The following is a 134,660-nucleotide window of genomic DNA, read 5'->3' on the forward strand; positions in this document are numbered from 1 at the left end:
TTATTTTAAACTAAATGAGCTCAAGTAAGCAAAACGTTTGTTTATTATATACTGAAAAAGGCTTCGTGGAGATCCTTCATTGTATATTTGAGACATAATGGGCAGACAAAAGATTCTTTGGATACACAGTGGACTTGAAAAGTTAGTCGGTGGTGACTGTATGGTAAATCTGGGTTGTAGCCAGTGTAGCCAAGATGTGGTAGAATAAGCTCTAGCTTGATTTTTGTAGAGCCCGTCTGGGGCGTGTTTGATAATTAGTTGGCTTGACTGGAACAACAATAGGGAAACAGATCGTTGCTGGGGACCTATTGTGTCTACAAGGGACAATTGTGAATTGCGCTTTAATGGGACTGAGACACACTCAGTAATCTCAGTTGATTGGTATTAGACATTTGACACCTTTAGTTGGACAAAAACTGGATTGTCTCGAAAAGAGTTTTTTCCAGTTAGATGGGTTCGCATGAAACACGCAACAAACTTAATATATCCCTTAGTACACTTTTTAGTGGATGCACAAAATGACGGACATTGAATTAATAATATGATATTTTATATGGGATAAGGGATGAAATATAATAAAAACTGTTCTGTGATTTTATTATATTTTTGGGCTTTTCAATTTAATCGCAGAAACATGTAATAAAGCTGACTTTGACCTTGATTTTGAAATGATTAGTTTTGAATGTCAGTATGAAGAACATTGTAAACCAGTAAGAATATTTCCATTAAGATATATGTAACACTAATATGCATCGAGGACCAATTTGTACCTGTGGAATTTTTGTACGCAATATGGTAATTGAGCGCTTGAATACTTCCGTTTATATACAAAGTTGCACCTGTAGTATTTTTGTCGCAATTATATGGTAATTGAGCGCGTTGAATACTTCCGTTTATATGCTAAGTAGCACCAAAAGTGTTTTTTCGTCGCAGTAATATGGTAATTGAGAACTTTGAAGTAGTATGAATAAAATGCAAATAGTTTGTGTTAAAAGGAGCATGATACATAATGATGAAGCTTATATTACTACCGTATAATATCAATATATGTATTTGATACCGATGTTATTTACTTATATATTGGGTTGCAGGAATTAAAAGAAAAAAAGGAATCAAGAATATGATTAAAGTAGAAACATTCCAAAGTGTCAGCTGAATGAGTGGTGCGATAGCATTTAAATGAATGGTTTAGAAGGTTTAGCATTCCAGTTTGATAGCATATTAGTGAATAAAAATAGCTTAAATTGTAAACAATATAATTAAATCAGACATAAACATGGTATTTCAAACATTTCAGTCATCAGTTGAAAGCAGAAATTTTAAAATCAGTTTCACAGAATAAAAGTGTATTTAAAATAACTTAAGAAAACAAAAATGTGTATATACGATGTGTTTCCATTGCATAAATGCTTTAATGTAACCTAAAAATGCAATAAAGTTAGCAATAAAAAAGAAAATGAACAATTATTTCAATTGTTCTTATTACAGATCTTATTTAACTTGCGCTTGCAATTATTGCACTCTTATCTTTGTATTTAGGTCTTTTATTGACATTTTGACTTCAAACAGGTCGAATGTGAGTAGGAAGACGTTTCACTGAAGTCGACCATGTTGTCAAACAAAAGTTCAGAAAAGAAATCATATGAAAAAACGAGTTGATGTGAAAAAAGGAGCATAGTTAGGGAAAAGGCAAAAGGCTCCGAGGCAATCGAGATGCAGACGTCAGTGTTGATGTTGAACGAGGACATAAAAACCGTTCATAACTGATTCAAAAACACGATCAATTGCTACTATCCACGGAAGATATGTGGTTTGAAAGTTAAACAAAATTTATTATGTTTATGAGATAGTCATAACATCACTATATACTGTTAAATATATCTAAAACGGATGACTTGAATATGCGTCTGATAATTTTGCAGCAACTCAAAAAATGATATATGCGGTCTTTGGTAAGGTGTTATCAATATTCGATGAAGACGCAAGCTATGCCATATATTTATAGTTATTATACCTCACGTGGCCTGACGAAGTTAAATTCTCATATACACGACATAAGACAATCCGTACTGTTACCCTTACATAACGATTTTTACCGGTGATATAATAATATTACCCTCGCGTGGGTCTAGAAATATTTACTTGGAATTGAGTCGAGTTTTATTTTTAGTTTGACTTTTTGCAAAAACATAATATTTTGGACCCAGAATTTACTTTTGAAATAAGCTGATTGTGAACTGATACACAAATTTGTTATTTAATGTATCATTAATTTTAAAATGAATGATTTTTTTAGTTTCTTCATAAATGTACCAGTGAATTTGTTAAATTGAAAATCCATCTTAGAAGACGCAAAAAAACTAAAGACAAAAATTTCAATAAATCTGAAACAGTTTATCATATGACGTAATAATAACGCCTAAAAACTTTCCACTAACGCCTCGGACGACATTCACGTTTTTGGGTTAACATTATATGCTATTACCCTCCATGGGATCTGATATTTTTAAATAGCAATAATTTGAATTACCTGTATCTTATTTAACTATCACCGTTGGAAATACTGACAGAAATATTGATTTCGTACGTAAGGACGATCGTAGAAATTAAAGGTCCGCGTCCAGTTGTAAGAAAGATGTTCTTTTAAAGGAGGCGGATGAGTTTATTAGTCAGGTATACGGGATTCTTGCAGCGGGCAAATCAAAACATCAAAATTGAAATGTAAAATGTTATCTCCTCTACGACCTGGTAGAGCTATATATTTTTGTCGCATATTTGGATTTGGGGAATATATCATTTCAAAGATATATTTTGTCATTCAAACATGTTTATCTTATTTGTGATCAAGGGATTGTGCTGAAACAATGGAAGAAACTTTGCCACAACTATTCAAGGTCAAATGCCAATCGACCATTTTAAATCTAGCGTTCAAAAAAACTATCGAACGAGAATATCGTCTTTATTAGTAATGATGAATCCCTAAAAATCGCTGTGAGCAAACATTAATTCAGAACACAAAGTAATATACATCAAAAACCAATTTAATCTATATGGATTAACTTCAAAAATTGTTGATATTGATACAGTTTAAAAACTATTATATTATAACCTTCCTGTGCAGAACGAATGGCAAAATAACGGCATACATAAAAATCGCATCCATTGGCAATATTTTGCACAATTGTCTTATGCACTATGACAGGTTTACGTTAAATTTAAAAAATCGTAAACCTGAATATATTCATAAATAAAATACCATTAAATTATTAAGGTTTATATTTCGCGTAGAATATATATGCATATTCTTTCATAATATGCAAACATTTAGGAGCCATCGGAGTTCTGCTTATCGATAAATGGTGATACACCTCATAACTAAGCACACAAAGAAGTATAACGATAAGGTTTGATGAGAATGATAAAATGCTTAATCAAATGTGAAAGTAACTTTATACTGAGACATCATAATCATTCATATCATTCAAGCTAGGGATTCAGATATTCAAGACTTAGAAAAAAATGAACACTTTGATTCCTTTGAAAGGAATATGTTTGTTTGCTGTAGAAAACGAAACATTCTTTGTCCTTTTCGATAAACAGAATGTAATTTGGTTAAAAAAAAAATGGGCACACATTATTATTATTATTAAAAATTAGTGAGATTTTGGTGATCAATGATTGAAATATTATTAGCGAGAAGAGTGATTTGACAAAATTGACTCAAATTCAATCCATAACTATTTTTGTTTCATTCTCTTCCATTTAACACAACTTCGATATCAACTAGACTACCATAGTTTCTTAATACATTTTTCTATCCCTTCACACAATTTTACCGTAATATAATCTCTTAGAATTGTTGCTATGACACTTAGATATGTTAACCTGCACTGCGTTGAACAAGACTCATAAGACAATAAGACAGTCGATCATGGTAAAAAATGTTTGCAGTTTGTTCCGCCGCTTGTAGTGTATGGGTGGCGATAAAATATGTATACACAACGAATCAATTTGCTCATTTGAGCGATTGTTAATCGGGCTTATAGTCACTATCGAACCTGATATTATGTTGATATCTGAGCTCATTTGACGGCTTAAACCGAGTTAAGATCGTTATCATTCAAAGGTGATATCAGCATGATTATTGACCACGATTTATCATTATGTAGTTCATCTGTAACTGTTGCCATGTGATTATGTGTCTCTCCCGATGTGTGTCTATTAGTCTTAGAAATTGTTGTTTGCTGGACTTGTCCTGTGATGTCGTTTATCTGTTAGTACTACCTGATTCGTTATAGAAGAAACAAATCTGTTATTATTTGCTGTTTCATAAGAAAGCTATCAATTTGTCTTCAATTAAACTATTCCCAAGTCAAAAGTATGAACTGTTTGCCTTCCGCGCTCTATCGTCATCGGAATGGCATCATTTGAACGTGTTTTATGTTAAAACCTTTTGTTCAAATACAATTTTGATCAGCAATAAAAACAGTGATTTCCTTTTTTGCTAAGAAAATTTTTGATCAAGTAATAAAACAATTTCATGGTACTTTGGGTTACAGCCAAAACTATTGTCTCTAAATGTCGGCTATGACATTCTAAACAGTTACTCATGGCCTATCGGTCTCAGGAAATGTCATCCCCTCCACCTTGAGATAAAGGTGATGACTGTTTCCCATATAACCATGAAACAATTGTTAATTGCTAGTTTTTAAACATTGTGGTTCAAATGTCATATGTTATTTTATTTGCTACAGGGCGTGTCCCGGCAAAAATATCAATTTCAATCCCTGCAAATTCAAATCGACCATTATAAGATTCGAATCATGCAAAAGGTGGCCCCAACTTGTAAACAATATTCCTTTCATTTGGAGCGTTTTTGTAGATAGATTGGCTGAGAAAAGGTTGAGCAATGGTACCTTTCATTATTTAGTATTCATAGACTTGTGATTGTGAACTTTTAAAGGAGAAATCTCTGTCCTTGACAGTATTTCAATTATATTTACGACAAAAATAATAATTAACAAGAACTGCAAGATAATATATATTTCAAAGCATTTTATTTTATTTATTTTGTTAGTCATTAGAAAAAAGAAGTGCATATTCAAGTTTAGAACAATAAACATATTTCATTGTAATCTTCAGTCTACCTTCTTTCAATAAGGATTATAACAAAAGTTACCTTGACACTAAAAATAAATATGACTTAAGTAAATAATAGAAAAACAATAAGAAATAAATCCAGCTTTAAAATGTAACAGTTCACATTAAAGAAAGGTCATCTTGATCTCATGTACACTATATTAAATTCAATAAGTCACTGTTTAAAGCAGTTGGAGAATGAAATTGCATTAGCCACCGTTAATTGTTGTCTAATCATATTAATAGGAATGAGTGTTAAATGATAATGAAATTAAAATTATTACTGCAATTGACTGAAGGTTAATCATAGAAACACAAAATAAATTGAGCTTTAAAATGGAAAAGTTCACATGAAGGAAAGGTGATCTTGCTTTCTTGTACACTTTACTATATTAAGTTCCACAAGCCGTTTAAGAATGAAATGTCATTAGGCACCGTTTAATGCTGTCTAAGGATATTAATAACAATAAGTGTATATCACAATGAAATTAATTTGTTAATTGCAAAATTACAAAACTGGAAAATTCAAGTGTGCACATTTTCTTGCACTCTCCCTTTCTGGGCGCGAAGATGTTCTGAAATATACAAAATTAACAAAGATACAATTTATTTGTATTTATGACTGAATGCACTACATGATAAACGAACAATCCTTATTCAAGTGGTATAAATGTAAAATTATTTTCGGATAACAATTGAAATAACCTGCCATAACATTTGGTATCGCTTGTTCTGAATAATAAACATAAATGTAGCAAATAATAAATTATATATTTCCAAGAGTTTAACTGTGTTATGATGACTAATATATACATATATAAGTCAAATGGCAATCTGCGGACAGTTGAGCCTCACTTTAACTACACATTTGATTCAAATACTTCTCACCACTTTTTGAATTGTTTGCCAAGTGCTCTAACAAGTTCTGCCACCCACTTGGCCCCCATTTGGTCTGTAAGCTCCTGAGCCTGCGAAGTAGCAAACACAAACCCCTCGAGGTCAGCTACGAAAAAGCGACCCTTGTGGTATTGAGAGCCACATGTCCACCCCCATTTACACACATTGCCTAAAATTGTAAAAGTTTTAAAGCTGCAAAAAGACTGTATATGTTATTAATACTACATCAAGTGATTTGATAAAACAATACAAACTATATCGGCAATCCCAATAGCGTACCATTCAACAAAACATTTTTTAAAGAACTAGAATCAAGATTATACAAACATCCAAATATCGTTATGGTAAATGACGGGGTAATGATCAGTGAAAAAAATACTGATGTCGTAGAAAATGGTTTTCAATATACTGAGATGAATTTTAAAGCTTAAAGTTGATACACTTTTACCTTTATACAACATTGACATCCTTAGAAATAAATAAATGCTGACCTGCGTGATTTCCATTTCCACATTCCATAACACCTTTCTCATTGATAAATACAGGAGTCCTATCACGGGCACAAACCCAGTCCCCAGGCGTTGTAAACAATCTAAACAAATTGCATAGTCTTTATCACAAAATTTTTAGTTACCTGAGTGCAGGATATAACCTTGTAGTGTCAAAACAATGCTCTTTTATATGTTTGGCTGAACTTAATGTATCGTTAAGACGACAGAGACCGATGATTACATTGTAAACGTGTATTTCTGTCATTTGAACAAACGATACCGTTATCTCATGTTTCCTTAAGATTGAAGGATTACTCTACGAATAACCACATCCCGACAAATTAAGACAAAGACGCCAAGGATTGTTCGAAACTTGCATGTGCAGTTGCGAAAATGGTTCGCAATTATGCTTCTAATTTTGCATTTAAATGAAAATCCCATACTGAATACTAAAGTAGCATTCGGATGAAATCGCTTTAATAAAAATACAGTCTAGTGCATATTCAATGAACATCCAACAAACATTTTACAAATTGTTTTTAAAAAAATATAAAATATAATTAGTACTTACGATAGTGGACACGCAGGACACCGGAATTTTTCTAGCTTTGCCCAAACCATTTTTCTTTTCTTTTTTTAAAGTGATTATATTTATTTAAACTAACCGATTCAAGCAAAATTATAAGAGAACTAAATTGTTTCACAAACATTCAATCAAGCAGTTAAACTCCTAACACAAAGGATGAATGTGATTGGCAAACTTATATACGACACACCTCCTGACAAAGAAAAACAAGATCTCGCGAGAGTAAATATTAGTTCTTAGTCTAAGTATTTTGTAACACAATCGCTGTCATATGAGTTTGTGTTATTTCGATATCCACAAGCTGAAAGTAAGGTCACCAGTATGTACTTTAAGTCTGGGGTTTCATGTTTATCTTTCACAAAAAAGCCTTGCTTCTTTTCTTTCAAACGAACAAGCATTCCAAATTATAACATGTCATGATATAGACGTTGGTTTCGCTTTTTGTGTTACTTTTTAGGTTTCAGAATACAAGCAAAACTAAACATGTTTATTTTAATAGCGTTTGGCATGCAACGTGCATATATCATACAATTCACTTAACTTTTGCAACATTGTTATTTTATTTATATATCGTTTTGCTTTCCAAGTGCACTTTCAAATGATGCCATAAAATCCCTTTCTTGCTTTTAAGCAAACTGTACTGCGATGGGTAACGAGGAGCAAAACCCCTAAAATCTGCGTTGAAACACAATCCCTGTCGACAGACTTCTTCGCTTTTCCATCCAACTTCTACAATCTTTCCTAAATAAAAAATATATAAGAAACAAAAACAAAAAAAACATGTGTGATGCAGTCATGAGATTTCTTACAAACAGTTATCAAAATAAAAAAGAGAAAACCGAAAAAATAATAAATGTCCGGGAAAACGTTTCTTTTTGGGCTCTTGCCTTTTGCCTCTAAGCTGGGATTTTGTTTAAATTTCCAATTACTGTGCTTGTCATTGTAATATTAATACCTTTGTGCGATCTAGTGGTACATTTAACCATTCCCTTTTCATTTATGTTCATACTTCTTTCGTCCTGACTTCAGAGCCAATCGCGACAGGCATTTATTTAGTGACATATAAACATGAATTATAAGAATACAAAATTTTATGTGGTTTATCTTCATCTTATACACGTGAGAATATGTGGAAGTCATATAGAAACCGACTGCAGTCAATTAAAAACTTGTTTCTGTAGTTTTTACATGAGTATTGATTTTTTTCTAAATGTTATACTTTAGTTAGAAGGCACATTTAATTAATTTGATTTTATAAGATTATCGAGGTACAATTATTTTTAATGCGCAGTTGCAGTCAGTCAGTTGCACCAAAACCGTATTGGTAAATTGGTTGACATGTGAATATCAGTTTTCACTTATCGCCGGTGAGTCTGTATCTAATATTTATTTTTTTGATGTGAGTTGCCAAGTTGAATAAAAGCCAAATTACATGAACTTCTTTGCACTTTCCGTACTTAACTCGTTTAATATTCGGGTAGAGGATTTGATACTGCTGATATATTTTGAGACTAGGTACGACTGTTTTCTCAGATGTTAATCAAACAAATATAAAAGCTTTCGTGCTCAGTTTTTCTATTATGTTAAATGGTGAAAGCATAACCGTATTTATTCTTGACGTCTCAGGCAGTTTAGATTGTCCAATCATTGTATGAAACTAAACATTAAAAAGTCGTGGTCGTATAGGCGTTACATTTTTATTTTTACATGATGTCCAAGAATGTTGTCCAAAGAGGAAGCTAAATTTAACCTAATTAAATGTGACTACAATAAAAACAAAAATATAGCTTGCTCTGCCTATCAATGGCTCATCGCAATACAGACTTAACCTTGTCTAGTTCATTTGTAGTTTCATCAGTCTGCCCTGAGCCCTCGCTGTGTTTAACGATAGTTTAGTCAGTATACAAATGAGTTAAAACTCATGTTGTAATTGTTTTATAACGTATACCTCTAATGTGATTTATCTTAAATAATTATCTTTTCCATAAAACACTTCCGATAATCGCTAATACAGAACGTTTTTCTGTTGGTTTTTATATACATATCTACTTTATATGTATGTTTTTTAGCAATCTGATGGCTTTAGGTTAACAAATTCTGTAAAAGGTTTATATGTTTAATTTTGCTTTGATAAATATATTGTTGTGCAATAGTAAGACTAGTCAGGCTGACCGCTATAAATTACTGCTAAATAAAACACATCTGTCTGTTCAATCATGAAATATGGAATACTTGCTTTGGACTTTATCAATAGTGTTATAGTCTTTCTCTTCTTCTGTTGCCTTTTCTGGGTTTACCAATTTTACAGGCGATGTTTTTTTATCTGGGTGCTAAGGCTTTCAAGATAACAAATGAGTTTGTTTCATCCGTTTCTTCAAGATGATAAATCCTTCCATGACATATCTTTTAGTTGAAATGTGCAATTATGTAAAATTGTGGTATATATGTGATATTGAGTGTTCAATGTTGATTTTACACTCAGTTTATTTAAAAATGATAGTGTTTTAACGTTTGATCTAAGCCAAAAACACAACGTTTAATATATCTTTGTTGTTTGGTCTTTAGATTTGTAATGCCTTACGAGATCACAGTAGGTTTAAGACTTCAGCTACTCCCTGTAGATTATATAAAAATATTGTAAACCGACTGTTTCTCCCTGTAGATTATATAACTATATTGTAAACTGACTGCTTCTCACTGTAGATTATAAAACAATATTGTAAACTGACTGCTTCTCACTGTAGATTATATAACTATATTGTAAACTGACTGCTTCTCACTGTAGATTATATAACAACATTGTAAACTGACTGCTTCTCACTGTAGATTATATAACAACATTGTTAACTGACTGCTTCTCACTGTAGGTTATATAACAACATTGTTAACTGACTGCTTCTCACTGTAGATTATATAACAACATTGTAAACTGACTGCTTCTCACTGTAGATTATATAACAACATTGTTAACCGACTGCTACTCACTGTAGGTTATATAACAACATTGTTAACCGACTGCTACTCACTGTAGATTATATAACAACATTGTTAACCGACTGCTGCTCACTGTAGATTATATAACAACATTGTTAACCGACTGCTACTCACTGTAGGTTATATAACAACATTGTTAACCGACTGCTACTCACTGTAGGTTATATAACTATATTGTTAACCGACTGCTACTCACTGTAGGTTATATAACAACATTGTTAACCGACTGCTACTCACTGTAGGTTATATAACAACATTGTAAACTGACTGCTTCTTACTGTAGATTATATAACAACATTGTTAACCGACTGCTACTCACTGTAGGTTATATAACAACATTGTTAACCGACTGCTACTCACTGTAGGTTATATAACAACATTGTTAACCGACTGCTAATTACTGAAGATTATATAACAACATTGTAAACAGAATGCTACTCACTGTAGGTTATATAACAACATTTTTAACCGACTGCTACTCACTGTCGATTATATAACACTATTGAAAACTACCGTACTCTCTCTGTATTATATAACAATATTGAAATTACTGCTACTCCCTGTATATTATATAACAATATTGAAAGCCACTGCTATTACGTGTCCGCGTCATGCCAATTTCAAAAGTCTTTATCTGTTTAGGTTTCCGCTTGGTTATAATCTTTCCATGTGAAACATATTACCGATATGACACGAGTGCTTCTGATTGACGAATTATTGTCTTAACCTTAACTCCCTGTAAACGACACTAATAGCAACAGTTTGGGTATGTGTTTGTTTGTATACGCAAGACAATTAAGTGTTGTTTGTTATACTTGTATATGTGCACCCGTACAGTGGTATGATTGGTCATACTTGTAAATACTTTAATTCTGCTGATTTTAATATTTATCATAGTTAAAATTGCATGCAAAGGTATGTATGCAGTCTTTCTAGTACTGTGAACTTGTTTTCTCTCGCTCAATGCCTGTTTAACTTTGCACCTTGTAAACCGGGTCATTGTTAAAATGTTGGATACCTGGCATGTCCTTATAGGTTTTCTGATAATCAAATGTTCGGTTGCCTTTAGCAATATTTTCCGAAAGTATTTTTAAAGTAAATTCTAGGGTAAAAGAAAATGATCTTTTATATTCATTGATGAAAGGTACAAAATATTTCCTTTATATATTGTGTTCGTTCATATAAGGTTTATTTAAAGTTTCCTCGATTGTAATTTTGACAATCGTTTTAACCCCTTTTTTGTTCTTATTTCAGTTTGTATCTCAGGCTCTAGCGGTTGGCGAAAGATCGTACTGCTATCTTTAGAAGTAGACGAGTAATCAAATAGGCATTCTTAAAATTTGTTGGTTAAAATGTCTCCTTTTTCTGGATATTGGTTAAATACACAAAAGGTGTGGTTTGTATGTATTCCAATTCATAAAATCTGCAACGAATACATACTTGATAGTTTGCGTAATGGTATGCTTGATATTAGTCCTTGCTTTTAGATTACTTTAACGTGCCGGATTGTGATGTCTGCTTACATTTATTTCTGTGTCCTAGTTTTTCCCTTTCCCAAGGATGTTTTCATTCACAACATTTCTTTCGCTTATATACTTTTACGGTTAAGGAAACGCTTAAGTAATCATTTTACCTTTACTTCCTGTAATGTCAGTGAAAGTATATAAGTTTCATTAAGAAGTTCGGTTTTTTTAATCTTTAAGCACTCTTCAAGATATAACAATGGGTTTTTGTATAAAAACATCTTCAACTAGGTTGTTTTTCTTCTTCTGTTTTTCTGAATTAGCCAAACATTGAACTACAAATGTGCTGTGAAACATTAATGCAGCAATCTTCAACTTTGATTTAGAATTGCCCCCACCATATGCCAAAGAAAATTTTATTTGGGAAATTCAATTTCAATAAAATATTTGTGTTAATCTTCCTTTTTTATTAACGAGCTTTGTTCACAGACTTAATTTCACTTCTAGCATGCAATCAGCTTATGCATTTTCATTACTGACAACAAGAATAATAAACATCAAACAAATTACACTATTTGAATAAACATAAATTATATAAATAAGTGCTAGAAATAAATTACTGTAGTTTTTCAACACAGATTTGTATTAACTGCCACATTTTAGATAATAATTTCCAATTTAACAAATATATTTGTCATTTCACGCACATTTACGAGCTTTGCCAGATGGTTGCATGTGTATGATTGAGTCAGTATCACTATTGCTTTGTCTGATTTTAATCGCTCACAACGAATGTATCTACTATGTCGTTAAGTATGTCTATGTCGTCAAATTCATGCTTATTTCTAAAAGGTTTTATACATTATATATTTTACAACGACTGTGAAGAACCGTATAATAACCTCTACTTAGTCACTCTCGTTGGCACATTTTTGTTCGAAAGTGTGTTGTGGTGGAATCCGGAGTACCCGGAAAAATACTTGTCGGGCTTGGGAACAGACATGCGCCCAGACTGGGAATCAAACCAGGGTCGCCCTGGTGAAAAGCGAGTGCGCTTACCGGATAACCTTAACCTGTTCTCGAGTAGTCTTATAACAGGAGACATTAAAAAGTCACCCTTGTTGTTAAGATGTCCAGTCCAGTAGATTTCAGTTTAAATCATCCTATGATTGCGTGATCTGTTTGTCATGTTTGTACCTGTGTGTCCTTCGTTCAGGATCATTTGGGCCCTTATCGTGTTCCTCTTAACGGGGTTTATCTTGTTTGACTACTGGGTCTGTAGTTTTTTATTGTGTTATTAGTTACTTTTTTAGCCCTTATTGATTGTGCTGTTGTAAGTGTGAAATAGTGTGTTTATCTCTCCAATAAAGACTTAATTTTATTTACGGTTTCCTAAGTAAGCCTAACACAATATTTCAATATTTGTGTAATCCCGTCTTTGGTCTAATGAAGTTGTGTATATCTCGTTAAAGGTCATTAACGCTATGTCTTTAAACAAGGAAGTGGTTTACTCTTTGGCTGCCTTAGCCTCGATTGAATTATTACAATTGTTCTGATCCTAGACATTTTCAAATTAAGCTTATATTTAGTTAATGTCGCTATTTCCTTACGGAAATATGCACCAATATCCAACATGCCACAACTATTGGTTGTATGTATACCAGTAATGATAGAACACCGAGTTATAACAGTATATGGTCAAAATATTTAAGTATTTATTGTTCTGTTAATCGTAAGAAAAGCAAAGACATTTAATTAATGGAAGAGAGATCCTTCGGAAGTACATACATCTTGTATATTACGACATCAGCCACCAGCTTGCATGAAAACCCAGTTTTGAGATAAAAAAGTACTTATTGGATATAATTGTCATTGTTCTTTGTGAGTAGTAACAGTGGTAGACAAGTTTCTCGTGAAAGGGTAAAAATGCTGTACAACACCAAGAAATAAAAAAAAACAAATCTCGATACAGTGACATTTTTGAACTGCACAAAATTTGACAATTGACATAATGTGTTGGTATAATTCGTGGGGTAAATGCAACAAAGAACAAATCGACTTTGAAATATAGAAGGTTTTGGTACCTTCTGGCATTAACTCCGGGACAAAGTCACTGGACATTGAATATAATTTTGAAAGGTTCTACCTGTTGCAAAGGCGCAATGATAGTGCTCAAACAAATTAAGATCAATATGTTTAAACTCTCGGTATCATGTTGTATTTCCAAAATATCGACCTTCCTAGATGTATTACATGTTCAAATATGTGACGTCGTCTGCAAAAATGCGGCCTGTGGAGGTATTTATATTATCACCCAAAACCAAAGTCAAACGAGCTATTAGATATAATTGTCAATTTATAACAAACAATGTGTCAGCTTTGAGTAAGACATCATTTTCAAAAAAGAAAAACACACACCGATTGCCTGCCTAGAAGGCTCAATATTATGAAGAAATAAGCATGGACATTTTACCGCTGCAGTAATCGCTGACGACGTCACATACGTACTTTACATGTTAGTAGGTCATAAGAATAATTCATAAACTAAAACATGTATCCCACCAAAATGGGGGCTTAAAAATAAGCTGTTATAGAAAACAAAGATAAGAAATTTAACGCATGAATATTATTAAATAAAGGTTTGTACAATAGCGTTAAGAAGAGGGCATTTACATGTTTATCATAGGTTAGAATCTTATATGTTCTCCTTTCTTCAAAATCCTCTTTAATGTATCATGTATATAAAAGTAGAAAATACAATGTTGCAACGTGTGATATATGTGTTGAATAAAATATGTTTAAACTAAACGTGATTACACCATGCTGAGTAATATTTCAGATTTAACACAAATTGCTAAAATAATATATATTAAGAGTGTGCCTGATTATACACGAGTTCTAGTAGTTTGCAGTCATAACAAATATTTTCTTTCAAGTTCTTAAGTTCTCCTTTGGGGTCCAGTATATTGTTTATAAAATCTGCAATTTTGTAGGAGCTTAAATCAACGTGAAAATAGTTCTGCCATCTTCATGAAGATTACTTTGATATGTATTATCAATGTCCAAGGTTGATTGATGGACAGTTGTTTTTATCAACGAATGTTCACTGATCCCATCTGCTGAATAAGTGACCAATCCTCGTCAAGGAAATCTTTCAACTTTGGATTTGTCCTTCCAATGCGTGATAAACCTTAAAATGAGAACAAATAATTTAATATAGTGTTGCTAATATTCCCTGTGAAAATGTAACATATCCATTGGCGTACTTATTATTTCGTTCGTCCATAGCTTAAATAAAGAGCTCATGCGCAGATTATTTCTAATCCATTATATGCTGTGTGATATCGTCTGGCATATGTTTAAACACGTCTTCTCTGTATGATTATTGCAAAGCATGGCCAAATGTCGTAATAATATGTATTTGCGCTATGAATCCAAGTTATAATATATATATAACATATAAAAGAAGCAGTCACTAAAACGATTGCATGGACGCAAAACGAAAACAGCAATTTAAATGTTTTGACCTTTTATTGAAATTAAAATATCTTTTTAAATCCTTATTGACATATAACTAAAAAAAGTGTTTCTTTTTATAGTTTATACTTGTTTATTTTATCTCGATCGATTGTGGCGAAAGCTGACAGCTTATATAGTCACGCTCGAGTCTGTTCTGTGTGCAGAAACTAGAGCTGGTGTCCATATGGGAGGATATGAAAAGGTACCACAACCTCTTGTGTGAGAGGCGAACATCTAGACCACTCCAACCATATATTGTTTTATTGTGAGATCGCTATATGTTTCACCTCCTGAACACTAAAGGTATACATTTCAAACGTGGCTATGCCATTCGTGAAATATAACTTTTGGTGCCTCCTCGGTGAAATATATATTTCGATCTTACTACTCAAAACAATGATCCTCCATTTTATATAATTGAAATAAGGGATGTAGCCTACCCAACAAATACGCATCATCGACTTCTGCCTGTCGCGTTTTTGGTTTTTGAGCTTTCTTGCTTTTGTCCTTCTTAAAGGAATCGTCAAGCTCACGCGCATCGTGCTGGCCTTTGAAAATGTTCGGCAAAGTCTCGCGAATAGTTTTCTCTGTTATCGGAGACCTAAATATAGGAAGAAAAAACAATGAATGATAACGCTTGGATATAAGAAAATATTATTTAGCATTTCATACATGTTTCATGCGTGATTTTATACATATAAACATTCATTTACCTAGGCCTGTCTAAGCTCTCATGTTTTGTCTCCCCTTGGACAAGAATTTCATAGAGCTTGCAAGCAAACGTGTCTGTTTCTTCAATGTCGAGTTTTGATTCCTCTCTGACTCCAAACCAGGCAATAGTTTTCAGTCTCAGTTCACGATTTACAGACAGTCGCACTTCTTTAGGACAGAATTTACTCTGGGTTTCGAAGAGTAATAACTGCGTCTCCACGTTGGCTTTAACCTGTCAAAGAAAGGCGTTGGTAATGTGAGATGGTATTATATTGATTCATTTAAAGTACTAGAAATGCCTCCAAAGTACAACTTACATCTTCGTTTGTCTTCCAGGACTGGTCTGGAATTGCTATGTCTGATTGTTTTAGTTTCCCTTTGTCAACGGCCGAAGTGCGTTTTTCGTGCTCCTCCAAGATTGTGATCACGTTCCCATACACTCCATACAACATCTGCCTACTAGCTAAAATGTATAAAAGTAATATTAATAACTTAACCTAAGACAATTGCAGTGTCTTTCTTAACTTGCAAATTGAATACAGATGGCCATACAGTTGTAATCAACATTAAGTTATACACATACCTTCTGTCTGTCGAAGTAACTGCTCTTGCGTCTGTGCTTGCATTGCGGCTGATTGTCCATCGTTGAAACTAGAATCTGAAACTGTATCTTGGGCAGCTGAAGCATAAGAAAAAATATGCAAATAACTTTATTACATTGCTCTTCTATAATCAATACTATAAACTGTAAATTAGGTTTATAATTTTTTTAATTTAGCATAAATATATTGCCTTACAAGAGTTTATTTACAAATAATACCTAGTAAATAGTAATGAGTCAATACTATTTGATTTTTACTTTACGATTATAACGTTCTATAACAAAAATAAGATACCGTTTTGAACGTATAACAAATTTGTTAGTAAGTAGTTGTTGGCAAAATCTAGTAGCAAGACTTAAATATACATAATTAAAAAATGAAAATACCTTTTTGACCTGTCTTATCCATATCCTGTTGTTGTTTTTTTTCCTCACGCTCACGAGTTTAAAATTGATTGAATGTTTTATGAACAACTTGTCCTATTATGCCGTCCGTTCCTGTAGGTTTTAAAATGGTTCTTTCCTATTATCTAAAACATACATACATCTTCAATATTTATATTATATTATCATGTAAAGTATAAAAAGTATACAATCAATTGCCCTTCTGTAAGATTTTTTTTAGTTAAAATAAGATGCATTGATGATACATTGAGTACTACACACCTCACAAATTATTTCAGTAAATTTGCACACTTAAATCCGTAAAAGGTTTATCAATCGAATGCATATTTATGAGACAACCTAGTGTACTTTAAATAATCATATGTTTAAACCCAAAGTAACGTAATCGAAACAAGTGTGAACGTGAAGGTTATTTACTATGTGGAAAAGGTCCGATATGAGATGTCAAGTGAGTTGTTTTAAACTAACTACGCATGAAAGTCCTAGGCCACTTATTTAAACATCCGGTTTTCTTTAAACAACGTTGCAGCGAAAATGCTAGATTTTGCAGTGTATTTACGATTGCTAAATACTGTCATATAAACAAATTTATTTAACTTCAGAGAGTTGGGGTAATGTTACAAAATAGTTTGGGATAAACTAGATGAGTTTGTGTATCCAGCGAAAAGATATCCTATCAATATTTCCTTATTTACTGACACATTTTTATCAATTTTAATAATTGCACATTTAAAACGAATCTAGTTTAGATTATCAAATATACCTGTATATATTTAAATATTAGGAGTTTAAACAGTTAATTGCCTTATATTATTTAAACAAATCGTGTTATTCAAATGCATTCACTCTCGATATTTGCTGTTATTGCGATATTGTACCAAGAACCTCTCGTTTTGCCCATTGTACAGGAACTCTGACAACATTGGACTGGAAGTGCGGTGACAGTTATTACAATGGGGGACTTGGAGGGGTTTACATTTGCCCTGAAAAGATGACCAAGTGATGAGAAAGATTGGTGCTCTTTGGGTTGCAAATATTTGCAGAGATATTTAAAAACAATTAGAATAAATAAAGACGATGAACAGGTTTCTTTATAGAACTGGTATATGAACAATGTAACATAATGATGAAAACGTTGGATGTTGCGACAAAAACTGATTCAATGGGACGTTTATATGACACGGAATGTACTTATAAAAACAAGAAGGATGTTTTCGTTTATTCTTGATTATACCTTGATGGTATACTATGTTTATGTTATCTTTGTGTGTTACCTTGTGGCGATAAGCACCTATCGTTGAGTGTTTATTTAGATAGTTTTTCCCTTGGGCAAGACATGTCTAAGGATGTACCATCTTCTTCCAACTAAATTGTTTGATATATGAATTGCATGCTTTGAAACTGTGTTGAATATGTTTTGCACTCACAACGTTAAAGAATGCTTCTGGTATTATAAAATGAGTAGCGTCATTGTTGTGGCGTTTTATACAAATTGCAATAAAACAACGTGCTTTGTGATTGCATTTATGGTAGTGCCTATAAAATATAAATTATAACCTTGTATTTGTTGTTTATACATTAAAAATTATCGCAAGAAAATAGGAAAATGCACAATTGTGCAGTCCGTTCTTTGTATAGACATGGAATAAAACACACACACAGAGAAATGAAATATTTTATTTATCAACATTGCTTCCAGCTCATATACGGATATATAACAGCAATATACCATACAGACAAAACCTAGTACCATGACTTCCTAATTGCATTGCATTTGAACATTAAAAATAAAAATAAATGTTGTACGAGTGTTCAGCAATTTAATTACTATTTGTACTGTTTTCCAAGTGTCTAAAGCAATGATATTTACAATTCACGACCCTCCTTTTCCTAAGTGCGGCATTGCCATGCAAAACGAGAAGCAAAACCCTTCAAAATCTGCTTTGAAATAATGGTCCTATTTGGATTTCCATCCCCACTGTACAAGCTTTCCTGAATCGACATATCAAATATTGAAACAATGTATACGACATCATTGGATTTTGTACAAAGAGTTATCAATATTAAAAGAGAAAATCAAAGTTCGAACTTATTTGTATACCTTATTTTTATTCCATGTTTATTTATATACATGGAATAAAAATATTTCTTTTGCAAAGACATGTTCCCCTAAAAAAGCGTATGTCAGTCTAAGTTCAAATTAAAGTTAAATGAGATTACTAAGCGGATATTTGTTGAAACATTAAAAGGCATTTGTAAATTATAAACAAGAGGATACTCGTTAGTCTACTTCATGTTTCCAAATTAACAAAGGCAATTATTTAATTATAATCTCTAGTAGCACGTACGTTGATGGCGGATACATAAACGTATGCATACAATACCTACATAATATATCATAAATACAAATGCAAATTCCGTTCAATGATTAGTGTTTATAAAGATACAAACAATCTTGAAGAAACTATACTCAAATTCTTATAAATCTCTATAATTAAGTTAATTTTCAATTTTCCAATGTATCATAGTGTTATCAAACATGGCTTAATCGATTCATTAAGAAAATACTCTTAATTCATATGAATTCTTACCAAAATACGAAACCTAATTTAAAATAGATCATTATTCTAATTGCTGATCCTGGCAAATTAGCACCCCCTTTCTAATAATAGTGAACTCCATTCAAATGATCCGAGCTGAATAACTATTTTGCGCTTAAATACACCCCTACAAACCTATAGATCAATAATTGTGACAGTATAATTGTCTTAAAAAATGGAAATTATTTTTTCCAACGAAAAGCGCAATTATTATTTTAATGAGTAGTTTGATGTATTTGTATTCCAAAAAGCACTCTATATAAGTAGGAAACTACTTTTATTGACATGTGGCCAATAAATTTAGTCATATTTCGTAAATTTATTGGTATAATTACAACTACAAAGATACGAGGGTTAGTCAAAACAACTCAGCCCTACTTCATGACCTGTATTATTATTTAATACATGGTAAAAATATTTGACACAATCTTGTGCATCTTTTGTGTGGGAAAAACTACTCAACACTGATAGACAATACACATGCGATGAGATAGCTTATGAGTTAGATATAAATCAAGGGTCGGAATATCACATTCTGACTGAATGTTTGCAAGGAGGAAAATCGCCGCTCGCTGGGTACCCAACATGCTCTCAAAAAAGAAAAAAACACAAACGTGTGCATATCGCCCGCTTACTCCTACAAAGGAACGATGAAGAAGGCGATGAAATGCAGCTAGGAAATCGTTGTTATTAATGAAACATGGATGCGATTCTTTGTACCTGAACTGAAGCAACAGGGTACCGAATGGCACCCAAAAAACTCGCCAAAAGCGGTAAAATTCCGCTTAGGTCAGAACTGTTGATATTTGCATATGATATTTGCGGCGTATCAATAATGGACATCACAAACGGTACTGGCGGGTGAAACTCTTAATAAAGAGTGCTACAAGATTTATGGAACTATTACGTCCACTATTACACCGCAAGCACTCAGACCTCATTGACAGCACTCCAATATTTTGCACGACAACGCGTCTGTCCACAAAAGTAAGGTTGTAAAGGAGCTACATCCTAGGATGTGTATGGTTAGAAAGTGCTTGATCATCCCCCGTATAGACGCACTTAAAACAAAATACGCAAAACAAACGAAAGCAAAATGCATATCTGTGAACGTTTTCACAAGACGCACTTTAGGAGGAAATTCGCGTTCCACCTAAATAGTAAATGTCCTTCTGAGGTACCATTTTCGCAGTCAATAGTATACAAAACGTATATGCCATTGATTAAAGCTTCATAAACATCATGAATGAAGCTCATTTTATATAATTCAACTCTTTATTTACGTGGTTAATTTACTAAGTGCGTCTGAAGAAAGGAGCACAGTTCCTGAGGCGTGGTACAGATTAAAATTCTCGGTGAATAAGCATCTGGACAGGTCTATTTTGCTGGTAGCAGTCTCAATGGATATTATCTATTTCTGCGGATCTTATGCCCTTTTTGACGTTGTTTATATAGGTTATCATTTAAATATAACTTCGATCGGAACTGGAAAGCCATCGATTTGATTTTATTCCGTGTTTTGAAATTTGGCTAACCCTCTCGTCGGTATCGAACGTCAGCGCACACAGGGCAGAGACGCAATTCGACCGAGGAAATTCCCGAAATGACGTTACGATTGCATACAAGTTGCACCGTTTTGCTGATAAACTACGTTTAGATGTCATTTTATACCAATTAAGGCATATATTAAACTTCAAAGTGTTGCTTTCGATGTCAAATCACGTTTTATTTCATCTCATGAACACCAAATAATCATTTCGTTTTCGTCACTTCTGCTGATCATATATCGAAATAAATAAATATGCGTGATGTATGATATATGTTCCAGGATAGCAGGGACAGTTTTTGTACTAAAAGAATTATCCTGTTCCTGATGTTCTGTTATTTATAGATCCTTTAAACGTCTTCGCTGTTCAGTTAGCGAATCCGCTTGGTTCGACAAACTGGCTGCAATAGCATCCTTCCGGTCAACGGGCCTAGGTTGTGCCGATTTGAGTTGCGAGTGTTAGTAAACCGAGCCTTAGAGCGTTTTTGTTGATAATAAACTGGTTTCGTATTTTATACCGGTTTCACAAACTGTGTATTTGTTGTTACAGTTTAAAAAACAACAACAGTTTTATCGTATTTTTTAACGTAAACCGAAACCGATTTTTGAAACTATCGAAACCCCTACCGGAGGCGGTTTCATCGGTTCGTTCCATCCGAAAACTAGTTCACTCTGAAAAACAACGTGGCGGACAGTTCTCCAATACCTTTTAATATATAAGACATGCAAACGATCATCTGCGGTATCATTGTTTTGGAGAAGTTCAGAAATAATGGCTACATGCAGTAGCACCGCCATGTTGTTGAAACTGTACACAAAACCACCATGCATATGTTACTTAAAGCAAAACTATTAAAACCGGTTTCGAAACTGCTGAAACCATTGAAACCGAAACTGAAACTGGTTTGGTATCAACAAAAACGCCCTTACTCTGGGCGTTATCAATTGTGTAAAGGTGGACGCCTGGTAACCATGTATGAGTTTCGTATCATCTGAAAGGGTTTTATGCATTTGGGGTTCAAACTTACTTGTTTTGCGCACATCCCACAAAACGTTGGGATTGAAAACTCCCCTTTTTACCTCAAAAATGTTTTTCAGTCACACTGGGATTTGACAGGGTCAAGCCTTTATGCAGCAACAATAGAGCGTGGGCAGACCTTTATTAACTCAACAACAACAGCAAAGGGATTTTATGTGTAAGGTAAGAAAGTGTAAAATTATACTGAACAAATATAGCAAACAAGCTTTTTTTTAATATTTTGAAACATCTCAATCTATGTCTGCTAATGTGTGACTTCAGTTGAAGTAAGAAAAATATACACTCTACCATAAGTTTATTAATATTAAGCAATGTCCTTTGAAATTATACCAAAGTTGTATATGTTAACCACCATGGAAACCTAAGCGTGTTAGTGCGGGCTGTTATATGCCTGTTTTACAAAGAATTGTACATGACGTACAGTGTAGGTCACTTAAATGTATCAGTTTAGTACAAGCATTGAAAAAAAAACTCAAAACGCGTACAGTCATAATTATATGGATGAAACTAAGTATAAAACAAATTCAGTACGAAACAGGGTTTTTGTTTAAATGTTTTCGTAATTTCATCATTATTTTGCATTCTTGAGACGTGAAAAACTTGAACATGCAGATCACTTTTCATCTAAAATTTAAAGAATTTATTATAAATTATTTAAATGCAGATCAGAATACTAACATGACCACTCCGTTTCCTCCTGTGCTAAATAATCCGTAACTAAAATCTTTTAAATTTCGCAATTTCATTTTTATTTTGCATTCTTCAAAGAACAAATTCTAGTATATACAGATCAGTTTTCATGTCAAGTAATTATACCTGAAATTTATGCAGATCAATTTCGTCTTCGCACAATTTGACACCGGAAGATGTCTGGTCAAACTATTTGCACTTTCTACACCACGCAATTTCATTATTAATTTGCATTCTTCAAAGAATTAAATCTAGTTTATACAGATCAGTTTTCATTCCAAGAAGATATACCTGAAATTTATGCAGATAAATTTCGTCTACGAACAATTTGACACCGGAAGATATCTGGTCAAACTATTTGCACTTTCTACACCACGCAATTTCATTATAAATTTGCATTCTTCAAAGAATAAATTCTAGTATATACAGATCAGTTTTCATTACAAGTAAAAATCATAAGTATATCTGAAATTTATGCACTGCCAGATCAATTTCGTTTACAACAATGACACCGGCACTTTCTACACTCCGTGCTGAATAATCAGCAAACAATCATTTATCGCTTTAAAAATATTTCTGCTTGAACATAGCATGTTTTGGGGATTTCTATCTCAATTTCTGAATAACAATTTTTGTGTCTGGTTATAACAGCCGACTTATGAGGTTCTGAAGTCCCACCAAAAAATTCAATTTGCTCGGGATCCCGTGACACCGTTATTGTCGAACGTCGATTGAATTTGTTGCAAAAAGCCCTAATTATGCTCGGAAAAAATGTTCTTCGTGAATTCTTGCATAATAGTTAAGACCATTATTAAAAAATATAATTTCAATCCTCTCACCCTGGTATCTGGGCTTACGAAATTGCTGATAATAGGCAAAGTGAACCCACGAACTATGATCAAGTGTTTTACGTGGTCAACTGTTTAAAACACCAATCTAAGGCTTCATGGCATTGGTTATTTGGGTTACCATACCACTACAACAATAATTGGGGAGTTAGACACACACCGATCTCCATCGATTGACGTGAACCTTTTGTTACAGTACAGAGGGAACGGGGAGGGATGCGCAAGGGTTAATTAATGAAACAATGCCAAAATAAGTACATCTACATCTACCTTACAACATCTTCAATGAACAAGAGATGTTTGTCAAACATTATGCCCCCCCCCCGAGCGCCATGTTGTCAGGATTATATGGACAATTGAATAAAATATGCATAGACCGAAATGACAGCTGATTTGTCACTGACATTGGATGCCGTTAAGGCAGTTTTAAGATTATGAACATTCAAGTGTAGGGATAGAGATGATAATAACCTTAGTTATCACACAGAGAAGCTCTTTTCGTTCAAGGTCACTGTGACCTTGACCTTTGACCTTAAATCATAAGGGGTCATCTACAGGTCAGATGCAACTCCAAGTTAAGTTTGAGGGCCATTCGTGCAGGCATTGTCTAGTTATCACTTGGACAACCTTTTACCATTCAAGGTCACTGTGACCTTGACCTTTGACCTATGACTCCTAAAATCAACAAGGGTCATCTACTGGTCAGGCCCAACATCCATGTCAAGTTTGACGATCAGGTTCAGGCATTGTTGAGATATCACTGGGAGAAGATTTGTTAACTTTTTAGCGTTAAAGATTACAGTGATCTTGACCATGGCCTGATGAACCCCAAAGTCAATAGGTGTCATCTACTGGTCAGACCCAACCTTCATGTCAAAATGAATAACCATAGGTCATAAAACTTGTCGAGTTTGCTTTCAAGGTCACTGTGACCTTGACCTCTGACCCCTAAAATCAACAGAGCTCATCTACTGGTCAGGCCCAACCTCTAAGTCAAGTTTGAGGGCCATTGGTGCAGGAGTTGTTGAGATATCACTCGGACAACCTTTTGTCATTCAAGGTCACTGTGACCTTGACCTTTGGCCCAATGACCCCTTAAATCAATGGGGGTCATCTACTGGCCAGGCCCAACCTCTAAGTCAAGTTTGAGGGCCATGGGTGCAGGCATTGTCGAGTTATCAATCGGACAACCTTTTACCATTCCAGTTCACTGTGACCTTAACCTTTAGCCCGATGACCCCCAAAAACAATAGGGGTCATCTACTGGTCAGGCCCAACTTATTTGTCAAGTTTGAGGGCCATGGGTGCAAGCATTGTCGAGTTATCACTCGGACAACCTTTTACCATTCAAGGTCACTGCGACCTTGACCTTTGGCCCGATGATCCCCCAAAACAATAGGGTTCATCTACTAGTCAGGCCCAACTTCCATATCAAGTTAGATAACCATAGGTCCAGGCATCGTTAAGGTAACAATCGGACAAGCTTTCAAATTCTTTTACCATTAAACGTCACTGTGACCTTGACCTTTGACCTGATGAGCTCTAAAATCATTAGGGGTCATCTCCTGGTTAGCCCAACCTTCACAGGTCAAGGAATTGTTGAGTTATCACTCGGACAAGCTTTGGTCTACAGAGGGACCGACCGACCTACCGACCAAAATGTGCAATGCAATATACCCCTCTTTTTCGAAGGGGGTGTGGGGCGCATAAAAAGTATTTTAATGACAAATTATAGAAACTAACCTGCAATTAGTACTCCGATATTTTATGTTTTAAACTAAGTGTCAGCTTTCTAAGCTATGTCATAAGAGGAAATGGGAAGAATACTGAAATTTCTTTCCAAGAATAGAGTTAAGATAGATTGTTTATCTGACACTTTTTTTTTAAATGGTGACTGAAAAATACGCCCCAAAACCTTTTTTCTGTAGCACAAATCAATATGTTAACAACAACAGCATGTAAGCAGTGTTTTGTAGTCGTAGAAAGAGGAATTCTGACTGCTACATTATAATGTAACAATAGACAATGTATGTTCACATGATCGTCACCTGTACATAAGTTCACTGAAAATCCAAATGACCACATTTATTTACACACAAGCATTATGTCATATGTTGATAAAAAATATTGGTGTACCAAAAAATATGGTTCTTTAATTACTATCCGAATCACTATCAGAACCGAAGATTTCCTCTTCATTTTTCCTGCCTCTCTCAGCCTCACTTTCACTTCCACTCCTGCTAGCACTGCGTGACCTTGACCTACTGGGTGACCTTCCTTTGCTTCCACTTCGACTTATTGACCTTGACCTTGACACACTTCTGCTGCCGCTTCTTAACCTACTTTTGCTGCGACTGCCTGACCTTGATCTAGATCTGCTTGGGGTACGACTAACACTCCTGCTGCCACTACGTTACCTACTTCTATTCTGGACAGTGACCTTGACCCAGATCTTGATCTACTTCTACTGCGACTTCCAGATTTGCTTCGACTGCGACTTCTTGATCTGCTATTGCTTCGACTACGGCTTCTAGATCTTGATCCACTTCCACTGCGTGATCCAGAACGAGACCTTGAACTGGATCTGCTCCTTGACCTTGATCTACGACCACTGCCTTTAGGACTTGGGAACTCGTCATCTAAAAAAATATTAAAAATTAACATATGGGAGACATTCATCGTACTAAACATCTCACTTTATTCCAAACTTCTTTATTTCTTCCTGCAAGTACCAAACAAATACTTAATTTAAAGTTTGGAAGATACTTTTGTCAAGCTCACTTCTTTATATATAGTGCTCTTTGTTTTTTGCATAGGAAATCAATAATGACCATCAACCATGAACAATAAAAATATATATGTTCAAAAGCTAGTGACAAAAACTTTCATGTAAATATACTGAATATTTTCAATGTTGTCCCAAGGTGAAGATTTTGCACAACTCTGCCGATTGCAATGCAACACGCTCCTAAAATGACCAATCAACTCATTATATTGTACCATTGTTTGTGGTCTGTATGAATTCCTCCTCTTCCTCCTCCTCCTCCTCTTCATCCTGCGGTGGCTCCAACATCATCAACCTCACATCCTGAAACACACATGTATTCAAGGTTTACAGCAATCATGATAATAGTGGAAGCCATGTTTCAACAAAAACCTTTACAAGCGACAGTTCTTTGTTGTAAAAGGGACAAACAACCAAAGTTAAATTAAAACTTTGGGCTATTCTTAAAAACTTCATAATTGTGATGCTCACCATCTCAGTTTTGCTCTGATTTTGGCCAAAGTGTTAAGAGTTTCTTAATGGATTGGGCCCATAAATGAGTTCGCTCTCATGCTAGCTCCATTAAGGGATTGAGCCCTCAAATAAGCTAGTTCTCTGATAGCCAAATTAAGATCTGCCCCATTAAAAAAAACAAGATCCCTGATAGCCTCATCAAGGGATCAGGCCCACAAATAAGCAAGTTCCCTGATTACTCAATGAAAGGATGGGGCACACAAATAAGCAAATTCCCTGGTAACTCAATGAAAGGATGGGGCCCACAAATAAGCAAGTTCCCTGATAACTCAATGAAAGGATGGGGCCCACAAATAAGCAAATTCCCTGATAACTCAATGAAAGGATGGGGCACACAAATAAGCAAGTTCCCTGATAACTCCATGAAAGGATGGGGCCCACAAATTAGCAAGTTCCCTGGTAACTCAATGAAAGGATGGGGCCCACAAATAAGCAAGTTCCCTGATAACTCAATGAAAGGATGGGGCACACAAATTAGCAAGTTCCCTGATAACTCAATGAAAGGATGGGGCCCACAAATAAGCAAGTTCCCTGATAACTCAATGAAAGGATGGGGCCCACAAATTAGCAAGTTCCCTGATAACTCAATGAAAGGATGGGGCACACAAATTAGCAAGTTCCCTGATAACTCAATGAAAGGGTGGGGCACACAAATTAGCAAGTTCCCTGATAACTCAATGAAAGGATGGGGCACACAAATAAGCAAATTCCCTGATAACTCAATGAAAGGATGGGGCCCACAAATAAGCAAGTTCCCTGATAACTCAATGAAAGGATGGGGCCCACAAATAAGCAAGTTCCCTGATAACTCCATGAAAGGATGGGGCCCACAAATAAGCAAATTCCCTGGTAACTCAATGAAAGGATGGGGCCCACAAATAAGCAAATTCCCTGATAACTCCATGAAAGGATGGGGCCCACAAATAAGCAAATTCCCTGATAACTCAATGAAAGGATGGGGCCCACAAATTAGCAAGTTCCCTGATAACTCAATGAAAGGATGGGGCACACAAATAAGCAAATTCCCTGATAACTCAATGAAAGGATGGGGCCCACAAATAAGCAAATTCCCTGATAACTCAATGAAAGGATGGGGCACACAAATAAGCAAATTCCCTGATAACTCAATGAAAGGATGGGGCACACAAATAAGCAAGTTCCCTGATAACTCAATGAAAGGATGGGGCACACAAATAAGCAAATTCCCTGATAACTCAATGAAAGGATGGGGCCCACAAATAAGCAAGTTCCCTGATAACTCAATGAAAGGATGGGGCACACAAATAAGCAAATTCCCTGGTAACTCAATGAAAGGATGGGGCACACAAATTAGCAAGTTCCCTGATAACTCAATGAAAGGATGGGGCACACAAATTAGCAAGTTCCCTGATAACTCAATGAAAGGATGGGGCACACAAATAAGCAAATTTCCTGATAACTCAATGAAAGGATGGGGCACACAAATAAGCAAATTCCCTGATAACTCAATGAAAGGATGGGGCCCACAAATAAGCAAGTTCCCTGATAACTCAATGAAAGGATGGGGCCCACAAATAAGCAAATTCCCTGATAACTCAATGAAAGGATGGGGCCCACAAATAAGCAAATTCCCTGATAACTCAATGAAAGGATGGGGCCCACAAATAAGCAAATTCCCTGATAACTCAATGAAAGGATGGGGCCCACAAATAAGCAAATTCCCTGGTAACTCAATGAAAGGATGGGGCCCACAAATAAGCAAATTCCCTGATAACTCAATGAAAGGATGGGGCCCACAAATAAGCAAGTTCCCTGATAACTCAATGAAAGGATGGGGCCCACAAATAAGCAAGTTCCCTGATAACTCAATGAAAGGATGGGGCCCACAAATAAGCAAGTTCCCTGATAACTCAATGAAAGGATGGGGCCCACAAATAAGCAAATTCCCTGATAACTCAATGAAAGGATGGGGCCCACAAATAAGCAAATTCCCTGATAACTCAATGAAAGGATGGGGCCCACAAATTAGCAAGTTCCCTGATAACTCAATGAAAGGATGGGGCCCACAAATTAGCAAATTCCCTGATAACTCAATGAAAGGATGGGGCCCACAAATTAGCAAGTTCCCTGGTAACTCAATGAAAGGATGGGGCCCACAAATAAGCAAATTCCCTGATAACTCAATGAAAGGATGGGGCACACAAATTAGCAAGTTCCCTGGTAACTCAATGAAAGGATGGGGCCCACAAATAAGCAAATTCCCTGATAACTCAATGAAAGGATGGGGCACACAAATTAGCAAATTCCCTGATAACTCAATGAAAGGATGGGGCCCACAAATAAGCAAATTCCCTGATAACTCAATGAAAGGATGGGGCCCACAAATAAGCAAGTTCCCTGATAACTCAATGAAAGGATGGGGCACACAAATAAGCAAATTCCCTGATAACTCAATGAAAGGATGGGGCCCACAAATTAGCAAGTTCCCTGATAACTCAATGAAAGGATGGGGCACACAAATAAGCAAATTCCCTGATAACTCAATGAAAGGATGGGGCACACAAATAAGCAAGTTCCCTGGTAACTCAATGAAAGGATGGGGCCCACAAATTAGCAAGTTCCCTGATAACTCAATGAAAGGATGGGGCCCACAAATTAGCAAGTTCCCTGGTAACTCAATGAAAGGATGGGGCCCACAAATTAGCAAATTCCCTGATAACTCCATGAAAGGATGGGGCCCACAAATTAGCAAATTCCCTGATAACTCAATGAAAGGATGGGGCACACAAATAAGCAAGTTCCCTGATAACTCAATGAAAGGATGGGGCACACAAATAAGCAAGTTCCCTGATAACTCCATGAAAGGATGGGGCCCACAAATAAGCAAGTTCCCTGATAACTCAATGAAAGGATGGGGCCCACAAATAAGCAAATTCCCTGATAACTCAATGAAAGGATGGGGCCCACAAATAAGCAAATTCCCTGATAACTCAATGAAAGGATGGGGCACACAAATAAGCAAGTTCCCTGATAACTCAATGAAAGGATGGGGCCCACAAATTAGCAAGTTCCCTGATAACTCAATGAAAGGGTGGGGCACACAAATTAGCAAGTTCCCTGATAACTCAATGAAAGGATGGGGCACACAAATAAGCAAATTCCCTGATAACTCAATGAAAGGATGGGGCCCACAAATAAGCAAGTTCCCTGATAACTCAATGAAAGGATGGGGCCCACAAATAAGCAAGTTCCCTGATAACTCCATGAAAGGATGGGGCCCACAAATAAGCAAGTTCCCTGATAACTCAATGAAAGGATGGGGCACACAAATTAGCAAGTTCCCTGATAACTCAATGAAAGGATGGGGCACACAAATAAGCAAGTTCCCTGATAACTCAATGAAAGGATGGGGCACACAAATAAGCAAGTTCCCTGATAACTCAATGAAAGGATGGGGCCCACAAATAAGCAAGTTCCCTGATAACTCCATGAAAGGATGGGGCCCACAAATTAGCAAGTTCCCTGATAACTCAATGAAAGGATGGGGCACACAAATTAGCAAGTTCCCTGATAACTCAATGAAAGGATGGGGCCCACAAATAAGCAAGTTCCCTGATAACTCAATGAAAGGATGGGGCACACAAATAAGCAAGTTCCCTGATAACTCAATGAAAGGATGGGGCCCACAAATAAGCAAGTTCCCTGATAACTCAATGAAAGGATGGGGCACACAAATAAGCAAGTTCCCTGATAACTCAATGAAAGGATGGGGCACACAAATTAGCAAGTTCCCTGATAACTCCATGAAAGGATGGGGCACACAAATAAGCAAGTTCCCTGATAACTCAATGAAAGGATGGGGCCCACAAATAAGCAAGTTCCCTGATAACTCAATGAAAGGATGGGGCACACAAATTAGCAAGTTCCCTGATAACTCAATGAAAGGATGGGGCACACAAATAAGCAAATTCCCTGATAACTCAATGAAAGGATGGGGCCCACAAATAAGCAAATTCCCTGGTAACTCAATGAAAGGATGGGGCCCACAAATAAGCAAATTCCCTGGTAACTCAATGAAAGGGTGGGGCACACAAATTAGCAAGTTCCCTGATAACTCCATGAAAGGATGGGGCCCACAAATAAGCAAATTCCCTGGTAACTCAATGAAAGGATGGGGCCCACAAATAAGCAAATTCCCTGGTAACTCAATGAAAGGGTGGGGCCCACAAATAAGCAAGTTCCCTGATAACTCAATGAAAGGATGGGGCCCACAAATAAGCAAGTTCCAATAAGCAAATTCCCTGATAACTCAATGAAAGGGTGGGGCACACAAATTAGCAAGTTCCCTGATAACTCAATGAAAGGATGGGGCACACAAATAAGCAAGTTCCCTGATAACTCAATGAAAGGATGGGGCCCACAAATAAGCAAATTCCCTGATAACTCAATGAAAGGATGGGGCCCACAAATAAGCAAATTCCCTGATAACTCAATGAAAGGATGGGGCCCACAAATAAGCAAATTCCCTGATAACTCAATGAAAGGGTGGGGCACACAAATTAGCAAGTTCCCTGATAACTCCATGAAAGGATGGGGCCCACAAATAAGCAAGTTCCCTGATAACTCAATGAAAGGATGGGGCCCACAAATTAGCAAATTCCCTGATAACTCAATGAAAGGGTGGGGCACACAAATTAGCAAGTTCCCTGATAACTCCATGAAAGGATGGGGCACACAAATAAGCAAGTTCCCTGATAACTCAATGAAAGGATGGGGCCCACAAATAAGCAAGTTCCCTGATAACTCAATGAAAGGATGGGGCCCACAAATAAGCAAATTCCCTGATAACTCAATGAAAGGATGGGGCCCACAAATAAGCAAGTTCCCTGATAACTCAATGAAAGGGTGGGGCACACAAATAAGCAAATTCCCTGATAACTCAATGAAAGGGTGGGGCACACAAATTAGCAAGTTCCCTGATAACTCCATGAAAGGATGGGGCACACAAATAAGCAAGTTCCCTGATAACTCAATGAAAGGATGGGGCCGACAAATAAGCAAATTCCCTGATAACTCAATGAAAGGGTGGGGCACACAAATTAGCAAGTTCCCTGATAACTCCATGAAAGGATGGGGCACACAAATAAGCAAATTCCCTGATAACTCAATGAAAGGATGGGGCCCACAAATAAGCAAGTTCCCTGATAACTCAATGAAAGGATGGGGCCCACAAATAAGCAAGTTCCCTGATAACTCAATGAAAGGATGGGGCCCACAAATAAGCAAATTCCCTGATAACTCAATGAAAGGGTGGGGCACACAAATTAGCAAGTTCCCTGATAACTCAATGAAAGGATGGGGCCCACAAATAAGCAAATTCCCTGATAACTCAATGAAAGGATGGGGCCCACAAATAAGAAAATTCCCTGGTAACTCAATGAAAGGATGGGGCCCACAAATAAGCAAATTCCCTGATAACTCCATGAAAGGATGGGGCCCACAAATAAGCAAATTCCCTGGTAACTCAATGAAAGGATGGGGCACACAAATTAGCAAGTTCCCTGATAACTCCATGAAAGGATGGGGCACACAAATAAGCAAATTCCCTGATAACTCCATGAAAGGATGGGGCCCACAAATAAGCAAGTTCCCTGATAACTCCATGAAAGGATGGGGCCCACAAATAAGCAAGTTCCCTGATAACTCCATGAAAGGATGGGGCCCACAAATAAGCAAATTCCCTGATAACTCAATGAAAGGATGGGGCCCACAAATAAGCAAATTCCCTGATAACTCAATGAAAGGATGGGGCCCACAAATAAGCAAATTCCCTGATAACTCAATGAAAGGATGGGGCCCACAAATAAGCAAGTTCCCTGATAACTCAATGAAAGGATGGGGCCCACAAATAAGCAAGTTCCCTGATAACTCAATGAAAGGATGGGGCCCACAAATAAGCAAATTCCCTGGTAACTCCATGAAAGGATGGGGCCCACAAATAAGCAAATTCCCTGATAACTCCATGAAAGGATGGGGCCCACAAATAAGCAAATTCCCTGATAACTCAATGAAAGGATGGGGCCCACAAATTAGCAAGTTCCCTGATAACTCAATGAAAGGATGGGGCACACAAATAAGCAAATTCCCTGATAACTCAGTGAAAAGATGGGGCCCACAAATAAGCAAATTCCCTGATAACTCAATGAAAGGATGGGGCCCACAAATAAGCAAGTTCCCTGATAACTCAATGAAAGGGTGGGGCCCACAAATAAGCAAATTCCCTGAGGATGGGGCCCACAAATAAGCAAGTTCCATGATAACTCAATGAAAGGGTGGGGCCCACAAATAAGCAAATTCCCTGATAACTCAATGAAAGGATGGGGCCCACAAATAAGCAAGTTCCCTGATAACTCAATGAAAGGGTGGGGCACACAAATAAGCAAATTCCCTGATAACTCAATGAAAGGGTGGGGCACACAAATTAGCAAGTTCCCTGATAACTCCATGAAAGGATGGGGCACACAAATAAGCAAGTTCCCTGATAACTCAATGAAAGGATGGGGCCGACAAATAAGCAAATTCCCTGATAACTCAATGAAAGGGTGGGGCACACAAATTAGCAAGTTCCCTGATAACTCCATGAAAGGATGGGGCACACAAATAAGCAAGTTCCCTGATAACTCAATGAAAGGATGGGGCCCACAAATAAGCAAGTTCCCTGATAACTCAATGAAAGGATGGGGCCCACAAATAAGCAAGTTCCCTGATAACTCAATGAAAGGATGGGGCCCACAAATAAGCAAATTCCCTGATAACTCAATGAAAGGGTGGGGCACACAAATTAGCAAGTTCCCTGATAACTCAATGAAAGGATGGGGCCCACAAATAAGCAAATTCCCTGATAACTCAATGAAAGGATGGGGCCCACAAATAAGAAAATTCCCTGGTAACTCAATGAAAGGATGGGGCCCACAAATAAGCAAATTCCCTGATAACTCAATGAAAGGATGGGGCCCACAAATAAGCAAATTCCCTGGTAACTCAATGAAAGGATGGGGCACACAAATTAGCAAGTTCCCTGATAACTCCATGAAAGGATGGGGCACACAAATAAGCAAATTCCCTGATAACTCCATGAAAGGATGGGGCCCACAAATAAGCAAGTTCCCTGATAACTCCATGAAAGGATGGGGCCCACAAATAAGCAAGTTCCCTGATAACTCCATGAAAGGATGGGGCCCACAAATAAGCAAATTCCCTGATAACTCAATGAAAGGATGGGGCCCACAAATAAGCAAATTCCCTGATAACTCAATGAAAGGATGGGGCCCACAAATAAGCAAATTCCCTGATAACTCAATGAAAGGATGGGGCCCACAAATAAGCAAGTTCCCTGATAACTCAATGAAAGGATGGGGCCCACAAATAAGCAAGTTCCCTGATAACTCCATGAAAGGATGGGGCCCACAAATAAGCAAATTCCCTGGTAACTCCATGAAAGGATGGGGCCCACAAATAAGCAAATTCCCTGATAACTCCATGAAAGGATGGGGCCCACAAATAAGCAAATTCCCTGGTAACTCAATGAAAGGATGGGGCCCACAAATTAGCAAGTTCCCTGATAACTCAATGAAAGGATGGGGCACACAAATAAGCAAATTCCCTGATAACTCAGTGAAAAGATGGGGCCCACAAATAAGCAAATTCCCTGATAACTCAATGAAAGGATGGGGCCCACAAATAAGCAAGTTCCCTGATAACTCAATGAAAGGATGGGGCCCACAAATAAGCAAATTCCCTGATAACTCAATGAAAGGATGGGGCCCACAAATAAGCAAATTCCCTGATAACTCAATGAAAGGATGGGGCCCACAAATAAGCAAATTCCCTGATAACTCAATGAAAGGATGGGGCCCACAAATAAGCAAATTCCCTGGTAACTCAATGAAAGGATGGGGCCCACAAATAAGCAAATTCCCTGATAACTCAATGAAAGGATGGGGCCCACAAATAAGCAAATTCCCTGATAACTCAATGAAAGGATGGGGCCCACAAATAAGCAAGTTCCCTGATAACTCAATGAAAGGATGGGGCCCACAAATAAGCAAATTCCCTGATAACTCAATGAAAGGATGGGGCACACAAATAAGCAAATTCCCTGATAACTCAATGAAAGGATGGGGCCCACAAATAAGCAAATTCCCTGATAACTCAATGAAAGGATGGGGCCCACAAATTAGCAAGTTCCCTGGTAACTCAATGAAAGGATGGGGCCCACAAATAAGCAAGTTCCCTGATAACTCAATGAAAGGATGGGGCCCACAAATAAGCAAGTTCCCTGGTAACTCAATGAAAGGATGGGGCCCACAAATAAGCAAATTCCCTGATAACTTAATGAAAGGATGGGGCACACAAATTAGCAAGTTCCCTGGTAACTCAATGAAAGGATGGGGCCCACAAATAAGCAAATTCCCTGATAACTCAATGAAAGGATGGGGCACACAAATTAGCAAATTCCCTGATAACTCAATGAAAGGATGGGGCCCACAAATAAGCAAATTCCCTGATAACTCAATGAAAGGATGGGGCACACAAATTAGCAAGTTCCCTGGTAACTCAATGAAAGGATGGGGCCCACAAATTAGCAAGTTCCGTGGTAACTCAATGAAAGGATGGGGCCCACAAATTAGCAAGTTCCCTGATAACTCAATGAAAGGATGGGGCACACAAATTAGCAAATTCCCTGATAACTCCATGAAAGGATGGGGCACACAAATAAGCAAATTCCCTGGTAACTCAATGAAAGGATGGGGCACACAAATAAGCAAGTTCCCTGATAACTCCATGAAAGGATGGGGCCCACAAATAAGCAAATTCCCTGATAACTCAATGAAAGGATGGGGCCCACAAATAAGCAAATTCCCTGATAACTCAATGAAAGGATGGGGCCCACAAATTAGCAAGTTCCCTGATAACTCAATGAAAGGATGGGGCCCACAAATTAGCAAGTTCCCTGATAACTCAATGAAAGGGTGGGGCACACAAATTAGCAAGTTCCCTGATAACTCAATGAAAGGATGGGGCACACAAATAAGCAAATTCCCTGATAACTCAATGAAAGGATGGGGCCCACAAATAAGCAAATTCCCTGATAACTCAATGAAAGGATGGGGCCCACAAATAAGCAAATTCCCTGATAACTCAATGAAAGGATGGGGCCCACAAATAAGCAAATTCCCTGATAACTCAATGAAAGGATGGGGCCCACAAATTAGCAAGTTCCCTGATAACTCAATGAAAGGGTGGGGCACACAAATTAGCAAGTTCCCTGATAACTCAATGAAAGGGTGGGGCACACAAATTAGCAAGTTCCCTGATAACTCAATGAAAGGATGGGGCCCACAAATAAGCAAATTCCCTGATAACTCAATGAAAGGATGGGGCCCACAAATAAGCAAATTCCCTGATAACTCAATGAAAGGATGGGGCCCACAAATAAGCAAATTCCCTGATAACTCAATGAAAGGATGGGGCCCACAAATAAGCAAATTCCCTGATAACTCAATGAAAGGATGGGGCACACAAATAAGCAAATTCCCTGATAACTCAATGAAAGGATGGGGCCCACAAATTAGCAAGTTCCCTGATAACTCAATGAAAGGGTGGGGCACACAAATTAGCAAGTTCCCTGATAACTCAATGAAAGGGTGGGGCACACAAATTAGCAAGTTCCCTGATAACTCAATGAAAGGATGGGGCCCACAAATAAGCAAATTCCCTGATAACTCAATGAAAGGATGGGGCCCACAAATAAGCAAGTTCCCTGATAACTCAATGAAAGGATGGGGCCCACAAATTAGCAAGTTCCCTGATAACTCAATGAAAGGGTGGGGCACACAAATTAGCAAGTTCCCTGATAACTCAATGAAAGGATGGGGCACACAAATAAGCAAATTCCCTGATAACTCAATGAAAGGATGGGGCCCACAAATAAGCAAGTTCCCTGATAACTCAATGAAAGGATGGGGCCCACAAATAAGCAAGTTCCCTGATAACTCCATGAAAGGATGGGGCCCACAAATTAGCAAGTTCCCTGATAACTCAATGAAAGGGTGGGGCACACAAATTAGCAAGTTCCCTGATAACTCAATGAAAGGATGGGGCACACAAATAAGCAAATTCCCTGATAACTCAATGAAAGGATGGGGCCCACAAATAAGCAAGTTCCCTGATAACTCAATGAAAGGATGGGGCCCACAAATAAGCAAGTTCCCTGATAACTCCATGAAAGGATGGGGCCCACAAATAAGCAAGTTCCCTGATAACTCAATGAAAGGATGGGGCCCACAAATTAGCAAGTTCCCTGATAACTCAATGAAAGGATGGGGCACACAAATAAGCAAGTTCCCTGATAACTCAATGAAAGGATGGGGCCCACAAATAAGCAAGTTCCCTGATAACTCAATGAAAGGATGGGGCCCACAAATAAGCAAGTTCCCTGATAACTCCATGAAAGGATGGGGCCCACAAATTAGCAAGTTCCCTGATAACTCCATGAAATGATGGGGCCCACAAATTAGCAAGTTCCCTGATAACTCAATGAAAGGATGGGGTCCACAAATAAGCAAGTTCCCTGATAACTCAATGAAAGGATGGGGCACACAAATAAGCAAGTTCCCTGATAACTCAATGAAAGGATGGGGCCCACAAATAAGAAAGTTCCCTGATAACTCAATGAAAGGATGGGGCCCACAAATAAGCAAGTTCCCTGATAACTCAATGAAAGGATGGGGCCCACAAATAAGCAAGTTCCCTGATAACTCAATGAAAGGATGGGGCACACAAATAAGCAAGTTCCCTGATAACTCAATGAAAGGATGGGGCCCACAAATAAGCAAGTTCCCTGATTACTCAATGAAAGGATGGGGCACACAAATTAGCAAGTTCCCTGATAACTCAATGAAAGGATGGGGCACACAAATAAGCAAATTCCCTGATAACTCAATGAAAGGATGGGGCCCACAAATAAGCAAGTTCCCTGATAACTCAATGAAAGGATGGGGCCCACAAATTAGCAAGTTCCCTGATAACTCCATGAAAGGATGGGGCACACAAATAAGCAAGTTCCCTGATAACTCAATGAAAGGATGGGGCCCACAAATTAGCAAGTTCCCTGATAACTCAATGAAAGGATGGGGCACACAAATTAGCAAGTTCCCTGATAACTCAATGAAAGGATGGGGCCCACAAATAAGCAAGTTCCCTGATAACTCAATGAAAGGATGGGGCCCACAAATTAGCAAGTTCCCTGATAACTCAATGAAAGGATGGGGCACACAAATTAGCAAGTTCCCTGATAACTCAATGAAAGGGTGGGGCACACAAATTAGCAAGTTCCCTGATAACTCAATGAAAGGATGGGGCACACAAATAAGCAAATTCCCTGATAACTCAATGAAAGGATGGGGCCCACAAATAAGCAAGTTCCCTGATAACTCAATGAAAGGATGGGGCCCACAAATAAGCAAGTTCCCTGATAACTCCATGAAAGGATGGGGCCCACAAATAAGCAAATTCCCTGGTAACTCAATGAAAGGATGGGGCCCACAAATAAGCAAATTCCCTGATAACTCCATGAAAGGATGGGGCCCACAAATAAGCAAATTCCCTGGTAACTCAATGAAAGGATGGGGCCCACAAATTAGCAAGTTCCCTGATAACTCAATGAAAGGATGGGGCACACAAATAAGCAAATTCCCTGATAACTCAATGAAAGGATGGGGCCCACAAATAAGCAAATTCCCTGATAACTCAATGAAAGGATGGGGCACACAAATAAGCAAATTCCCTGATAACTCAATGAAAGGATGGGGCACACAAATAAGCAAGTTCCCTGATAACTCAATGAAAGGATGGGGCACACAAATAAGCAAATTCCCTGATAACTCAATGAAAGGATGGGGCCCACAAATAAGCAAGTTCCCTGATAACTCAATGAAAGGATGGGGCACACAAATAAGCAAATTCCCTGGTAACTCAATGAAAGGATGGGGCCCACAAATTAGCAAGTTCCCTGATAACTCAATGAAAGGATGGGGCACACAAATTAGCAAGTTCCCTGATAACTCAATGAAAGGATGGGGCACACAAATAAGCAAATTTCCTGATAACTCAATGAAAGGATGGGGCACACAAATAAGCAAATTCCCTGATAACTCAATGAAAGGATGGGGCCCACAAATAAGCAAGTTCCCTGATAACTCAATGAAAGGATGGGGCCCACAAATAAGCAAATTCCCTGATAACTCAATGAAAGGATGGGGCCCACAAATAAGCAAATTCCCTGATAACTCAATGAAAGGATGGGGCCCACAAATAAGCAAATTCCCTGATAACTCAATGAAAGGATGGGGCCCACAAATAAGCAAATTCCCTGGTAACTCAATGAAAGGATGGGGCCCACAAATAAGCAAATTCCCTGATAACTCAATGAAAGGATGGGGCCCACAAATAAGCAAATTCCCTGATAACTCAATGAAAGGATGGGGCCCACAAATAAGCAAGTTCCCTGATAACTCAATGAAAGGATGGGGCCCACAAATAAGCAAGTTCCCTGATAACTCAATGAAAGGATGGGGCCCACAAATAAGCAAATTCCCTGATAACTCAATGAAAGGATGGGGCCCACAAATAAGCAAATTCCCTGATAACTCAATGAAAGGATGGGGCCCACAAATTAGCAAGTTCCCTGGTAACTCAATGAAAGGATGGGGCCCACAAATTAGCAAATTCCCTGATAACTCAATGAAAGGATGGGGCCCACAAATTAGCAAGTTCCCTGGTAACTCAATGAAAGGATGGGGCCCACAAATAAGCAAATTCCCTGATAACTCAATGAAAGGATGGGGCACACAAATTAGCAAGTTCCCTGGTAACTCAATGAAAGGATGGGGCCCACAAATAAGCAAATTCCCTGATAACTCAATGAAAGGATGGGGCACACAAATTAGCAAATTCCCTGATAACTCAATGAAAGGATGGGGCCCACAAATAAGCAAATTCCCTGATAACTCAATGAAAGGATGGGGCCCACAAATAAGCAAGTTCCCTGATAACTCAATGAAAGGATGGGGCACACAAATAAGCAAATTCCCTGATAACTCAATGAAAGGATGGGGCCCACAAATTAGCAAGTTCCCTGATAACTCAATGAAAGGATGGGGCACACAAATAAGCAAATTCCCTGATAACTCAATGAAAGGATGGGGCACACAAATTAGCAAGTTCCCTGGTAACTCAATGAAAGGATGGGGCCCACAAATTAGCAAGTTCCCTGGTAACTCAATGAAAGGATGGGGCCCACAAATTAGCAAGTTCCCTGGTAACTCAATGAAAGGATGGGGCCCACAAATTAGCAAATTCCCTGATAACTCCATGAAAGGATGGGGCCCACAAATTAGCAAATTCCCTGATAACTCAATGAAAGGATGGGGCACACAAATAAGCAAGTTCCCTGGTAACTCAATGAAAGGATGGGGCACACAAATAAGCAAGTTCCCTGATAACTCCATGAAAGGATGGGGCCCACAAATAAGCAAGTTCCCTGATAACTCAATGAAAGGATGGGGCCCACAAATAAGCAAATTCCCTGATAACTCAATGAAAGGATGGGGCCCACAAATAAGCAAATTCCCTGATAACTCAATGAAAGGATGGGGCACACAAATAAGCAAGTTCCCTGATAACTCAATGAAAGGATGGGGCCCACAAATTAGCAAGTTCCCTGATAACTCAATGAAAGGGTGGGGCACACAAATTAGCAAGTTCCCTGATAACTCAATGAAAGGATGGGGCACACAAATAAGCAAATTCCCTGATAACTCAATGAAAGGATGGGGCCCACAAATAAGCAAGTTCCCTGATAACTCAATGAAAGGATGGGGCCCACAAATAAGCAAGTTCCCTGATAACTCCATGAAAGGATGGGGCCCACAAATAAGCAAGTTCCCTGATAACTCAATGAAAGGATGGGGCACACAAATTAGCAAGTTCCCTGATAACTCAATGAAAGGATGGGGCACACAAATAAGCAAGTTCCCTGATAACTCAATGAAAGGATGGGGCACACAAATAAGCAAGTTCCCTGATAACTCAATGAAAGGATGGGGCCCACAAATAAGCAAGTTCCCTGATAACTCCATGAAAGGATGGGGCCCACAAATTAGCAAGTTCCCTGATAACTCAATGAAAGGATGGGGCACACAAATTAGCAAGTTCCCTGATAACTCAATGAAAGGATGGGGCCCACAAATAAGCAAGTTCCCTGATAACTCAATGAAAGGATGGGGCACACAAATAAGCAAGTTCCCTGATAACTCAATGAAAGGATGGGGCCCACAAATAAGCAAGTTCCCTGATAACTCAATGAAAGGATGGGGCACACAAATAAGCAAGTTCCCTGATAACTCAATGAAAGGATGGGGCACACAAATAAGCAAGTTCCCTGATAACTCAATGAAAGGATGGGGCACACAAATAAGCAAGTTCCCTGATAACTCAATGAAAGGATGGGGCCCACAAATAAGCAAGTTCCCTGATTACTCAATGAAAGGATGGGGCACACAAATTAGCAAGTTCCCTGATAACTCAATGAAAGGATGGGGCACACAAATAAGCAAATTCCCTGATAACTCAATGAAAGGATGGGGCACACAAATAAGCAAATTCCCTGGTAACTCAATGAAAGGATGGGGCCCACAAATAAGCAAATTCCCTGGTAACTCAATGAAAGGGTGGGGCACACAAATTAGCAAGTTCCCTGATAACTCCATGAAAGGATGGGGCCCACAAATAAGCAAATTCCCTGGTAACTCAATGAAAGGATGGGGCCCACAAATAAGCAAATTCCCTGGTAACTCAATGAAAGGGTGGGGCCCACAAATAAGCAAGTTCCCTGATAACTCAATGAAAGGATGGGGCCCACAAATAAGCAAGTTCCAATAAGCAAATTCCCTGATAACTCAATGAAAGGGTGGGGCACACAAATTAGCAAGTTCCCTGATAACTCCATGAAAGGATGGGGCACACAAATAAGCAAGTTCCCTGATAACTCAATGAAAGGATGGGGCCCACAAATAAGCAAGTTCCCTGATAACTCAATGAAAGGATGGGGCCCACAAATAAGCAAATTCCCTGATAACTCAATGAAAGGATGGGGCCCACAAATAAGCAAATTCCCTGATAACTCAATGAAAGGGTGGGGCACACAAATTAGCAAGTTCCCTGATAACTCCATGAAAGGATGGGGCACACAAATAAGCAAGTTCCCTGATAACTCAATGAAAGGATGGGGCCCACAAATTAGCAAATTCCCTGATAACTCAATGAAAGGGTGGGGCACACAAATTAGCAAGTTCCCTGATAACTCCATGAAAGGATGGGGCACACAAATAAGCAAGTTCCCTGATAACTCAATGAAAGGATGGGGCCCACAAATAAGCAAGTTCCCTGATAACTCAATGAAAGGATGGGGCCCACAAATAAGCAAATTCCCTGATAACTCAATGAAAGGATGGGGCCCACAAATAAGCAAGTTCCCTGATAACTCAATGAAAGGGTGGGGCCCACAAATAAGCAAATTCCCTGATAACTCAATGAAAGGGTGGGGCACACAAATTAGCAAGTTCCCTGATAACTCCATGAAAGGATGGGGCACACAAATAAGCAAGTTCCCTGATAACTCAATGAAAGGATGGGGCCGACAAATAAGCAAATTCCCTGATAACTCAATGAAAGGGTGGGGCACACAAATTAGCAAGTTCCCTGATAACTCCATGAAAGGATGGGGCACACAAATAAGCAAGTTCCCTGATAACTCAATGAAAGGATGGGGCCCACAAATAAGCAAGTTCCCTGATAACTCAATGAAAGGATGGGGCCCACAAATAAGCAAGTTCCCTGATAACTCAATGAAAGGATGGGGCCCACAAATAAGCAAATTCCCTGATAACTCAATGAAAGGGTGGGGCACACAAATTAGCAAGTTCCCTGATAACTCAATGAAAGGATGGGGCCCACAAATAAGCAAATTCCCTGATAACTCAATGAAAGGATGGGGCCCACAAATAAGAAAATTCCCTGGTAACTCAATGAAAGGATGGGGCCCACAAATAAGCAAATTCCCTGATAACTCAATGAAAGGATGGGGCCCACAAATAAGCAAATTCCCTGGTAACTCAATGAAAGGATGGGGCACACAAATTAGCAAGTTCCCTGATAACTCCATGAAAGGATGGGGCACACAAATAAGCAAATTCCCTGATAACTCCATGAAAGGATGGGGCCCACAAATAAGCAAGTTCCCTGATAACTCCATGAAAGGATGGGGCCCACAAATAAGCAAGTTCCCTGATAACTCCATGAAAGGATGGGGCCCACAAATAAGCAAATTCCCTGATAACTCAATGAAAGGATGGGGCCCACAAATAAGCAAATTCCCTGATAACTCAATGAAAGGATGGGGCCCACAAATAAGCAAATTCCCTGATAACTCAATGAAAGGATGGGGCCCACAAATAAGCAAGTTCCCTGATAACTCAATGAAAGGATGGGGCCCACAAATAAGCAAGTTCCCTGATAACTCCATGAAAGGATGGGGCCCACAAATAAGCAAATTCCCTGGTAACTCCATGAAAGGATGGGGCCCACAAATAAGCAAATTCCCTGATAACTCCATGAAAGGATGGGGCCCACAAATAAGCAAATTCCCTGGTAACTCAATGAAAGGATGGGGCCCACAAATTAGCAAGTTCCCTGATAACTCAATGAAAGGATGGGGCACACAAATAAGCAAATTCCCTGATAACTCAGTGAAAAGATGGGGCCCACAAATAAGCAAATTCCCTGATAACTCAATGAAAGGATGGGGCCCACAAATAAGCAAGTTCCCTGATAACTCAATGAAAGGATGGGGCCCACAAATAAGCAAATTCCCTGATAACTCAATGAAAGGATGGGGCCCACAAATAAGCAAATTCCCTGATAACTCAATGAAAGGGTGGGGCCCACAAATAAGCAAATTCCCTGATAACTCAATGAAAGGATGGGGCCCACAAATAAGCAAGTTCCCTGATAACTCAATGAAAGGGTGGGGCCCACAAATAAGCAAATTCCCTGATAACTCAATGAAAGGGTGGGGCACACAAATTAGCAAGTTCCCTGATAACTCCATGAAAGGATGGGGCACACAAATAAGCAAGTTCCCTGATAACTCAATGAAAGGATGGGGCCGACAAATAAGCAAATTCCCTGATAACTCAATGAAAGGGTGGGGCACACAAATTAGCAAGTTCCCTGATAACTCCATGAAAGGATGGGGCACACAAATAAGCAAGTTCCCTGATAACTCAATGAAAGGATGGGGCCCACAAATAAGCAAGTTCCCTGATAACTCAATGAAAGGATGGGGCCCACAAATAAGCAAGTTCCCTGATAACTCAATGAAAGGATGGGGCCCACAAATAAGCAAATTCCCTGATAACTCAATGAAAGGGTGGGGCACACAAATTAGCAAGTTCCCTGATAACTCAATGAAAGGATGGGGCCCACAAATAAGCAAATTCCCTGATAACTCAATGAAAGGATGGGGCCCACAAATAAGAAAATTCCCTGGTAACTCAATGAAAGGATGGGGCCCACAAATAAGCAAATTCCCTGATAACTCAATGAAAGGATGGGGCCCACAAATAAGCAAATTCCCTGGTAACTCAATGAAAGGATGGGGCACACAAATTAGCAAGTTCCCTGATAACTCCATGAAAGGATGGGGCACACAAATAAGCAAATTCCCTGATAACTCCATGAAAGGATGGGGCCCACAAATAAGCAAGTTCCCTGATAACTCCATGAAAGGATGGGGCCCACAAATAAGCAAGTTCCCTGATAACTCCATGAAAGGATGGGGCCCACAAATAAGCAAATTCCCTGATAACTCAATGAAAGGATGGGGCCCACAAATAAGCAAATTCCCTGATAACTCAATGAAAGGATGGGGCCCACAAATAAGCAAATTCCCTGATAACTCAATGAAAGGATGGGGCCCACAAATAAGCAAGTTCCCTGATAACTCAATGAAAGGATGGGGCCCACAAATAAGCAAGTTCCCTGATAACTCCATGAAAGGATGGGGCCCACAAATAAGCAAATTCCCTGGTAACTCCATGAAAGGATGGGGCCCACAAATAAGCAAATTCCCTGATAACTCCATGAAAGGATGGGGCCCACAAATAAGCAAATTCCCTGGTAACTCAATGAAAGGATGGGGCCCACAAATTAGCAAGTTCCCTGATAACTCAATGAAAGGATGGGGCACACAAATAAGCAAATTCCCTGATAACTCAGTGAAAAGATGGGGCCCACAAATAAGCAAATTCCCTGATAACTCAATGAAAGGATGGGGCCCACAAATAAGCAAGTTCCCTGATAACTCAATGAAAGGATGGGGCCCACAAATAAGCAAATTCCCTGATAACTCAATGAAAGGATGGGGCCCACAAATAAGCAAATTCCCTGATAACTCAATGAAAGGATGGGGCCCACAAATAAGCAAATTCCCTGATAACTCAATGAAAGGATGGGGCCCACAAATAAGCAAATTCCCTGGTAACTCAATGAAAGGATGGGGCCCACAAATAAGCAAATTCCCTGATAACTCAATGAAAGGATGGGGCCCACAAATAAGCAAATTCCCTGATAACTCAATGAAAGGATGGGGCCCACAAATAAGCAAGTTCCCTGATAACTCAATGAAAGGATGGGGCCCACAAATAAGCAAATTCCCTGATAACTCAATGAAAGGATGGGGCACACAAATAAGCAAATTCCCTGATAACTCAATGAAAGGATGGGGCCCACAAATAAGCAAATTCCCTGATAACTCAATGAAAGGATGGGGCCCACAAATTAGCAAGTTCCCTGGTAACTCAATGAAAGGATGGGGCCCACAAATTAGCAAATTCCCTGATAACTCAATGAAAGGATGGGGCCCACAAATAAGCAAGTTCCCTGGTAACTCAATGAAAGGATGGGGCCCACAAATAAGCAAATTCCCTGATAACTTAATGAAAGGATGGGGCACACAAATTAGCAAGTTCCCTGGTAACTCAATGAAAGGATGGGGCCCACAAATAAGCAAATTCCCTGATAACTCAATGAAAGGATGGGGCACACAAATTAGCAAATTCCCTGATAACTCAATGAAAGGATGGGGCCCACAAATAAGCAAATTCCCTGATAACTCAATGAAAGGATGGGGCACACAAATTAGCAAGTTCCCTGGTAACTCAATGAAAGGATGGGGCCCACAAATTAGCAAGTTCCGTGGTAACTCAATGAAAGGATGGGGCCCACAAATTAGCAAGTTCCCTGATAACTCAATGAAAGGATGGGGCACACAAATAAGCAAATTCCCTGATAACTCCATGAAAGGATGGGGCACACAAATAAGCAAATTCCCTGGTAACTCAATGAAAGGATGGGGCACACAAATAAGCAAGTTCCCTGATAACTCCATGAAAGGATGGGGCCCACAAATAAGCAAGTTCCCTGATAACTCAATGAAAGGATGGGGCCCACAAATAAGCAAATTCCCTGATAACTCAATGAAAGGATGGGGCCCACAAATTAGCAAGTTCCCTGATAACTCAATGAAAGGATGGGGCCCACAAATTAGCAAGTTCCCTGATAACTCAATGAAAGGGTGGGGCACACAAATTAGCAAGTTCCCTGATAACTCAATGAAAGGATGGGGCACACAAATAAGCAAATTCCCTGATAACTCAATGAAAGGATGGGGCCCACAAATAAGCAAATTCCCTGATAACTCAATGAAAGGATGGGGCCCACAAATAAGCAAATTCCCTGATAACTCAATGAAAGGATGGGGCACACAAATAAGCAAATTCCCTGATAACTCAATGAAAGGATGGGGCCCACAAATTAGCAAGTTCCCTGATAACTCAATGAAAGGGTGGGGCACACAAATTAGCAAGTTCCCTGATAACTCAATGAAAGGGTGGGGCACACAAATTAGCAAGTTCCCTGATAACTCAATGAAAGGATGGGGCCCACAAATAAGCAAATTCCCTGATAACTCAATGAAAGGATGGGGCCCACAAATAAGCAAATTCCCTGATAACTCAATGAAAGGATGGGGCCCACAAATAAGCAAATTCCCTGATAACTCAATGAAAGGATGGGGCCCACAAATAAGCAAATTCCCTGATAACTCAATGAAAGGATGGGGCACACAAATAAGCAAATTCCCTGATAACTCAATGAAAGGATGGGGCCCACAAATTAGCAAGTTCCCTGATAACTCAATGAAAGGGTGGGGCACACAAATTAGCAAGTTCCCTGATAACTCAATGAAAGGGTGGGGCACACAAATTAGCAAGTTCCCTGATAACTCAATGAAAGGATGGGGCCCACAAATAAGCAAATTCCCTGATAACTCAATGAAAGGATGGGGCCCACAAATAAGCAAGTTCCCTGATAACTCAATGAAAGGATGGGGCCCACAAATTAGCAAGTTCCCTGATAACTCAATGAAAGGGTGGGGCACACAAATTAGCAAGTTCCCTGATAACTCAATGAAAGGATGGGGCACACAAATAAGCAAATTCCCTGATAACTCAATGAAAGGATGGGGCCCACAAATAAGCAAGTTCCCTGATAACTCAATGAAAGGATGGGGCCCACAAATAAGCAAGTTCCCTGATAACTCCATGAAAGGATGGGGCCCACAAATTAGCAAGTTCCCTGATAACTCAATGAAAGGGTGGGGCACACAAATTAGCAAGTTCCCTGATAACTCAATGAAAGGATGGGGCACACAAATAAGCAAATTCCCTGATAACTCAATGAAAGGATGGGGCCCACAAATAAGCAAGTTCCCTGATAACTCAATGAAAGGATGGGGCCCACAAATAAGCAAGTTCCCTGATAACTCCATGAAAGGATGGGGCCCACAAATAAGCAAGTTCCCTGATAACTCCATGAAAGGATGGGGCCCACAAATTAGCAAGTTCCCTGATAACTCAATGAAAGGATGGGGCACACAAATAAGCAAGTTCCCTGATAACTCAATGAAAGGATGGGGCACACAAATAAGCAAGTTCCCTGATAACTCAATGAAAGGATGGGGCCCACAAATAAGCAAGTTCCCTGATAACTCCATGAAAGGATGGGGCCCACAAATTAGCAAGTTCCCTGATAACTCCATGAAATGATGGGGCCCACAAATTAGCAAGTTCCCTGATAACTCAATGAAAGGATGGGGTCCACAAATAAGCAAGTTCCCTGATAACTCAATGAAAGGATGGGGCACACAAATAAGCAAGTTCCCTGATAACTCAATGAAAGGATGGGGCCCACAAATAAGAAAGTTCCCTGATAACTCAATGAAAGGATGGGGCCCACAAATAAGCAAGTTCCCTGATAACTCAATGAAAGGATGGGGCCCACAAATAAGCAAGTTCCCTGATAACTCAATGAAAGGATGGGGCACACAAATAAGCAAGTTCCCTGATAACTCAATGAAAGGATGGGGCCCACAAATAAGCAAGTTCCCTGATTACTCAATGAAAGGATGGGGCACACAAATTAGCAAGTTCCCTGATAACTCAATGAAAGGATGGGGCACACAAATAAGCAAATTCCCTGATAACTCAATGAAAGGATGGGGCCCACAAATAAGCAAGTTCCCTGATAACTCAATGAAAGGATGGGGCCCACAAATTAGCAAGTTCCCTGATAACTCCATGAAAGGATGGGGCACACAAATAAGCAAATTCCCTGATAACTCAATGAAAGGGTGGGGCACACAAATTAGCAAGTTCCCTGATAACTCCATGAAAGGATGGGGCACACAAATAAGCAAGTTCCCTGATAACTCAATGAAAGGATGGGGCCCACAAATAAGCAAATTCCCTGATAACTCAATGAAAGGGTGGGGCCCACAAATTAGCAAGTTCCCTGATAACTCCATGAAAGGATGGGGCACACAAATAAGCAAGTTCCCTGATAACTCAATGAAAGGATGGGGCCCACAAATAAGCAAGTTCCCTGATAACTCAATGAAAGGATGGGGCCCACAAATAAGCAAATTCCCTGATAACTCAATGAAAGGATGGGGCCCACAAATAAGCAAATTCCCTGATAACTCAATGAAAGGGTGGGGCACACAAATTAGCAAGTTCCCTGATAACTCCATGAAAGGATGGGGCACACAAATAAGCAAGTTCCCTGATAACTCAATGAAAGGATGGGGCCCTCAAATTAGCAAATTCCCTGATAACTCAATGAAAGGGTGGGGCACACAAATTAGCAAGTTCCCTGATAACTCCATGAAAGGATGGGGCACACAAATAAGCAAGTTCCCTGATAACTCAATGAAAGGATGGGGCCCACAAATAAGCAAGTTCCCTGATAACTCAATGAAAGGATGGGGCCCACAAATAAGCAAATTCCCTGATAACTCAATGAAAGGATGGGGCCCACAAATAAGCAAGTTCCCTGATAACTCAATGAAAGGGTGGGGCCCACAAATAAGCAAATTCCCTGATAACTCAATAAAAGGGTGGGGCCCACAAATTAGCAAGTTCCCTGATAACTCCATGAAAGGATGGGGCCCACAAATAAGCAAGTTCACTGATAACTCAATGAAAGGATGGGGCCCACAAATAAGCAAATTCCCTGATAACTCAATGAAAGGGTGGGGCACACAAATTAGCAAGTTCCCTGATAACTCCATGAAAGGATGGGGCACACAAATAAGCAAGTTCCCTGATAACTCAATGAAAGGATGGGGCCCACAAGTAAGCAAGTTCCCTGATAACTCAATGAAAGGATGGGGCCCACAAATAAGCAAGTTCCCTGATAACTCAATGAAAGGATGGGGCCCACAAATAAGCAAATTCCCTGATAACTCAATGAAAGGGTGGGGCACACAAATAAGCAAGTTCCCTGATAACTCAATGAAAGGATGGGGCCCACAAATAAGCAAGTTCCCTGATAACTCAATGAAAGGATGGGGCCCACAAATAAGCAAATTCCCTGATAACTCAATGAAAGGGTGGGGCCCACAAATTAGCAAGTTCCCTGATAACTCCATGAAAGGATGGGGCACACAAATAAGCAAGTTCCCTGATAACTCCATGAAAGGATGGGGCCCACAAATAAGCAAATTCCCTGATAACTCAATGAAAGGATGGGGCCCACAAATAAGCAAGTTCCCTGATAACTCCATGAAAGGATGGGGCCCACAAATAAGCAAGTTCCCTGATAACTCCATGAAAGGATGGGGCCCACAAATAAGCAAATTCCCTGATAACTCAATGAAAGGATGGGGCCCACAAATAAGCAAGTTCCCTGATAACTCAATGAAATGGTGGGGCACACAAATAAGCAAATTCCCTGATAACTCAATGAAAGGGTGGGGCACACAAATTAGCAAGTTCCCTGATAACTCCATGAAAGGATGGGGCACACAAATAAGCAAGTTCCCTGATAACTCAATGAAAGGATGGGGCCCACAAATTAGCAAATTCCCTGATAACTCAATGAAAGGGTGGGGCACACAAATTAGCAAGTTCCCTGATAACTCCATGAAAGGATGGGGCACACAAATAAGCAAGTTCCCTGATAACTCAATGAAAGGATGGGGCCCACAAATAAGCAAGTTCCCTGATAACTCAATGAAAGGATGGGGCCCACAAATAAGCAAATTCCCTGATAACTCAATGAAAGGATGGGGCCCACAAATAAGCAAGTTCCCTGATAACTCAATGAAAGGGTGGGGCCCACAAATAAGCAAATTCCCTGATAACTCAATAAAAGGGTGGGGCCCACAAATTAGCAAGTTCCCTGATAACTCCATGAAAGGATGGGGCCCACAAATAAGCAAGTTCCCTGATAACTCAATGAAAGGATGGGGCCCACAAATAAGCAAATTCCCTGATAACTCAATGAAAGGGTGGGGCACAGAAATTAGCAAGTTCCCTGATAACTCCATGAAAGGATGGGGCACACAAATAAGCAAGTTCCCTGATAACTCAATGAAAGGATGGGGCCCACAAATAAGCAAGTTCCCTGATAACTCAATGAAAGGATGGGGCCCACAAATAAGCAAGTTCCCTGATAACTCAATGAAAGGATGGGGCCCACAAATAAGCAAATTCCCTGATAACTCAATGAAAGGGTGGGGCACACAAATTAGCAAGTTCCCTGATAACTCAATGAAAGGATGGGGCCCACAAATAAGCAAGTTCCCTGATAACTCAATGAAAGGATGGGGCCCACAAATAAGCAAATTCCCTGATAACTCAATGAAAGGGTGGGGCCCACAAATTAGCAAGTTCCCTGATAACTCCATGAAAGGATGGGGCACACAAATAAGCAAGTTCCCTGATAACTCCATGAAAGGATGGGGCACACAAATAAGCAAATTCCCTGATAACTCAATGAAAGGATGGGGCCCACAAATAAGCAAGTTCCCTGATAACTCCATGAAAGGATGGGGCCCACAAATAAGCAAGTTCCCTGATAACTCCATGAAAGGATGGGGCCCACAAATAAGCAAATTCCCTGATAACTCAATGAAAGGATGGGGCCCACAAATAAGCAAGTTCCCTGATAACTCAATGAAAGGGTGGGGCACACAAATAAGCAAGTTCCCTGATAACTCCATGAAAGGATGGGGCCCACAAATAAGCAAGTTCCCTGATAACTCAATGAAAGGATGGGGCCCACAAATAAGCAAATTCCCTGATAACTCAATGAAAGGATGGGGCCCACAAATAAGCAAGTTCCCTGATAACTCCATGAAAGGATGGGGCCCACAAATAAGCAAATTCCCTGATAACTCAATGAAAGGATGGGGCCCACAAATAAGCAAATTCCCTGATAACTCAATGAAAGGATGGGGCACACAAATAAGCAAGTTCCCTGATAACTCAATGAAAGGATGGGGCCCACAAATTAGCAAGTTCCCTGATAACTCAATGAAAGGGTGGGGCACACAAATTAGCAAGTTCCCTGATAACTCAATGAAAGGGTGGGGCACACAAATAAGCAAATTCCCTGATAACTCAATGAAAGGATGGGGCCCACAAATAAGCAAATTCCCTGATAACTCAATGAAAGGATGGGGCACACAAATAAGCAAATTCCCTGATAACTCAATGAAAGGATGGGGCACACAAATAAGCAAATTCCCTGATAACTCAATGAAAGGATGGGGCCCACAAATAAGCAAGTTCCCTGATAACTCAATGAAAGGATGGGGCACACAAATAAGCAAATTCCCTGATAACTCAATGAAAGGATGGGGCCCACAAATAAGCAAGTTCCCTGATAACTCAATGAAAGGATGGGGCCCACAAATAAGCAAATTCCCTGATAACTCAATGAAAGGGTGGGGCACACAAATTAGCAAGTTCCCTGATAACTCCATGAAAGGATGGGGCACACAAATAAGCAAATTCCCTGGTAACTCAATGAAAGGATGGGGCACACAAATAAGCAAGTTCCCTGATAACTCAATGAAATGATGGGGCCCACAAATAAGCAAGTTCCCTGATAACTCCATGAAAGGATGGGGCACACAAATAAGCAAATTCCCTGATAACTCCATGAAAGGATGGGGCACACAAATTAGCAAATTCCCTGATAACTCCATGAAATGATGGGGCACACAAATAAGCAAATTCCCTGATAACTCCATGAAAGGATGGGGCACACAAATAAGCAAATTCCCTGATAACTCCATGAAAGGATGGGGCACACAAATAAGCAAATTCCCTGATAACTCCATGAAAGGATGGGGCACACAAATAAGCAAGTTCCCTGATAACTCCATGAAAGGATGGGGCACACAAATAAGCAAATTCCCTGATAACTCAATGAAAGGATGGGGCACACAAATAAGCAAGTTCCCTGATAACTCCATGAAAGGATGGGGCACACAAATAAGCAAGTTCCCTGATAACTCCATGAAAGGATGGGGCACACAAATTAGCAAGTTCCCTGATAACTCAATGAAAGGGTGGGGCACACAAATTAGCAAGTTCCTTGATAACTCAATGAAAGGATGGGGCACACAAATAAGCAAATTCCCTGGTCACTCAATGAAAGGATGGGGCACACAAATAAGCAAGTTCCCTGATAACTCAATGAAATGATGGGGCCCACAAATAAGCAAATTCCCTGATAACTCAATGAAAGGGTGGGGCACACAAATTAGCAAGTTCCCTGATAACTCAATGAAAGGATGGGGCACACAAATAAGCAAATTCCCTGGTAACTCAATGAAAGGATGGGGCACACAAATAAGCAAGTTCCCTGATAACTCAATGAAATGATGGGGCCCACAAATAAGCAAGTTCCCTGATAACTCCATGAAAGGATGGGGCACACAAATAAGCAAATTCCCTGGTAACTCAATGAAAGGATGGGGCACACAAATAAGCAAGTTCCCTGATAACTCCATGAAAGGATGGGGCACACAAATAAGCAAATTCCCTGGTAACTCAATGAAAGGATGGGGCACACAAATAAGCAAATTCCCTGGTAACTCAATGAAAGGATGGGGCACACAAATAAGCAAGTTCCCTGATAACTCAATGAAAGGATGGGGCACACAAATAAGCAAATTCCCTGGTAACTCAATGAAAGGATGGGGCACACAAATAATCTAGGTGTGTAATAGCTCCATTAAGGGATCAGGCCCACAAACAAGCTAGTTCCCTGATAGCTCCATTAAGGGATCAGACCCACAAACAAGCTAGTACCGTGATAGCTCCATTAAGGGATCAGGCCCACAAATAAGCTAGTTCCCTGATAGCTCCATTAAGGGATCAAGCACACAAATAAGCTTGTTCCCTGATAGCCCCATTAAAGGATAAGTCCTCAAATAAGCTAGTTCCCTGATAGCCCCATTAAGGGATCAGGCCCACAAATAATCTAGGTGTGTAATAGCTCCATTAAGGGGTCAGGCCCACAAATAATCTAGGTGTGTAATAGCTCCATTAAGGGATCAGGCCCACAAACAAGCTTATACCGAGATATCTCCATTAAGGGATCAGGCCCACAAATAAGCTAGTTCCCTGATAGCTCCATTAAGGGATCAGGCCCATAAACAAGCTAATACCGTGATAGTTCCATTAAGGGATCAGACCCACAAATAAGCTAGTTCCCTGATAGCTCCATTAAGGGATCAGGCCCACAAATAAGCTAGTTCCCTGATAGCTCCATTAAGGGATCAGGCCCACAAACAAGCTAATACCGTGATAGCTCCATTAAGGGATCAGACCCACAAATAAGCTAGTTCCCTGATAGCTCCATTAAGGGATCAGGCCCACAAATAAGCTAGTTCCCTGATAGCTCCATTAAGGGATTGAACACACAAATAAGCTTGTTCCCTGAAAGCCCCATTAAAGGATTAGTCCTCAAATAAGCTAGTTCCCTGGTAGCCCCATTAAGGGATCGGGCCGCTAAATAAGCTACTTCTGGAAGTTCTCTGATAGCCCCATTAAGGGAGCAAGCCCATAAATTAACTAGTTCCCTGATGTTTCCATTGACCTTGATTTTGCAATCTTTGTGGGCCAAATAACTATAAACTGTGATATTATTCTCGGTAGATGATTTATATTGTCTTTTTCTGCATACAGAACCTGTACCATAGGAACACGAGGTCAACATGCATCCAAAATTCACTATTTGTTGGTCGGATTCATTAGCAGTTATATAAGTATTTTTTGCTATGATTAGATTGTGACCAATTTTATGTGATAACCTTGAGCAGTTAACAAGATATGGTCAAGGAATGCTATTGAAGAACTTAAGAGCTGATATCAATCCCAGGAATGCCTCTTTTTGATAACAAAACAGGCATCAAAAAAAGAATATCACCATTGTAGCTATAGTTACAATATTTAACACCAGATCTATTGTTACCTGGGCTTGCAGTTCTCTGTCGTTCAGATCCCTGTGTTTGACTACCAATCGAGATCGGGCAACCTGTGCTCCTGCTGTCTTACGACGCTTGCTCAACCGCACTCTTTAATTAAATCAACATGAGATTTTGTACATTGTATAAACAATATATAATAAATAATAATGTGTACATGTATACAAATCCTGAACAAATATAAACCTTATTATACAACAGCTGAACTCAAAAAATCTTATACCGAAACTGGTTTAAGGCTAAATCAAACTCAAGGACCGGAAATATAAAACTTTCTCGCTCTCTAAATATTTGCTCAGCTCCGTGACACTTCACATACAAGTTTTGAAGTAATTTCAAATTTTTAAAACATAACATATGAGTTACTTCAACAAGTTCATGTATATCAAATGGGAATGCCATATCATTTGATTAAGGGATATAACCCCAAATGTACCAGATAATGTTCAGTAAGACTATGACCAGAACCCACCTGCTCATGGAAGTAACACCCACCTGGTTTCCAGCTCATTGTAGTAACACCCATCTTCCCTGAACACCATGAAGTAGGTCTCCTCGTAGCCTCGCGTCAGCTTGTTCTTCACATTCCAGTTGTACTCACGAGCCAGTGTGTAGTCATACCTGCAGATAACCAAGTGTGACTTTGAGATTTTAACAAAATATATATTTTATCGTTCTATTTCTATTGCTACTAGAATTGTTCCAGTTTGACTATAAATAATCGGTTCCACTCAAGTAACCGATTATTGACAGTACAAGCGATTTTTGAAAATAAATTAATTGAAGCTTTATTCTTGTACAATAACTTGTACCCGTTATCCTTTTTTTATAAATGAACTCTTATTCTAAGGGAAAACTAACACAAAAACGAGAAAAAAAGACGAAAAACCCGCTGGTCGAATCGATGATTGATTCTAACCAAACACAATCGAGTATCACCGATTTCCGGCTTAAACTTATTTTGAAATTCTCCAAGGATTGAAACCTCGTCCGGTCCGCCATTAAGTGCAAACTGTACCTTGTAGCTTCTGCTTGACTACCCTGTTCATTATGTCTGAAACAAACTTGTTCTTCGGTGCGAAGAGGGGTGTCTGTAAGTATTTTCCCGCTGTGATAAATAGACGATCGATGCATTGGATACTGTGTTGGATACTGTTAACCACCTAGCATGTCGTAGTTCAATGCGCATGACACTTCGCGGGACTTATTTGACCGAATTAATTTTGGTGTTTTTATGAGTGAATGATTGATTATGTGTGTGTGTGCGTGTGCGTGTGTAAATTTGCATGCAATTTGTTAATTTTCATAATTTGAGAATGAAATCACTAAGATGCTTTATGAAAATCGCTCCAAGACATATTTTCGCTTATGACGTCACAAATGTGCTTAACATGCATTCTGTCATCAATGATAAATTCATATTCATACTGCTGATCCAAAAGAGCGGGTTAATAAGAATAAGAATAAATAACAGGCAAAATAAAAACATTACCTATTAACTACTTCAGTTGCATATAAAAGCTTATTAAACGATATTTTTGAGTAATATTTTGCTGATTTGCGGTATGAAAAAGGTATTTACATGATAATCGAAGGGGATTTTATCAGGCCGTGTAATGTTCCGCTTTTCAAACAAATCAAATATAGTAGGAGTATTGTCTATTCATGTTACGATTCTAGAAGTTTGCAGGTAAATGTATAGCAATTCATCACAAATTTTAAATCTTAAAAACAGAAACTCTGACAATTGAATCTACTTCATTTAAGTATCGGTCTAATTGTATAGGAAGATATCTTCTTTTGGGGTAATTACCAGTATGAATTTGGTATAAGAAAAGCATAACTTTTGAGCTTACATTTACATGAATTGAGTTTTATATTCGTTGAACCAAAGAACCAGCATCAACATTAAGCATAAAACGTGTGTTATCAATGTTTAAGGTTGACTGGTTGACAGTTTTCATTTAATAAAAATGCAACTTGTTAATAAACTAAATGTATATGATATATTTCATTACATAATTTGAAAAATATATTGGAAAGTTTAAGTAAACTATAGAAATTATAGGCACACATATATTAAAGTAAATATATCTGTTCATGATATATTGATCAAACATTTCTTTTTTATCTTGAAATTTATGATAAAAGCCAATGTTTCCACTATTATTTATTGAAAACGGCAAATAAAAAGGGTGTCATGCAATTCTGTGTTCTTTGTGGAAACATTTTAAATTAGATTGCCAGCTGAATGATCACATTTACACAAGATAAATAAATCTTAATTATTTCAGACTTTATATATATTTCAAGCAAAATGATCTAAAGAAAAGTATATTTTAAAACGATTTCATCATGAGCCACACTTTAAATCACGACGACATGTATGTAAAGATTAAATATACTATAGACAATTCATTGGAAATTATTATTCATGCATCTATGATGCTGATAAATCCAAATATGTCTTTTAAGCAATGCATTTAAAACAAATAACAAACTGAATATCAAATTTCGATTACGGGACTAATTAGTGCAGAGTAAATATTATATGAGTCAAGGAAGTAACGGCTGTTTTAAAAGCGGATTTTAACCTCCCTTTCGCTTGATGGTTACTTCCGACCCGTTGATTTAGGAGATAGTAATACAATACACAAGGTAAAAAGTGAATATAAGACAGGAAGCTATTGATCTTCATGGAATTTGCTCACGTGCCCTACTAAGCTCATCCAGCATAGACACGAGAAAAAGGCTATCAGTCCTTAAAAGTGATACTTGTATTTTCAATGTGCAAATGGCATCTGCATTTGTCTTCCAGGACTGGCCAGGAATGGCGATGTCTGATTGTTAATTTTTTCCGTTGCCAACAGCCGACGTGCGTTTTTCGTGCTCCTCAAAGATTGTCAAGGCTTTCTCAAGCAATACATACATCATCTTGCAAGCTACAATATTTAAACAAACTATTAATTCTTAAACTGATAAACCTGCTGTGCATTTATTAACTTGCAGATTGAACACAGTGGGTCATATCATTTTGATAAACATTCAAATAATATTTGTACTGTTTTAACATATTTAAAGCTACTTCATTCGTGACAAAATGTGTGTTTTATGTCTTCTCGCAATATTTTATTCTTTCTTGCTATCTTGTCAATTTTATTAATAAGGTGTTGGTATTTTTACCGCTCCAAATTCTTTGCATAGAAGTAAATATGATCATAATAAATAAATGGTTTTATTAGCATATTGCCAGGTATCAAAAATCTAAAACAAGACTGTGGTGTGAAGTACGTTACAAGAATTATGGTTTTGTTTATCATCATAATATAAATCGGAATTTCTATTATATTCATTTCTTGATTAATCATGCTTTTTATTCGAAAAAAATGCTTTTAAGGGTGTCCCAAACAGGCAAATGTGAAAGGGTTAGCCCCGTAAATAGGCACCTGTAAAAGGGTTAACCGTAGGTTTCATCGTTGGGGGAGTTTACTGATATTGCTTGTGTTGAGCGTTTGCGAAACAGTTAAATTACAAAACATTACATAGTTAAGTAGCACAACACTTAAACTTTAATTAAACAAGTCAATGCTTAGAAGATCCATTTAAAATCTACTATCTCGCAACGCTCAAGGTCAAAATCGACCATCTGTGCAACAGAACGAACCCATTACATCTACTTCGATCCAATATGAAATGATAACGGAGATACTTCGTTCCTACGATAAGGTTCACCAATTAACAGAAATTCGTTGAACTTAATGTTTGCATTAAATTCATTTACTTGATTGTACAAATGGATTAAGGATTGCAAAAAACAAATATAGAATTGATTTATACTTTTGAAAGTTGTGGTAACGTCCATAAAATGGTTTGGGCTAAACTGGATGGTTTTAAGTGTCCAGCAAAAGGATGTTCATCAATGTAAGAAAATATAATATTTTCTTGTTTAATAAAACGTAGCTTTATGTTGTATCAACTAAAAGTTGCACATTAAAAATGAAACTTAGTTCGGTTTGAGTAAACTGCTCAGAGTTGTTTTATTTGTTATTTTTCTGTGACTATCATGCTGGAGAAAAAAGTTAAATTATTATGTCGTAATATTATTTTTTGTTATGTGCCATCCATGTTTGAACACACTAAACATTATTTCGGTAATACATTGTGCATCTTATGGAAAGTTTACAGTTCAATATGTTCTTTAGGACACCACAGAATTTGGTGTGTAAGAAAGACCAATCAGCTTTGTACATAAATGAAAAGGGCATGGTGAAATGCAGTGGCACTACCTTGCATACCGGTAAATATTTGTTTTACAACGTGTGTGCAGCACTAAATAAGATAATTTGACTACAGGGCATGTGCCTGTCATATCTTTCACAATCATATAATAGAGTTAAAAATAGCTAAGGTAATTAATGTTTACTTATAATATATGATTTGTTTTGTTTTTATATCTCGAGGGATATTCTACAACATTTATATATTTTGTATTGTTTTATTTTACTTTCAATGTGTTTTTTTTCTTTTTAGTTTGAACAGTGATACTTCTATTATTAGACGAAATAAAGACATTATTTTATACCTTGCTTAGGCGAGGCGATAGTTGTCTTTAAATGATTCTATCGTACGTTTTAAAGACAAGCATGGTTCCGGCTTGATTCATTTGTTTCCAGGTGATGTTTGTATCCGGTCGTTGAGTACTTGAAATAACTGTATCAGTTAATATTGTATTTATTTGTTTTTAAATTGATTTGTACTTTCATGAGGCTTATTTCTCTGACTCAGTAATTATTGATACATGTTTGGATAAGTTTGAGGTTACGGCCATGTTAACAAGTTAGCCCCAAATGAAATACTATTTGATTGTTTTTACCGTTTCTAGACCTTTACGAAATATATATCATAATATTGCTTGCTTCTTTGTATTTTGATTTTACTTCTGTTTTCCGTTCTTCCTCAGTGACCGCTTACTTCTACGGAAAATACTTTGTTGGTAAATATTGGACCAAGTGTGAGGTTATAGCCATATAAACTAATTAAAGCCCCTGGTAGACTCGGTTTCCGGTAAATTCTTGTTTCACTGACCGTTCCAAGGCGATAATCCCATCATTTGTCCATAACAATATAATATATGAGTGTGGTCTGTTTGTATATGTTGTGGTTCTTGGCTTGTCCCTAAAATCTTCATTGTATTATTGTTAAATATGTAACGAGTTAACTACATTCAATTCAACTATTTCTGTTATTACTATACCAAATGCATCATATTTGATATTTTAACAGGAATCCTTGCAACGTGGACCTGGAACTGCGGCGACAGTTGGCACAATGGAGAATACATAAAAGCGGACCGTTATAGTTTTGTATTTGCCCTGTCAAGGGCTCTTCAAATACTGGCAAAGATGGACTCTAAATGGTGTAGTGATCTTATATCAGAGAGTGAAAGACAACTGAAATAGATAAAAAAAACGATGAACAGTTTCTGTTTTTTATCGAAATTTGTATATGTATAATATTAGTAGTACAAATATGAAGATATTGTATGCTACGACAACAGCTCTGAAATTGAATATAATGTTCATATCTGTTTGGTTTAGAAGTATTAATAAAGATCATATGTTACCTTGAGGCGTTATGTGGCTCCCTTTGAGTGTTTATTTTAGAAAGTTGGCCCTTCAACAAGGTATGTGTTGTTGTTTTTTTATAAATGTACTGTCTTCTGCTAACTATTTTATTAGTATATATCACAGTTAATTGTTTACACCCTGAAAGACCTGAAACTAGGCCAGCTTTTGTCTGATTTCTTTTGAAATAAACGACAAAATTACAAACTGCAATAACTGAAGCTATATCGCATTTACAGGATTTTTATTTTATTTTATATATTTGTAATCATCAACCAACTCCCTTTGAAAGTTTACCGAAGTTGTCAATGGTCACCAGCATTTAAAGTTTAACCTTATTACCAATGGCTCAATAAAATGACATTATTTCTACATCGAAAAAGTGTTCATATTTGGAGAGAGAACGAGAGAGAGAGAGAGAGAGAGAGAGAGAGAGAGAGAGAGAGAGAGATGAAGGGGGAGGGAGGTAGAGAGAGAGAGAGGCAGAGTAAGAGAGAGAGAGAGAGAGAGAGAGAGAAAGAGAAAGAGAGAGAATTCGTACTATTTATACGGACAAGGTCGATCCAACCATCTTGGTTTCTTAGCTTCCAAACACCCATGAGCTGTCATCAGAATTGCGTCAACATCAACGTCGGTGTTGTAAACCCAATTTAATGCCATCATGATATATGTTTTAAACACATTGAATTGGATAACTATACCATTACGTCAATTATAAAGGGGTTAAACGAATGTCAATCTCAATCAATTGACGCGACACCTTTTAGTATTCAGTACACAAGGGGGAGCGTAGAAACAAGTAAAGATATCAGTATTGAACCAAACAACTAACACTGTTTTAAGTGTTTAAACTCAATGTATAATATATGAGAAGATTTAAAAATTATTGGGGAAAAATCCGAAAAGAAAACCTTCCATTCATAGAATTGTTACAGACATACACATATTTGTTCTCCGCTGGTAATACAGATATTAGCATCCGTAACAAAACACAACATGTATCTGATCACAGACAGATATAACACCACATACTACTTACATAATCAAAGATGCACACCATCATAAGGCAGTCTTGATGAATAGTGTGATTAATGGTACAGTGGTAACTACAGGGACAAACACAGCAGCAAAATATCTACCACGTACCTGTTTATCAACCATGAAATTTTCAGTAGACCTCGCATTGCATTTACTATTGGGATATATTAATTTTAAATACTAGTATATTGTAATGCCATTTGTTTTTTAAAAGATTGTTATGTACTAAGGCATACTGTAGAAAATATAAGAAGCCATCAACATTATATTTACTACACTTACTTTATCGAGTAAACCTTTATTTTTAACGACTTTCTTAATAAATATCTTGAATGGCCATATGCCATTAGTATTTTGCCAGTTCCATCCAAAAAATTTTAATTGCGCTCATTCCATTCCTGCGTCGGCCATTATAGCCAATTACTCACTAAGAATGCCTCAATGATAGCTTTATAAAATAGATTGGAAGTGGACAGAGAAATAACATCAGCAAATGTCCCGGTCTCTAAAACCATAATGTATTTTCCAAACTTACGCCTTCTGAGCAGTGCACAGACAAATTATGTTAGAAAGGAGCCTTATGATCAGAATGTACGGTGCGGCTTGAATGTATTTGTACATCTTTTCTTATCAAATAAAATGTTTAAGAAATGTGTTTCGACGGCACATTTTTCGAAAAATTACTTTGAATTTTGTGTGAATATTTACAAATCAGTGAAATGTAACTAAATAGTTTGTCTGTGTTTTTAATAATAATAAGACTTTACATTTGATAACAAAGGTCAGCGGTGGCTAACATGGTACTTGTGGGGCATCATACCCTTGGAAAGAGTGCATCCCCGCGTATGCTTAACTATGAACAAGATCGCAGATGGTTTGGGGGGACGAGGCAACGGGTCATGTCCCTGTATTTAAAAAAACGTTTCTCACATACTTGAAGGGACATTCAAAGGAACGTATACTAACTAACATGAATATGTTACTAAACGTTTCTTATACTTCGAATACGACCACCGCGGTGCAAATGTTAGTATGTTGTTGCTATGTCGTTTTCCTCAGTCGGACACGAGGCAAACACTAAAATTATTAAATACTATATGACAGGCTTTGATCTACATGCGCACGGTAAGATGGGAACAAAGTTGTATGCGGTTATCTTGAATGGTTAGTTAGTTATGACCAATGTTCATCATCTTATTACCTAGACGCTGACGACGATTATACAGACAAAGTAAGCTTGTTTTATCTTCGTACTACATATGATCTAAACCAGGACAGTCTACCAACGGTGATATAATCAGTTGAACAGGATCGACTTATTTGAACTGACGTGTACCAAAGATCCGGGGCCAACCTAGTCACACGGTAGAACGATGTATGACCCAAATGTAGACTTTTATATCAAGGTTTGAGACGAGCCTCTTTTGACCGAAATTAATTCTGTTAACTTTTAGTAACCGAGTTCGAGGTATTTATATTTATAAATATGCGTTCAACTGTGTAAGATTGATTTGCAAAAGATGACAGATGCTATCAGATGTTAAATTTTATATGTTTTGAATGCTATTAAACTAAAGGTTTGCAATGAGGAAAAAATGAATCACAAAGTTGTTTTTACTACATAAAACTTGACACTGCTATAATTATATTGCAGTTTCTAGTACCATTCAATTCCTTTCAGGACTGTTTAGATTTTGATGAAAAGTATATTGGTTTGCTGAATTTAATAAATTGACCAAAGAATATTCATCTGACGTTAGTCAAGTTGGAATTTTTCAGATGTTCATACTGGTAGAAGAGCGTATAGCTACTGTGAACAAGTTTAAGTTGATTGATGAAGTGGTTTTAGAGTTATTAAGAAACAGTAAATAGTAAATATTTGGACGGACAGTCGGACGTCATACCATAAGAACGCCCGCTAGCCCGACCAACGACGTACCTCAATCTGTTAACCACCGTATCTGATTTAAACTGCCATCTATGGATAGATACTCTCGGCTGGTAACGCGATGAATATGTGGAGGGACGGACACTAATAGACATAAGAGCTCTTCATGAGGCACCTTCGCTCTAGCTTTTACCTTAATTAGGAGTTTGAGTAAAGGAAAACAATAAAAATCGTGATACCAGTGGGGGTTTTACACAAAAGCTGTAATACCAAATAGGTTTTCAGTGTTTTTGGCATACTATTAAAAAAAGGAGAATACAAAACTGTCTGGTTGTCGTTAAAATGGATCAAGAAAAAATGCAATTTTGTTCGATCACTAGCACGGTATCCAATAAAATAATGATCGCTCAGAATTTAATTGAAAAAAGGTCCAATATTCGTTTTATCAATATTCGATAGGTTAAATTAAACTAGAGAAGGCTTTTTGTTTTAATAATCCTTCCTCTGAAAATACGTGAACATTATATCTTGGTCTAAAAAACGCCAGTATCAGGAATGTTTTCATTTGCATACATTTTCATTTTTTTTGTTTGAAACTGGTACATATTACATGATTTTGCTTCCTTATCTTATCTGTTAAGGGCTGTTTAAAATGTCCTTCAAAGAAATCCGAGACCCACGTAGTTATTAAAAGAATGATTCAAAACATTGTGTTTAGAAATATTCCATGTACCATTAATGTGCTTCCCCCGAGAAAATCACTCACAAGCCCAAAATATATATCCAGGTCAGTTTGAAATAGGACAATTCCATGAGATATTTGGTTTCAGAAAACGTTTATTTCCAAACTTTCCAAAATTAATAGACATATCGACGCTTAGCATCAGTTGGAATTATTTAAAAAAAGTTAAGACCTTGCCGTCTTGGGTTCTATGGAACAATCATTTCAAAAGAAAAAAGAAACATGTCTAGTGCAATAAACAAGAATACAGCGCGCTCGACTATTTGCAGCTTGTTTTGAGATATTTAACTGATTACCATGCATGATGGGTGGCAAATGTGCATGTCAAAAATATGGGGTATTTCTTGTAATGAGGATCATATAGAGTTGACTAACTAAATTGTCGTATGGCCTGACCACTCACTTGAGAAGCATTTCAATAGCATTTACAAGGTTTACAAATTACTAAAAACACCAAGTTTCAACTAGTGTGGTGAACGGCGAGGTCAAAATGCTGCTGACATAAACGAAGTGTTTGTACCATGTAACTCTGTGGGCCTAAATGTGTTCGAGAGTTACAGCTGACTAGATGACATATTCAACTTTAAAAATGTTTTTCTTAAGAAAATACACGCATAGTGTCATCAACTATTAGCAACAATCAATTAAAATTCCATAAAGAAAATCAGTACACACAATGATTCATTATTATTTTTTATTTCCATGATCCAATTCAGAAATGTACATAGAATAAGATTTTTAAGGACAATGATTGATGTTTATATTGAAATATATGACTTCCAAAGGCGTTACACATGATAAGATAATGATGTTGGAAGCTTTATGTGTTAATCTGGGACTGCATTCTTTTTAATGGATACTACTACAAAAAAGGCACAGAACCCTTTTTCTGTAAATCAATATGTCAACAACAACAGCATATAAGCAGTGTTTTTTTTCATAGTAGAAAGAGGAAAACTGATGTGCTACATTATTATGTAACACTAGACAATGTATGTTCACATGATCGTCACTTGTACATAAGTACACTGAACTTCCAAATGACCACATTTATATACACAAATGATAAACACCAGCAATATGTCATATGTTGATAAAATATTGGTGTACCAAAAATATGCTTTTTTAATTACTATCTGAGTCACTATCAGAACCGAAGATTTCCTCTTCATCCTTCCTGCCTCTCTCAGCCTCACTTTCACTTCCGCTCCTGCTAGCACTGCGTGACCTTGACCTACTGGGTGACCTTCCTTTGCTTCCACTTCGACTTCTTGACCGTGACCTTGACACACTTCTGCTGCCACTTCTTGACCTACTTCTGCTGCGACTGCCTGACCTTGATCTAGATCGGCTTGGTGTACGACTAACACTTCTGCTGCCACTACGTGACCTGCTTCTACTTCTGGAGAGCGACCTTGACCCAGATCTTGATCTACTTCTGCTGCGACTTCCAGATTTGCTTCGACTACGACTTCTTGATCTGCTATTGCTTCTACTACGACTTCTAGATCTTGACCCACTTCCACTGCGTGATCCAGAACGCGACCTTGAACTGGATCTGCTTCGTGACCTTGACCTCCGACCTTCATCACCACTGCCTTTTGGACTTGGGAACTCATCATCTACAAAAATATATCAACATATGGAAGACATTCATCTAAATTAACATCTTACATTACCCAAACTTTTTTTTATTTCTACCTTCCTACCAAACAAAAACAAAACTCATCAAAATTTATTATATAATTATGGAAGATATTGTTTTCAAACTCACTTCTTTTCATCTTATGTTCTTGTTCATTTGCATAGGAAAACAAAATTGATCATCTACCTTTAAAACACATGATCAAAGGCTAGTGGGCAAAACCTTCATGTGAATATGCTGAACATTTTTTAAACGTGTACCACCAAGGTGCAGAATGTGCACAACCCTGTCAATGGCAATGCATAGGCAATATGAGAAACAAGCTACTAAAATGACCAATCAACTGGAGTATATTGTACCATTGTTTGTGGTCTGTATGAATTCCTCCTCTTCCTCCTCCTCCTCCTCTTCATCCTGTGGTGGCTCCAACATCATCAACCTCACATCCTGAAACACACATGCAGGCAAGGTTAACAGCAACCATAAAAGTAATGAAGGCCATGCTTAAACACAAGCTTTGCAAGTCGAGGTCAACATTTGTTATGTTTTTCCTTGTTGTAGGAACTTATATGCAAAGATAAAATTAGAATTTTACTAGAAAACTCGAAAGAGCCCACAAATAAGCTATTTCTCTGATAGCTTCATTAACCTTAATGTTAAATTGTGTTGATTGTCGACCTATACACTTCTGGAACCATTTGAAAGGTAATTGATTACTCTTTACATATATGTTAAATCCAATGTTAGTAAACTTATTACAGTACATTTGCATCTGTTTTCAACTGAAATCAGATGTAAATGACTTATTTTGCAATCTTTGTTGGCCAATAACATATTTGGGATACTATTCTGTGTTTCATATTTTCTTTTTCTGCATACCATAAGAACATGAGGTAAACATGCATCCAAAATTCAGATATTTGTTGGTCTAATTCTATAGCAGTAATATAAGTTGTTTTTTGCTATGGTTAGATTGTGACCAGTTTTATGTGATAACCATGGGCAATTTACAAGATATGGTCAAGGAATATGCTATTGAAGAACTTAAAAGGTGACATCAAGCATGGGAATGCCTCTTTTTGATAACAAAACAGGCATCAAAAAAGGATACCACCATTATAGCTATATTTACAATATTTAACACCAGATCTATTGTTACCTGTGCTCGCAGTTCTCTGTCGTTCAGATCCCTGTGTTTGACTACCAATCGAGATCGGGCAACCTGTGCCCCTGCTGTCTTACGACGCTTGCTCAAGCGCACTCTTAAAATAAATCAACATGGCATTTTGTACATTATATATAAAGTATATAATTAATAAATAATAAAGTGTAATTCTATATCCTCTACAGATAATAACCTTAACAGCTTAACTCCAAAACTTTCGACATGCACACCACGTATATCCCCATAGGAAACGAAACTTCCCGTTACACAAACATAGTTATGACAGAACCGGCCGTGGTGAGTCATAAACGGCATCACGTGCAGGCCACACAACTGTCCCAAACGGCCTGGCACACCAGCGGCTTACAGAGTGACATTTTTATTACACTGCTCATCCCAGATTGGTTTAAGGCTTTATCATACCTAGGGACCCAAAATACGAAACTTGCTCGCTCTCTTCATATTTGCACAGCTTTGTGACTTTTAACACACAAGTTTTAAAGTAAATTAAAACATATGTTGTATACTTCAAAAACTATATATCATATGGGAATGCCATCTCACTTGATTTAGGGATATAAACCCGAAATGTACGGGCTAATGATCAGTGAAACTGATGATCAGCACCCACCTGGTTTCCAGCTCATTGTAGTAGCACCCATCTTCCCTGAAAACCATGAAGTAAGTCTCCTCGTAGCCTCGTGTCAGCTTGTTCTTCACGTTCCAGTTGTACTCACGAGCCAGTGTGTAGTCATACCTGCAGATAAACGAGTGTGACTTTGAGATTTTAACAAAAAATATATTTTATCTTTCTATTTTTACCCCTACTACTAATGTTGGGAATTGTTCCAGTTTGACTATAGATAATCGGTTCCACTCAAGTAACAGATTATTGACAGTACAAGTGATTTTTGAATATACCTTAATTGAAGCTTTATTCTTGTTCAAAAACTTGTACCCGTTATCCTTTTTTATAAATGAACTCAAAGGGCAAAAATAACACAAAAAAAAACGAGAAAAAAACCCGAAAAACTCGCTGGCCAAATCGATGATTGATTCTAACCAAACACAATCGATTATCACTAAACTGTAAACAATAAATTTTCGATTATAATTGATCATCAGAACATCACTAGCTACAATTGAAAAAAATTCAAAGCCCAAAATCATCTTGTATTGTCTTCATATTCACTTTTACTTCTGGGCAGAATGCAGAATTACCTGCGCTTATGCAAGATTTTCTCGGTTATTTTGCTGAGGAAAGAAATACATGTAACACAGATACTTATTATGTAATGAACAGGTAAACAAGTTCACTACTATAGAAATAATGGTTACTGAAAAAACTCACAAATTTACTTTTTCATATGTAAAGGGAGGTAACTACAATTTGCTACAAAGCTATATATTTTTCGAAATTTCTTTCTTTAAAGTTTTATAACAAAACATTCAATTCTTGTAATATAATCAATAATAAAATGGAGGGTGAGAGTGGTCTAGTGGTATAGGTGTCTGTCTCTCACCCAAGAGGTTGTGGGTTCGATCCCCACCAGGCTACTTTCTCATAGCCTCTCAAAAAGGACACAGTACTGGTTTCTGCCCAGGAAACGGAATCGAGAATGGTTCTATAAGCTATCAGCTTTCGTCACAATCAAGCTTAAATAAGTTAGTATAAACCAAGATTAAAATATGTTAAAAAGACAAACAAACAAAACCATCTGTGCAAGATAAAATTACATATGTAAATAACTCACTCATCATCGGCCATATAATCTTCATTCTCATCCTCGTCCCTCTTACGTTTCCCGAGCGTGTCTGTCGTTGGTAGGAAGTACGCTACAAACTGTTCACCACTCTCATCAACTGCTCCTCTGCAAGTTTACAAAAAAAAACTAATTCAATGAAGGTAATTAATTATGTAAATAAAAAAAAATATTATTATTATTAGTCAGATTTTACATTTTTAAGTAAAACACTAAAGCATATCATGTGGTAGATATCCAAGATGTCTGTAATTTACATGAACAAATGTGCAAAGTACTGGCTTAAATTTACCAGAAAGGAGAACAGTAGATACCTAACGTTATGCTAACGGATGCTTACTGCAATAAATTGATGAGGCTAATAGACCAACACCTTCGGCAAATTTCTGTCAAGTACTTAAACCCTTGTTGTTTAAATTTTGATTAAAGATCTAAAGATGTGTGATAATACAACATTTGATACTTTTGAGTGTGTTATATTGTTTAAAAAAATCACTATTGAATTTGTATTGAAATTAGCAATTTGGGGAAAAGGTCTTTCACAAGAAGATCAATTATCTAGAAAACAAATTTAAGCACACATGTACATGTTAACGCCTTTGTCCAAAACCATATGTACATGTTAACGCCTTTGTCCAAAAAATGGTTGTCTTCAAAATGATTAAAGATACACCCAATTGATATAGACCATGGAATTTTGCAAGATTGTATAATTCGAGTCTTTACACAGCACAGTCACTTAATAACATGCAGACTAACTATGGTATGCTAACAGCCTTCAATTCTTACCTGATCATGGCTTGAGACATTTCCTCCATGAGAGCCGGTCCTGACCTGTCTTTGGGGGCCGGGTCCGAGTCAAAGATTACCTGGGCAAATGGATGCTTCCATAGCTGTAATAGAAGGTAACAGATATTTTGTCAATCAGTATGATAGTAAATTGCTTAAACAATTATATAATTGTCTAACTAATTAGTCTTTCTAAAGGTTTACAAGTATTAAGCCTTATTTAAATGATTTTAGTGAAGAAATAAGCAGATAACTGTTTCAAATTATAAATAAAAATACATTACAATGTACATAATACATTTAAAACTGAAGACCTGAGTGTTGACTTAAAATCAGTAGACATGCTTAACTCTTATATCAATCAATTCAAACCTTTCCTGAAAAGAAATTTAGTATTTCAAAAGCATCGTTTAATTTTAACCTTTTCCACAAATTTGACAATTTCTTTAACTGTTTTATTCATAAGAGAGGACTTACATGTGCGCTTAAATGCATTCTTTCCAAATAAAATATAGCAACTTGTGTAAAAAATATTAAGAGACAAATTTTTATCAAGAAATATATTACATTTCAAAATTGACCATTTCAAATAAAATAATATAAATTTATTAAACAAATTTTGACGCACTTTCAATGCAATTAGAAAGTTAGATCGCTTATATTTTTTAAGAGGAAGGTATGCTCACAGATTTTTTGCGTTCATCGTTGAAAGATTGTTGGACTGGATGTCAACTCATTTCTGTTGTACTTTTAAATGAGATTACATTATTGAAGATGAATAAATGTGAACACTTAACATAATGTTAAAGAATTTTTTGCAAGGATTTAATGAAAATCTTGAATAGAAAATATTGGTTTGAAAAAAATAATTATTAGCTAGACGCCAAATGGTAACCCATTAGAAGAGCCTTTGACACAAACATGCTTTCCCACGCAATTGCAATGCAAAATAACATCGAACCTCCGACATGCTACCTCATCATGGCGAACGTCAATGGCAAGTTTTTTGACAATCCTAAAATGCATGGTCAAGATACAGCCCGGACAAGAATCATTTCAACATTTGACCTCCATTCTTGAAATTGATCTTTGATGTTCAGACCTGGGTGTGGAGGCGACGAGCTACCTTATCATGGGGAACCTTCATGGCAAGTTTTTTGAAAAATCCTAAAATGCATGGTCAAGATACAGCCTGGACAAGAATCATTTCAACCTTTGACCTTATACATTGACCTTTGACTTAAAGACCTGCGTTTTGTGTGCAACACACCACCTCATAATAATAAACCTTTATGGCTAGTATTTTTGAAAATCCTATAATGTATGATAAAGATTAGGGATGCAAACTAATATTTGAATATTCCATCAAATGTCAAAATCAGTATTACAATACTCCATTTTTTGTTGTTGGATAAATAGAACAATAAATCTTTTGCCTACAACCATGTTGTTAGGTATAAAGTTTGTTTGTCTTACAATGATTGGCCCACAACGCCAGAGGTGTGAGTGTGATGGCAATTAGATAAGTGACATAAAAAAATTTCAATAATTTTCAGTAAATTGAATTGCCTTCAATTGCCTTTGCCAATAAAGGATTTAAGGAATGGGCCTTCACACCAATGTACATGTATGAGCTTTAAACTTACATGTAAACCATGTTTAGATATCATGTAAATGTATAGCATAGTGTTTTAGGATATATATCCTCTATCAAATTACAATAGAAGAGTCAAAATCCACATATGTTTTTGTTTTATTATATTACTAGTTCCCAAGTTGGTTTGGTTTTTCCATAGTTATATTTAGTTGAGGTCAATCCCAAAATCAGACTGCTCGTCCAACAAAAGACCCTACATCAGCGCATTCATGCCATTTGACCAGGAATCCATCTAATTTCACATTGTTTACAAATATAAAGGCACTGGAATCAGGGATGATAACAGAGCCAAGTTGCCAATCCTGAAAATGTCTGCGTGGGGTTCAGGGGGCCGCCGAAGACCCCCGATGGGTCCAGGGCAAAGCCCTGGTGGGGGGACAAGGGGGGCGAAGCCCCCGAAGCTTTCCGTATTTCAGGGATTCTAATACCCTTTTTTGCCTTAGAATAGTGTTCAAGGAGTACACCTTTCGGTTTGGTAGATATAATTATGTACAACACGAGACATCCACAATCAAAACAATTATCAGGAATCTTAGCAGTGAAATTTAACACCTTTGTCTTTAAACAAAGTTAGATTTACTTTTTTTTACCTAAAGTCACAGGCATTAGACATGTACCTGACATTTTGGTTCAGTTGTCCACTTCCCATAAAACTCAACTGGCTATGATCAAATGCCTGTGTATGAACAGTCTACACTGTGGGATGTTTGATTTATAATAATGAACAACATATCGATTATCAAGCTTGCAAATGTTTATTGTAAAAGTGTTAATTATTCAATTTTTATGTATCATAAAAAGAGTATTTATTCCATTTTCTGCACATTTGATGAGAATATAGTGTTATTAATTATTATATATATTATTCCAAGTAATATCCAAACGGGACTTAAATGCTTTGGCAGCGTAGCCGTTGTGGACATGGTGGACTTTGACGTATTCTGGTCCCTAAGCCAGATTTTTTCCCCTCATGGTGTTACATGAGTCCAGTAGAACACAAACTAGATTATCCCACGGCAGTTCAAGTCTCTCAAACAGGCTTTCAAATTCTATGAAAATTGATTAAGAATCAGCTCTAGTGATTTTTAAGGAGGCCAAATGTCTCAACACTATTGTTTTCTCTATAGCAGAAAAATTGCTGCAACAGTTTTCTCATTGTGTATGTTGACTTGTCTTAGTTGAAACAAAACCGAGATCCATTAACTCCTCCACATGTTCATCATTGAAATGGCTAGCCACTCTGTAAGTCATCTTGTATGATGCTGTACACCTTTGAAGTTTTAATTCGCTGAGAGCTTTTGTATCTTTGGCAAGTGTCTTAAGTAAGACACACTACTGTGGTGCCAGGGAGCATGTTCAGCCATAAATCCAAGTATCATGGCCTCTGGATTGAATTGTCAGTCATTGACAGGAACAATTGGATGCACTGGCTGAGGTGTCTGTTCATCCCTGACTTTTGTAACCATCAACATAACTGGAAATACAAATTACAACTATAGAATTTAAATCTCACTCAAACTGGGTCCTCAAGAAGTTTTGTTGAACTGTCTCAAATAGAAAATAAAATGACTGCCTCTACGTAATATGTATTACTACTACAAAATATGTATTCATTTTTTTTGTTTAAATTTGAACCAAACCAATTTTCATTTGAACCTCCGGGAGGCTCCCATTATGGTCAACAGCCACTTCTTATTGAGAACAATGCTTCAAACATTATGAGAATAATAAAGAAACGGTTTACAGCGTAAACTTCAATCGGCCAAATAAAATTTGTAAAATAAAAATCGATTATTATGACACAATCCGAATCGGGATGTCCGAAATAATGCTACATGCGCAAAATTCATAATCAGTTTGATCACTTTCTATTAACTTAAAAAGAAACGTTTCGAGAATTTCTCTTAAAAATAAATGGCAAATATACCCTTTAAATCGACGAATCGATGTTTTTAGAAGTTGGTGGTGGTCGTTTTTTTCCAATTTTCCAATACCCGTTTATTCGTCTTCGTCGTCTGTCATATCCGGATACGACCATCCGGATACTGTCTTCTAGTCCCATCGGTAATTTCCGTAATCACCGGATGCTATCTTAACCAATCATATAGCTCAATTGCCAAGACGTAAATAGGTTCGTTAATTTCCGACTTTACGCTTCCGGAAAACTCACCTTTCGTACCCATATTGTTCGAACTGAGCTCGATTCGCTCCCTGTACCCCTCCCCCCTAGAAAAAAACTCAACGGATTTACATTAATCTCAAAATCGATCCGTGAGGCCTTAAATCCGGAATTCCGGATTAATCCGGAATTTTATCATCCCTGTCAGGAATTGAAATTATTCGATATTGTATGTTTAAAATGCATTGCTTTTTTTTTTGGGGGGGGGGGGGGGGGAGGGGAATCAGGGTCTGCCGCGTGTACTGGCAACAACAAAGTAGGGTTAAAATGCCCTGGCTATTACTTCAGCGAATAATAATAATAGTTTACTACAACTTCTAAAAGATGTATAATGTTAATCGAATATTTGATCGAAAGAATTACCGAATTATCAAATCACAATTTTGCCATTCGTTTGCATCCCTAGTAAAGATACAGCCTTAACAAGATTTGTTTGAATCTAACCTTGACATTACAGCAACCTAAACCAACTGACCTCAAAATCGATAGCTTTTAAACAGCTAGTCACAACCAAATAGCTTGAGCTCCCTGGGCATAACAGTTATTGACCAGAAACCATGGAGACAGACAGACGGTATGATTACTATAAGGCCACCATATGGCCGCCATTAATGGCATTAAACTCTTCTTAATATGGCCCCTTGGTTCTTATATCATTCTGAACTTCACTCACCTCAAAGTCAGGGAACACAGGCAACACCTCAATAGGCTCCACTTTGGGTTTGCTGTAGTGTTGTGTAATCTGAAAGTTAAGCATAGACATGGATTAAACCTGTGGTTAGAACAAACTGACCTGGCCCCAATTTCTCGAAACTTCTTAAGTCCCTTATAACAGGATTAAGCTAAGCTCACTATTTTTGGTTTTCAATAAATTGCGTAATCTAAACTTCTTTAAGAGTTTTTGTATTTTAGATAGGAATTATCATAATGATTATCAGAATAAACATTTTTTCATTTATCAAAATTCTATTTAAGTATGTATTTTGGCTAATGGAAATAAGCTACTTAAGCCTGTTAAGCTTAAGAAGTTTCGAGAAATTGGGGCCTGAATTACATTTCCAAAAGACTATGTATGTATATGTAACTTATGAGTACATTGTGTATCTGTGACAGCGGATAAAACGGAGACATGGTATATTGCCTAGGGTGTTGTAATGGAACTATGACTTCATATAAGCCGGTTCCTTTAAATGGAGTCTTATTACTGACAGTACCGTAATTTACTTGATTCTTCCCACTAAAGCATCATTTGTTTCAGTTACCCACTTGTCTACAGCATGAGATGAGACTCAAAGCTAATTACAATAACACAATAGACTACAGAGATTCCAACATCTGATAATTATCAATAGTCGTCTGTTTGAGTTTAAGGGATTCATGCCTAAAGCAGGGTAAAGGGGCTTAGACTTGTGTTAAGTGTTTCCAAAGTTATTTATATTCATTTCAAGGCACTTTCTTCTGTTTTTTATGCAAATGTCTGAACAAATTTGATCTTCACATGTACAGTAGTTTGATGATGAAAGCAAATTTTTATTTAAAGATGCACTTGTGAACCCAATTTAGATTTACATGTACCACCATTTACACAAATGTTTTAATATACCATTTAGGCTGAATAAATTTCAAAACAATTGTTCTATGAAGAAAACCGAGTTTAATTTGAAAGCAAGGTGCAGAAAACACGGTATTTATACCTGATGAGACGATAGTAGATCACAGAAAATCATTTAGCACTCACCAATTATTTAATATATATTTTTGTGTTTTCAGCTTTTAAATACAGGGATCCAATCTTGTTATCAGATGAGTAATTAATATTTTCCATAAATTTATACATTGTTTAGTATATATAGTAGTTTAAGGTTTATCACTCAAAATTTACTTGAGGGATTTATCATGAGCCTTAGAATTCCTCAAAATGACATGTATACATGCAATTTAAGGACTTCAAACACTAAATATTCAGATTCTCACCTCTTCCTTAGCTTTTTGAAATGTTTTCTCAATGGCAGCAATCTGACTCTCTCTATCCTTGTAGAAGTTGTCCTCTGTGATGGCCTTCTTAATGTTGTAGCCCACTCTGTAACATATACCAATGGCTTTAATATAAGGATACATGGCCAGCGAGAAGAAAACAAACTAATGAGAGAAGTCCCCTAATACACCCAACAAAAGCCTTCTCTGTGAACTATCACCATGACTTTACAGAGAATTGAATCATAATGATTTCACAGAGAATTTAACCATTATACCTTTACAGAGAAGTAAAGCATTATGACTTTACTGAATTTTAATCCTAATGACTTTACTGGGAATAATATCATTATGACTTTACTGAATTTTAATCCTAATGACTTTACTGGGAATAATATCATTATGACTATACTGAATTTCAATCCTAATGACTTTACTGGGAATAATATCATTATGACTTTACTGAATTTTAATCCTAATGACTTTACTGGGAATAATATCATTATGACTTTACTGAATTTTAATCCTAATGACTTTACTGGGAATAATATCATTATGACTTAACTGAATTTTAATCCTAATGACTTTACTGAAAATAATATCATTATGACTTAACTGAATTTTAATCCTAATGACTTTACTGAGAATAATATCATTATGACTTAACTGAATTTTAATCCTAATGACTTTACTGAGAATAATATCATTATGACTTTACAGAGAATTTAATCATTATGACTTTACTGAAATTTAATCATAATGACTTTACTGAAAATTTTATCATTATGACTTTACTGAGAATTTAATCATTATGACTTCACAGAGAATTAATCATTATGACTTTTCAGAGAATTTAATCATTATGACTTCACAGAGAATTTAATCATTATGCCTTTACAGAGAATTTAATCATTATGCCTTTACGGAGAATTTAATCATTATGCCTTTACAGAGAATTTAATCATTATGCCTTTACGGAGAATTTAATCATTATGCCTTTATGGAGAATTTAATCATTATGACTTCACAGAGAATTTATCATTATGACTTTACAGAGAATTTAATCATTATGACTTCACAGAGATTTAATCATTATGACTTTACAGAGAATTTAATCATTATGACTTCACAGAGATAATTAATCATTATGACTTTACAGAAAATTTAATCATTATGACTTCACAGAAAATTTAATCATTATGACATTTCAGAGAATTTAATCTTTATTACTTCACAGAGAATTTAACCATTATGACTTTACATGGAATTTAATCATATGACTTCAAAGTATTTAATAACAATTTTCAATCTATATTGCTCTTATGATGAATTTCTATCGATCAGCCATTTAGACTGGTAAAAAGTATACATTAATATGTCCAAGCATAAATCTTCACATATATACATGCACTGTATAACTATTACTTGCAAACACAAACTTATATTTAAATAATTCCTTTGACTTCATGACTTAGGGAAAATTTTCAGCAGATTGAAAAGTTCATATTTTTACAATGATTACTTCACATTCACCTTTCTTTTAATCAACATTTTTCATCTGCACTTACCATTTTCATTTTAATTTTGGTTGATGAACATAGTTTAAAGCAAAAAAGCAATTTTCCATCAAGATTATTATTGCATTCATGCAAATTACAATGTTTGACACGAATTTCATATCTGTCGACATGTATATACATTATATTCCCAAACACTTACTTTGTTTCTGACTTATCAGCCTTTTGTGTGAATCTGTTGTACTCTGTCGAGATGTATTCTGTCTTCCTCAACCATGAGACATTCATCTTATTATGTCTGGACCTGCAAGACAAAAACAAGAGCCGTCGTAAGACAGCGGGCTTGACTACGCCGCTTTGACTTAGGAGTGAATACAATAACGATGTAATATTACCAAGATTGGTCTCTTTATGTCAAACCTAACTAAAATTCTTCGATACATTAGGTGACTTTGATGCTGCCCTCCCACCAGCCCACCCGAACAATGACGCAAGTCATTCAAATAACTTGATTTCCCATTACGAAAATGTGGTTAAGAATATACAAATATGCCTTTCAAAAGAAATAAAAAATCAAGGGTCATAATTTGTATTTAGGGTTAAAATGGAGTTATGTTTTTTTGTGGTAAGATGGTCGTAAATCATTTTGAATTCTATTAAGTGCATTGAATGAACGGTATAGAAGTGTTTTTTTTATTAAAATCCCAACTTCCCCTTAACTTTTACTTGCCAAAAACTTAAACCTAAGTCAATCAGGAGCCATAACTTGCATTAAGGATATGGAGTTATGTAACCTCATAGGGTGATGGTCCTGAACAATTGTTTGCAGTATTAAGTCAAATAGAATGAAGGGCATAGAAGTTATTAATAAATATCCCAACCTGCCCTAAAACTTTAACCTAAGTTCCATAGACAATCAGGGGCCATAATTTGTATTAAAGATAATATGGAGTTATCTAACCTTATTATGTGATGGCTCTGAACAACTGTTATGTAACCTCATTGTGTGATGGTCCTGAACAACTTTGTGACGTTTTCAGTCAATTGAACAAAGGGTATAGAAGTTATTAATAAATATCCCAACCTGTCCTAAAACTTTAACCTAAGTTCCATAGTCAATCAGGCACCATAATCTGTGTAAAGAATAATATGGAGTTATCTAACCTCATCATGTGATGGCCCTGAACAACTGTGTGAAGTATTAAGTCAATTGAATGAATGGTATTGGAGTTTTAAGTGAAAATCCCAACTTGCCCTTAAACTTTAACCTGCCCTAAAACTTTAACCTAAGTCAGGGCCATAACTTGTATTAAGGATAATATGGAGTTATCTAACCTCATCATGTGATGGCCCTGAACAACTGTGTGAAGTATTAAGTCAATTGAATGAAGGGAATTGGACTTATAAGTGAAAATCCCAACTTCCCAAAAACTTTTACCGGACGCCGACGCCGGGGCGAGTGGTATAGCCAACCTATTCTTCGAATAGTCAAGCTAACAAATCATTTCCACCTGAATTTTGGGGCGATTATTTACTTAATTTTTGGTACTTATTTTATTATGTATTATGTTTCTTTGAGATGTTTAACTACCCCATATTGATTTATTAGGATGTTTTAGGCAAAAACTGTGTAAATATCAGTTAAATCTACTACTTGTAACACATCCAACAATTTTCACCATCAACACTAAATATACTGGTAATCTAAATAGGGCTATTTAAAGTATAAATTTGTAAAATCATATTTCTTAAGCCATGTACCGTTTCTGGTCCGCAAAGGATGTGGATTCCTCATCCAGTAGTCTCTCATCTTCAGGTTCAAGGTATGCTGAATTTCATTTAAAATTAAAGTATTTTTGTCAAAAATACAACCAACTGGAACAGACAGAATCACAAGCCTTTCAATTATTGATAACTGAATTTAAATTTAAGTTTAATTTCTATTCTTTTTCACCAAAATCAAGGAAGCATGCTGCATCTTCCAGTATTTACAAATAAAACTAGAGCTGTCACATTATGTGATGAATGCCCCCGAATGTGACATTGACCTATGAACGAGGTCAGTACATGAAAAGTTAAAGATCAAACAAATACATATGGCAAGTTATTTTAAATTGCCTCTGAACATAAAAAAATACCATACTTGACAACCTGCATTCTTATGTCTTTATATTCAGCATTCCATTGTGAATAAACACCGAAGTGTGACCTTGACCTTAGAGGTAGGGACATGGTTCTTGCAAGCGACACGTCGTCTTGGTATGCCGAACACATGTGGCAAGTTATTTTAAAATCTGTCCATACAATGGAAAGTTACAGCCCGGACATGACAACCTATACTCCATGTCCTTATATGCAGCATTCCATTGTGAATAAACACCTAAGTGTGACCTTGACCTAAGAGGTAGGGACATGGTTCTTGTACGCTTGTGGTTACAGCCCAGACACGAGTTATTGAGCCAGACACACGGACGGAGGGAAGGATGGACGGAAGGACGGACGGTGCGATTTTAATATGCCCACCTTTGGGGGCATAAAAATGATAGTTATAAAACCATACTGTTTCATTGGCAGAAACAAGTAAATTTCAACTACCAGGCCTCAACAAATCCACTTGCATGCTCCCATTTGCAAATAAAATAATGAGGTCGGGTGAGAAAAAATTCATTCACACTCATCCCCCCGGGTGAGTACCGTAAGATCAAATACTGGATGTAAACAGTCAAATCAAAACCAGAAATGTAGCAATATTTTTTCATCGAATTCACATGGTTGAAAGCGGAGACTGTTTGATGGATTGTTTATTGTGTGTTGTAGATAATTCTTTAGGAATCAAATAAAACAAATGATAAATTGTTAAACTATTTCATTAATATTAAAAAAGTCATAAAAATATTTTTAGCAATTTAAAATTGATTTAATATAAGCTGGTAATATACAATCTAGATCCTGACTTCTTCATAAATGAATCATGCAGCAGTAAGGGGTCGGGATTAAGTGAAAGATCTCTGTTACAATAATCGAGCGGATCGAATTTTAATGTCTTTGAAAGTAAATTTGATTGGCTGCAAAACTAGCTTATGTTTAATCAGTATTACCTGATTTTGTTCGAAAATTTAGGGCAAGTAATTTTTGCGCAGGGCAAGTAGAAGTTCAGGCTCACTCGTCCTTAAACTTTTCCAGGCCTGATTACTCTATCAAAATCTTGTATTAACTTGTGAGTCTCCGGCTATTCCATTCTGTATAATTCAACAAACTGACTGACAAACCTTCTGGGTTGATTTTGTAAGTATCTGGGTTGATGAGGTCAATGGTGACTCCAAGGTCGTGCTCTGTGAGAAGGTCATACTTGAAGGAACGCTCCAGCGATGTTGGCTTGTACTGAATAAACCTATCAATAGCACACAAATCAATACATAATGGGATAGAAGTACAGTCACACCCCGTTGGGTCAAATTCCTTGATGGCTCGAACTTGATGTAAAGGACAGATTTCTTTTAACTGAATGTAAGCATTACAGATTGGCTTGATTTTTCCGAGGCTCTAGGTATTTTCGCCGGTCCCTGGGAGTTCGAGCCAACGGGGTTTGACTGTATACTAAATTACCTTGAAAATCTTAAGACTAAGTAATGAACATAAATGGTGAATGAAAGTGTTTATAAGAAATTGCCAATCAGCAGAAAAAATTGTGTTCTTTTAATGAACTGACTGTATTATTTTTTAAATAAGTCTTATGACAGGATATATACCTGACAATTATTTATTTAATTATGACAACATTTTATCAAACTGCAGTTACTGCACCTTGTTGGATCGAAAGGATATGTGATGAACTTCGGGTCAAATGGGATATCTGGCAGAGTATTGTTGTACTTCACGGAGCATACCAACTCTGACCTGAAATGAACAACACATCAATCATAAATGTTAACTTGCACAACATTTTGTTTTGTACAGTCTTCGCAATAACCCACTTGCCCAGAGCCTTCAATAAGGAAGATATACAGTCAGCTTGCCACTTGGGCAATCAAATTTCAAGTAATGAAAGTAATAATGATACAATGCTTTGAATCAAATTGAAAGCAAATTTAATCAAACATAGCTGTCAACGAAAGCAGACTTTTGGATGAACAAGTCCCAATTCATACACTACTGCTTGGCATTACATTTTTGAGCTAGCCCTGCTGCATAAAACTCATAAATTGAGCAAGCCTGGAATGCATTTTACTAGCCACAATAATGCGCGTATAGTGAACTTTTTTAAGATTTGGATATTCAATTTGTTCCCTAAACGCCACAAGTCGACTGATTCATACCAATGTAAAATATATTCTTCAACTGTAAATTCACAATGTTTAACACTGCATTGTTAAATGGAAACACAAAAGTTACACATAAATTATTTTAGGCAATACCATTCTCATAAAAACACTTGTTTAATGAAATTCAAATTCAGATCGATCTGTCAATAAAGCATCGCCAATTTTTTAACTATCTAGCAGTTGCCCTTTATCTTTCCTCTCAATATACTTAGCGCTGGGCTCTGTCATTCTTGGCTGGAAAAACAACAAGTGGGATATGGACGCGTAGAGTTGTCAAAGACTCTAAAGCGGCTGTTTATATGGACTAGCATTTTACCAGTGCAGGGATTGCGAGCTTGACATAGTTTGGCATTACCTAATTACCACATCATTTGATCAGCAGTGCAGTTTGCTCCAATTTTTGCATGCAGTAGCGGTAGTAAGTCAAGTCCAATTATACTGGACATGATTGTTTGGAGATGTATCATTCTTTTTGGGGTACTTTTGCAAAACAACATGTTTGTTTTAATTGATAATTAGTGCCATAGCTAATAGATTATATTTTCAGAAAGTGAGATGTAAACAAACATTATATTTTCAACCAGGGGCCATGATTACGAACAGTCTCAAGTCCAAGTCTAGACTCAGAAAATCATTTTTATAAAGGAACAAAAATCATATTTATTCCATTTCTTTTTCCAAAAAAATATTAGTAAAACATTCAAAGAGTAATATATTTCAGCAAATTTTACCATCAATGCTCTGATAGAATGAAAATTACAATCAAATGAAGTTTTACAATAATGAGTATTGAGTCTAAACTCAGACTTGAGACTGTTCGTAATCACTGCCCCAGGTGTTTCATGATCAATTTTCTCAATATTTTTCAAAAAGTTTGAAAGCAAAACTTACTTTCCTTAAGGTATGCAGTGCTCCAGCGAGGATTTGAAAAGGGCAGGGTGGAGTTTTGAAAAAGGGCAAGCTACATGAGTCGTGTAGGGGCAATTGGTGGTGGTTGTGGGAGGGGTCCACCCCTGTCACAAGGGGGGTTTTGGGGGGTCTCCCCCCCCATGAATTTGTTCTGTTTTTATAGTCAATTTAAATAATTTTCATGATTTTCAGACTTGAACAAAATGGGTTGGGTTTTTTTTCTCAGAATTCAGAAGGGTGTGTTTGAATATATCCAGTCTTCCCGAAATGTGCAGGTCTGCCGGACATGTCCGGCAAATTTTGTACGGGTCCGGCAGGTCTTCCGAAAATGACGGTCCAGATGACCGACATATTTTGAGACGACTAAATAGCGAAAAGGTATTTGAAAGCGAAATGTCTATAAAAACATCCACTGATTATTTGCCTTTGCGGTAGTTAGTCGATCCCATACTGATATTGACGTCACATAACATCGCCAAAAGTCGGCCATTTCGGATTTCCGATATGCTTTCATGATGTTGATTCCCGGGGATAAACGAGTAAATATGATTCATCAGTAAAGGCATTTTATTAGAACAGTTTGATAGGTTCTTGGTTTGCAACAAAGTACAATCAAAATCGTCGGCACTCAATTTACTAGGGATAAAACGATGATCGAGTATTGTCGAAAGTCGATTGTTTGTGTCTGAGGTCGGCGATAATCGTTTTCATTATTCCATAATCGATTATCGCTAATGTACGGCAAAGGGAAGTAACCGTGTTGTTTATGTTCTGATTTTCTTTAAAGCGGGAAATGGTACGGACTTATACGGGGTTATACGGCAATTTATTCTCAATTATTTTGGAATTAAGTTATCTCCTAAAAACATTTTACTAAATTATCAATTGTAACCTGGAATATATAACAAAACGGCATATAAAACATAACTGATTGTAATATGTTTATTCATTTACAGACATGTATGTACAAACCAATATAGTTTTGGATATATTTGTAATATATTCACTGATTCCGTTTCGATTACATAATCAATGATTGATTGAAATGGCTCGTCCGATTATTTTCGATGATCGATTATGACTTTGGTCCGATTTTCAATCCCTACAATTTACATCGTCTGCAGTCAAAATGGCGGCGGCAGGTGGAATTACCGGATGACCAAAAAACCAGAAAGCACCTTAATGGCGGCTGTGTTTAAATATTTTTTTTGCGAGACCAAGTTTGTTTATTTTTACTTAACGACATGTCAATGTAGTGTTTATATGCTGTTATTTTTTGTGAACTAAATCAGGAAAGCAATAAAAACAGTTGACATTCATTTTCTTTAATCTTTATGCATATTTTTTCGGACAGGCAAATATTTTTTCAGACAGGCAAAAAGTTCCAAAGTGCCTTTTTACAATTTCGGGAAGACTGTATATCAAAATTAAAATTTGTCATTTTGTCTGTGGTAGTATTCAAGATTGTATTTGTCTGGACTCTTCTTTAGTGCAATTCTCCTAAAAATCATGTTTAATGAAGAAAACAACAAAGACAGTCAAAAATTTGAAGAAATCAAATAAATAAATACACAGACAAATATGAAGGGGACGATTAGTTTGGTACGATTGTAATTGGGTACGAATAAAAATAAAATGACAATTCACTGCCCTTGCTTAAAAACTCCATAATAAATAAAACATAGAACATAAGTAATTGATAAAATAACTCTGAAATTCGTTCTGACACAATGGCGGTTTGGGCGAATTTTGTCATTATCGTGGACATGATAGGTAAATGCTACATAAAGCATCAACATATTTTTGTGGGTTACAAAGAAATTTCATCATGAATATTTTACAAATAAACTTTCAAAACATTTACTGAAAAAGTGATGTATTTGATTGTTTTAGCGCCACCTTTCTTAAGTTTACAAATTGGCACTAACCGTCTGCTTCAAATCAACAATTGTTCAAAATGGCGAGTCTTATCTGTACAATACAATTAACAATTATTTTAAAAGATTTAATTGTGCTTGATACCATTTTTCACCATCCTTCGCATTTGCTATTGCATTTTAGGAACTTTCATCATTGAATGAACGAGTTCTCAATGTATATTCTGACTGGCTAACATTCAATAGCTCCGCCTCCTGCCGATGTTTCCATATTTGGCTCTTCCTAACTATTGGATTAGAGGATGACCGATTATGAATACACAGGTAGTCTGCTCACTACACAAAGACACAATTTTGAATTAGCTGTCATATGACTTGGATGAGGCACATGGGAAGATGAAAGGGCAGTACGGCATATTTTAAGCAGTCAATGGGGGCATGGTGACACCTAGCGGAAACACTTTTATCATAATTATTACGTAACTTGTCTCAATGTCAGCGGATTAAGGGCTGCCAATCTTTCATAATGATTTTAATAGTAAAAAGGGCACTAATGTGATTATTGGCACTAATAGAGCATTTGTGAAAAGGGCACTACTCAAAAAGGGGGCCGGGCAGTATGGAAAGGGCACGGCGCTGTGCCATTGAAAAACAGGATAGCTGGAGCACTGGTTTGTGTTTATCCATTTAAACAAGACCTTGTGTTTAATTTTATTTTTACTAATTTTAATTTGCAGTATTTATTTGGATGATGTTTTAAAGCTAATAGAACATCAATATTTGTCAGACAGGAAAAAACGTCTCAGCTTAACTATCTCATGAACTGGCAAAATATTTTATACAATTTCGGTAAAACTGTCATGCATACAAATATCTTCAAAAGCGTATTATTCCGTTTGGGCAAAACAGTAATAAAAAGTGTAAGCAATGCCAATTAAGAACACAGAATATTTCACTAAAATTATTGCAAGCTGACGAAAAGACATCCAAAATGTTAAACATTCAGAACACAGCAAATACTACCCAATCAAAATATTTGAGATCGTGATGCACTGATCAAAACCGGGGAAATTTGTTTATAGTTTTCCTTTTCGGATACATGTATTTAAAAAATAAGATAAGAAATTGACAGTTAAAATCCACAAACCTCTTATCCCCTGCTCGCTTCCTATCAGCCCGATCTTTTGATGAGCTTTGTATTGTCGGTGGCATCGCTACAAATGTCTTTTTACGTTTCTGATTAATTTACATGAAGAAATTCATCCAAGACGCCATGTTGTCACATCTGTACTCAAATCAATTCGATGTTGATATCGTTCGCACCAGCTCTCGGTTACATACAACCAAACTTTACACTACGAGTGACCCCCGCACATCATTACTTCCCCTTTCTCTACTTGAACACTGTCTGAGCGATGATGGTATCTATAGATAGCGTTAAATTAAAGACGAGTATTCTAGTATGTTTAGCTATGAATATTTCAATATGCTACACCCATCTGTAATTACTATGGTTTGTCAAGATAAAGCTATGTATGTATGTATGTATGTATGTATGTATGTATGTATGTATGTATGTATGTATGTATGTATGTATGTATGTATGTATGTATGTATGTATGTATGTATGTAGGTATGTATGTAGGTATGTATGTAGGTATGTATGTAGGTATGTATGTATGTATGTATGTATGTATGTATGTATGTATGTATGTATGTATGTATGTATGTATGTATGTATGTATGTATGTATGTATGTATGTATGTATGTATGTATGTATGTATGTATGTATGTATGTATGTATGTATGTATGTATGTATGTATGTATGTATGTATGTATGTATGTATGTATGTATGTATGTATGTATGTATGTATGTATGTATGTATGTATGTATGTATGTATGTATGTATGTATGTATGTATGTATGTATGTATGTATGTATGTATGTATGTATGTATGTATGTATGTATGTATGTATGTATGTATGTATGTATGTATGTATGTATGTATGTATGTATGTATGTATGTATGTATGTATGTATGTATGTATGTATGTATGTATGTATGTATGTATGTATGTATGTATGTATGTATGTATGTATGTATGTATGTATGTATTGTAGTGCCAGTGCACTCTTTGACCTGGTTACTCATGAAGTGCTGACGTCAGTGGTGCACGTGCAGATCTCGGGGAGTTCGAGACCAGCTGTTGAAGAAGAAAGACTTTCTTGTGAACTGCTAAATAAAATATCTCACGTGCTCATTCCTAAGACTAAATGGTAAGCTAGGTTTGGTCTGTATTAATAATAGGAAATACTTTAGTATGTATTTCTTTAGACCTTGCGGTCAAGGATAACCCGTGAAATTTCAAGCACTTATTTCCAACGGGGTCCTTTGTTTTTTTGCTGAAGGGACAGCACGCTGAAGAGACAGTGGTGGGATACAAGGAAGTCCGGGTGCGATACCCTAGCTCTTTTCCGAAGAGATCCATTTGTCCTTTTACGTCCTCGGTGTAAAGCACCGATAGACGGGGTACAACTTTCCTGGGTTAAACCAGTACTGTGTAAACCACTTTTCCAAGCACTACCCTTTAAATGCCGAGCGCCAGGCAAGGAGCCTACTTGTACCAACTTTTAACGTCTTTTGGTATGACGCGGCCAGGGATCGAACCCACAACCTCCAGCTCCGTAGGCGGATCCTTAACCACTAGGCCACGGAGACGATATCTCAGGAACCACAAATGCGGCACGGTCCGGACCGGTATTGGCGTTTAGGTATCTCCATTCTCTACGTGACGCGACCGACGGTGCGTCTGTGACGTGCCCACCTGAACGTTTCCTAACGCGTGCAACTTTTTCGCCTGAGATCTAAATGGCACGAAAATGCCGTAAAATGGGGTACGTTGTGTCGAAGATAGCCAAGCATCCCTGCAAGTGCGGAAGTCGGGACCAATTTTGCTGTGTAGGGTATGCTCATACCTACTTTAATCGCCCATGTGACCTCTCATCCAGACCTTGTGAAATGAACCTTTGCAACCCATATCAGTTGTTATTTTCATGTATCATGCATTTGTGAATTTTAAGTTTAGTTTTATTTCCATTTTATTATTTGTCTTTGCAATATATTGTAAATGAGCCATTCTGTGTTTGTTAACGTTTTTTGTGTAATATTTCATGTATATGGCTGATCTTTTTTGCTTCGTTTTGTAGTCATGTTTTTCTTGAACAATGTCTGCATGCTATGCAACACAGTCACGATATCAATCTCTACTAGTATTTTCATTGCAATAGAAGCACGAGCACTTGTGAGAAACATGTTATTGAGTTTGGTCCACAATCGGTAGGTTCTGTTGTGAACTTGGATATCTGATAGTTATGTGGTTAATGGGCGCGGTGGGTGTGATTGTATAGTTACTTTTTATCAATGTTTCATTTTAAATACTGATACAGGCCACTAGATAACTGATAATTTGTTATATTGAATCATGTATTTCAGGACTCGCTGTTTTTTTGGCTTGGGAATAAACTATATGCAGAACTAAAACATTTCAAATCCCTGTTTTTTCTGCTGCAGCGAAATCTTAGATTAAGCTTGAAAATAAAAAAAATATACTAGACGACACTGAATTAATTATTTATTCCATGAACCAGATTTTATTTGCTCTCACCTTTTTCGGCCGAGCAGAGCCTCGGCGTCCGCGAATGATGTTTCCTAGGGAAATAGGGTTATATCATAAAGACTGTTTTTAGTGCAATTAACAGTTTTAGTTTTGGTACTAATTTAAATACATGTATTACAGAATACTGTAGAGAAAACGACAGCATCACAAGAGGATGCCCAATGCTCATCTGATTCATATGTCAAGGAGGGCGTAACTTATCATTGTGTAGAGTCGGAGTTATATACCTTGTTAAATGTATGCGTTTTATCGTTTGCAGCATGTGTACTTGGTCTTCTGTGAATATCTTGAATGTTGCATTGCCAATGTAAGATCTATTTCACAACAATGCGGCCGTACGTCCTAACACATTATGTTTACTGGTGTCAATATCGAGAGGCAGAGATAGAGTTTCTACATCAAGGGTCGAACTCACGGTCTCTTGGGTAAGATAATGACACTTAAATCATTTGCGCCTCGAATTTGAACAAATATGGAAACCACAGAGACAGCCAATGTGGCCCAAAACTAAATGTGATTTTGACCAGAAGCCAAAGCTTAACTTACATATAGAAACATACCAAACAACACACATTGTTGCCACGAATACTCAAATATTAAGTGCGCGATATACGATAAGTAACTTTTTAATTAATATCAATATTTCTCCATAGACAGTTGATTATTTCCTGTTAAGACATAATCGAAATGTTCCATTCTGAATAGAGCCTAATATCAGAAATAATATATATAATTATGATTTATTCAAATTGAATCATGCACATGTAATACATAACATATTGTCATATAAGACGAGATCAGGTTAGGATATTTCACCAAATATTAAACAACAAAAGCAAAATCACGTACATCAACATATCAAGTTTGCATTTATGATGCTACCTGCTTCAAGGTCAGTACTCATACTAGGGTTAGACCAAAACCCGTTGTGAGTTTCGGCGCTGTACATTATTATACGTATGGGATCAAACAAAAATGAGTTCACACAGTGTAACGGAACTGTACGTTTATGTAGCTATATAGTTAGAGATCATCAATATGAGGTCGAACATGTCATATGAGTTATGTCATTACGAGTATCAGATTAATGAATAGTTGAAACTCAATAATGGAATTTGATCTTATACCAATTTAAGCCGACGTCGCTGTGTCCTACACAAACACAAAAACATTATGAACATTCTAAGTTCACAATTCTAACAAACAGTCACAACTACTCAACGTTTCATGATACAAAAACCATGATTGGGAACATCATTTTAGTTAGTATTTTGATCTCAAATAAATAATATCATAAACAATTTAACAATGACAAAGTCTTCCTTATAATGGAGAAAATCTAGTCAAACTGAACATCGTAACCTCAATCCGATGTACAAACTCCGTTATCTTAACAGATAACAGGTCCCAATATCACGAAAAATACTTAAGTCAAATCTCAAACTCAATCTCAACTCATTTTACCATATTTCATTAAACATATTGAAAATATATATTTGTTTTTACACATTTTTATACCGCATTGTATCATTAATTATGTTGATTGAAACCTTTGGTCTAGATTCCAATGGAAAAAAAATAAACAGCCAAAAATGTACTTGAGTATAATTCATTGCCTTGTATCAATTACTCAAGTATACGTTTTGCTCTAGAATAAGATTTCTTTGAAATATTGTCAAAATCTTTCAGTAACACATCCCATGAGAAAGTACGTTTTCAAAAAGAATAAAACATGAAAGATTTTTAATAATACTATGTTTTCATGTGGTTATATCAGTTGAGATTGAGATTGAGATTTGACTTAAGTAATTTCGTGAAATTGGGACAAGGTCCTCATTATTATGCAATTTAAAATAATTATAACAAATGTAAAATAAAGATAAGGAAACGAACTCATGTATCAAACATGAACTGGTAAAACCATGTTTATACCATTACCACTATTTGAACTGTCATCAAGATACAAAACTGATCTCAAGGACTGTTTTCGTGATCTTCTGCGTCTTTTCCAAAAAGAGAAAATGTTGCGTTATAAGTTTCAGATAGGACAGCCAAGCCAAGATGTAGAGGTGTTGCAATATACTTTTGGCCTTCGTCCTCATCACAGGTCTGTCCCATAAACGTTCCGACTGCTTTAAGAGTTGATTCACTTCTGTGTTTTTCTTTGAGAATCATGGCACCGCTATCACCTTTCTGCCAATCGTTGCAATTCTCCGAAGTGCCGTTTATATATATGTGATTTCTTCCACCTTCATGCAACACCCCAACTTCTTGAATTTGCCCGATGCCTGGTTTAGTCTTAGCGCCCCAGAAGTGAACTCGTTCGTACGTACTGTCATCCAACTCCGCTTCTGTCAAAGGGACTGCGTAAAGTCGTTTACCTTTTTCATCCCTAAATTTCTTATCACAATCAGACACTTTGCATGGGTGTATTTTGGCAATGGCAACGTCCGCCTTAAGATCTCCCTTTGGCCTGAGAAGGATTTCTCCCACATTGTCCTTCTGCATGTTTAACGTTGTTGAGAATGTTTTTGATTCAGGATTAGTTTCTTCGGCTACATGGTTTGAAAATATTGCAACAAGTTCGTCCTTTTTGGAATCATTCATCTTTGCAAATCCGCTCATTGTACCTGTTCTGTCCTTTACTTGAACTTCGTCGCCACTTTTGTACTTGTAGTCGGCGTATTTTGTAACTGTCACAAATGTTATCCGATATTGTTCCTCAGAAAGCTTACACTCATTCAAGATTTTCTTTACATTTCGTGCATGCTGTGATTTTTCTTCATCTACTTCCGTCTCCATCAATTTTATAACCATGTGGTCTGTTCTCGGCACACAATCAAACACAAACGGCAGGTCTCTAAATCTCCTTAAAGCCTGAAAATTATAATACCATATATACACACGCCCAAGAAGAGTGTTCTTCAATTTAAAATATTATTATTATCATTATTAAATATGTCATTTCTGCTACAAAATTGGTCGAGCTGTTGTTTATGTCCGAAATGTATTTTGTAAACATACTGGAGTGAAGGAAGATACAAGTCTCCTTGTACTTTCTTTATCTTGAAGTCTTCTCCCAAACTCCTCTAGCCATGGGGGTATTTCTATCTTGAATCTTTTGAACAACGTCAATGCTTCATTTATCATTTCTTGTTCAATCCTTTCTGGAAATATAGTTAGAACATCCAAACAAGAAATACAACTGTATACACATTTTTCCTTGAAATTTGAGGAGCTACTGTGTTTAATTTAAAAAAAGTACTTTAAATTAAAAGTTCACCAAACTTTGATATATAATATCTAATACTGGAAAAAAACACCTGCAGTGTTACGTATACATACTGCAAAATAAAGTTAAAAAACATATTCCTTTAGGTATATGTATATTTCAGTATGCAAATGTCCATAATTGGGCCTAGCATTGTAAATTATCTCAGAAAACTATAAAAGAGTCGAATCTTTACTATACCTGTGACGTCTTTCCGCTTAAAATACAGATGAAGGTTTGTCTCGTAAATGTTAAAAATAAAACTTTCGAAAAGCTCGTCAACATCAGCTCTTAGAGTACTGATATATGAACATCTTCGCAAAAAGCCCCAGCTCGTTTGAACCGTGTGTGGTTCATCCAATGGATTCCTATCACTAACTATTGCAACGCATACATTTTTCCTTTCTTCTTCGTAGCCAGTGATCTGATTGCAAAATCTTTCAACTTTGTCTTGATCAGACGAAGAAACAATAAGAAGGACGGGCGAACCAACAGTACGTAATATATCTGAAACAGCCTTTCGTTCTGTATGACAGGAATTGCCAAGCAATGTCTCGAGATATTCAACTTTGGATGCAAAGAGCTCAAATTTGCCATTGTAAACCTTTTCCGTGCAGGACCATTTTGAGAGTGCCATTTGAATTCTCTTCATACAGTATTCATACGCTTGCTGGTTTTCTGTGTGACTTGTACAATGATAAAACAATTGTTCGGCTGAAAGATATCGTTAAAGATAAATGCAACAGCAGAAATAATAAGAATGACAATGACTGCCATTAAAAACCATCTTAAAAACGACAAATTTGAAACGCTGGACCCAACAATTAATGCAATTGCACATGATTTTATTGAAATCGTGTTTAGTAAAGAAAATAATACATCACCTATAAATGCGATAGAAAGAAAATGGCGTTTAAAGCATTTCATCGATGTGTATACACTAAAAAATGGAACAAATATCCAAAATTGTTATTTATATGAAACAGCTTACATTGCTTCTCTAACCCAATCGTAGCAGAATTAGGTCTTGAATTCAAGGAAGGATCACTTTTGAGCCTTTTAACAGCAGTTGTGAAGGCACTCACACTCTTTGTTTCGCGTTGAGGGTGAAACAAAAGTGATCTTTCATATATCCAGTTTGTATTCATCTTTTCTTTCTCAATCTGAAAATATTATAAGGTACAACATTTATAACCAAAAATCACTTTAAGGACCACTCCAATAACTCGTAATAAATACATAAAAATAAAAATGATTCAGCTGAAGACACTTTATCGTAGAATTGAACTGATATTAACATAAAAACGCAATGATATCGTCGATACAAGCAGGGTGCAATGCGCCTTTACGTTTAATTTCGTTACCAAATTTTACGTGTAAAAAATAAACAATAATTGTAATTACGTATGCAAGGCTATGTGGCTTTTGACTTTGACTTTACAAGTATCATGAAAGTGATACGGTGTTTGTATAACACATGTGTTGATATGAAAATGTCGTAGCGGGGTATTACAATTTTAATCTAGAAAACGTGGATGATATTTGCGGATACTGGATGTTGGATTAAGATGGTGTGTGCATTTCGGTTTAAACCGAGTTTCAAATGTCTTTCAAATACGACAAATCTATACATTTCAAAAAGAGTGCGGATATTTCTTTAAGTAAATCCCAAACTGGTTGAGTGTTTGTTGAAGTTTGACATAGTTATCACCTCTGCAATATGGCAAATATGGGAGGAGACCATCCCCATTACTCATATAATGGAACATATTATATTAAAAAATACTTATGGTTTGGTATTATTTACAATTCCTACATGATGATAAGGGGTATAACAGGGTAAGGGTTAGTTTTGTCTAGATTGTAATTGATAATGTGGGCGTGGTGATAGAGTTGTGCCATAAGCACTGATACCCCTGTGGTTGTATGTTGTGAATTGCTATTCCTGAAATATGGTTTTAAACATACATATTAGTTTAATGTACATTACATATGTATGCTTTGTTGCAAATTATGATTTGAATTGTTTTGATATCAATACGAATTGTTTGCTCATTGTTTTATACATTTTTTCAAATAACACCAGAAAACGAAAGTAAATGAATTTGATATTCATAAACAAATTTAATTAATTACAACAATGTGTCCAATTAAATCCAAAGCTTTCTCAACTAAAGCTCATGTGAAATAAATACAAAAAAGAGTAGACCTTAATTACATAAAACCAACGATGATGTACCTATTTTCTAATTGTATTACGATTATTTTTATTAACCACTTAGATATCATTATCTGAAAAATTAATTCAGACAGAATTATTGTACAACATTTAATGATCAAATCAAATTAACAATAAGTGTAAATTTATGAGGTCATCCACCAAGAAGATAGTATTTAACAATATAATTTGTTACAGAGTATACTGAAATGAGTACAAGAACACAAAAAGCATTAACAAAACGTCGAAACATGGCATGCATAGTCATACTTACCGTTTCGAGCTGTCCCAACGCGCAAAGGGCCATAAAGTCGTGGCCTAGGTACTTTCCATCTTTCAAAAGCATGCGTAGACATCTGAACAAACAATCTAATTGATTTTTGCTTATTTTCACGGCTAATGAATATTGAACTTTACGCACAATCTTGATCGTCTGTTGAATGAAAAATGATATTTGATTTAGTGTCAAGTATGACGTAGATTTTGCGACCTTTTAATGTAAGGAAATAGCCAGACGACTCATATTTTAGTCTTCTTGTTAATGCTTTTCGATTGAACTTTACATATCAGATCGAATTCATTAAAAGCTCATAAGCTCTTCCTCATAGTTTATACATTGAGGATAGTTTCGCTTGCCCGACAAAGAACTATGTAATGTTTAAAGCATAAATCATCTATAATGAAAAAGTTATCAAAAGTCTTATGATTTGAGCGAACTATAAATAATTTATGTGATTTCTTATCTAAACCGTCTATACAAGAAATGTGTATACAATTTATTTCAGGGGGATTTTCAATAAAAGCACATTTGTGACTCAATTTTAACAGTATAGGTATTTGCACATTGTACTGGACAGAAATATAAATATACCAACACTCTTACAGCAAACACAGGTACTTTAAACCATCTACGTAAAACGTTTACCTGACTCAAGACGTTTTTGTTTCCAGTGACGTCAAATGAGAAATAGTCTTGAAAATGTGTGCAGTTTCTAAGGATATGAAGAAGGCTTAAGCTATCGATGACATCACCTGCGCTATAAGTCTTCTTCCCTTTCAATTGCGGAAGGAAACATTTTGCAATTTCAGTTGCATTTTTGGACCATAATTTTGCATCGGTCCTTCGCCAGTTGGGTGTTCTTGATCGGTGACTGTTTATAATCTGAGTTTTAAAATATTCACACGACTTACTTAAACTTTGGCATGCTCGTGTTTGGCGTTCCGGTGTATCGTGGTATATGCATGGAGTTCCATAACAGATGCTCTTAGTTGGACATTGAACTAAGTTCTGTGTCTCGCACGATACACACGGAGAGCCTTTGAGTTCTGCATCCTTTAGCCACAGTAATCGTAGCGTCTCGAATTGCCTTTCTACAATGTTGCAAATCGGTTCGTTTATAATTTGAAGAGCCAGAAGCGCCTGTATTGACCTTTGATTTTCAGGAAACTTTCTTCCAGGTCTCAGCATTTTTTGTAATAGGTCCCTGTAAACAAAAGTTCTTATATAATAAGATGTTAGATATCAAAGTAGCAATACTGTTATAGTCTCAGTGTCGTCACCTTTTGCTTCATTTTTATTGCTGTTATTGCAATTATACAGAACGTTTATTCTTTCTTTAAGAATAGGAATACAAATTTAAGATAAATCGTTTCTGGAAAAGATACAAGAACAAAACTACCTCTAGTAGAAAACAGAATATTATGATATGAGAGGGAAATGAAGGACCCTGTTTGCCGGCTCCAATGTTTTTCGACTTGTGCAGACTTGGTTATCTTTGTATTTTCAAAATAGCACTTGTGCTTTGCGCACTGCCGATATTGCAACTGGGTTGGGTGAGAGGGAGGGTAAAATTGTATGTTACAATAAGAAACTTATTTCTTTTTTTTTTTCTTTTTGGAATTGTCAATCTATAACAATCCGTTTATTTTATCAAAAAACATACAAAGGGTACAAATAATATCAACAAGCAATGTGGTAAATGGTATAGTATTTGAGGTGAATAGTCAATATATAGCAATATATTTGATAAATTCATTTAGAAAGCGCAGGGAAATGCCTTTATTTGTAAAATGAGTTTGAAGCGTTATTAAATCATTATATAAATGGTGCATAATATTAATCGGTTTCGTTCTTCTTTCACACATATAGTAAGTCTGGTAAATACAACAAGAAGCCTAACTTAATACAATGTTAACAATATTATATTCTTTTTGAGTAATTTTATACCCAAGGACAATGTGCTTAATATTCTTAATATGTTTCTGTATTCCACATCGTTTAAAGACTCTCTGAATATCGCTCCAAAAGGTTGACAATGCCTTACATGTAACAAAGAAGTGCTCATAATCTTCTACTTCATTGCAGAATATGCATAAAGGACAATCTTTCACTTTCCAGGTATATAAATTAAAATTTGTTGCTATTTTATTATGAAACTTATTTCTATCAAAACGATACTTACCTAGATTATGTTGGTACTTCATGGGGTATCAAGCAGTGTTCATCAATTTAAACCTGGTAGAAAGTCACCTCCCTTCTATTTACCTATAAACTTAAATATGAACATAATAAGAGCAGTTGTCAACCACTCACGAAATATGCGTTATCTTATGAGTATTATAAAAGCAATTACTTAATGCCCAACGACTGTGATATTCAATACTTAAAAAGATACTTGTCACCAATTACAAGTTTTTGTGTATATATATATATATATATATATATATATATATATATATATATATATATATATATATATATATATATATATATATATATATATATATATATAATGTCATAAAGTATGTTTATATTGGCGAAACCATATATGTTTTATGTTGTTTGAATATTATTTATGACGACATGCCACATGTAGAACAAAAGGTTCACTCCTATAGTGTAAATTTGACTCTATATGTTTTCCCTGAAAATGGAGAGAATGATGTTTCTTTTCATAGCTTAGTGCACCTAAATATTCTTGAGAATCCAATTCTTCGAACAAAAAAACGTCGTAAATATTGATCGGCCTTAGCCGTGCAGCCCTGCAAAATTGATTGATGTGGAAAGCAATATCGATAAACAAACAAAATGGTGTTGGTGCGTATTTTCTCAGTACTTGTCAGCGTGCACCGGTGAAGAGCCCACTTAGTAAAATAAACAAATGATTGAATTAATGGTTAAATAAGAATCCGTCCGGCGATCCAAATGGCGTAGACATCAGCGTAAAAGCTAATGTAATTTTTGCATCCCCCTATTTTGGACCAATGAGAATTGAGTACTATTAAATGTTCGCCTTTAGAAAACTAGATTATATTTTCTAAAACAATTGACTGATAAATACGATGAAATTTAACTTTAATTCAGTCATTTAATTAAAATCAGATTCGCTACCGATCTCACTGTCGGGTATTACATTTTCAACCATTTATCAGTTGACTTTAATATCTTTCTGACCTCATTGGACCGGAAGTGTGCAATGACACAGACATCGTTTTCCATTGGTCCACAAGACATTCCACTAAATATGATAGAATATTGTTTGAACATTCTACAAAACATAGAATGTGGCTCTTTATGCTGTGGAACGTTAATAATACAAACTATTATATACTTATATAGTATGTTACTCAATTTACAAATAGATATGTATTTCATGAATAATCCGATTTATGTACCTTTCAGAATGTATATTTCATTAGAAAATCCTCGCTATAAATAATGTATTTACAAATTGGGTGTTTTTGAGAAAAATAGTTATGTCGCCTGATTTTAAAGAAAAAATGAAAACTTGTTAAAAATAATGATATCAGCTTTCTTATGTTATAAAATTTGTCGTTTAAAAATAGATATTTGATCAAATAAAAAAACAAACATGAAACGTTATTTGCAAAATTGATTGGGTCAAATTATGCTTAGATTTTTATTGATGTACCTTATAGCTGTTAAATTGAATATATTTTCTGCCAGACGTTTTAAGTCAACTTTCAAAAAAGTTTCGAAGTCATGTGACTGAATGATGGTCATTGATTGGTCCATCAATTGGCCTATTGTCTTCTTTATTCTTATTTGGTCTATGGCATGAACATACCGCAAAACACAGACAAATTATGTGATGAAAAGGGTGGACATAGAGCAAAATCATTCGCCCAACATCAATTTACATGAGGTCCCTGCAAAATTAAAGCTAATCGAAAGTGCGTTTTTTTTTGCTCAGTTAGAAACTTTAGGCGATGAAATGTTTACACTATTTTTTATATACGAAATGTCTAGAAAAGAGTGTCATCATGTTACGTTTGCCATTGTCATTATGTCTGCGAAACTTTACTTATTGAAATATCAAACTAAAATTTTAGGAAGTTTTACGGGGATATCTAATAATTATGTTATAATTACCTTCGTTTCGCACTTTGGTTAAATAAATAGTTAAATTATATTTAGAGACGTTTTTGCTTATACGATAATCGTTAATACCTTAAAGGATAAACGTTTTTATAACAAAATACGTTTGACATTACATCTACGCAGCTCACATTCCTAAACAAACATATGACACCTCAGGTTAAACGCATACGGTTTGAAAAGCACACATTACATACATGAGCTGATTTTACCTGCGATGCGTTGTGTTTGTGGTTTGAATAGGTTGCGGGTACTTACTAAATAATGCATTTTTGGAAAATATTAATTACTGATAATAAAACTGTAACCGCGTTTTTAATAGCAGAAAGTGCAGAAATATTAAATGATTGGTGAATGCTAAACGATTTACTGTGATCTTGTTTAGTCTCGTAAGGTCGAAATACCGTATTTTATGCTCATTCCTTTCAAATTAAACTCGGTATCCTTCGTAAGAACCATTGTTTTCGACATTTATTCATCCTCTTTGGAATTTTAATTAAAACAATATTATTAATTGTGGTTAATCTTATTTGGGAGTATGTGTGACTCTTTAAAGAGAAATATAGATAAATCTTTAATTTAAATATTGTTAATCACTTTTTCAATGATTCAACATACCGAGGATGTATAAATAAATAAATTACCTGTATTCTAGTTTGCAAAGTGTTTAACTATGTTTCCCGTTTCAACCCACACTTCAAAATGATAGCCTACTGCGTCACTGCGAAAAAATAATGTAAAAATATAATCACGCATGCGCCTGATAGGCAGCCAAGTTTTGAGTAGATTTATAGGACACGGTAGAATACTTCGATAAACTAATAACAGCCATACAAACAAAATAATATGGAGTGCTTTTAAAGAAAATCAATGCTCTTCATGTGCTCATAAACCATGACGATTGATTAGCAATACGGACGGGCACTTCCAATATTTAAATATACCCAAGTCTCAATGATTGCTTTGCGGGAGTAATGCACAGATGTATAATCACAATAACTGCCATACGTGACACAAATGAATTATATATGGCTGAATGGGCAAAGAAAAGCCAAGCCGATATTAACCACTGACAATCACACTAAATAGTTCTTAAAGTGTAAAATGTAAGACATTTATCCATGAATATGGCGAATTATATATTAAAGATGCTCGAATGACATCAAATAACAACACAGTCAAAACGTCCATAAAAGAACGGTTAAAACCGACCCGGTTACACAAAAGCATGTATGTTAATTTTCAGTATAAGACTATTAAAATCACTATATACCTGTCTAAGTTTCTTTATGTGACGTCGACAGCGAAAATAAATACTGTAAAGGTAGTGTAACAAATTTTACGAAGTGTGTCGTAAGAAACCAGCAGGAACGGTATTGAGGTTATTTTGAAAAATGTCACGAATACACATCTACATATCCGTTTAATTCAAATGGTGTGGTTATTTTTTCCTTAATCGTGTGATTTCTTCAACGGGACGCCATTCTGCTTTTTTTAATTTACAATGACAATAAATGACCGATTTAGTTTAGTAAATCGAGTATAAGTATGTGTGTTTCAAAAGGCATAATGCAACTTTCAACAGCTGCTTGTTCGAGTTTATATAAAGAACATAATGTTTCGAGTGATAAAAGTATTAGAATTTTATATCGTCTTGTCAACTTATGTTTGTTTGTTACTATTATGTTGTCACAATAATGTTGCATATAATTGAATGGCCCCTTTTCCACGATCATTTCATCATTTATTTTTCATTTGTTCAAGCTATAGAATTTATCAAACTCACCTTATAATCACAAATAAGTCAATAATACATATGTTAAATAGAAAATGTATAAATAGAAAATTCCCTGAATTCTAGTTTGCAAAGTGTTTAACTATATATCCCGTTTCAACCCACACTTCAAAATGATAGCCTACCGTGTCACTGCGAAAAATAATGTAAAATATAATCACGCATGCGCCTGATAGGCAGCCAAGTGTTGAGTAGATTTATAGGACACGGTAGAATACTTCGATAAACTAATAACAGCCATACAAACAAAATAATATGGAGTGCTTTTAAAGAAAATCAATGCTCTTCATGTGCTTATAAACCATGACGATTGATTAGCGATACGGACGGGCACTTCCAATATTTAAATATACCCAAGTCTCAATGATTGCTTTGCGGGAGTAATGCACAGATGTATAATCACAATAACAGCCATACGTGACAAAACTGAATTATAGATGGGAGAATGGGCAAAGAAAAAGCCAAGCCGATATTAACCACTGACAATCACACTAAATAGTTCTTAAAGTGTAAAATGTAAGTCATTTATCCATGAATATGGCGAATTATATATTACAGATTCTCGAATGACATCAACTAACAATACAGTCAAAACGTCCATAAAAGAAACGGTCAAACCCCACCCGGTTACACAAAAAGCATGTATGTTAATTTTCAGTATAAGACTATTAAAGTCACTATATACCTGTCTAAGTTTCTTTATGTGACGTCGACAGCGAAAATAAATACTGTAAAGGTGGTGTTACAAATTTTACGAAGTGTGTCGTAAGAAACCAGCAGGAACGATATTGAGGTCATTTTGAAAAATATCACGAATACACATCTACATATCCGTTTAATTCAAATGGTGTGGTTATTTTTTTCTTAATCATGTAACTTCCTCAACGGGACGCCATTCTGCTTTTTCAAAATGACAATGACAATAAATGACCGATTTAATTTAGTAAATCGAGTATAAGTAACAGCTGCTTGTTCGAGTTTATATAAAAGAACATAATATTTCGAGTGATAAAAGTATTAGAATTTTATATCGTCTTGTCAACTTATGTTTGTTTGTTACTATTATGTTGTCACAATAATGTTGCATATAATTGAATGGCCCCTTTCCCTTTTTCCACGATCATTTCCTCATTGTTTTATTTGTTCAAGCTATGAAATTTATCAAACTCACCATTTAATCACAAATTAAGTCAATAATACACACGTTAAAGTTGAAATATTGATGTATTTAATCACACTGACAATGTTATTAATACAGTAACGTGCGTTACTCTCATCATAATTTTGGTCGGTGGGGATAAGTCATTAAAGTTTAATAAACAAATTTTATGCTATGTTTAAATTCAATAATTATCTATTGCAGAATATTATCTTTTTTTCATAAAATTATCAATTAAACAATATATGAGGTTGAAATTGTATCGTAAACAACCTCTTTCACATATGAAATCAAAACAGCCTTCAAACTTATCATTTTGATTAAGGTTACCTTAGGAAAGGTGCTCATTTACACGTCGCTGATAATGATCTTAAGCACATAAATACTTCCTATAAGCTAGCATCAAATTCCCAACACATGTTTATAAGAACATATTTTTAGCAAGTTACAAGTTTTTATTGGCAAATCGGCATCTTGCCTTTGGCCATTTACACATTGCATAAATATCGATATGGCCAAGACACAAACGTACATGCATAAATATTACAAATATAATATAAAATGCATATGAAAATATATATATATATTGACAGTTGAAATAATCAATATACTAAGTAATTAACGAGTTATACAAACTATATCATGATTAATTATTGTCATTTCTGACATTTTCATACTAACTATAATTATAATCAATATTTTTGACATTACTATTATTATTATTTAAGTAAAATTAAGAAGCAGCCAAAAGTTGGAGTTTTTCCTCTCGAAATTTCATTGCATCGGAAATAAATCTAGCAACATTGTTAATAACCTTAACATTTTGACAGGATATTAAATTCTTAAATTTAAGTAAGCTAGGCCAGTGTGATTTTATTCCATGTTTTCTTCGTATATCACTATAAGCGGAACAACATAGTAGAAAGTGAAATTCTGACTCAACAGTATTCTGTGCACATAATTTACATTTACGTTCTGCCCTAATAACATTATTAAATCTACCCCTTTCAATTTCCAAATTATGTGAAGATAATCGAAATTGTGACAACTTTTGTCTAGATTTAGTATTATAAACACAATCTAAGTATTTTTCGTATTTAAATTCGCATTTAAATGTTTTATAGTATTCCATTTTGGGTTGATTAGACAATATATCACTCCATTGTTGTACGTATTGATCTCTCAGTCTTTGCACCAAATTTGGTATATAATTGATATCAGCATTAAATTCAAAGAAAATATTACCATGACCGAGATTATCTAACACCCGTTTGACTGATAAACACCATAGGTTTATATTTGAGTTATTAGCGATATTTCTATTTAAACCATTATATAAATTACATTGTTCAGTAAAAACGTTAAACATAAGTGAATCTGGGTTATTCATAACCTTAGCCCAGTAGCTTAAAGCTCTTTGTTTGCATATGATAGACAATGGGAATCTACCCAACTCACCAAACACAGCTGCATTTGAAGTCTGGGGGCGTACTCCTAACAGCAATTTACAAAATTTTGAGTGCAACTTGTCGACGTCATTTGTGTTGTAAATCCCCCATACCTCAGAGCCATATAGAATAATTGGCACAACAAGCGCATCAAACAATGAGAGTTTTGTTTTAACATCTATATTGACACGACTAAATATCGATAATAAATGGTTATATGCTTTCAAAGCTTGCTCATTTAAAGTATTTATTACCCGTGATAAATTACCAGTGTAATGAAACTTAATACCTAGGTAACAGAATTCACTGACAATTTCAATAATATCACCATTGATAGACCAATTGAATGTACAATTGCTTTTTCTTTTCTCAAAAACACAAACTTTAGTTTTATTTACATTTATCTTTAAGCCCCATTTGCATGAATATTGATATATAGTGTCCAGTTGTAATTGTAAACTATCTGCACTGGTAGTGAATAACGCAATATCATCAGCAAATAGTAGCATAAATATGGATAGCAAGCGTAAGTCTTTTTCCGTAAGGTTGGTAAAATCTATACAATCATTAATGTCATTTATAAATAATATAAACAATAATGGAGACAAGGGTTCGCCCTGCTTGACACCAAGAGTAACATTAAACATTTCAGAATATGACATACAAGCAGAATCTTTAATACAAGACTTAACATTGAGATAAATGGCTTGAATCATTTTAAGCATTTTGCAACTCATACCAGATTTCAAAAGTTTAATCCAAAGCGCTTCATGTATGACAGTATCAAACGCTTTTTCGTAGTCTATAAAGGCACAATACAACTTGGATTTATTATTAATAACATTCTGAATAATAGTATGTAATATAAAAATACAATCAGTTGTGCTACGGCTATCTCTAAACCCAAATTGAGATGAGTTTAATATATGTTCACGTTCACACCACTTGTTTATTCTATTCCGTAAGGTAATTGAAAATATTTTAGCAATAATATTTATTAAAGTTATACCTCTATAGTTAGCAGCACAAGATCGATCACCTTTCTTAAAGATAGGAACTATGACGCCTTTACACCAAGCCTCAGGATAAATTCCTTTGTCAAAGATAAAATTAAAAATCTTAACAAGATAGGGAGAAATAAAATCATTAGAATCAACGAAAAAATCAGCAACATTATTTTGCATATCAGGACTTTTATGTCATTTTAAATTTGAAATAGTTTTTAAAATTTCTGTGATCGTAAAAGGGCAGTCTAAATCATCAACATTTATTGGTTCCTCTCTGGTTAAAAAATCGTCGTTGTCGAATGAGCTGAAGTGTGGAGTATTTGATATATCCTTAAAATGTTTGATAAAATCATCAATATTGACATCGTGACTACTAGAAATAGGTTTAGCCTTATATTTGTTTATATATTTCCAGAACTTTCTGGGGCTAGACTTACTAAGAGTACATAATGTTTTACGTTCCTTAGTATAAAAAACACGCTTTGCTTTGCGTTTAACACCACAAAAGCTAGCTCTAGCATTTAAAAAAGCTAAACGATTTTCATTCGTAGGTGAATCTTTAAGTACCCTTTTGCAACGATAAAATATATTTTTATGATCTTTGCAAGTTACATCAAACCACAATGATTTTCTAGTGTTGCATTTAGGTAGAGGGTTTACATTAAAAGACTTTCCATTCATCTGAAAAGATATATCATAAATAAGATCACACAGTTTATTTATACATACATCAAAGTCCACATTGTCATGTAATAAATTATTGGTAATTTCATCAAATAATTGTTTTTTACCATCTAACGCATGTTGTAATACATTGGCATCGCAGGTATCCCAAATAATCTTATCATAAGTAGAATTCAAGTTTGTATCATTATAAAGAGTATTACAATTCAAAGAAAAATCAATCGGGCAATGGTCGGAAAACTCTGTAGCGTCTAGAACTTTAAAACTATCTAAGCAAGTAAATAAATTGTAATTTACTATCACATAGTCAACAACACTAGAAGCAAATGTGTTTCTAATAAGGTTATGACATGTAAAATGACCTGGCTCTAATCTACCATTAGCGATAAATATACTATTTTCTTTACAAAGTGATAATAATTTGTTACCAAAAGAATTAGCCTGGTCATCGAAAGACGAGCGTGGCGGTAGTACGTCAAGCGGAACATCGTACTCCGGCATATCAACATATCGATTAAGATTAATATTCTCAATTATATCTGATCGTTGACCTACCCTTGAATTAAGATCACCTGTTAACATTATATCACCCAACTGACTATAACATCTTATATCGACAGCAAGTTGTTCATAGAAATCAAATTCAAATAAAAGAGAGTTTTCGTTCGTATAAACATTTGAATCAGTTGGTGGTATATAGCATGCACAGACAAATATATCATTATCCGTCCCAAAAAAAGTCTTTTTGAGTTTAAACCATATAATACCTTTGTTATTTAGTTTAACAAGTTCTATTCCCTTCGAATATGATTTCTTGTAATAAATAATAACCCCACCACTATTACGTTTAGCCTTTCGATTGCATTTTGGACGAGGACATGAAAAGCTTTCAAAATTCTCTAAGTTGAGATTGGTAGTTTTAGAAGACCAAGTTTCTGAAAATATTAACACATCATAAGAGTATATAAAGTTTAGAAAATCTGCATCATTTAATTTTGAAATTAAACCCTGAACATTCCAAGATAAAAAGTGAAGCTGCTTCTGTTCATTTTCCTAGCTGGGGCGTGGCTGTCCTTGACCATCCTGGCTGCCGGTGTCTCCGCGGCGCTGGTACCGGGGACCGCGCGGGGGGAGCGCCGGTGTAGGCCCTGGTGGTGGGTGGTCGTGGGTATACCGTACCCTGTCGATGTACAGGACGTCATTCGAAAGCGATGCCTGTTTACCTGCTTGGCGGGCCTGTACTAGATATGGCACAAGCTTTCTGCGGCGGTCCTGAATGACCTTGGGATATTGGTCACTGACACGGTACACACTGTCCCGAAGATATTCCCGTGCCTTGTTTTTAATGTCAATTTTATCACCGAAATAGTTAAACTTGACAACTATAGGTCGCTTTTTCCCATGTTCGAAATGACCAATGCGATGAGCGCGATCAATTTTTATTTTGCTTTTAGAGTCCTCGATTTTTAGGTCATCTTCACAAAACTGGATAATTTTGTTCAAACAATTTTCAGATTTGCGATCCTCGAACGTTTTTTCTTCTTCAAAATTGAAAAAAAGCAAATTATCGCGCATTGATCGTGACTGAAGATCTAATATATTCTCTGATAGGCTCGAGTTTTCATTATTCAGGGTTTTAATACTGTTTAATAATTCTGTGTGGTTACGTTTGATTTCATCGCATGTTTCGCTATCAAACGCACGGCTCTGCTCAAACTCGGCTAACTTTTTGTCAGCTTCAGAAATTTTTATTTCTAGCGAGGCAACCTTGACTTCTACTAAAGTAACTTTGCCTGAAACAGCCTTGACATCAGTTTCAATTTTGTTCAGTTTTGATTGTATGTTCTTCTGACAGTTTTCAATGGAGCATAGTTTTGACATTATTGCATTGTATTGCTCGTTGTCCTTCGCAGGCGTGGTTTGGGTAAGCTGCGTACCGACTGGGGAGTAGTTCATCATGTTATTTTGAGGAGTACCGGGCGGGGGGCTAAAGTACTGGTATCCATGGAGAGGCGTTTGCTGTTGTGCAAGGAACTGTAGATGCGGGGGTATATACGCACCCGCCATGGGCGATGTGGAACCCTGGGGGATGGGAGGGGGCGGCGGTGTAGACGTCTTCGGGTCATTTTGCGTAGATGACCCGGGGGCCGTAGTAGCGTCCATTATGTGCAATTTGTCGGGCTGATCACTTGCCGAATTTGGAGATGCCTCTTCCTTTGTTCGCTTAACACCACTTTTCTTCTTAGTCATGGTCCGTAAATAATACCCATTTACAATAACTGAGCGTAACAGCCTAATATAGTTCTGATATGGATATAATGATCAGCAATTACATGGACCGATCGTATAGAGATTGTTGCACACCTGTACTGTACCGTAATCCAATCAAGCAAACAATGACACAAATAACATTTGACAAGTGTTCACGAAATAATGGCGTGCTGTTCAAACTTATATCACGAAAACAGAAGATATTCTTTCAAATTTAGGTGAAAAATCCAAATTTAAAGTCAAAATTTTGAATTAAAAGTCTTAAAAAAGCTCAGTCCTTCAAGATAATCAACTATTGCATTCATAAGTCCAAAATTAGCGGGAAACAACACACGAAAACACTTGTAAATCCATCTTTTTCAGGAGCATTAGAATATACGTCCGCTGTGTATCAATATCAATGCTGCACTTGTCTTTGTCTTTTTGAACATTTTATTACATTAAGTATACTTGACAATTCAAGTCGAATAATTAATTGTGTTGTATTTCAAAATAATTATATTAACAATTAAGAATGAATAATACAATGAAACAAACAGGGACAATTCCAGTAGTCGAAAAATAAAAAAATAATCCGGAGACGACAATGAAATATAGATTCAAACATATTAACATCCCATACACAAATACAAACACCAAAAACAAACTGACATCACATACACAAATACAAACACCACAAACAAACTGACATCACATACACAAATACAAACACCACAAATAAACTGACATCACATACACAAATACAAACACCACAAACAAACTGACATCACATACACAAATACAAACACCACAAACAAACCAAAAGTGATGTGAATACCGCCTTGGAACTAGAATTCACTGGAACTTGAGTCTACTGGGGGCTTTCACTAGTCAGTATGAACTCTTTTTGTGATATTTATTAAATAATCATAATAACTACAAAGTTTTGTGTGACAATAACATAAACAATAAAGGTGCATTGATTTATAATCAAAATGAAATTAACGTAAACTTAACGCTCCTAGCTAATACAGTTTTTTGAATAATGTTATTATACTGAGTTTATCAGTTTTGTAATATACGACTAGTTTTTACTACTACTACTATTCAATTAAAATCAGTGAAATCGTGATGCACTGATCAAAACCGGGGAAAATTGTTATAGTGTTCATTATCGGATATGTGTATTTAAAAAAAAATAGATAAGAAATTGTCAGTTAAAACGACAAACCTCTTATCCCCTCCTCGCTTCCTATCAGCCCGATCTTTTCTTGATAAACATACCAATTATATATATATATATATATATATATATATATATATATATATATATATATATATATATATATATATATATATATATATATATATAGTATTTATGCACTGTGCTGTTTGTAGAGTTGTGTGTTGTTCTATGTTACTTGTTGGTGAATTTGTGTTCTATGTCTTTGGCGTTGCCCATTGCCACTAAACCGGGTTTATGTTTAAACTTTTTGCAACTGAGCATGTTTCTGTAGCTTTTTGCATATATATTGTCGGTGGCATATTTACAAGTGTTTTTCAACGCTTTAGATTAATTTACATGAAGAAAATCACTCGAGACGCCATGTTGTAACATCTGTACTCAAAACATTTCGACCTTGATATGGCTCATTCGGATCTCCTTGAATTTTTTTCGAAAACAACCTCGGATGTATGCCGGTACATCAGTTGAAGTAGTTCGTATTTTTGAAATTTATCATTTATTTAATGTAGTGTTGTAGAGTTTTATTGATCTAAGTTCAGGCCGAGTGGGCATGACTCTTCGCACCCCATATTAGTTGTCATTGTCATGTATCATGCATTTTTAATTTTTAAAGTTAGGTTTATTTCCATTTTCATTATTTGTCTTTGCAATTTATTGCAAATGAGAAATCCTGTGTTTGTTTACGTTTTGAGGAATGTTGTATGTAAATGGCTGATCTTGTATACTTCGTTTTTAGTCACGTTTTTCTTGAACAATGTCTGAACGTTATGCAACAGTCATGGTATCTATCTCTAAGCTCTAGAACATTGTATTATCATTGGAGTAACAACACGAGAAAATTGCATTTCAGTTTGCTCCATAATCGGAATGTTATATTGAATAATGTATTTCAGGACTTGCTGTTTATTTTGCTTGGAATAAACTATATGCATAACCAAAGTAATCCACCAAAACCCTGTTTTCTGCTGCCTCGAAATGTTTTACATGTATTAAGCTTGAAAATTAAACATTGTATGATAAATTTTATTAAAGCATATAATAGACGACACTAAATGAACTATAAACCGGGTTGTATTTCCTCTCAATTTGTTTCGGCCGAGACAGCGTTGGCGTCCGTGGATGGTTTTTATTGGGGAAATGGAGTTATATCATTTAGACTGTTTTCAGTGCAATGACCGACGCCACTAATTTCTGAGACTGTTAATAAAATGTTCGATTTGGTTTTGAGTTGACTTGTCTTTCTCCGACCGTTCCAAGGTAGCAATCCCATCATTTAATGATAAAGCAATTTTGATGCGTGAGCATGTGGTTTTTGAGGTGTTCGTACGTTTGTTTCTCTTGTTCAGTGTCGTTAACACCCTTATAGTGTTCCGCTTAAAAGGGTTTCTATTTGAAAATTTATATATTGGGCTTGTCCCTGTAATTTTCATTGTGTTGTATTCATATTCAATAACAATTTTATTTTTTGATAATACCCAATACTGTAAAGAAAACGAGAGCATCGCAAGAGGTAATCCAATGCCCATCTGATTCGTATGTCAAGGAGAGCGTAACTGAACATCTAGTCGTGTCGGAGTTATATGCCTTGTAGAATATTTGCGTTTTATCGTTTGCAGCATGCTTGACCTTCTGTGAATATCTTAAATGTTAATTTGCCAATGTAAGATCTATTTCACGACAACGCAGCCGTCCTACCACATTTCCTCTTCTGGAGTCAATATCAAGAGCCAAAAGAAGTGTTCTCCTGTCTACGATCGAACTCACGGCCTCTTGGGTAAAAGGACGACACTTATATGACTGGCAACTCTCAACTCCCTCCTGATGATCGATGTTTTAACCTGGATGTTTGCATTTGAACACATATGGAAACTAAAGGGACAGCCAATGTGGCAGCAACGTAATGTAGTTCTGATCAGAAGCCAAAGCTAAACATACATAATGGCATAGACACGCTCAAGACAAAAACACATGTTAGTCATGAATACTACTATATTATGTTAGCAGTATACGATCAACATAATGAAATGTATATCAATATTGTTCTATGGGCGGTTATAATATGGCCTTGTATATCCGATTTAATACGTTCATATGATTTATTTTCAATCGAATCATATTGGCATACAAAACGGGTTAGCATACTTCAGTCGATTTCAACAACAAAACCAAACCATTTTTAGTCATCATATATATATATATCAATTTAATGTTAATGAGGCCACATGTTACAATGCCAGGGCCCATATTCATGTACTGCTTGTCTCAGACTTAGAAATAATTGTAATTAAAATCGTTATTTTTGACAGAGGGTTAAGCTGCACTCTCAGAGATTGAACGTTTTGACAACATTTTAATTTTTGTATTGGAACGAAACAATTTATGCAAAAATGTATGGAAACAAGTGATGTATTTAAGTTAAAAAATTGATGTTTTATATATATTTCTTAAACCGTTAGTAATGCTTTCAACCATAAAAAAACGGAAATATGAAAACCCGCGATCTGATCTTTTGTCAGCTCTCTTATATCACTGATTTGCAGATATTTACGCAAAACGTGACAAAAATTAAAAAAATGTCAGAACGATAAATTTGTGAGAGTGCAGCTTTAAATATGAAATCTAACTTCCAAATAAGATGTAACGCATTTAATACAATGGTTTTGGTTTTTCAAACATTATGAATGAATGCCGCAATTAATGGTTCTTATGACGCATACCGAGTTTCATATGAAAGAAAATTGCAGAAAACATAGCATTCCTCTTTTATGAGACTGTAGTAGATCACTGTAAATCTTTTAACACTCACTTATCATTTAATATTATAGCTTATGAATACACGGTTACAATCTTGTTATCAGTAGTCAATATTTTCCATAAATGCATTATCGTGCAAATAGTAAATGTGTATAATTAAGATTTATGTGCTATACATGTGTAGGTACTGATTTTGTCACCTTAACAAAAATAAACAATAATAGTTAAGATACAAGATACAAGATACAAGACTATTTATTTTGGCTGGGTATGTGTTAACAAGAAACATTAGCTCAATGAGCTATTTTCCGACATGAAGAACAGACATACAGAACAAATAAAGATATCAATAAGGTTGGTAATATGTTACCTATACAGCAATTGTCAACATCAATACGTTAGTTATTTTTGATTTTGAAGAAAATCAGGACTTGCAATTATGACTTTCAGACGTCATAAAATTGTAAGTTTCAGTGCTGCATATAAATACAACAAATATTATTAGCATACATTTGATTGCACTGAAGATCAATATAACTTTACAGTATAGATCAAAATTGAGGTCGATCATTTAGTTCGTGTAATGTCGTGACGAATATTCGAAAAATGACATTTTGAATAAAATATTTTATTACTTATTTTGTTTACGATTTATGATTTAATACTACTTGGTAAATAAGACAACCATTTAATATCGAAGTGTTGGTCATTTAATGTTATATTTTAATCTATTGTCTTAAAATTGCAAACAATGGCAGTAGCTTAAAGTTACTGGTAATCCATTGTGTTAACATTGCAGACACGGCTTTTAGCTTTAAATTTACTGGCAATCCATTGTCTTAACATTGCAGACAAGGCCATAAGCTTTAAACTTACTGGTTATCCATTGTCTTAACATTACAGACAAGGCCATTACCTTTACAGTTTCTGGTAATCCATTGTCTTTACATTACAGACAAGGCCATTAGCTTTAAGGTTTCTGGTAATCCATTGTCTTAACATACATACAAGGCCAAATGCTTTATGCTAACTGGTATGGCAAAATATAAAAAGTGAAAAACACAAACAAACAAGAAATGCCTTTCACGCCAGACTCCGTATACATTTTTCATCAATAGCAATGCATAAGCTACATATATTTTTAAATACGTAAACGAAAAGAATCTCTTAAAGATGATAATTACTGTGAGGCTAGTAATCGCTATAAAAACAAATCAGAATGTACATACTAAGTTCATAATTTAAAAAAGCTATTCTCGATTACTCATTCTTTCATGTAACAAGTACAATGATGAAGTATAAAGAAATAATATCATTCTAAAATAGTTTAACAATGACATAAACTTCCTTAAAATGGAGAAAACACAGTCATGCTGAACATCATGACCTGAGTCCAATGTACAAACTCCATTATCTTCACAATAAGCAGTCTCACAGCGATTTGCAGTTATAATAATAATAATAATAATAATAATAATAATAATAATAATAATAATAATAATAATAATAATAATAATAATAAATAGTAAGTACAAATCAGTACTTAAGAGTATTAAGTTTGCATCGACCGTCAATAAACAATTGTTAAAACCCTGTAAAAACTGATCTCATTGACTGTTTTCGTGATCTTCTGAGTCTTCGCCAAATAGGGAAAATGTTGCGTTATGAGTTTCCGATAGAACAGCCAAGCCAAGATGTAGAGGTGTTGCAATGTACTTCCGACCTTCGGTATTATTAAAAGTCTCTCCCATAAACATCCCGACTGCTTGAAGAGTTGATTCACCTCCGTGTTTTTCTTTGAGGAACATGGCACCGCTGTCACCTTTCTGCCAATCGTTGCCATTCTCCGAAGTATTGTTTATATATATATGATTACTTCCTCCTTCATGTAACGCTCCAACTTCTTGAATTTGCCCGATGCCTGGTTTAGTCTTGGCGCCCCAAAAGTGTACGCGTTCGTATTTACTGTCATCCAACTCCGCTTCTGTCAAAGGGACTGCGTATAACCGTTTCTCTTTTTCATCCCTGAACTTCTTATCACAATCAGAGTGCTTGCATGGATCTATTTTGGCAATGGCAACGTCCGCCTTAAGATCTCCCTTTGGCTTAGAACAGATATCTCCAACAGTTTCCTTTTGCATCTTTAACGCTGTTGAGAACGTTTTTGATTTAGAGTCAGGATCCTCGGCTACATGGTTTGAAAGGATTGCAACAAGATCGTTCGAATTGGAAACACTCATCTTTGCAAATCCGCTAAGTGTACCTGTTCTATCTTTTACTTGAACTTCGTCGCCACTTTTGTACTTGTAGTCGGCGTATTTTGTGACAGTTACAAATGTAATCTGATATCTTTCCTCAGGAAGTTTGCAATCATTCAAGATGTGCTTTATATAACGTTCAAACTGTTCGTTTTCTTGAACTTTATCCGTCTCTTTCAGTTTTATAATCATGTGGCCCGTTCTTGGTACACAATCAAACACAAACGGCAGTTGCTTAAATCTCCTCATTGCCTGAAAATGAGTACACATGTACAAACACTCAAGAAGTTGAAGAATGTTGTAATAGCTTAACCGGTACAATACATAATTTTATATTATAGTGTAAGATTATACTGTAGTTGCATTGCTGCAACAATATTGGTTGACCTTTGTTTAGTTTTTGTAATGTAATTTGTACACATACTGGTTTGAAGTCAGATATGAGTCTTTGTGTGCTGTCTTTATGTTCAAAGTCTCGCCCATACTCCTCGAGCCATACGGGTATTTCTATTTTAAACCTTCTGAACAATGTCAACGCTTCTTTTATCATTTCTTCTTCTCTCTTTTCTGGAAATTTAGTTTGTACGAATATGTGCGGAATCACAAGTAATACTATGGGTTTTATAACTGTGTTTTATTGACAAGCAAATCACAACAAGCAAAAAGCTTTTCCATTGAAATTTGAATAGCTACAGAAACTAATTTTAAAAAGGAACTTAAAATTTAAAAAGAAAAACAGCATGTTGCCAAACTTTGTAATATAATATCGTACACTGCAAAAATAATAACACTCATTCATTATCTGCATGCAGTGTTACGTGGACATTTCTTTCAAAAAACCATATTTAATCGACTAGAAACAGAAAGGCAAAATAAAACGTTTAAGTATATGTATATAACAGCAAACAAGTGTCGATAAGTGAGCCCAGCATTGCAATTATTTTATTTATCTCAGATAACTATCCAAAGACGAGTCTTAACTATACCCGTACCTGTGATATCTTTTTGCTCAAAATACAGATGCAGGTTTGTCTCGTAAAAGTTGAAAATGAACCTTTCAAAAAGCTGGTCAACATCAGCTCTAAGAGTACTGATATTTGAACATTTTTTGAAAAGGACCAAGCTCGTTTGATTCATGCATAGTTCATCTATTGAAGTCCTATCACTAACTATTGCAACGCATACATGTTTTCCTTCCTCCTCCTTGCTAGTAATCTGACTACAGAATCTTTCAATTTTGTCTTGATCGGACGCAGAAACGATAAGGAGAACGGGCGAACCGGGAGTGCGTAATACATCTGAAACAGCCTTTTGTTTAAAACGGCAGGAATTGTCAAGCAATGTCTCGAGATATTCAGCTTTGGATGCAAAGAGCTCAAATTTGCCATTGTAAACCTTTTCCGTGCAGGACCATTTTGAGAGTGCCATTTGAACTCTCTTCATACAGTATTCATATGGTTGCTGGTCTTCTGTGTAACTTGTACAATGATAAAACATGTGTTTGCCTGAAAGATATCATTAGGTGCTATCAATGTAAAAATAAATGCAAAAGTGAAAATAATAAAATTGCAAATCATTGCAAATTAAATAATCCTAAAAACGACACTATTTCACATTTGAAACACTGGATTCATTAATAAATGCAATTGTAAATGATCATTTCAGACAAAATCTTAAAGAATGAGATTAAGATTTAAATAAAACAGCTTACTTTCCAATTGCTTTTCTAATGCAAACGTAGCAGAGCTGATTCCCGATTTGTAGGAAGGATAACTTTTGAGCCTTTTAACAGCTGGTCCGAGTTCATCCACACTCCTTCGTTTGCTTTGAGGCTGTACAAAAGGTGTATTTTCATATCCCAAGTTATAATTCATCTTTTCTTTTTCAATCTGAAAATGTTCAACGGAATAAGATTGATGTCTGCATGCAATAACAAAACATTGGTAACACAGGATAAAAGTACTAGTGTACATGAAGTATTTACAAAAGGTCGAAACATGGCTTGCAAAGGCATACATAAGATTTCGAGATGTCCAAAGGCGTAAATTGACAAAGGTTCGTCGAATAGATACTTTCCATCCTTCAAAAGCATGCGCAGACATCTGAACAAACATTCTAACTGAGTTTTGCTTATTCCTACCGCTATGGAATATTGAACTTCCCGCACAATCTTAATCGTCTATCGGATGAAAAATGATAATTGAATTAGACTCAAGTTTAATGTCATTTATACAATTTTTTATTGTTATAGATATGGTAAAATAAGAGAAATAGTTAAAATACTAATATCTTTACCGAGTCTGCGTCAGTCGTCATGAAAATGCGTTTCAATCGACAGTGTTTAAGACAGATCGAAGTCCATAACGACTCATAACCTCGTGCCAATATTTATCTTCCTTGAGGATATTGCGATTTACTACAACTATCACATACTAAGTTAAGCGGAAGTTAAAGAATGTTGCTATTTCACATATGTTTTAGGTGTTTTAAAAGATTTTAAAATACTATCATCAATGGTGAATATTCGGCCTTTTAGATTTATATTATTTGTATAATTTACTTTCCAGCCCTTTAACAGGGTTCATTTAAAATCTAAAAAAAAATATGTTGTAGTTTAAAGAAATTCTGACAGTCTGAAACATTTACGTATAAAGATTACCTGACTCAGGATGTTTTTGCTTCCAGTGACGTCAAAAGAGAAGTAGTCTTGAAAATGTTTGCAGTTTCTGAGGATATGGAGAAGACTTAAGCAATCAGTGCCTTCATCTGCGCTATAAGTCTTCTTCCCTTTCAATTGCGGAAGGAAACATTTTGCAATTTCAGTTGCATTTTTGGACCATAATTTTGCATCGGTCATTCGCCAGTTGGGCGTTCCTGATCGGTGGCTGTTTACAATCTGAGTTTTAAAATACTCACACGACTTGCTTAAACTTTGGCATGCTCGTGGTTGGTGTTCCGATGTATCGTGGTATTTGCATGGATTTCCATAACATATGCTCTTAGTTGGACATTGCACTAAGTTCTGTGTCTCGCATGATACACATGGAGAGCCTTTGTGTTTTGCTTCCTTTAGCCACAATGATCGTAACGTCTCGAATTTCTTTTCTACAATGTTGCAAATTGGTTCGTTTATAATTTGAAGAGCCAAAAGAGCCTGAAGTGACCTCTGGTTTTTACGAACCTTCTTTCCATATCTCAGCATTCTCAGTAACAGGCTAAAGACAACAGATGCCTGTAACCAATATTTCTTATATTAAAACTTTTTAAATGAAAATGTATCAATAATGCCTTACCTGCAGTTTCGTCACCATGGGCGTCATTGAAATCTTTGCAACCTTACAAAAGCGTTTATCACACGGGTAGCAAGGGGTATTTAGGGAGATAAATTAAAACACCAATATAATTATCTCTGAAAAGAAACATAGAAAATAGAAACTTGATGATTTCAGTGTAAGATTGACAAAACTTCCGTTCATTTCTCTTCATATTCAGTAACAGTTTTAAGACAATAAACAAATCTTCTTAAATACTGAAAACATGGTTTTGTCTTGTAATGCACTATATAAATTTTCAAAGTGGAATGTAAATCAGTTATTAAAATATACTTTCTTTGATATGACAAAATCTTTGTTTGCTTTTTAACATATAGGAGAAGGAGAAAAAAGCTACAAATTAGACCCGTTTTATAATGGTGAAACAGGCGAATTAAAAGTACTTTCAAATTAAACGTTTGCGCCATAGAGGTTGGTGTGCAATTACGAAAGTACGATTAGGTAAAATTCACGTGTTAGCAACATCAAGACGATGTTCGATAAAAGGAGACAAGACGCTTTGCGTTTATGACGTTGACGTATAGTGTAGTAAATATCAAGCCTAATGGCTAGAAGACGGCCGTCGAACACGGGTTGAACTCATTTCAAACATTTTACGATTGTCGTAAATGCTTGTGTTATGACTTGACCTTAGTTTAATAGTAGTTATCACGTCAACATCGACAAAGAATCAGAGCCTATGTCCCGTCTGGCAAAGGATGATGGTCGCTGATCATAATGTAAATGTAAAAAAGGTCATATTTCCCCGAAAACTGCCCTCAAGGAAAAGTTTTCAGTAAGTGGATTTTAAACCAGACATGGGTCTATGTTAATGACACAATGTTAGCTTCAATTTGTAATACTAAGGAATCATTGCCCAGTTGAATATGTTCATCATTTGATTAGAACGAACCAACCTCTACGTCATACATCTTACGTTACATAAACGAGTAACGTCAAATGTTCGACTCGGTAGTCCATGTCAGTTTTATACATGATCAGAATAACAGTCATGTACAATATTTCACTTGTGAAAGATCCTTTAAAATGACTTTTTTCTTCGTATATGGAATATCGAACATTTTGTGAATTTCGGCCCCAAATTTCTTTCTTTGATGCCGTAAATATCCGATGAAAACATTAAGCATACATATTAACCTTGTTTATAAAAAAATGTAAATCATCTTTTGACTGACACATATTCAAATATACGAAAACAAATGTTTTGTTACATGTCTATTTCGCCGAATATATTGTTAGAAAAATCAAAACTATAAAAGGTTTATAGCCTCTGTGTTATCTTCATTTTCTTCATCGCTATTGCTGTCTTTCACCTGTACCAAAACAGTCATTTATTGTTTTATAATGATCATTCCAGTTTATAATAACTAATAATACTCTGGCAAAATTTTCAATGGTAAAACTTACGATTTTTACATTATTAAACCGGATATATTCCAAAATAAGACGTTTGTAACACAATTACTACAATAAGAAAGATGATATGAATGATGATCAAACATATGATATGAAACAAGGAATAAAAAACGCCTGCAACATTGTTGATCATTTGACCTGAACTTTCATGATTATGCCGGGTTAACATTAATAAACAGCAAACGAATTTAATATCTTTCTGCTGCATAAAACCGTTTAGCTGTGCATTCAGGCAATAAGGAAGCAAAATATTTAACATACGTAATAAATATGAACAATTTAAATAAACATTTTGATACCCAATTTATTGTTTAAACAACATGTTCATGAGACTGCTATGAGTATGTTCTAATTCCTAAGACAGGTAAAATATCATCTGATACAGCTATAAGTATGTTCTCGTTTCTGAGACTGCTAAAACATGTTCTCGATCCTGAGACTGCTAAAACATGTTCTCGTTCCTGAGACTGCTATAAATGTTATGTTGCTCCTGAGACTGCTATAAATATGTTCTCGATCCGGAGACTGCTATAAATGTTATGTTGCTCCTGAGACTGCTATAAATATGTTCTCGATCCTGAGACTGCTATAAATATGTTCTCGTTCCTGAGACTGCTATAAATATGATGTTGCTCCTGGGACTGCTATAAATATGTTCTCCTTCCTGAGACTGCTATAAATATGATGTTGCTCCTGGGACTGCTATATATATATGTTTATATTCATGTTTATGAGACTACTATTAATATGTTCATGTTTTTAAGAAAGCTTTAAATATGTTAATGCTACTGAAACTGCTATTAATACGCTCATGTTTCTGAGTTTGCTATAAATATGCTCATATTCCTGTGACTGCTGTGAATTCGATTATGTTTCTAAAACGGGTATACATATGTTAATGTTCCTGAGACTGCTATAAATGCGCTTATGGTCAAATATGCTCATGTCCCTGAGACTGCCAAACATATGTTCATGCACTTGAGTCTGATTTAAATATCATGATAAAAAATTGTAGTGTTCTACATTATAGTTTTATTGTAATAAAAGAATATTACCTTAATTGTGTTAATCCTTTAAAAGTATGTTCTATTTCATATTTTCTACTTGCAAAAAAAGCACAAACAGAATATACTATTTGCACTTTATCAATTAATCTTTTTCACATAAGAATTGTATTTCACATAAGTGCAACAATTGATTTGCCCCAACATAGTTGTGACTTTTTGGCAGGGTTTTACAGTCAGTAAACGGCAAGTTAACAAATTAAAAGAAAGAAATTGTTATCAATACAACTTTATTCATTTTGTTAATATCTTTTTTATTTCCTCTGCAGGTTTCTTCTTCAAAGAACTAAAATGTTTGAACTACCATGTTTATGTCTGCTGTAATTACTTTGTTTTCAAGTTTGTCCATTTGGGGTTTTTTTGAGATGCAAATTATATCAAAATAGAGTGGTCTAAACATTCAAATACATTAAATTAAAAGCTATCGCACTCTTATTTCAACTGATACTCCGGAAGTTATCCGTTTTAAACAAAAAACCATTCTTATTTGTTTTCTAGTGAAACAAACGTGAATACATACATTTTATTTCCTGAAAGTATGACTTTTTTGTATGACACATATTTCTTATTATTTTCCTGCAATTATTATTTTTCTGAAACTACTGCGACATAATATCGCTAAGTTAATAAGAGTGGTATTAAATCCAGATACTGATATAAGATATATCTAATACACTTTTCAACACAAACTATTTGAACAACATGATAATCACTCATATCAATATTCAATTTTCTCAATTGCCATATTTTTATGTCAGACCAAGCGTGTATCAGTTTATAGAACTTCTAAAGTCAGACATCAAAACTACAATATTTAAAGTATTCAAATATATAAAATCTCTTAAACATAGAACTTCCATTACGTATAGTGATTAGTTTATATCAGCCCATCCTCATATTTCATATTTTGCATATATTTTTTCACGTATGACAAATTATTCATATCTAGGTATGCAGCGAAACTGTATTATGTGGCATGTTGACGTCATGTTAAATAAATGTATTTATATTCAATGACTATGTACCTTGTGGGTATTCGTCAAATAAAATATGCTCTGCTCTGTTCTGTGCTGTAAACGTGACCAAAAATATCACAGTAGCAAATTTGCCAACGTGGGTGTATTTACCTTTTTTATTTTACTTTTTTTAATTAAATGATATATTGAGTGATCAATTGATTGTTTGAATTAGTCAAGTAATGTACGTTTCACAAACTCAAAGATTGATTGACTAATTTGATTGATTGATTTATTGAATGGGTAAATAAATGTTTGATTTACGGATATTTTTAGATAATTATTAATTGACTGACGGAGTGACTAATTGCCGATAATTTGGGTGGTTGGTTGATTGATTGCCCGATGACCGCCCGACCAATCGGCAGGCCGATCGAATACCGATTAGCACATGGACCAAATGACTGCCTGACAGACTGACCGACCGACCGGTTGGCCGCCTGCCTGCCTGCCTGCCTGACGGACGGACTCACTGACTCACTGACTCACTCACAATCATTGGAGTCATAACAGTTGGTTATGTGTTGAAGATGCTGCTCCAACGCGTCTTCCGTTATATTGCCAATGAGTGGAATATCGATGTAAACAGTGAGTATGGTTTCTTATTTTTCATTTTTAGAGGTTTATACGAGTAAATTTTAAAAAAGGAGAATGTAGTTCCACATAAGAATGGCTATGAGTTGTTCTAAATGTAAAAGTTCTGAATAAAATTTAAAATCTGATCATCTAGAACTTGCATAACTTGCTAGAGAATAGTGTTGACAACGTAAAAAATTCCGTAAGAAATTGTTAATGTACCTTAGGTTTAAGCAATTTCTTTACATGTGTGTGGCTTTTTTATTGGCAAAAGGTTGCCTCGTTACAAATTTTAAAACTGTATTCGTTATACTAGCTGTTTTATATTTGGCAAAAATGCCAATGAGCAATATTATGTTTATTTATGCTTTATGTTTCATGTACTTGGCTGTACTTCATGTTTTTCATTATGGCGGCAGATTTCTCTCGTATAATGTATTGCATGTATTGTAACGGAATATTCGAATATTCACTTGTATCTACCTTGCAGTAATAGTAGCATTAACACTACACAGACTGGAAAAGGCGGTGTAAGAGTCTTGTAAACGAATTCGGTCTGAAAACGGTAGGTCCTGTTGTGAACTTGTACCGTTGTTGTTTCCAGTGAGAGTTCCAGTTATTTGTTACTAGTATATACATGTATCGTCCACACGGTAACTCGTTTGACAGAATATTTACTTAATCATTGAAACATTATTTCAGGGCTCGTTTTTTGATGGGCTTGGACTAACATAATTCTGAAAGATTCCGCCAAATCCCTGTATTTCTGCGGCAATGCCATGCAACATTCAATGTTAGACATAACTTAAAACTGAAACGTTGTATAAGACATATTGTGGCCATCTAATCAACAAGCGTGGGACTTAATGTCGAAACTTAAAGAATTTCAGTTACTTATTTAGCGAGTGTCGCAAAACAAATTGTATGACCCAAACCCCCATAACACAATTATCAATCCACATGAATAGACGGCTAGCTACGCCCCTAAAGGTGAACTTGCAAAATGAAAGCAAAGCAATATAGTTTCCGTACACTAAACAATAAAGCTCTTAGTTTCGAAACAAATATTATAACTTTTCAAATACCCACACTGAATGTGTGTCCCTTTAATTGTCAAAAATTGACAAGAAACATGTTTCATCTTATTCAATGTTTACCAAACTGGGTATTAGCATTTATGGAAATAAATAATATCTGTTTCAGGTCAAGCATAATACACTTTTGTCATTTACTATATCAATTCGTATGGCCCATTGAGCTCATGACATACGTGATTAATATTTTAACCGGTAAGAGACTATATGGCCCATATATTTCAAATTAATTGGCCTGTCTAAAAGGCATTTCAGGCCAGTTTAAAAATGATACAGCGCAGAATGGAAGACCGTATATGATTTCAAAATGTTGATCGTACGATACGTGCGTCAATAAGATGGACCCATTATGTTAATATGTAATAGACGACACTTAAAAGTTTTCATTTTGTCATTGTACATTTTCCAAACATGCCTGGATACTTACAAACTATGTGAGCGGCATACGATAAGTGAACTTATGATTTATCAGTTTTCCTACTTGAACTGTTGAATGTTTGTATTAAGATAACAAGATTATCGAAGTGTTCGTTTAAAAATAAAGTAAATATTTATAGTGTGATAATCAGCACAAAGTTCATACTTTCATATAATTTATTTTTCATCGAAGCATGCATTTGAACTACGTAACATATTGTCATATAAAACGAGATCAGGTAAGCACACTACAGCCGATCCTTAACTACAAAATTAAAATCACGTTTAATAAACATGTCAGGCCTTATTCAACTCGTTTTCAATTGGTACCGAAAATGATGTTTTACATTTGTCTTCCTTTTATTTTCCTTAACATCGGCATGCGTCTGAGCCACGAAGCTCTCACCGAACCAGACAGGAAATGTATTTTTTGGAATAAATACACGCCTGACAATATCTCAGAATTCCAGAATACAATTCACACCTATGTTTATAAGGTGAAATTACACAAACCGAAGCGGACAAGCAATCACCGGATTTTATCAATACTATGCTGTGCCACACGACGATTCATTTACGCTTCCAAACTAGCAAAATGACTAAAAAGGCTAAGCCATATTGTTCAAACGAGGTCAGGCACGCGCATTCCAAAGCTCCTCTCTTACACCGTCGTTGCATTAACGACGGTTTACCTCGTGGGGAACAGTACTACTCATACATACACTACAAACAAGCTAAGTTTAGAACAACTGAAACTGAATAATAGGAATATAATCTTATATTCATAAAAGCCAATTATACTGGTTCGTCATCAAAATTATATTAATATATAATGATGAATATTTATTTGTTTAATGATATAGAGAAATTCATTGCCTTAACATGGTACAAGCATAGTAGCTGCATACTCACTAGTATAGCCAAATTGCATTGCACAATTCTTATAAAGTCAAACGACAAAGTCACACAGTAAAACAGACGAGAAACCTCTTATGCCAGACAAAATATACATTTTATCAATAGCAATGTATAAACAAAATGTAAACGTTTGGGTTGATAACTGTTACAGAGATTCTATACTGTGACCTAGAAATCACAATAAAACAATAAGTTTAACTATGTAAATACTTCTATAAAATTGAGAAAATCAAGCCATACTGAAATCATTACCCCAATCCGATACACGAACTCCAGTATTTAAAAAGTTGACAGTCTCAAACTTAAATATTATGCAATTTATGATTATAATCAATGGAAAATGGAAAAAATGAATGTCAAACAAGAACAACGGCAATAACAAGTTGTTATCCAATATATAAAGGTTGCTTTACCATCAAAACAAAATTGTTAAAACCATCATTTGTAATTTTAAAACTCCCGTCCAGACCCAAAATGAATTTCATGGACTGTTTTCGTGATCTTCTGAATGTTCTCCGCTTTCTCAAAGGTCTCTCCCATAAACATACCAACTGCTTGAAGTGTTCGAGTTGATTCACTTCTGTGTTTTTCTTTGAGAACCATGGCACCACTATCACCTTTCTGCCAATTGTTTCCATTCTCCGAACAATCTGCTTGACGAGTTCGATTTGACTCACAGCTTTGTTTTTCTTTGAGTTCCATTTCACCGCTATCCTTTGTTTGCCCATTGTTTTCCTTCTTCGAAGCATCTTGTATATACTCTTTTATATATATGTGATTACTCCCACCTTCGTGTAACACTCCAAGTTCTTGAATTTGCCCGATCCCTGGTTTAGTCTTGGCGCCCCAAAAGTGAACTCGTTCGTACATACTGTCATCCAGCTCCGTTTCTGTCAATGGGACTGCGTATAACCGTTTCTCTCTTTCATCCCTGAATTTCTTATCACAATCAGAAACGTTGTAAGGGTCTATTTGGCTATGGCAATGTCCGCCTTTAGATCTCCCTTTGGCCTGAGAAAGATTTCTCCAACAGTTTCCTTTTGAATCTCTAACGCTGTGGAGAATGTTGAATGTTTTAGAGTCAGGAATAGGTTCTTCGGCTACATGGTTTGAAAAATTTGCAACAAGATCGTCCGAATGGGAAGCTTTCATCTTTGCAAATCCGCTCAGTGTACCTGTTCTGTCCTTTACTTGAACTTCGTCGCCACTTTTGTACTTATAATCGGCATATTTGGTGACTGTGACAAATGTTATTCGATATTTATCCTCAGACACTTTGCAATCATTCAAGATGTTCTTGGTATTTTGTACACACTGTTCTTTTTCTTGATCACTGTCCGTCTCTATCGGTTTTATTATCATGTGGTCTGTTCTCGGTAAACAATCAAACACAAACGGAAGTTCTTTAAATCTCTTTATAGCCTGGCAATGAGAGAAACATATGTAAAAACCTCCAAGAAGTTAAAAAAAATGTTCTACATATGAAACCCGCACAAGCAATACTTTCATATAACATTGTACTATTTTACTCTGCTTTCATTTGCTGCTACAGCATTGATAGAACTTTTATTTATGCCCGAATGTTGTCTGTACACATACTGGTGTGAATTCGGATATGAGCCTCCTTGTGCTGTCTCTATCTTCAAATTTTCGCCCACACTCCTCTAGCCATGTGGGTTTTTCTAGCTTGAACCTTCTGAAAAATGTCAAAGCTTCTTTTATTATTTCATGTTCTCTCCTTTCTGGAAATTTGGTGTGTACGTCCGAAATAAACTATGAATTGTATTACAGTGTTTAGTTTGTCAAGCAAATTATTATAAGCATTAACTTTTCCCCTCTAATTTTGAGAAGCTACAGAATTGAACTAAGAAATACATTTTAAATTAAGAAGTTCACCAAATGTTGATATGTAGTATCGTACATTGGAAAAATATCACCATATCTTTCTGGAGTGTTACTTTAATATTTCTTTCAAAAAAATCGATTTAATGGAAAGTTCTGGAAAAAACAATAAATTTTTATTTCAGAAAACAAGTGTCCTTATGGTAAAACTTAATTTAATTTCAGAAAATGTTTCTAAAGTCGAATTTTTACTTTAACAGTACCTGTGACGTCGTTTTGCTCAAAATAAAGATGCAGGTTTGTCACGTAAATGTTGAAAATGAACCTTTCAAAAAGCTCGTCAACATCTGTTCTTATATCACTATTATTTGAACTTTTTCACGCATATTCCACCAACTGAAATAATATCACTAACTACTGCAACGCATACATGTTTCCTTTCTCCCTCGAAGCTAGATATCTGATTGCAAAATCTTTCAATTTTGTCTTCTTCAGTCGCTGAAACTATAAGAAGGACGGGCGAACCAACAGTACGTAAAACATCAGAAACAGTATTTTGTTCGATTCCTTGGGAATTATCAAGCAATGTCTCGAGATATTCCCTTTTGGATGCAAAGATCGCAAATTTTCCATTGTAAACCTGTTCCTGGCAGGACCACTTTGAGTGTGCCATTTGAACTCTCTTCATGCAATATTCATATGCTTGCTGGTCTTCTGTGTGACATGTACAATGATAAAACAACTGTTTGATTGAAATATTTACCACTTTGTGTTTAGAAAATGCAGTGTTTGCAATCAAAATAAATAGAAAAAAACAGCGGACATACGAATACACACACACACACAAATTATAGACCTCATCTATTCCATCAATTGGCTTAGTTCAACTGTGTAAGTTAATTTCAGGAAAAAAATACTTCCTGTTTATTATATAAAAGACCTCACCTTCCCATTTATCTTCAGATGTTTGTGTCGCTAAACTTTTAAAGGACGGATCCCTTTTTAACTTTTTTGCCCATTTCTGAAGATCAGGCATGCTCCTTTTTTTGCTTGGGTATGTTACGTCGAGTAGTCTGTCATATCTCGAAACAGATTTACAATCCTCTCTCTCAATCTAAAATGATTATGATATAATAATAACAGAGCGATCCCCAGTCGCCAAACAGTTAAAACATTTCCTGTATAAGGCACAAAGGTACATCAACAAACCTTTTTCAATCAGTTTTGGCAAGCTACGATAAAATCGTCAACTATATATTGCTTATATGTGCAATGACAAAAAAGGACATCTACCATGATAAATGCCAGTCTTATTTTATAATACAAATACAAAAATTGATATACCTCATCTAGTCTTTGCAAAGCACAAATGGTCGAAAATCTGCGCTTCAGATATTTATCGTCTTTGAGAAGCTGGCGCAGACACAGGAACAGACGATCTCGCTGTTTCTTGGTTATTCTACCCCCGATAGAGGCTCGAACTTTACGCACAATCTGAATGGCCTGTTAAATGCAAAAAGGGTATTTCTTTCAAAGAGGTAGAGTAATACTCAATTACGAAAATGAATATTGATAGTTAAGTAGTTATAGCCAAAACATCGAGTATGACATGATAGATTCTGTGACAAATAAAATAGCGGCATCCGGGATGTTGCATACTTTTTAGACCAAGGGTACTATCAATATCATTGAGAATTCCTCTTTGGTAAATAATATTTTACCGGATGTCAAATATTGAAAATTCGCTATGTGTTAAACTTTAGTCGGATAGCAAAAACGATTATTAATGAATATAGCTTAGTGCAGTATTCTCACTAGCTTGTAAAACATACACACTAAAATTTGAATGTTGTCAAAGTTGATGTACAGTTGAACACCGTTAATCCAAAATCGTAGGGACCCAAAAAATTATTTCGGAATAGCGTTTATTTTAAAACATGTTATATATTTGAGTATCTTCGAACTGCAATACAAACAAACAAACATATTAACTGCAATTTGACAACTTGTCATTGATAGCATTTAGTGCATAGATAAACAAAAAATACTACGTGTTTTCAAAAATGAATATCATAATGTTTACCTGACTTAGGATGTTTTTGTTTGTGGTTACGTCAAACGTAAAATAGTCTTGAAATTGTTTGCAGTTCTGTAGGATACATTAAAGACTAAAACAATCGAGTTCATCAATTGCGTTATGTCTCCCTCTTTGTAACAGCATAAAACACTGGACGACCATTGAGTTGCATCGCTCTGTTGCCAGAGTTGTAATATTTGCACGGATAACCAAAGCATATACCCTTTGTTGGGCATTGAACTAAATTTTGTGTAGAGCACATTACGCATGGCGGTCCTTTGGGTTTTACTTCATTCAACCAGCGTGTTTGGAGTGTTACAAAAATGTATTCTATCAGACTGCAAATTGGATCCTGCACGGCACCCATAGCCTGAAGTGCCTGAATGTTATTGTTTCTTCTGTTCATTTTAAGCGTCTTCATCTTAATTCACATTCTTCGATTTATAACAAATAACAAAAGTCCCTGAACAACTCACACACATTCTGACTTGTTCTAGTCAGTAACGTGACATATTACCATTTGTATTTGAAATGCCTACTAAGTTTCTTGTCGTGTCTGCTGCCGGTACAAATGGTATTTTGAAGAGAAGAAAGATAGTTACATTAAATGGCATTCTGTTTTCATGTAATTAAATTGGACTGATTTCAGAAATCGTACTCAAGTTAAAATCATACTAGGGTCGAATTGTTTAGGCAAAACAATAAACGATACCGATTCACAGCTTGTATTTTCATTAAAAAATCATTCCTAATTAAACAAAGGTTTTCATTTAAATTATTGACCAATATCATGGTCATGAAACGACCATAAATGGCCGGTTACGAATATAATGGACGCAAAATGGCAACGATTCCTTTACAAGCTGACGCACGTGAAAGCTTATATAAAATTACACAAAGGCTGGGACATACTGACCGTCAATGTCACCACACATAGCCGACAACTTAATTAATGCCGTTACGCCGCCCGCCATTTAGTTATGCCGCGAGAGAACCTAATTTTGTCACACCGTTGAACTCGTGACGTGCGCCACCCGCTGATGCTGTTAGAACGTACCGACGGAGATTTTTTTTACGTCGGCCGCTTAAAACCTCAAACCGCATCAAATGATTAATTATTCATACTTTGCCAGCTGCCAGTATTGTCACGCCGCACTTTATTTAACAAGCTATCATGGCCATTGACAATGACAGACATGAAGCCAGGGTTCGATTCGAAGAACCTATGACGATGCCGGCAGCTGATGTTAGCACACTGCGACGGGCGCTAATGTTGACACGCTGCGACGGCCAATTATGTTGACACGCTGTGACCAGCGCTAATGTTGACATACTGCGACGGGCGCTAATGTTGACACACTGCGACGGGCGCTAATGTTGACACACTGCGACGGGCGCTAATGTTGACATACTGCGACGGGCGCTAATGTTGACACACTGCGACGGGCGCTAATGTTGACACACTGCGATGGGCGCTGATGTTGACACACTGCGACGGGCGCTGATGTTGACACACTGCGACGGGCGCTGATGTTGACACGCTGCTACGGGCGCTGATGTTGACACGCTGCGATGGGCGCTGGTGTTGTCACCCTGCAACGGGCGCTGATGATGACACACTGCGACATGCGCTTGTGTTGTCACACTGCAACGGGCGCTGATGTTGACACACAGCGACATGCGCTGATGTTGACAAGATGCGATGGCACGGATGTTGACACACTGCGGCGTACACTGATGTTGACACGCTGCAACGGGTGCTGATGTTAACACGCTGCGACGGGCGCTGATGATGACACACTGCGACGTGCGCTGATGTTGACACGCTGCGACGGCGCTGATGTTGACACACTGCGATGGGCGCTGATGTTGACACTCTGCGACGGGCGCTTATGTTGATATGCCGCGAAGGGCGCTAGTGTTGCACTGCGACGGACGCTTATGTTGACATTTTGTGACGGGCGCTGTTGTTGACAGCCTGCGACGGGCGCTGATGTTGGCACACAGAGACGGGCGCTTATGTTGACATACTGCGACGGGCGCTGTTGTTGACAACATGCGACGGGCAATAATGCAGACACCCTGCGACGGGCGCTAATGTTGACACCTTGCGATGTGCGCTGATGTTGACACGCTGTTGCGGGCGCTAATGTTGCTCTGGTACGGCCGCTGATGTTGACAAGCTGCGAAGGGCGCTAATGTTGCACTGCGACGGGCGCTAATGCTGACACTCTGAGACGTATGCTGATGCTGACAAGCTGCGGTGGGCGCTAATGGTGCTCTGCGGCGGGCGCTGATGTTGACACGCTGGGACGGGCGCTAATGTTGCACTGCGGCGGGCGCTGATGTTAACACACTGCGATGTGCGCTGATGTTGACACGCTGCTGCGGGCGCTAATGTTGCTCTGGTACGGCCGCTGATGTTGACAAGCTGCGAAGCGAAGGGCGCTAATGTTGCACTGCGACGGGCGCTAATGCTGACACTCTGAGACGTATGCTGATGCTGACACGCTGCGGTGGGCGCTAATGGTGCTCTGCGGCGGGCGCTGATGTTGACACGCTGGGACGGGCGCTAATGTTGCACTGCGGCGGGCGCTGATGTTGACACACTGCGACGGGCGCTGATATTGACACACCACGACGGACGCTCATGTTGGCACACTGCGACGGACGTTAATGTTGACATGCTTCGATGGGTACTGATGTTGACACTCTGCGACGTGCGTTGATGTTGACAAACTGCGGCGGGCGCTAATGTTGCTGTGGAACGGGCGCTGATGTTGACAAGCTGCGACGGGCGCTAATGTTGCACTGCGACGGGAGCTGATGTTGACACACTGCGACGGGCGCTGATGTTGACACACTGCGTTGGGCGCTGATGTTGACACACTGCGACGGGCAATAATGCAGACACCCTGCGACGGGCGCTAATGTTGACACCTTGCGATGTGCGCTGATGTTGACACGCTGCTGCGGGCGCTTATGTTGCTCTGGTACGGCCGCTGATGTTGACAAGCTGCGAAGGGCGCTAATGTTGCACTGCGACGGGCGCTAATGCTGACACTCTGAGACGTATGCTGATGCTGACACGCTGCGGTGGGCGCTAATGGTGCTCTGCGGTGGGCGCTGATGTTGACACGCTGGGACGGGCGCTAATGTTGTTCTGCGACGGGCGCTGATGTTGACACACTGCGACGGGCGCTCATGTTGACACGCTGCGATGGGCGCTGATGTGAACACTTTGCGACGGGCTCTGATATTGACACGCTGCGACGGGCGCTGATGTTGACACACTGCGACGGGCGCTGATGTTAACAAACTGAGACAGCCGCTAATGTTGACACAATGCGACGGGCTGATGTTGCACTGCGACGGGCGCTGATGTTGACACACTGCGACGGGCGCTGATGTTAACAAACTGAGACAGCCGCTAATGTTGACACAATGCGACGGGCTGATGTTGCACTGCGACGGGCGCTGATGTTGACACTCTAAAACTGGCGCTGCTGTTGATACCCTGCGACGGGCGCTAATGTTGACACGCTGCATCGGGCCCTAATGTTGACACGCTGCGGCGGGCTCTAATGTTGCTCTGGGATGGGCGCTGATGTTGACAAGCTGCGACGTGGGCTAATGTTGCACTGCGACGGGCGCTAATGTTGACACTCTGCGACGGGCGCTGATGTTGACACGCTGCGACGGGCGCTTATGTTGCACTATGAAGGCGCTGATGTTGGCATGCTGCGACGGGCACTGTTGTAGACACGCTTCCACGGGTGCTGATATTGACTTACTGTGATAGGCGCTGACGTTGACACGCTGCGACGTGCGCTGATGTTGACTCACTGCAACGGCGTCTAATGTTGCCACGCTGCAACAGGCGCTGATGCTGACACACTGCGACGGGCGCTGACATTTAAACGCTGCGACGGGCGCTGATGTTGACACACTGCAACGGCAGCTAACGTTGACACACTGCGACGGGCGCTAATTTTGACGTACTGCGACGGACGCTGATGTTAACACACTGCGATAGGCGCTAATGTGAACACTAAGACGGGTGCTGATGTTGACACGCTACGACGTGCCCTAATGTTTTCACACTGCGACGGGCACTGATGCTGACACCCTGCGACGGGCGCTGATGCTAACACACTTCGACGGGCGCTGACGTTGACACGCTGCGACGGGCGCTGTTGTTGACACACTGCAACGGCCGCTAATTTTGACAACCTGCGACGGCCCCTTATATTGACTCACTGCGACGGGCGCTCATGTTGACACACTTCGACTGGCCATGATGATGGAACGCATCGACGGGAGCTGATGTGGACACGCTGCGACGGGCGCTAATGTTGCACTGTGACGGGCGCTGATTTTGACATGCTTCGACGGGCGCTGGTGTTAACACGCTGCGACGGGCGCTGATATTCACACACTGCTATGGGTGCTAATGTTGACACACTGCGACGAGGGACAATGTCGACACACTGAGACGGGCGCTTATGTTGCACTGCGACATGCTGCGAAAGGCACTGATGTAGACACGCTTCGACGGGCGCTGATGTTGACACACTGCAATAGGCACTAATGTTGACACACAGAGGCGGCCGCTGATGTTGACACGCTGCGACGGGCGCTGATGTTGACACACTGCGACAGGCGCTAATGTTGACACGCTGCGAAGAGTGTTAATGCTGCACTGCGACGGGCGCTAATGTTGACATACTGCGACGGGCGCTGTTGTTGACACACTGCGAGGGGCGCTGATGTTGACACACTGCGACGGGCGCATATGTTGACACACTGCGACGGGCGCTTATGTTGCTCTGCGACGGGCGCTGATGTTGACACTCTGCGATGGGCGCTGATGTTGACACTCTGTGACAAGCGCTGATGTTGACACGCTGCGACGGGCGCTAATGTCGCACTGCGACGGGAGCTGATGTTGACACGCTGCGATGGGCGCTGATGTTGACGCGCTGCGATGGGCGTTCATGTTGAAACACTGCGATGGGCGCTTTTCTGAACACTCTGCGGCGGGCGCTAATGTTGACAAGCTGCGACAGGCCCTCATGTTGACACTCTGCGACGGGCGCTGTTGTTGACAACCTGCGACTTGCGCTGATGTTGACACACTGCAACGTGCGCTGATTTTGACACACTGCGACGGGTGCTGATGTTGACACACTGCCACGGGCACTGATGATGACATGCTGCGACGGGCGCTGATGGTGACACGCATCGATGGACGCTAATGTTGACAAACTGCGACGGGCGCTGGTGTTGACACGCTACTTCGTGCGCTGATGTTGACAAACTGCGACGAGCGCTAATGTTTACACACTGCGACGGGCCCTGATATTTACTCACTGCAACGTTCGCTCATGTTCACACACTGCAACGGGCGCTGATAATGACACGCTTCGACGGGCGCTGAGGTTGACACACTGCGACGGGCGCTGATATTGACACACTGCGACGGGTGCTGATGTTGCACTGCAACGGGCGCTGATGTGGACACTCTAAAACGGGCGCTGATGTTGACACGCTGTGACGGGCGCTGATGTTGAGACACTGCGATGGGCGCTGATGTTGACACGCTGCGACGGGTGCTAATGTTGCACTGCGACGGGCGCTGATGTTGACACTCTGCGACGGGCGCTGATGTTGACACGCTGCGACGGGCGCTAATGTTGCGCTTAGACGGGCGTTGATGTTGACATGCTGCGACGGGCACTGATGTTGACACGCTTTGAAGGGCGCTGATATTGACACACTGCGTTGGAGTCTAATATTAACACACCGAGGCGGGCGCTGATGTTGACACTTTGCGATGGGCGCTTATGTTGACACGCTGCGAAAGGAGCTAATGTTGACACACTGCGACAGGCGCTGATGTTGACACGCTGCGAAGAGTGTTAATGCTGCACTGCGACGGGCGCTTATGTTGACATACTGCGACGGGCGCTGTTGTTGACAACATGCGACGGGCGCTCATGTTGACACACTGCGACGGGCGCTAATATTGACACACTGCGATGGGCGCTAATGTTGACACACTGCGATGGGCGCTGTTGTTGACACGCTGCGACGGGCGCTGATATTGACACGCTGCGATGGGCTCTGATGTGAACACGCTGCGGCGGGCGCTGATGGTGCTCTGCGACAGGCGCTGATGTTGACACGCTGCGACGGGCGCTAATGTTGCACTGCGATGGTCTCTGATGTTGACACGCTGCGACGTGTGCTAATGTTGCACTGCAACGGGCGCTGATGTTGATACTCTTTGACGGGCGCTGATGTTGGCATGCTGAGTCGGGCGCTAATGTTGACAGGCTGCGACGGGCGCTAATCTTGCACTGTGACGGGCGCTGATGTTGACACTCTGCGACGGGCGTTAATCTTGACACGCTTCGACGGGCGCTGATGTTGACAGGCTACGACGGGCGCTAATGTTGCACTGCGACGGGCGTTGATTTTGACTTGCTGCGACGGGCGCTAATGTTGACACGCTGTGACAGGTGCTTTTATTGACACACTGCGATGGGCGATAATGTTGACACACTGCGACGGGGGGCGATGTTGACACGCTGCGATGGTCGCTTATGTTGCACTGCGACGGGCGCTAATGTTGACATGCTGCGACGGGCACTGATTTCGACACGCTTTGACGGGCGCTGATATTGGCACACTGCGATGTTCTCTAATGTTGACACACTGAGACGGGCGCTGATGTTGACACGCTGCGACGGGCACTGATGTTGACACATTGCGACAAGAGCTAATTTTGACACGCTGCGACGGGCGCTGATTTGGATAAACTGTGTCGGGCGCTTATGTTGACACACTGCGACGGGCGCTGATATTGACACACTGCGACGGGCGCTTATGTTGACACACTGAAACGGGCGCTGAGGTTGACACGCTACGAAGGGCGCTGATGTTAACACACTGCGACGGGCGCTGAGGTTGATACACTGCGATGGGCGCTGATGTTAACACGCTGCGACGGGCGCTGATGCTCATGGTAACCAGCTGCAACGGCCACTGTAAATATCGCGTTGCGGTGAACGCTTTATTAGCCATAAAGCGACCGCCGCTTAAATTTTCGCGCCGAACCAGCCGTATACGACCGTCTTGAGCTGGTATGCTACGCCGGTCGTATATTCACGCTGCACCGGCCAATGATTTAACAACTATTTCCACCAGCTGAAGATGACGCGCTATCTTGGCGACTTTCGTATTGCCACACTCATCGATTAAGTCGTGATTAGCTATCCCGTGATTTGACGTTAACGCGTATTCTTGGTCATTGACACTTGTGGAACCAGAGTTCGAACTTTTTTTGTCGTACCAGCCGCTGATGTTGACATGCCGTGCCGGTCGCTGAAAATCTACATGCCTCGCCGGTAGCTAATGTCCTCGTGCAGTACCAGCTGAAGTCGGTACTGCACGAGTTAGGCGGCAGCGACCATAAATATGTATCGACAGCTGATGTTGACAAGATTTCCTGACCACTGACACTGACACCAATAGAACTAGGGTGCTAAGATAATCCATCTAAAAGGCCTTTGAAATTGGCACGCTGCCTCAGCCGATTAAGTCGTAACTCCGTACCTGCCGCTGAAGTCTTCGAACCGCACCGGAATCAAATGCGCTTGCCGCTTAAGTTCTTACACACGCCACGCCAGCCGCTGAAGAAGTCATGTCAAACTGGCCGCGGTAATCATCAATCCCCGCCGGCCGCTCAAAATGTGACACTACACCACCAACAATACTTCAAAAGTTTTTACGACAGGTGACTGGTTGAAGCGGTCGCTTAAATGATATGTCCCTCAATTCGCGGACGTTTCCGCCTATGCAATATTACGCCGCTAAAATCGTCCAGTTTAGCCTGCAGTTAAAATGGTCACGATCACCTGCCGCTTTCGGTGTCATACAGAACCGGCCGCTGAGTTTGTCAAGACCCATACGACTGACCAAAGCTTTCATATGTCGCACAAATTGACACACGGCGCCGGCCACTCAGCTGACAACCTATTCCGAAAGCTGACGATGACGCGCTATCATGGGCACTGATGTTGATTCACATAGAACCAGGTTCCAAGTTGAGAGACTGCATTGGCCGTTGAAGTTGGCTAAAGTTAAAACACCGCACCTGCCGCGGTAGTTGTTGGGCCTCGCCGTCCCCTTAATAGTAACGCCTCAATTTAGATAAACTCGTACCGACATCATTCGTTAATAATATATTCCGACAGCTTTCGTTGAGTCGTCATCTCTGCCACTGACGTTGGCAACAGTGCAATCAGGATTCGAAGTTGTTCCACCGTATCGGCCGCTAATGTTCACATGCTGAGTCGAGCGCAGAAATTATCGTGCCTCGCAGAGTTCTAATTGTAACACAGCGCGCCGGTCGCTTAAGACGTCACTAAGCACCTGTTGCGGATGTCCTTAAGCTACGCTGGCGACTGACGTTGTCACAGCGCCGGCCGCTCATGACGGTACGCCGTGACTTTGGTTATAATAATAATAATAATAATAATAATAATAATAATAATAATAATAATAATAACAATGGTAATAATAATAGTTATAATAATAATAATAGTAATAATAATGATAAGAAGGCTTCAAAAGGTCACAATAACTCAATATTCATTATATTCATTATGAAATGTCGACTATAGATCGATAAATTAGATCTACGAAAGTTTGTCTTTCAATAGTGTTATTAATCAAAGAGGACTTTTAAGGCAAATTTATAATACATAAATCAAAACTTAAGATAGGGTGTTGAGTTGTAATTTATGCGGCT

The 134,660-nt window shown here is 37.1% G+C and overlaps 8 protein-coding genes across 13 annotated transcripts; 1 reads left to right on the top strand and 7 right to left on the bottom strand.

The window, feature by feature from the left end:
• Window positions 1–5,040: 5,040 nt before the first annotated feature.
• Window positions 5,041–7,282, bottom strand: LOC128208835 (uncharacterized). Its single transcript, XM_052912462.1, has 4 exons — window positions 7,099–7,282; window positions 6,528–6,628; window positions 6,028–6,205; window positions 5,041–5,714 (listed from the first exon to the last, which is right to left on the bottom strand). Coding segments are annotated over exons 1-4 (330 nt in total). The 5' UTR covers window positions 7,149–7,282; the 3' UTR covers window positions 5,041–5,713.
• A 7,380-nt stretch (window positions 7,283–14,662) lies between these two features.
• On the bottom strand, window positions 14,663–17,257 carry LOC128208666 (uncharacterized). Its single transcript, XM_052912214.1, has 7 exons — window positions 17,224–17,257; window positions 16,789–16,899; window positions 16,384–16,479; window positions 16,118–16,263; window positions 15,803–16,032; window positions 15,530–15,690; window positions 14,663–14,760 (listed from the first exon to the last, which is right to left on the bottom strand). The coding sequence occupies exons 2-7, from the start codon at window positions 16,808–16,810 to the stop codon at window positions 14,663–14,665; spliced, it is 753 nt and encodes a 250-aa protein (XP_052768174.1). The 5' UTR covers window positions 16,811–16,899; window positions 17,224–17,257.
• Window positions 17,258–25,863: 8,606 nt separating this feature from the next.
• LOC128208667 (RNA polymerase II-associated factor 1 homolog) lies at window positions 25,864–55,964 on the bottom strand. The gene is made up of 5 exons (XM_052912215.1): window positions 55,849–55,964; window positions 55,326–55,451; window positions 54,818–54,920; window positions 26,530–26,617; window positions 25,864–26,168 (listed from the first exon to the last, which is right to left on the bottom strand). Exons 1-5 carry the CDS (start codon window positions 55,962–55,964, stop codon window positions 25,864–25,866), a joined length of 738 nt encoding a protein of 245 aa, XP_052768175.1.
• Window positions 55,965–58,512: 2,548 nt separating this feature from the next.
• On the top strand, window positions 58,513–60,338 carry LOC128208836 (uncharacterized). Its single transcript, XM_052912463.1, has 3 exons — window positions 58,513–58,751; window positions 59,033–59,127; window positions 60,114–60,338. The coding sequence occupies exons 1-3, from the start codon at window positions 58,696–58,698 to the stop codon at window positions 60,287–60,289; spliced, it is 327 nt and encodes a 108-aa protein (XP_052768423.1). The 5' UTR covers window positions 58,513–58,695; the 3' UTR covers window positions 60,290–60,338.
• Window positions 60,339–64,802: 4,464 nt separating this feature from the next.
• On the bottom strand, window positions 64,803–85,214 carry LOC128208838 (RNA polymerase II-associated factor 1 homolog). Its single transcript, XM_052912464.1, has 13 exons — window positions 85,067–85,214; window positions 80,616–80,708; window positions 80,081–80,202; window positions 78,573–78,639; window positions 77,014–77,115; window positions 75,295–75,400; window positions 73,994–74,062; window positions 69,485–69,588; window positions 68,687–68,803; window positions 67,564–67,689; window positions 66,927–67,029; window positions 66,127–66,214; window positions 64,803–65,744 (listed from the first exon to the last, which is right to left on the bottom strand). Exons 1-13 carry the CDS (start codon window positions 85,129–85,131, stop codon window positions 65,248–65,250), a joined length of 1,659 nt encoding a protein of 552 aa, XP_052768424.1. The 5' UTR covers window positions 85,132–85,214; the 3' UTR covers window positions 64,803–65,247.
• A 3,130-nt stretch (window positions 85,215–88,344) lies between these two features.
• On the bottom strand, window positions 88,345–99,640 carry LOC128207675 (uncharacterized). 4 transcript variants are annotated; one of them, XM_052910735.1, is made up of 9 exons: window positions 99,276–99,640; window positions 98,134–98,210; window positions 95,553–95,635; window positions 94,016–94,574; window positions 93,365–93,523; window positions 91,864–92,035; window positions 91,074–91,586; window positions 90,626–90,768; window positions 88,345–90,478 (listed from the first exon to the last, which is right to left on the bottom strand). In XM_052910735.1, exons 4-9 carry the CDS (start codon window positions 94,556–94,558, stop codon window positions 89,576–89,578), a joined length of 2,433 nt encoding a protein of 810 aa, XP_052766695.1. In that variant the 5' UTR covers window positions 94,559–94,574; window positions 95,553–95,635; window positions 98,134–98,210; window positions 99,276–99,640; the 3' UTR covers window positions 88,345–89,575. The 4 variants fall into 4 exon arrangements, with proteins under 4 accessions (XP_052766695.1, XP_052766694.1, XP_052766697.1 ...); XM_052910734.1 differs by having other exon boundaries at window positions 95,553–95,642; XM_052910737.1 differs by lacking the exon at window positions 98,134–98,210.
• Window positions 99,641–110,069: 10,429 nt separating this feature from the next.
• Window positions 110,070–116,949, bottom strand: LOC128209507 (uncharacterized). 3 transcript variants are annotated; one of them, XM_052913554.1, is made up of 7 exons: window positions 116,830–116,949; window positions 114,750–115,322; window positions 114,111–114,269; window positions 113,802–113,979; window positions 113,083–113,595; window positions 112,515–112,657; window positions 110,070–112,342 (listed from the first exon to the last, which is right to left on the bottom strand). In XM_052913554.1, exons 2-7 carry the CDS (start codon window positions 115,290–115,292, stop codon window positions 111,440–111,442), a joined length of 2,439 nt encoding a protein of 812 aa, XP_052769514.1. In that variant the 5' UTR covers window positions 115,293–115,322; window positions 116,830–116,949; the 3' UTR covers window positions 110,070–111,439. The 3 variants fall into 3 exon arrangements, with proteins under 3 accessions (XP_052769514.1, XP_052769515.1, XP_052769516.1); XM_052913555.1 differs by lacking the exon at window positions 114,111–114,269; XM_052913556.1 differs by lacking the exons at window positions 114,111–114,269; window positions 116,830–116,949 and adding an exon at window positions 114,386–114,506 and having other exon boundaries at window positions 114,750–114,776.
• A 10,342-nt stretch (window positions 116,950–127,291) lies between these two features.
• On the bottom strand, window positions 127,292–129,391 carry LOC128208668 (uncharacterized). Its single transcript, XM_052912216.1, has 2 exons — window positions 128,905–129,391; window positions 127,292–127,731 (listed from the first exon to the last, which is right to left on the bottom strand). Exons 1-2 carry the CDS (start codon window positions 129,389–129,391, stop codon window positions 127,292–127,294), a joined length of 927 nt encoding a protein of 308 aa, XP_052768176.1.
• Window positions 129,392–134,660: the final 5,269 nt, after the last annotated feature.

This window comes from Mya arenaria, chromosome 11, assembly GCF_026914265.1.
Source record: "Mya arenaria isolate MELC-2E11 chromosome 11, ASM2691426v1".
Lineage (NCBI taxonomy): Eukaryota > Metazoa > Mollusca > Bivalvia > Myida > Myidae > Mya > Mya arenaria.

Excerpts from the sequence above, each read along its gene's own strand:
- LOC128207675 (XM_052910737.1), bottom strand. The coding sequence starts at position 94,558 with ATGCTGAGACCTGGAAGAAAGTTTCCTGAAAATCAAAGGTCAATACAG. Across the intron at positions 92,036-93,364 it reads CGTTGGGACAGCTCGAAACG|ATTGAGAAAGAAAAGATGAA; the intron begins GTAAGTATGACT and ends TAATATTTTCAG. Across the intron at positions 91,587-91,863 it reads GATTGGGTTAGAGAAGCAAT|CCGAACAATTGTTTTATCAT; the intron begins GTAAGCTGTTTC and ends GATATCTTTCAG.
- LOC128208836 (XM_052912463.1), top strand. The coding sequence starts at position 58,696 with ATGGTTTGGGCTAAACTGGATGGTTTTAAGTGTCCAGCAAAAGGATGT. Across the intron at positions 58,752-59,032 it reads GCAAAAGGATGTTCATCAAT|GACACCACAGAATTTGGTGT; the intron begins GTAAGAAAATAT and ends TATGTTCTTTAG. Across the intron at positions 59,128-60,113 it reads TGGCACTACCTTGCATACCG|GAATCCTTGCAACGTGGACC; the intron begins GTAAATATTTGT and ends ATATTTTAACAG.
- LOC128208838 (XM_052912464.1), bottom strand. The coding sequence starts at position 85,131 with ATGCCACCGACAATACAAAGCTCATCAAAAGATCGGGCTGATAGGAAG. Across the intron at positions 78,640-80,080 it reads TTACAAAATCAACCCAGAAG|CATACCTTGAACCTGAAGAT; the intron begins GTTTGTCAGTCA and ends AATGAAATTCAG. Across the intron at positions 69,589-73,993 it reads CTGTGTTCCCTGACTTTGAG|CTATGGAAGCATCCATTTGC; the intron begins GTGAGTGAAGTT and ends CTTCTATTACAG.
- LOC128208835 (XM_052912462.1), bottom strand. The coding sequence starts at position 7,148 with ATGGTTTGGGCAAAGCTAGAAAAATTCCGGTGTCCTGCGTGTCCACTA. Across the intron at positions 6,629-7,098 it reads TGTCCTGCGTGTCCACTATC|ATTGTTTACAACGCCTGGGG; the intron begins GTAAGTACTAAT and ends CAATTTGTTTAG. Across the intron at positions 6,206-6,527 it reads TGGAAATGGAAATCACGCAG|GCAATGTGTGTAAATGGGGG; the intron begins GTCAGCATTTAT and ends TTACAATTTTAG.
- LOC128208667 (XM_052912215.1), bottom strand. The coding sequence starts at position 55,964 with ATGCATCGATCGTCTATTTATCACAGCGGGAAAATACTTACAGACACC. Across the intron at positions 54,921-55,325 it reads TACAATGAGCTGGAAACCAG|AGTGCGGTTGAGCAAGCGTC; the intron begins GTGGGTGTTACT and ends ATTTAATTAAAG. Across the intron at positions 26,618-54,817 it reads ACAGAGAACTGCAAGCCCAG|GATGTGAGGTTGATGATGTT; the intron begins GTAACAATAGAT and ends TGTGTGTTTCAG.
- LOC128209507 (XM_052913554.1), bottom strand. The coding sequence starts at position 115,292 with ATGCTGAGATATGGAAAGAAGGTTCGTAAAAACCAGAGGTCACTTCAG. Across the intron at positions 114,270-114,749 it reads GCAAAAACATCCTGAGTCAG|ACGATTAAGATTGTGCGGGA; the intron begins GTAATCTTTATA and ends TTCATCCGATAG. Across the intron at positions 113,980-114,110 it reads CCTTTGGACATCTCGAAATC|ATTGAAAAAGAAAAGATGAA; the intron begins TTATGTATGCCT and ends GAACATTTTCAG.
- LOC128208668 (XM_052912216.1), bottom strand. The coding sequence starts at position 129,391 with ATGCAGCGTGTCAACATTAGCGCCCGTCGCAGGGTATCAACAGCAGCG. Across the intron at positions 127,732-128,904 it reads ATCAGCATACGTCTCAGAGT|CGCCCGTCGCAGAGTGTCAA; the intron begins GTCAGCATTAGC and ends TATCAACATAAG.
- LOC128208666 (XM_052912214.1), bottom strand. The coding sequence starts at position 16,810 with ATGGATAAGACAGGTCAAAAAG. Across the intron at positions 16,480-16,788 it reads GGATAAGACAGGTCAAAAAG|CTGCCCAAGATACAGTTTCA; the intron begins GTATTTTCATTT and ends CTTATGCTTCAG. Across the intron at positions 15,691-15,802 it reads GAGAGCTTAGACAGGCCTAG|GTCTCCGATAACAGAGAAAA; the intron begins GTAAATGAATGT and ends TCCTATATTTAG.